Genomic DNA, 140,287 nt, shown 5'->3' with positions numbered 1-140,287 from the left:
TTTTCATTATTTTCAACCACTTTTTCAAAATGGTAGAAATATGCCCAAAATTCCCTCTTTCTAGCTAGAATAGTCACCAACAATTAGAATCAGATTTCCCTGACATCTTTGCTCTAGTTAACCTCTTGTGCGCTTTAAATCTTTAACCAGCTCTTTGTTTTATTCTGTAACGCCTTATACGCCACTATCGGTATCCAGTACATTTCTAACAGTATTCTGAATCACCATTTTGCAATAGGTTATGAGCCCGGTGTCTTAAGGCTTCCAGCTTAAGACTTTTTACGCTAACTTAGGATTTTAATGCATTCGGCAGCTAACCTTCCAGAAATCTACTAATAAGGGACTAATCATCCCAGATTTAAGAACCCAGCTACCACACTAAGCTGTAATACATCTTTTGCAACAGGATTTTCTAAGATTATTCTTTAACGCAGCTTTCTTCTAGTTTTATCTAGATTTTCAGTCTTGATTTTCTTCGCATTTTTAAGATATTCCGGCACCTTTTCTTTTCCTATAATAGCCAGATAGAACGTTCCTACTAATAACCCAGGCCATAATAACCCAGGCCATAATAACCCAGGCTACTAAGTCCCTAATACGGCAGAGGTAGAAGAATCTAATAATAACCAGGAAATTGCCCAGCTTAGGGAAGACCAATAGGAAATAAGAAAAGAATTTAGTTATAAATTTAATCGAATGAACTCTAAAATCGATTTTTTGGCTGATAAGGTGGGCACCTTATTAGACAGACTAATTAAGCCTATTACTAGCCTACTATTATAGGATATAATAGATGTAGATTCCTTCTAAACTCCTATAGGTAAGGGAAATACCCCTTTATCTAAAGCCTAGTAGTAGCCCTTGCCGGTTCCAACTAGCATTAGCAGCCAAGTCAGCGCTATAGCTATTAATGAACTAGCTAAAATAGCTAATGGATTCTAAGAATTCTAAAAGCTAAGGGGAGCATCTAACTTTGACTAATAGAAATAGGCCCTTATAATTCAACTTAGGGCACTTAATATCACTAAATTTATCGAAGAACCTTCTATTACTAGCAATTTCAACGATTTAGAGTAAGCACTTTTACTATTACTTATTAAGAATAGTTATATAGAAGGACTAGCTGCTGCTATTAACTAGTGTACTGACCTAGAGTTAGCTTTTATATTACTTACCAAATAGTATTCTCATATTAGACGTATAGCGGACCCACTTATACCCTGCCTTCCATTAACTAAATTTTATAGGCTATAAGGGTACCTTAGAATCTTTCAACGCCTCCTTTAATAGCTACCTATCTAGGCTGTAAATTTTAGGCTCCTATATACAACCTTTCGACCAAATTAGCCAGTATTTATATGCTATAGAAGGGGTCTTTTTTCAGTAGGCAGAACGGCACCGCATAATAATGAGAATCGCCTATACTTAGGGAAATATATTGAATATTAACCTGCAATTTTATATAGTTGATTTACTGGAAGAATAATGCATTAAAGGATTATTAGTAGCAAGGGCTACTACCCACTTCGCAAAGGTCAAAAGTGCCGCTACTAATAATAGTAGTAAGCCAGCTAGTAATAATACTAGCAAGGGTAGTAAAAATACTACCACCAATATTAATAAAAAGAATAAATAGGGGTCTTCTAAATAATAAAGGTCTTCTTTAACTATATAGGATAAGCTAGAAAATAAGAAGAAGAAAGAAAAGAAAAATTCAGCTAATAAAGCAGATACCCTATAAAAGACCGACGAAAAGGAAAAGACTATTAATTCCTTTATATTAGGGAATTATAAAACTCTAAGTCTTATACCTAGTAAGATAGCCTATTCTTCCTTCTAGGACTGTAAATATATACAATTTCTAGCTACCAGCTATAGTGCATAATCCGGTAGGAAAACGCTAATAGATTCTTTACTCTACGATATTGGTTCTACGGTACATATTATTAACGATAAAAAGCATTTTACCTACTTTTAACACTATACCGGAAATAGACTAGTTATCAGCACATGTGGTGGCCCAATCAAGCCTAGTGGGTAGGGCATAGCGTGTTTTACCGTACTATAGGGCACCAACCCACCTCAGTAGGGCACCTTAGAGCTTACTAACGCCCTCTTCATACCAGCTTTTAATATTAACATCTTTAGCGGCATTAAATACTATCTAAATCGTAGCAGTATTCAGGGCTAAAGCCTAGTTAATAGCAATAATAAGTGTATTAGGCTTCTTAATTTTAAGAAGTATAGCTTCTTTTTATAATAAAAAGGGGTAGATTCGCCGTTTTTATACTATACTAGCCAAAATTACCCGGCTTCATATAATATCTCGGTCGAAATACCCGCCCTAGCTAACCTAGAAGAATATAAGGAATATCCCCTGCCAGAGGATTTACCTACCCTACCAGCTGACTCGGATCTTTCACTAGCTAATTCACAAGCTAATCCACCAGCTAATTCGTAAGAAATCCTACTAGCTGACCCACCAGTTAGTCCTGGTTTTTCAGTGGTATCAACAGAGGCTGCTATTCCCAATACAGCCTAACTACCACAGAGGGCCCCAGTCACCCTCGACCCAGCCCTAACAGCTAATACTAAGTATTAAAAGCTGCTATTACTAGCCGGACTTTGGCATATCCGGCTTAGGCATATCGGAATCCAACTTCTAAAGAAAACCTGTGCATTAACCATAGGGTTACCTGACCTTAGTAAGGTAAAGGATTCTAATTTCAACTGCATTGCCTGTAAAAGGGCAAAGTCAGTACAGTGTTTTACATTAGGGGCTATACCAGACCCTATGCATTGTTTGGATATCATAGAGGGCGATATCTTCTAAATTAATCCTCTACTATACAATAAACGCCCCATTTGCCTTATTTTAGTAGACAGGAAATCACGCTTCCGTTGGGTGCATTTACTACCTAATAAAGAAGGACCCACGGTATTTCCAGTATTACAGGGGTTCTTCCAAGGTCTTAGGAATTACTACGGCAAATCAGCTATTAAATTCCACTATAATAGTGGCAAGGAAATCAACGACGTTATTACAGCCTGGCTAGCTCTTAAGGACATAGATTTTTTAACCTCTTCCCCTTATATTTATAAGTGTAAAGGACTAGCCCTAGGGCGACTGCGAATAGGCATTAAACGTATATATTGATAAAACTAAGCAGGAAGGGAGAAAAGCCTAAATTGGATCCCTTCTACAGTCTATATATATCTGTCTGTGGCGTGGGCTAGAGCCCTAACGTTGCCCTACAGGCCCGCGCATCTGCTTTATATCACCTATACCGAACTAGGCATAAGCATAGCCTAAGCCCTAGTCAATCTATAATACGGGTATAGCTCAAGTCTATGATATACCCCCCTGCTCTAGGAAAAATTTTATCTATTTCTATATTGGGGTTGCTATAGGGTTCGACCGGGCCTATTATATATCTGAATATCCCCTTATTTAGCCTTAAATGCCTCCTGCGCCATAATATCCTTAAAGTTCTTAAGGGGCTCTTAAGTTAGCCTATTATATCCTTTCTATTTTATTAGTATATTACGGTTTTCGCCCTAACCTTAAGCGTTCTTTGCGGCTAATATCTCTTCGACTTTAAACTCTTTGTATAGGGTATTAGAGTCCTTTAATAGGACTAATAGGGGACTAGGCCTAATATCTATGAGTATTTAGCTTAGTAGCGGGTTAGTAGTAGTATATTCGATAAGATTAATATAAAAAACCAGGTAGATACCATTAGGGATATCAAATCAGATATTAAATAGGGATAGGACGGCTATAATAGTATACTTTATAGATACCCAATCGAGCTTCTTATAAGGCCGATTAATCTTAATATTCTATAGGCTTAGCTAAACTTTATCCCCGATTTAGTAATACTCTACTAGGCATTGGGAATAGTTTATTATATCCTATTGCTGCTATTAAGTAAAGGCGATAGCGGCCTAGGCGAGTTTGCCCCCTTTTTATATTATAACTAGGAAGCATACTACCCGCCTCTTAGGGGTCGTTAAACTCAGCATAATATTAGGGGGAGGTATTATAATAGGAGAGTTAAAGCTATTTAAGAGACGGTTCGGGCTATATCTAATAATAGAAGAAGTACGACTATTTAAAGTATATTAGTAAATCGCGAGATATTAAGGCTAATCATACTAATCGAATGCTACCTTAATGTATAAGATAGCCTAAACCTTTTAGTTTATACGCTCTATACTACTATTAGTCTATAGGTAGTAGGCAGTCGAGAGGAGTTATTCAGTCCTAATAGCCTTATATATTATAGTCTAAAATTGCCCTACTTAGTCTAAGCCTCTATCGCTAATAATCTAGGCGGGGAACCTATAATACCGCTACTAGTAGTCTAAAAATTATTCTATATAATCTTCTACCTATATTAAGTGTATTGCCTTAAACTAAATATATTTAAATAAGCGGTCGGTAATAACTATTAGGTAATATAGGTCGGCGGCATTATAGGCTAAAAGGTTAGTTATAAAATTAATAGAGATTTAGGACTAAAAATAATCTAGGATAGGTAAGGGCTAGAGTAGGCTCTATCGCAACTAACGGCTTTTATATGCCCCGCGGTATTAGTAATTCCGAATAAACCAAGCTACTTTAGACGATATACTATTAAAGTAGTAGTCTTATTATAATAATTAGAAGGTTATATTCTTCCCTAGGTGCCCTATAGTAGGGGAGTTATAGTATTATTGGATTATTATAGTTATTAGCGGCTTAAATAAAAGGAGCTAAATCTAGCCCTAGTAAAATAGCGCTCTATAGGCATTTAGGGTATAATCTACGATCTACTTTTTAGTCTTTACCTCTATAGGGAATTATTATTCTCTATTTGCTGTAGCCTTCTACCGGACCCAATATAGTTTATCTTTAGCTATAGCCTAATCTTAAAGCGCTTATAGGTATATATTAGTAAAGATTTAAGAGCTATTAAGTAGGGAGACTTTAGTCGATAAGGCCGCTATTAGTATATCCTCTATTATACTTAGGTCTATAGTCGGCCGATCTCCTATTAGGTCTAGCTAGGCCTCTATTAGGTCTGCCTTTATAGTAGAGATAGATAGTAATTAAAGGATTTAGCTAAACTTTAGTGCTATACTATCTGCCTTTTGCTCTTATCGCGAGAGTGTATTAGGGCATTAGTGTTACGGACTCGGGCTATGCCCGTATCATGAGCTGGCTAGGCTCGGGCTACGCCCGTGCCTAACCCGGGATGGATTACATAAGGCAGACGCGCGGGACCGATAGGGAAACGCTAGGGCTTTAGCCCGCGCCACACACAGATATATATAGATTATAGAAGGGACCCGATTCGGGCTCTTCTCCCTTCCTCCTTAGTTTTATTAATATATACGTTTAATGCCTATTTACAATCGCCCTAGGGCCAGTCCTTTATAATTAATAAAACTCTCTCAACCTTTATTATTATACCCTATATAACCGCCGATAATTGATATAGACCCCTTATAGAACGCTATAGGCTCTAATAATGCCTAACACACCTCTACTTATTAATAGGCCGCGCAACTAGAGTTAATTATAAATGCTATAGAAGTATTTAATATGAGGTTCTAAAAGTAGCTATCTTAAAGCTAAGAGAGTAAGAGCTAGATATGCGCTTAGGCCAAACAGAGTAAGCGTTAGATATAGGCATTTATCGAATAGATGTAATAGTAACTATTGCTAGCCCTTATAACGACTTTTAACCGGTCTCTAATTAATTCTATCTTAATCCTAAAGGAAGCCTAATTAAAGCATAAGCCGATACTAATTAGGGAACCCTTTAATAGTAAGAAGGCTATATTTACTATATAGAGGACCTTTATAAAGTATAAACTAGAGATCGATTGGGACTTTATTAGTAATAATAAGACCTAATAGATATTTATCTATTAGAACCTTTTAGCTATAGTCTAATCCTAAATTATAATATTCTATAAAAATAATATAGCCCTTTATTACTAACCGGCCGCTTTTTTTAACTACCTATAGCGACTCTTTAAGGATCCGCATTAGGAGGAACGCATAATTAATAAGCTTAAGTATATCCTCTATTAAAAGCCTTAAGAACCTTTCTCTACCTTTTTTATATACTTTAAAGAGAAATTAGTATTAGTAGGGGGGCTTAAGTAGCCTAAGTTAGTTAAGCTAAAAATACTCTAATCTGCTTTTAACCTTTATATATTAGAAAAGATTATCGGCCTAAAGGTCTCCCAGAAGGATTATAATATAGCCGTTATATAGTACCGTAAAATCGCTATCAACCTAGAGATAAGCCTTACTATAAAACGCTATATAGACCCTTCCCGGGATTATAATACTAATACCTAAGATCTGCAGATAATGGCTTAAGATAAGGATAGTAATATGCCTATAATAGGCGTCTATAAGCTAGATTCGAAAGGCAAGCGAAAGTAGCCTAATAAAAAGGCGGTATAGGTTTCAATAAAAGTCCTTAAGGAGCACTACTAGAAATTACTTTATACCTAATATAGGGATACCGACTATAAAATATAGGAATATAAGCTAAGGCCGGCCTAACCCCTATAAGAGATAACTATAGCTTCTATAGACTTAAAGGCTATAAAAGCCTTACGATTCGCTAAATTTAGAGATAGTAATAATAGTAATTCCTAGGGAAAAGACTAGCCTTTAAGCTAAATCTTACAAAAAGGCTTAAAAAACGCATTTAACCTTTAGCTAAATTATAATAGGACTACTATTAAAAGGAGATTAATAATATTAAAGAATATATAGATAGATACCCCTTTTTAGTCTTAATATATAATAATTCTACTTTTATTAATACCTTCATTGATTCTAGCTATAATTATTATAATGCAATAAGCGAAAGAACTATTTAAAGATTAGGACTCTAACCTATCTACCTATTATCCCGCAGAAAGCTTAAGACTATAGTAGATATAAAGAGCCGATCGGGGGAGTATTATACTATTACCCCCTCGATTACCTATACTATCCATATCGATATTAATATTAATAGATAGCTATTAATTATAATACTTCATATTATCTTAGGCTTTACCTATAATATTATCCTAAGGCTACCCTAAATAGAATATTACGATATCGAATTATAAGTAAAGTAGTACTAACTAAAGATTAGAGCCGCTAATAGGCTACTTATAAAGGAATTAACTATTTAACCCTTTAGACCTATTATAATTTATATTCTTAGATTAGTCTTTTATAGTATAATACAATAAGTAGTATACTCTAAAGATAATTCGACCTCCTTCTTCTATATAAGCCTATAAGAGCTTACCTATATTCTTTATATTATATTTCTGCCTTACTAGAATTTAATTTCCTCTTTAATCTAGCTATAGACCTTACTACCTAAGCTATAGGACTTTACTAACCTTTTTAATAAAGAAAAGGCCTCTAGCCTCTTACCACATTAGGGTATACTCGACTATTATATTAAGTTTAAACCGACCCTAAATAGGGGTCCTTCTAACCTCCTATAGGGACTACTATATAATATACCGCAAAATTAATTATTTAAGGTCTAGAGATAGGTAACTAACCTTATAGATAAAGGTTAGATCTATATAAACTCCTTATTAGCTATAGCGCCTATCTTACTCGCAAAGAAGGCAAATAGGGAATAGTATTTTTGCATAAATTATTAGGCCCTAAATAAGGTCACTATATAGGACTAATACCCCTTTCCTTTAATTAAAGAGATATTATAATCCCTATTATAAGCGAAGTAGTTTATAAAGGTAGATATTTAGGCCGCATTCTATAAGATCTATATCGCTAATAGTGATAAGCACTTTACTGTATTCTAAATGCGCTTTAGCCTTTTCGAGTAGTTAGTAATCCCTTTTAGCCTAATTAGGGCCTTTATGATATTCTAATATTATATAAATAGAGCTTTAGGGGATATATTAGGAGACTTTACTATAGCCTACCTTAATAATATTTTAGTTTATACTAGGGGCTTACGGAAGGAGTATATAAATTATATAAAGAAGGTCCTTAGACGGCTATAAGATGCTAGCCTAAACTTAGATCTAGATAAATATAAATTTGCCGTAAAAGAGGTATATTATTTAGGCTATATTATAATAGCGGGAAAGGAGATCTATTTAGACCTTAAAAAGATTAAAGTAATCTAGGAGTAAAAAGCCCCTATAAAATTATAGGGCATTTAGAGCTTTCTAAGGTTTGTAAACTTCTATTGCAATTTTATCCTAGATTTTTTCTATCTAGCTAAACTATTAGTCCGACTGATTTAAAAGGGTATCCTTTTTTAATAGCTAAAAGAAAAAGAAAAAGCCTTTTAAATACTTAAGTAGTATTTTATTTTATACTTAATTTTCGCCTAATAGGACCTTAAGAAGGAAATAATCCTTAAAGCGGATAGCTTTAGTATAGCTATTAATAGCTACCTCTCCTAAATTAAAGAAGATAGAATGCTTTATTTAATCGCATACTATTTAGTATGGCTTACTAAAGCTAAATAGAATTATACTATCTATAATAAAGAGCTACTCGCTATTATCTTATGCCTTAAGGTATAATCTGCCAAACTCTATTCTATTGCTATTCTATTTATAATCCTTATAGACTATAAGAACCTTAAGTATTTTGCCTAACTAAAGGAAATATTAAAATATTAAGCGCGATAGAATAAGATATTAGCCCTCTTTAACTTCTACCTTTAGTACCGGCCTAGCTTATAGGCCTAATGCCCTAATATACTCTTGCAATAGGAGTAAAAGGTAGATAATATAATATTAAAGTTTAGCTAAATCCTCTAACCTCTATCTATTTCTACTATAAAAGCAGACCTAATAGAAGGCTAATTAAACCTAATAGGGGATTAGCTAACTATAGACCTAGGCATAATAAAAGATATACTAATAGCGATTTTATTGATTAGAGTCTCTTTACCTAATAGCTCCCGAATTTTTACTAATATATACCTATAGGCACTCTAGGACTAAGCTGCAGCTAAAGATAAATTATATTAGGTCTAGTAGATAACTATAGCAAACGGAGAATAATAATTTTTAGTAGAGGTAAAGACTAAAGAGTAGATTATAAATTATTCTCTAAATACCTATAGAGTATTATTCTACCAAGGCTAGATTTAGCTTCCCTTATTTAAGCCGCTAATAACTATGGTAATTTAGCGCTATTATAACTCCCCTACTATAGGGCATCTAAAGAAGAATATAACCTTCTAATTGCTATAATAAGACTACCACTTTAATAATATATTATTTAAGGTGGCTTAGTTTATTTAGAATTGCTAATACTATAGGGTGTATAAAAGCCATTAGTTATAATAGGGGCTACTCTAGCCCCTACCGATCCTAGATTGCTTTTAATCCTAAATCTCTATAGACTTTATAATAGACCTCCTAGCCTATACTAACTCCAATCCATACTACTTAATAATTATTACTAACTGCTTATTAAAGTATATCTAACTCGAAGCGATATACTTTATATAAGCGGAGGATTATATAGAATATTTCTTAGATTGCTAATGGCAGTACTATAGATTCCCCGCCTAAATTATTAGCGATAGGGGCTTAGACTAAATAGGCCACTTCTAGATAATATTATATAAGACTATTAGGACTAAATAACTCCTCTCGACTATATATTACCCCTAGACTAAAAGTAGTATAAAGCATATAAACTAAAAGGTCTAGGCTATTTTATATATAAAAGTAGCATTCGATTAGTACGATTAACCTTAATACCTTACAATTTACTAATATACTCTAAATAACTATACCTCCTCTATTACTAGGTATAGCCTAAACTATCTCTTAAATAGCTTTAATTCTCTTATTATAGCCCCTCCCCCTAATATCTCATTAAGCTTTATAACCCCTAAAGAGCGGACAGTATATTTCCTAGCTATTATATAGGAACGGGGAGAACTCGCTTAGGCTACTATTATATTTGCCTAATAAAGGCAGTAGGACGTAATAAACCGTTCCTAATACCTAGCAGAGTATTATTAGGTTAGGGACCGTATTTAGCTTAGCCTACGGAATATTAAGACTAACCGGCCTTATAAGAAACTTAATTAGGTCTCTATAAAGTATACTATTATAGCCGTCTTATCTCTACTTAATATCTAACTTAATATCCCTAATAGTATCTACCCGGTTTTCTATATTGATTTTATCGAATAGGCCGCCTCCGACCCGCTACTAAGCTAAATATTTACTAATACTAGGCCTGGTCCTATATTAGTCTTACTAGAGGACTCTAATACCCTATATAAGGAATTTAAGGTTAAGGCAATATTAGCCGCGAGAAACGCTTAAGGCTGTAGCAGGAAATATAATATTTTAGTAAAATAGTTAGGATACGATTTGCCGACTTAAAAACCTCTAGAGAATTTTAAAGATACTACAGCGCGGGAGGTATTTAAGGCTAAATAGGGGGATATTTAGATATATAATAGACCCGGGCGAACCCTATAGCAACCCCGATATAGAAACGGTTGAAATTTTTTCCGGAGAAGGGGGGTATATTATAGACTTAGGCTATGCCTGTATTATAAGCTAGCTGGGCTCGGGCTGCGCCTATGCCTAACCCGGGATGGATTATATAAGGCAGATACGCGGGACCGATAGGGTAACGCTAGGGCTTTAGCCCGCGCTATATATGGATATATATAAACTGCGGAAGGGACCTGATTCGGGCTTTTTTCCCTTCCTCCTTAGTTTTATCAATATATACGTTTGACGCCTATTCGCAGTCGCCCTAGGGCTAGTCCTTTATAATTAGGCCTATAAGCTAGGCCGGTATTAAAGGTAGAAGTTAAAGAAGGCTAATATCTCGGCCTATTACACTTAATATTCCAATATCTCCCTCAGTTAGGCAAAATACTTAAGGTTTTTATAGTCTATAAAAATTATAAATAGGGCGGTAATAGAATAAAGTTTAGCCGATTACGCCTTAAAGTATAAAATAATAGTAAGCAATTTCTTATTATAGATAGTATAATTCTACTTAGCTTTTATAAGCTATACTAAATAGTATGCGATTAGGTAGAATATTTTATTCTTTTTAATTTAAGAGAAATAGCTATTAAAAGCTATACTAAAGCTATCTGCCTTAAGGATCGTTTCCTTCTTAGAGTCCTATTAGGCAAAAACTAGGTATAAAATAAAGTACTATTTAAGCATTTAGAAAGCTATTTTTTCCCTTTTAAGCTATTAAAAGTGGATACCCTTTTATATTAATTAAACTAAAGGCTTAGCTAGGTAGGAAAAGTTTAGGATAAAATTGCAATAGAAGTTTATAAACCCTAGAAAGCTTTAAATGCCTTATAATTTCGTAAAGGCTTTTTATTCTTAAATCGCTTTAATCTTCTTAGGGTCTAAGCAGATCTCCTTTCCTACTATAATAATATATCTAAGGTAGTATACCTCTTTTACTATAAAATTATATTTATCTAAATCGCAATAAAAAAAAAAAAAACTTTCGCGATTTCGCCCGCACCTAGGTAGCGGCATGGAACCGCCTCTAAAATCAATTCTAATATTCTTAATCGCTTTTTCTCGTCTATTTACCCCCCTCACCTATAGCGCATTACATCTAAGGAGTAGGCGCAGCAGGCGCGGATAAAGTAATAGATATCGATAGAGGGAATAGGGGCAGTATAGTATATAGCTGCTATAACCTTAATACTACGATCGTAAATAGTATATAATATAACCAGACTGAGACCGAACCTGCCTAAAGATAGAAGCAACTAGTAGCCGATATTATTATAGACTTTATAAAAGAGCTTTAGGATTATATTCCCCTAGTAGTATTAGGAAGAGTGCAAGAGGCTATAAATTTTATAGTAAAGACTGCCTAGTAAAAGGCCGACTTAGGTAATATTTACACCCCTATTAGAACCCTTATATAGACAATTAAGACTACAGTTAATAAGGCTATATAGAATCTCCGAAAACCTACTATAGCTCCTACTATATGGGCATTTATTGCTATATAAAGACTCGCAGCTGCTATACTGCCCTAATATAGCCTAACTCCCCTCGCGGTACCCCCCTATATCTACCGTAAAGTCCTTATTAAAAGAAATACTATTAGCGAAATCCTTTAGAATTATACCCTAATCGAAATCGTTAATATAATTAATAGGACTACCGCTAAGGGAGTAGTAGTTGCGGCCTATAGGCTCTATAATAGCGATATAATTATTACCTTTAAAGAAAAAAAAGCGAAATATACTATAGATATAACTTAGGTATGCCCCGCCTTTAGCTAGGAGGCGGAACCTAATTAACGCTTATTTAGTATTATTATTAAAAGCTTCCCGACCTATTATACTGTAAATGCTGCGATAAAGGATATTTAGTCGAATTTTACTAAAGCTAATAGAGAGGGCTTTACTAGGGTTTCCCTTCGCCGCCTTAAGGGGACTGCAATATAGGCGCCCTTAATTATAAGGGTAGACTCTATCGACCTTATAAATAAGCTTTATAAAGCCGGCATTATATACTAAATAGAGATATTTAAAGCTAAATCTTATAACGATACTATATACCCTCGCTAGTGCTATAACTACTTTAAATTCGGCTATATCGCTATATACTATATAGCAGTAGTTTGCTGCGGCCGATACGGCTCTAAATGCTATCTAGATAGCAATTAAAGCTACCTAGCTACTATATAAAACTAATGCAAATCCTACCTTAACTATTATAGATTATACCTAGTATAGTCCTGCCTCTATAAAGTAGCGAATAAATAATAAGAAAAAACTAGAAACTCCTATAGCAATAGACTAAAGCTCTTCGCCTTATATATAGCATTAAATACTAATACTATTTTAATTACAGATTAAAGCCGCCGCCATATAGCTAGTAGATCTCCCTTATATAAGCCCTCCCCCTAAAAATAAGGCCAACCGGTCGGAAGCATTAATAGGACCTTTCGCATTAAGGCCGATAGTAGTATTACCGCTTTCCTCTAAGCTGCCCCTATATAAGACTATAGTGCGATTACGCTTACCCTAGATGCCTAACCTATAGCCACTTTTAATAAACTATTGCTATTAACCCCTTTGCAATCATCTATATAATAATAGTCTTCTACTAGAATATATAGAAAAAAACCACCCTTATAAGACTAATACTCTATTACTAGTACGAGCTTAATATTATAGCGATCTAAAAACCTATTATGCCTAGACGGACCCCGCTAAGCCTAAGCCTTAGAAGATATATATTAGCAATATATAGCAAGAGAATAGCAATATATATCTATAAGTAGTATAGGCCTAGTATATAGTCTAGTAATAAAGGAACCGACTAATATAAGATTTCCCTATTATATACTAATATCTACTCTATCTACTCCTAAGGCTATAAGCTAAGCTAAATAACCCCTTTTATTACGCTCGCTAAGTTCCTATCCTACCCCTATAGTACCTTTATTAGGGACTTTAATATATACTACCCTCTTTAGGATAGTTTAAATTAAATCTCGCTTAGTATTAATACTCTCTTTAAACTTATAATATAATAGTAGCTTAAGCTAGTCACTCCTTACGGCAAAGTAATAAAGAGAGCCCTAGGAAAAAAAAATAGTACTATCGATTATATATAGGTTATACTAAATATTATAGTCGAATATCTTAGAAATACCAACCTTATTAGGTCTAACTATATCCCCTAGCTTATATACATTAAGACCGATAACTACTATATAAAAGCCCCCCCCTTAAAAAATAACTAGAAGTTATTTAATTAATACCTCGCTTAAGCTAAAATAAAAAACTGATTTACTACCTATTATACTAAAGCTTTACTCCGCTCCCCTACTAAAATAGATATATATATCGAATAGCTTACCGGCTAACTCTAGAGTATTACTAATATTATAGTACTAAAAAGGGTACCTAAAGCTCATAATATAGAGCTTTAGTAGAACTCCTGCACTAAGATGGCCTAAATAGTAGTAAAAAAGGCCTATTAAAAATAGGTAGTATGCCGTACCCTGGAGAACCTTAGCGCCGCTTAAAAAGTAAAAGCGACCTAATCCTATATTATCTAAAAGGAATAGCACTAGTTATAGCGAGAAGCCCTTAATAAAATAACCATTTAGAATACTAACCTATAGTCTCTAGAGAAATAGGCTTACTTATATAGTAGCCTCCCACTTAAATTAAAAGAAATCCCCCTACTAAAATAAAGTAATTTAGGCCTAAAAGCAATAACGTATAAAAAGAAAGTATAAATACTCGCCTAATAGTTCTTCCCTACCTTTTAGGCTATTTATAATAATATCCTTAACCTAATATTCCCCTAGCTTACTACTACTATATTCCCCGCTATAGACTCTTTTACCTATAAAGAGGTATATACTATATTACGCAATATAGCAGGCTAGAAAGCATTAGGCCTTAATAAGCTCTTAGTAGGATTCCTTAAAGTATATAGCCTTCTACTCGTTTAAACCTTTATATACCTCTTTAACGAAATATATTGCATTAGGTATTACCTAGCCTAATTTTAAGAGGCTAAAGTAATAATACTATAGAAGCCTAGGAAAAGGCCTAAGGAATATTTAAAAGCAAAAAGATAAAGACTAATATTATTACTTAACCTAATAGGGAAGGTTATAAAAGCTATAATTATAAAGCGGCTTACTATTACCCTTAAAGAGGGTAACCTCCTCCTAGACCTTTAAATAAGTAATAAGGCAAACCGGTTAATTAATATAGTATTAAGCATACTAATAGAGATTATTCATACGACCTAGCACTATAGTAGGATTGCCTCGCTCCTTTAACTAAATATATTAGTAGCTTTTAATATAATTAATTATACCCGCCTTATCTACTTACTCCTTAATAAAAGGCTCCCACTATAGCTTATAGTATAGGTATATAGTTTTACTAATTCGCAAATAGTATAAATCTACTTTAAAGGATAGCTTATAGAGAAATTACTAATTACTACTAAGGTCCCTTAAGGGTCCCCTTTCTCCTCTATCCTCTTCTTTATTTATATTATACCGCTCTATAAGAGATTATAAGAGATTATATTAACTATTATGCTAGGCTTTATTAATAATACTAATATTATAGCCTATAGGAGAGATATAAAGGAGACTAAAGCGCTATTTAAGAAAGTATAAGCTATCTACGATAATTAGTCTAAATAAGTAAGACTAAACTTTAACCCTAAGAAGAGCAAGCTTATTTACTTTACGTATACTTATAAAGCAGATAAGACCCTAGTATAGCTTAAAACTACTATAATATAGCCGAAATAATATATTAAATTCCTAGGGGTCGAAATCTACTATAAGCTAAAATAAAGGGAATACTATATTAAAATCGTAAAGAAATTTAAGTAGTAGCGATTTACGCTTATAGCGATAGCGGCCTCTACCTAAGGCTACTAATATCGGGAAGTATGCCTTATCTATATATAGGTTATTTGAACCTCTATTGCTTTTAGCGTAGAGGTATAATATACCCCTACTACCCCTAAAGGGATAGCAAAAGGTATTATAAAATCCCTAGCTATAGAATAATCAGCCTACCTCTATATAATTACTAAAGCCTTTAAGGCTATACTATTAAATACCCTTAAGACCGAGGCAGCTATACCCCTAATCGACTTTTATTTTAATTATATCTACTAGCGGTTCCTTAAAAGAATAGCTAAAATAGGTATAACTAATAGGATTAACCGCGCATTAGCAGTAGTAGTAGTAATACTCTAATACTAATAAAGGAAGGGTAATTATAGACCTCTAGTTTATACCTTATTTTCCGACCTTAACTCCTATTAGCTTTTAGCTAAAAAAAGACTAATAAAAGACTAATATAACCAATAGCAAAATAATTAGATAGTAGTAAGGGCGAGACGCCCCTAATATAAGACCCTAGCAGCCAAAAGGGTATTAGATTTTTATTTTATAGCAAAAATAATTCGATTATACGAAAGCCTATAAAAATATAAATTGGTAATACTTACCTAACTTTATATAGAAAAAATTAGCTTTAACTCTTTCCTTTGCCTTTAATAAATTCCTTTAGTGCTATTACCTTTCTACTGCTATAGGGAAGGCCCGGAAAACCTTTACTATATTATCCTCTCCTGCCTAAAGTACTATAAATAAAGATATATACTCCTTAGGTTTAATCCTAGCTTTAGCCTACTTTACGACCGATTTAGTATATCTATCGTATTAGATAAACTATACCTTATATAGACGATCGCTTACTAAATACTTAGTATTAACCAATTTAATTAATTCCGGCTCGCCTAATCCCTCTAATCTAGTATAGCTAAAGGCGCTATTAAATACCCTTATATAGCCCCCGAATAATATTTACGGTAATCCTATAGTGGGAATAAAGAGCATTAGGAATAAATAAATCTCTTAAGCCCTATAGGCCGAAACTAGTCAATAGTTATTATATTAGTAATAGGGGTATTCCCCCCCTTTCCCCTTTTTTACTCCCTTTACTATTCTCCCCCCCTTTATCTTTAGTCTGCCCCCCCTTTAAAGCCCCCTCCCTCCCCTTTTAGGCTAGGAAAACCTATAATAATATAGCGATATCCTTTTAGGCATAGGCCTATCGCTCTAAGGTAAGGACCTTCCTCTCTTTAAGGTTTAGTATCTCCTAGGTTACCCTAGGAGCGCTAAGGCCCCCTATTATTACCGCTATTGCTATTACTGCTGCCTATTTACGCCCCTAAGAGGCGGACGCCTATTTAGCCCTTTGCTAGAAGGCCTTATAATTATCTACCTAAAGGTAAAGATAATTAGCTAATAATCTATACTGTATATAAATCGAAAACGCACTTTTATCCCCCCGGCAATAGTCTCCTATATATCTAGGAGTTCTTATATTAAAACCTAATTCCTAAGAGTCCTTTCTAAGGGTATATATATCTTACCTATAAAGGCATAAGGATAGCAGGCTATATTAGTCTTTATCTATATTAGCCTTACTAGAAAGCGGATACAACCCAGTCTATATCTTATTAGTTATAGTATCTATACTTAGGATCCTCCGAGCGCATTAAATATAGCCTGTATAGTTATACATATAGTTCGCCGGGCTACTATATAAGGGTTAGCTACAGTTCTACTACGCATAAGATTTATACTCACCCCCTTATCTAATATCGCTAACCGCTTTAGCATCTTTATTCTTACTATTATTATTCTTATTGCTGTTATTGTTACTACTACTATTATTGCTGCTGCTGCTACTATTCTGCTAATAAGGTTAGCACTAGCTTTATACCGCAATAGAGGGGTCATTATATACTTTAAAATTAGCACTATAGAAGAAAAGAAGAAAAGAAAGAAAGGCATTAAATTAAGGGGCATTACTAACTTATATACTAATATAATGCCTAAGACCGCCTACTTCTACCTTTAGAATTAGCTTACTTTCTCTTCTAACTAAAAAATTAATATATACTAAGAAGCGCCTAGGCTACTATAGATACGCGCCTAGCGAGAACGCACTTATTGCGAGCGCGCTATTAGCCTTACCCCCCCTGGCTTCACCCTTCCCTTATTTCTCATCCGATAAAACTACCGACCCAGACCTAATATTCTGGGACTTCTTACTCGCACTCTTCCCATGCAATACTACTAAATATAGTCTTAAGCGGTTATATACCTTATTTTCTTATGTATCGGATACCTACTGCCCCTGCTGCGGGGCGACAAAAAGCAGTAATTAAGAATATAGGAAGGGTTTTCGTCCCGACTACCGGGTTTTTCCTTTCCAAATCATCTTTATAGAAGTACTAGATAGGTTATTTAGCTCTAAATAGCCTCTAGCGTAATTTAATAATAATAATAATTATATTTATCTAAATCGAGATTTAGGCTAGTATCTTATAGGCACCTAAAGATAACCCTAATGCGGTCTATATATTTCTTTTATAAGCCTCTAGTATAGACTAAAATATTATTTAGGTAAATAGTAGTAAAATCCCCTAATAAGTCCCCTAAGGCCCTATTGATATATCGCTAAAATATTATAGGGGCCTTAGTTAAACTAAAAGGGGTTATTAATTACTTAAAAAGACTAAAGCAGGTCTAGAATACAGTTAAGTATTTATCGCCCTCAGCGATACAGATCTTATAGAATATAGTATAGATATCTACCTTTATAAACCACTTCGCCTATAATAGGGAATATAGTATCTCCTTAATTAAGGGAAGGGGATACTAGTCTTACGCTATAACCTTATTTAGGGCCTGGTAATCTATATAGAAGTGCTATCTACTATTCGCTTTTCTTATAAGTAGGATTAGTGCCGCTACCAATAAGGAACTTATATAGATCTATCCCTTATCTATAAGGTTAATTACCTATCTTTAAACCTTAAGTAATTAGTCCTATAATATATTATATAGTAGTCTCTATAGGATAGGTCGGGTAGCCCCTTATTTAGGGTCGGTTTAAGCTTAATATAGTAATTAAGCGTGCCTTAGTGCGGTAGGAGGCTAAAGGCTTTTGCCTTATTAAAGAGGTCGGCGAAATCCTAAAGCTTAGGTAGTAAGGTCTACGGCTAGGCCGGGGGGGAAGCTAAATTCTAATATAGCAGGAGTATAATAAAGAGGATATATATAAGCTCCTGTTAAAATCAGCGCCTTTTTAGCTGTATTTTGGTACTGGTCTCGCTACCGTACGACGTCTCTACGCTGAGATATCGCGGTGGCTATACCAGACGCTATGGTGGGGCACAGAGCCCCACAACGCCGATTACAGTGGGCCACAGCGCCGGTCACGGCACCGGTACAGCGACCCACATCCGGCCACAGCGGCCGGTCACAGTGGGCCACAGGGCCTATAATAGGCGGCGCATTTCTACGGGATTACTAAATGGGCAAATCTTGCTAATACCAGCACTTTCGGCCTTCTATATACAGTCACCCGCTATATCGAGCCTTTACAGCACACCGATATAGGGATTCCGGCCCGTACGGCAGACCGGTATAGGGCTTCCGGCCCATACGGCAGGCTGTTATAGGGCATCCGGCACACCGCTACAAGCCACTGGGCTTGGTTGGGTAGGCATTGAGTAGGCACTGGGTAGGATATTAGGCACAGACTGGGCACAGTTGGGCAGACCGACTTTTCGTCGGGTTTTTCGCTATTTTTGCGGTTTTTTTATTATTTTCAACCACTTTTTCAAGATGATAGAAATATGCCCAAAATTCCCTCTTTCTAGCTAGAATAGTCACTAACAATTAGAATCAGATTTCCCTGATATCTTTGCTCTAGTCAACCTCTCGTGCGCTTTAAATCTTTAACCAGCTCTTTGTTTTATTTTGCAACGCCTTGTACGCCACTGTCGGTATCCAGTACATTTCTAACAGTGTTCTGAATCACCATTTTGCAACAACTTTTATATTAGTTACTCTAATAATTAAGGGGGCTTTTATTGCTTCTTTATAAGGTTTTTTTATAATAACTCTACTAATATTAGGGCTATTAGCTAAGGCTAGGTTTAATTTAATATCTTTAATAGAGATATTTTTAGAGAATTAGGTAGGAAATCCTTTAATAATAATACTAAAGGTATAAATATTTAATACAGCTTTTATACTAAATGCAAAGGAGGTCTATATAGTTTCTATAATGAAACGAGATATAGCTTCTATAAATATAATAATAGTATCTCCGCTATAGAGTCGGCAGGCTACTATAGCGTTAATACCTCTGGTGGTAGTATTTACCGCTTTTATAATCTTAATTGGGTTTCTCTATCGTAGGTTCTTAGTAATACTATCTCCTTTAATTATTATTTTGCGGTGGATTCTTAGCGGTATAGATAAGGTAGTCGGTCTAGATAGTACGGTTATTAGTATGCCTTTAGTAGCGATACTAGCTTAAATCGTTCTAAAGGGGGTCTTTAAGGCGAAAGCTTTATTTATAGCGCTTTTTACTACTTTTTCTAGATTTTTAGTTATAATAAGATTCGAGTTCAAGTTCAAGTTTAAGGCGGGGTTAGTTCGGTTAATATATTTAATACTATCGATTAGGCTAATAATAGCATTCTATATATTTCCTAGCGTAGCTGCCGGGATATAGTTTATAATCTTTTAGTAATACTATTTAAGTAATTCGGTTTTTTCTTAGGTTCCTATATTAGTTTGTGCGGTATTACCGCTGATTCGTCTATAGTTATCGTTAGCGATAGTAATATAGTGGTTATAGTGGCTCGACTCGAGTCTACCCCTATTTCCTCCATCTATATTTATAATTTCCGCTACCTCGACCGTACCTTCCTTTTAGTGCTAACGCGCTATCGGCGGACGGGGTAAGACAAGGTGAGGAATTAATCTAGCAACTTTTTAACTATTTTAGGGGTATATTTGCGCCGGTACCGAGGTGCGGGCGAAATCGCGAAAGTAAGAGTTATACTAAAGATAGAAACCTTTTTTTCTATAATTTTTATATTATTCTTTAGAGACCTATATCGCCTTAGATATATACTAATTACCCTTTAAGTCTAGCTTATTAACGCCCGATATTTTTATATCGCCTTTAGAATCCTAGGCGTAGGTTGGTCGGGAATAGGCTAAGCCTAATTAGTAGTTAATAGTTAGGCTAGTCTTAATATCGATAGCAATTTATTAGTAGTAGTCTACTGCCGAGTAGTAATTATAATAGGAGACCCTAAGGCTAATAATCTTATTAGCTATATAAGCGTTAAGCGCCGATTGGAGATATTCTAGCTTAACCTCTTTAGGCTAACTATGACCGCTAGTAAGTATAAGTTTTTCCTTAAATTGTATAAAGAAGGCGGCAAAAGGTTTCTTTAGGCTTTAGTATTGTTGAAATCAGCGCCTTTTTAGCTGTATTTTGGTACTAGTCTCGCCACCATACGACGTCTCTACGTTGAGATATCGCGGTGGCTATACCAGGCGCTATAGTGGGGCACAGCGCCCCACAACGCCGATTACAGTGGGCCACAGCGCCGGTCACGGCACCGGTACAGCGACCCACATCCGGCCACAGCGGCCGGTCACAGTGGGCCACAGGGCCCACAACAGGCGGCGCATTTCTACGGGATTACCAAATGGGCAAATCAGCACTTTCGGCCTTCTACATACAGTCACCCGCTATATCGAGCCTTTACGGCACAACGATATAGGGATTCCGGCCCATACGGCAGACCGATATAGGGCTTCCGGCCCGTACGGCAGGCTGTTATAGGGCATCCGGCACACCGCTATAAGCCACTGGCTTGGTTGGGTAGGCACTGGGTAGGATATTGGGCACAGACTGGGCACGGTTGGGCAGACCGACTTTTCGTCGGGTTTTTTCGCTATATTGCAATTCTCAAGGTCACTATAAAAGCAGAGCCTTACTAGCTAGCTAGATGGCACGAGACTGTCTGCGACCTGTGAACTAATCTTAGTATAATACTAGATTTTTCACTAAGTCCTAAGACTATATAAGTGCTATAAAGCAGAGCAAGTGTAAAGGCAAGGCAAATATAAGATAACCAGAAAACGCAGGGAAGGTAAGAAGTTAAGAGGCATATAGTGCATTAACAGACTCGATTGTGCTGCCCTTCTACTATCTAGAAAGAAGGGGGAAAGCTATCCTATATATACACGAAGGAGGGGTGGGCCCAGGCATTCAGGGTAGCCAGTAAGAAGGCTCCCCGTAATGCTCACTTGTCACGTATACAATACGTCAGCAGCCCCACTATATCGGGCCTTTTCAACCACCCTAACCACCGCACTAGTAATTAGCCACCACGTTAGTGACTACCCACCACACTAGTAGACTAGCCACCACACTAGTAGGCCGCCACCACACTAGTAGGCCCACCACGCTAATTTAGCAATGCCACACCTTTTTAATAAGGCCTACCTTACTTGATATACAGTAAATAATCCACTGAAAATCCTAAGGTAAAAGGCAAAGGCCTAAGGTTGGTAAGACTACCGTAAGTCTAAGAGGCGGTATAAGGGCTAGAAGGTCAGTAAGCCAGTAGGGCATTAGGCCAGCAGCCTAGTAGGCTACTATAGGATTTTAACACGCTATTTTTACGGTTTTTCATTATTTTCAACCACTTTTTCAAAATAGTAGAAATATGCCCAAAATTCCCTCTTTCTAGCTAGAATAGTAACCAATAATTAGAATCAGATTTCCCTAATATCTTTACTCTAGTCAACCTCTTGTGCGTTTTAAATCTTTAACCAGCTCTTTGTTTTATTTTGCAACGCCTTATACGCCACTATCGGTATTTAGTATATTTTCAATAGTATTCTAAATCACCATTTTGCAATAGGTTATAAGCCCGGTGTCTTAAGGCTTCCAGCTTAAGACTTTTTTACGCTAACTTAGGATTTTAACGCATTTGGCAGCTAACCTTCTAGAAATCTACTAATAAGGGACTAATCATCCTAGATTTAGGAACCTAGCTACCATACTAAGCTATAATACATCCTTTTTTGCAATAGGATTTTCTAAGGTTATTCCTTAACGCAGCTTTCTTCTAGTTTTATCTAGATTTTTAGTTTTAATTTTCTTCGCATTTTTAAGATATTCCGGCACCTTTTCTCTTCCTATAATAGCCAATTAGAACGTTCCTACCGATAACCCAAGCTATACAGCAGAGGTAGAAGAATCTAATAATAACCAGGAAATTGCCTAGCTTAGGGAAGACCAATAGGAAATAAGAAAAGAATTCAGTCATAAATTTAATCAAATAAATTCTAAAATCAATTTTTTAGCTAATAAGGTAGGCACCTTAGTAGACAGACTAATCAAGCCTACTGCTAGCCTACTATCCTAGGATATAATGGATGTAGATACCTTCTAAACCCCTATGGGTAAGGGAAATAATCCACTATCACTACCTAAAGCCTAGTAGCAACCCCTGCCGGTTCCATCCAGCATTAGCAGCTAAATCAGCGCTATAGCTATCAAGAAACTAGCTAAAACAGCCAACAGATTCTAGGAATCCTAAAAGCTAAAGGGGGCATCTAACTTTAATTAATAAAAATAGGCCCTTATAATTCAACTTAGGGCACTTAATATCGCTAAATTTATCGAAGAACCTTCTATTGCTAGCAATTTCAACGATTTAGAGTAAGCATTTTTACTATTACTTATTAAGAATAGTTATATAGAAGGACCAGCTGCTGCTATTAACTGGTGCACTAACCTAGAGTTAGCTTTTATATTACTTACCAAATAGTATTCTCATATCAGATGTATAGCGGACCCACCTATACCCTGCCTTCCATTAACTAAATTTTATAGGCTATAAGAGTACCTTAGAATCTTTCAACGCCTCCTTTAATAGCTACCTATCTAGGCTATAAATTTTAGGCTCCTATATATAACTTTTCGACCAAATCAGCTAGTATTTACATACTATAGAAGGGGTCTTTTTTCAGTAGGCAGAATGGCACTATACAATAATAAGAATCGCTTATACTTAGGGAAATACATCAAATATTAACCTGCAATTTTATATAGTTGATTTACTGGAAGAATAACGCATTAAAGGATTATTAGTAGTAAGGGCTACTATCTACCTCGCAAAGGTCAAAAGTGCTACTACTAATACTAACAATAGTAGCAAATCGGCTAGTAATAATACTAGCAAGGGTGGTAAAAATACTACTACTAACGCTAATAAAAAGAAATAAGGGTCTTTTACCTAATAAGGGTCTTTTTCTGCTATATAAGGCAAGCCGGAAAATAAAAAGAAGAAAAAAAAGAAAGATTTAGCTAATAAAGCAGATACCTTATAAAAGACCGACAAAAAGGAAAAGACTATTAATTCCTTTATATTAAGGAATTATAATATTCTAAGTCTTACACCCAGTAAGATAGCCTATTCTTCCTTCTAGGACTGCAAATATATATAATTTCTAGCTACCAGCTATAGTGTATAATCCGGTAGGAAAACACTAATAGATTCTTTACTCTATAATATTAGTTCTACGGTATATATCATCAACGATAAAAAGCACTTTACCTACTTTTAATACTATACCGGAAATAGACTAGTTATTAGTATAGGTGGTGGCCTAATTAAGCCTAGTGGGTGGGGCATAGCGCGTTTTACCGTGCTATAGGGCACCAATCCACCTTAGTAGGGCACCTTAGAACTAACTAACGCCCTCTTTATACTAGCTTTTAATATTAATATCTTTAGCGGCGTTAAACACTATCTGAATCGTAGCAGTATTCAGGGCTAAAGCCTAGTTAATAGCAATAATAAGTGCATTAGGCTTCTTAATTTTAAGAAGTATGGCTTCTTTTTATAATAAAAAGGGGTAAATTCGCCGTTTTTACATTATACTAGCTAAAATCACCCGGCTTTATATAATATCTCGGTCGAAATACCCGCTTTAGCCAACCCAGAAGAATATAAGGAATATCCCCTGCTAGAGGATTTACCTACCCTATTAGCTGATTCGGACCTTCTATATCCACCAGCTAGTCCTAGTTTTTCGGTGGTACTAATAGAGGCTACTATTCCTAATATAGCCCAACTACTATAGAGGGCCCCGGTCACCCTCACCCCAGCCCCAGTCACAATACCAGCTGCTAATACAGAATATTAAAAGCTGCTATTACTAGCCGGACTTTAGTACATCTAGCTTAGGCATATCGGAATCTAACTTTTAAAGAAAACCTATGCATCAACTATAGGGTTACCTAATCTCAGTAAGGTAAAAGATTCTGATTTTAACTGTATCGCCTATAAAAGGGCAAAGTCAGTACGGCGTTTTACATTAAGGGCTATACCAAACCCTATATATTATTTGGATATTATAGAGGGAGATATCTTCTAAATTAACCCTCTACTATACAACAAACGCCCCATTTGCTTTATTTTAGTAGACCGGAAATCACGCTTCCGTTAGGTGCATTTACTACCCAATAAGGAAGGACCTATAGTATTCCCAGTATTACAAGGGGTTTTTCTAAGGTCTTAGGAATCGCTACGGCAAATCAGCTATTATATTCTACTATAATAGTGGCAAGGAAATTAATAACGTTATTATAGCCTGGCTAGCTCTTAAGGGTATAGATTTTTTAACCTCTTCCCTTTATATTTATAAGCAAAATAGGTTAGTAGAACGCTCTATACGGGTTATTATTAACCGACTTAGAGCTATTATGCTTTAGTCTTAATTACCTTCTTACCTTTGGTCTGTAGTAATTCTTAGTATTACAACTTAGTAAATCTAATAGCAGTTTTAAACTATTCCTCGTTATCTTTCGAGGAATTAAAGAAGGACTTTCTGGAAATTATATACTACCACCTATCTGACCTTATTAGCTTTAAGGCTATTAGTGCGGCTATAAAGGTGTTAATCCCTCCAGAAAAACGGGTTATTAGCTATAAGCTAGCCCCCTAGACCAAGTCAGGTAGGTTACTAGTTACGCTAGGTAATAGCACCTACCTCATCTATATCCTATATCGCTGGGTTGTTACTAAGACCTCTTTTATTACCTTTACCTACTAAAATAAAGGAATAGGCCCTATTTTAAGTGGCCTAAAGGGCACTTTTGATTTTTAATTGCCTTTTATTTTAGAGGGGTAAATAACAACCAAATTGCTTTAGAAGAGCCTATTTAGAAGTCGCCTCGCCTAAATATGCCTATTTCGTCTAAAACTAACGGTATAGGCTTAATCGAAGGCATAGGCCTACTATAGGCCACGGATCTAATATAGCCTATAGACCTACTACAACTAATGGGCCTAATATAGCATACGGATCCACCATAACTAGTGGGCCCACCACACCTAATGGGCCTACTATAGCACTTTGCAATATTTTCTAGTAATCCGCTATCTTTCGATTCTAAATTGCTTTAGCCTAACTCAGCTTTTCAGCTTAGGTAAGACGGTCCTTTTTTACCGGCTAAAGAAAATACAGCCTTTTCTTATATAAAAAGGCTACAAATGCTAAAAAATACAAAAAGCTCTTATCACTAGGAATCTCAATCTTAGAGATTTTCCGAATCCATCACAAAAGTAGGCATACCCCATATATATGAAAATTCTGACTCGCCCTATATAATAAATTTTCAACAGTCCGAATCTTAAAGCCCTATACATATTGATTTTCTGCAACTTTCCAATATAATAGATTCTGCTTTTTCGCCCGGCTTCCTAGTAAACGCAGCATTTCACTATAGTAAAATGCTGCTTATACTAAAATATCTAAAATTCGAGAGTTTAGATATCGCATTAAATAAGAGACCGTAGGAGAAAATATTTCGAGTATTAGAAAAGCTGCCTATTCAGCTATATTAAATTAGGGCTACTAAGGGTAAAATTAGTACCTAAGGAAGAATATAGCCACAGATACGAGACGTATAAGGTATCCTAAATTACGGATACTATAGGTCACTTTTTAACCAACAGACTGACTAATAGACTAACTAATAGTCTGACCAATAGGGTGCTTTCCTACTTACCCAGCCGAAAAGCGACTATTTTTTCAGATACCTAGGCAGCCCCCCAGAGGCTCCCATATAGGATTTCCCCCCTTCCTATGCTTTTTACTAGCAAATATACGATATTTGCTATACAGTAAAGATTAAAGCTGCAAAACGGGCCCTAGAAGGTGTGCCTAATAGCTGGAAGGAAGTCTTATATAACCTATATAAGGATAGCTAGGTTAAGGCTTTATTTTCGGAATTTAAGCAATTAATCGACTTAAATATCTTCTAATTTATACTAAAGGCTAATATTCCTACTAGTAGGAAGATATTGCGTAACCGGCCTATTTTTCGTATTAAAGAAAGATGCGAATAATGTCCCGGTTAAATATAAGGCATAATTAGTTATTAAAGGCTTTATATAGGTATTTAGGGAAGATTTTACGGAGACCTATGCCTCTACCTCGATCCCACTAATATAGAGGATTATCCTTACTCTTACTACTGCAAATAATTAGGAAATAGAGCAAATCGACTTTATTAGTGCCTTTTTAAATAGTGAACTGCTAGAGATAATTTATATAGAGATTCTAGCTGGTTTTCTAGAATTTACAGAAAGCCTACTTTTACCTAATCTAGCCTTATAGTCTGACTAGTAGCATTAACGACTTCTAGCCTTACTTACTAAGATTAGATATAACCCCTCTATATTATAGGTCATTCTATTGAAGAAAGCCTTATATAGGTTAAAATAAGGCCCTCGCGAGTAGTAGTTATAATTAAAAGACCTTCTAGTATAAGAGGGTTTTAAGCTATTATTTTCTAATGCCGCTATCTTCTATAATAAAGGAACGCATACCTTTATTATAACCTATATAGATAACTGCTTGATTATTGGTCCGGACCTTAGCTATATTAACTAGCTTAAGGCTAAGTTCTATAAGGTCTATACTATAGAAGACTAAGGACCTACCTCTTTCTTTCTATGAGTATAGATTATTAGAGATAGAGAAAAGGGCCTATTATAGCTATACTAATCGCAATTTATTGCGGAAGTCTTTAAGAAATTCAACCTTAAGGATATATAATTGCATCTAATCCTACTATAGCCTGGTATACTTACTGAGTCTAAGGCTGATAATATGCTGCTAGATACTAGTAATTAATACTTATTCTAGCAGCTGGTAGGGACATCGATGTGGTTAATAATAATATTAAGACCTAACCTTACCTTTCTAATATAATACCTATCACGATATATACAATAGGCTTCCACTATATAGCTTAATGCTGCTAAGGGCGCTTTTCGCTATTTAGCTAGTACGGTAAATATAGCTATTTATTACCGAGCCGCTAAAGCTACTATAATATTAGCTGTATTTTCTAATAGCAATTTTACTAAGTGCCGGCTTACTTCTAAGTCTACTAGTAGTTATCTTACTACCTTAAATAGTAAACCGATTAGCTGAAGTTAAAACGGTCTTCGACTATAGTTTTATTAATACTTAAAGTCAAATCTGATGTAATACTTAAGGCTATTCGCAAAATAGAGTGGATATCTAATTTATTTAAAGAAATCCAGGTCGAGATTTAATGCCTAATACCACTATACTGCGATAACTAAGGGTCTATTTCTAATGCAAATGACCCAAATTAGTATGCCCGCACTAAGCACATCTTGCTTAAATTCCGGTATATACGTAAAAAGGCCCATAATAGCCTAGTAAAAATATCTTATTTACCCACGATAGATATGTCTACGGATAGACTAACTAAACCACTTCCAAACCCGAAATTCCCTATATTTCGGCAGCTATTAGGATTGTAATCCCTATAGCTTAAACTTTTTTCTTGATTTTTTACGGGACTTCTTTCTTTTATTCTAACGCTAGGATTAGCCATATTGCTAATCAGAGGGGTTGTTAAAATTAGCGCCTTTTTAGCTGTATTTTGGTACTAGTCTCGCCACTATACGATGTCTCTACATTGAGATATCGCGGTGGCTATACCAGGCGCTATAGTAGGGCATAGCGCCCTACAACGCCGATTACAATAGGCCACAGCGCCGGTCACGGCACCGGTATAGCAACCCACATCCGGCCACAGCGGCCGGTCACAGTAGGCCACAGGGCCCACAACAGGCGGCACATTTCTACGGGATTACCAAATAGGCAAATCAGCACTTTCGGCCTTCTATATATAGTCACCCGCTATATCGAGCCTTTACGGCACACCGATATAGGGATTCCGGCCCGTACGGCAGACCGATATAGGGCTTCCGGCCCGTATGGCAGGCTATTATAGGGCATCCGGCACACCGCTATAAGCCACTGGCTTGGTTGGGTAGGCACTAGGTAGGATATTGGGTATAGATTGGGCACGGTTGGGCAGACCGACTTTTCGTCGGGTTTTTTCGCTATTTTTGCGGTTTTTCATTATTTTCAACCACTTTTTCAAAATGGTAGAAATATGCCTAAAATTCCCTCTTTCTAGCTAGAATAGTAACCAATAATTAGAATCAGATTTCCCTAACTTCTTTGCTCTGGTCAACCTCTCGTGCGCTTTAAATCTTTAACCAGCTCTTTGTTTTATTTTGCAACGCCTTATATGCCACTATCGGTATCCAGTATATTTCCAACAGTGTTCTGAATCACCATTTTGCAACAAGTATAAAGAGTGCTTAAGCTTAGTAATAATGCGATCCTACTAATATAGGTCTTTAAAGAGATATTAGAGGTATTCGAAGAAGTTTATTATATTATAACTATAAGCTGTACTATTTTTAAAGAAGGCTGCGACCTATAATTAGACTATAGACGATAGGTTCTAGAAGATAAATATCTATTAGGTCTTTTTATCTCTAATAAAGTCCTTATCGACCTCGAGCTTATATTATATAAAGGTCTACTAGGCTATAAATATAGCCTTTTTGCTATTAAAGGGGTCCCTTATTGGGATTAGCTTATGCTTTAGCTAGGTATCTTAAGCAGTAGGGAGGGGGTCGTTCTATTATACGATCGGGGCCGGTTAGGTAGCGTTTTAAGAGCTATTTAACTAGTTCGTAAGAAGGGTCTATAGTAAAGTAGTAATAGCAGTAAGGTATTGCGTATTAGTCTATATTTGCGCCTCTATCTATTATAACCCTATTGTAAGTTGCTCTACTCGGGTATGTGTATTACGTTGGGGGCGTTATGGTTTTGGGTTATTTGGCCTGTTTCTTTAGGTATACTTATCTCGATATCTTATATAGCCTGTATTATTGGCTCTATAATATGAGGTTATAATAATAAGGCTAAGAGAGTCTATCTAAATGTAAAAGACTGGCCCTAGGGCTACTGCGAATAGGCATTGAATGAATATATTAAATAGACTAAAGAGGAAAGAGAGAGGACCCGAATAGGGGCCTCTAAGTAGCCTATTTATGCCTGTATATAGTATGGGCCGAGTCTTTAGCGAGCCCTCGTAACCCTGTGCCGATACTCCTTAGGCTAGTCGCAGGCGCAGCCCGAGTCCTAGCTATATTGTGGCGCGGGCGTAGCCCGAGCCCGTGACAGCTTCCGCTTTAAAGTATAAGAGAAATAGGCACCCCTAAGCCCTACCTACTATTAGCAAAAGGTAGATAATAAATAAAAAGAACCTCTTACCCTATTAGTTATAATAATGAGCGGCTATATTAGTACCGCAGCATACACAGGGACGATATAGCTATTTTCAGGCTAGACTAGGACCTAATTTTAGAATATTCAGCATCTTGAAGAATAAATGGCATATAAAAGCTATAGTAGCGCAATCGAGGCGGAGCTGCATATAAGGGAGTAAAGGAAAATTTTTAATAACTTTCAATAAGGAGCAAAAAGGGAGGAGGAAAAAAAATAAAAAGGTAGAGTAAATAAAGGAGACTTTATACCGCTATATACCTGTATTAGATCACTCGACCGTCTGCTAGCTGCCCCAACCTATATTAGATGAAGTCAATAATAATAAAACGCGCGACTTACCGTATTACCGCCGCTCACCTGATATTAACGTTACTACTACTACCCCTACCCAATAATACTGTCTATGCTAAACCCGATATACACTCACCCTAGAGCTAACCTAATGCCTACTAATGTATACTACCGCGCCTATTAAGGTATTCCTACTATCTATACTTTTCTAGCCCTGCCGCCAGACCTAGTCTTACGCGATAGGACACCTCCTTGCAATATATAGTAAATCCCTTTTGAATTCGAAGGGATACTACCGATTAAAGACGGTATATAGGTTTTCCTCCTGGCATTCGGGTTTCTTATATAGATTAGGCATAGAGGTACTAGCACTAGGCTAGACGGGGACTCATCCCCCCTAAATAGCTTAGCTAGAATAATATATATATACGTTATATCCCGTCTTACTATATATTTAAAAACAAGGCTTAATACGTCATATCAGACCTTACCAAATTTTAAATAAGGCCCGATACCTTATATCTAGCCTTACTAAATATTTTTAAATAAGGCCTAATAAGGGCCTACCTTATTTGGTATATAGTACTAATCCACTGAAAGTCCGGAAGGTAAGCGGTAAAGGCCTAAGGTTGGTAAGACCACCGTAAGTCCGATGGGACAGTCGTAAGTCTAAGAGACGGTGAAAAGGCCAGCAGTCTAGTAGACTACTATAGGATTTTAACAGCATATTTTATTCTTCTTATAAAGACATTTTTTGTGGAAGGAAAAAACCGTATTTTTTAAAGTTGAAAATGCTAATATATTTACAGCTAGCTAACCATAATTAATTTTTAATTAGTACTCTTTTAGCGGCTTATGCTCTACGCTACTAATTATATTAATATCCAGGGTAAGAATATTATTGCAATTTTAAAGGTTACTATAAAGCAAAGCCTTACTAGCTAGCTAGATGGTATAAGACTATATACGACCTATAACTTAATCTTAGTATAAATATTAGATTTTGTCACTAAGTCCTAAGACTATACAAGTGCTATAAAGCGAGGCAAGTGCAAAGGCAAGGCAAATATAAAATAACCAGAAACGTAGGAAAGATGGGAGTTAAGAGGCATATAGTGCATTAATAGGTTCGATTGTGTTGTCCTTCTACTATCTAGAAAGAAGGGGGAAAGCTATCTTATATATACAAGAAGAAGGGGTGGGCCCAGGCATCTAGGGTAGCTAATAAGAAAGCTCCCCGTAATGCTCGCTGTGCCACGTATATGATACGCCAGCAACCCCGCTATATCCGGCCTTTCCAACCACCTTAACCACCACACTAATAACCAACCACCACGCTAGTGACTAACCACCACGCTAGTAGGCCGTCACCATACTAGTAGGTCATCACGCTAATTTAGCAATACCACACCTTTTTTAACAAGGCCTACCTTACTTGATATACAGTAAATAATCTACTGAAAATCCTTAAGATAAAAGGCAAAGGCCTAAGGTTGATAAGACTACCGTAAGTCCAAAAGGCGGTATAAGGGCTAGAAAGTCAGTAAGCCAGTAGGGCATTATGCCAGCAGCCTAGTAGGCTACTATAGGATTTTAACAACTATATAGTCTGTCAAAATGAAATTATTTATTATTATTTTATTTTATTATTTTTGGATATCTATCGCCGACAATCTCTACGCATCGCCGCATCATCAGATTGAAAAAGGTATTAAGTATTCAGTACTTATATTTATATGGCGGCTGCTAGTAAAGTTGAGTACCCAGTACTTACACATATTCCTTTACGCGCAAACATATAATGCATCACAAATTGATCACACTACTTTATCGTCGTAAATCTCGATGCACTATAAATGCACATTTCGCCACATATCTATAATATCACAGTATGGTCATAATATTCACGTCAGATTGATTTCACTAGGGATATTCTATGTTGGAATATTATGTATTTAAATCCCTAGATATTCCTACCCAAATAGTGGGAAGGAAGCATGCATGCACGCAAGTAAATATCAGATTGTTCCTATGCCTTAGTCTCGTATCTTATCTATGCCGTCACTTTGCAGCGATTTTACTATTCCACTGCCTTTATCTTTCGCATACTATATTATCTTAGCAGGCAAAAACCGTTTGACAGTTATGAGCCCGGTTTGCACCCGGTAAATCGCTTTATTCTATCTATTTTATCCTATCGATTTCTCTTAGACTATTATTTGCGTGCATTTATTGCCAGCTGCACGCCGACAAATTACCAGCTGGTCCGACGGATTGCCAGCTGCTTCCCCTTTTTATTATACACGCAAATAACTGCGTACTGACTTTAGCCAGCTGCACGCAGCTGTGCATAGGTTTGCAAGAGTGCAATTACGCAATTTATGCAATATCAATCTTTTCTTGCTGCTATATTTCTTATACCTCTGTGCTAATATTATTACTAGGACTATATAAACGCGTGATAAATAGCGTGCAAATCTGCACAATCGCGCAAATTCTATCACTTTATTCCTACCTTCGCCGCGTAATAGGCATACCAACTGCTTACCTACGCACCTTCTATTATATCGTCGCTATCTTACCAAATGATTTTCTATGATTAAATATTCTTTCCGACGAAGAAATCAGCCTCAGGCAAAAGTTCTACTAGGGCACCTATACTGCCATATAAATTGCTAATGCAAGGCATAGCCCAAAAGAACGCAGCAGTGCCGACACATTTGCCTGCGCGAAACATTTCTTCTGACTTAGGAAGCCGGCAAGCGACTTTTAACTACTAAAGCCGGAGGACTATAAGTGTGGTATATTATGACTGGATTAACTGGATTGACCACCTAAATTGATCCCTTTTGCCTAGGACTATTTACTGGGACTATTTTGCCCTTTGGATTTATTTAGACTTTTTATTCTATTGGATTTTCTTTGACTAAGGCTAGGTTATTATTCTTTCCTATTGTTATTCTTTCCTATCTTACCTATCTTACCTATCCTACCTATCTTACCTATCCTGCATTTCTACCTATTCTTCCTACCTATTCCACTATGGCTACTAATACCGACCTAGGGAACCCGGTAAACTTCTAACTGCTAGGCAGTAAAGACTGGTTTAAATGGATCTCGATTATTAAGAAGTTCGCTGTCAACAAAAATATCTAGGCCTATATCAACCCTTCTGTGCAAGATAGGCCTACTTTATAACAGCCCGTTGAGCCTACCGCTTCTACTATCAAGCCTCATGCTTCCTCTATCCTTAACCTTAATGATTCTGATCTTACTAGGTTGCAGTATATAACGAATGTCTATAGGACTGCCCTACAGGATTATAAGGATAAGAAAAAGGCTCTCATTAATATCCAACGCTAGATTATTGCAACTATAGGCAACTACTACGATACTATAAGCCAGGAGAATAATGTTGCCGCACAGCTATACCTGTTAAAACAACGCTTGCAGCCTACCACTTAGGACCATGAAAAAGATATCCGTCAGCACTATACAGCTATACTGCGAAGTCCTAATAGGACTAAAATATCCAGTTAGATTACTTCCTACAAGAAAGTCCTTGCAGAAGCTATTAATATCAACCTACCAGATATATAAGAACTCTAACCAACCTAGGATTTTATCGACGCTGTGGAATCTATTGCACCAGCCTTTTCTAATTATTAGAAGAATAGAATCAAGGAAAAGCAATGCAATAATAAAGAAGGATGGGAGAAGAAGATACCTAACGGTTATTATATCAGTGATTTATTTAAGCAAGAGTTTGCTATACAATAAAGAGCATAAGGTGTCTTTGCCTCGTTCCAGGATATAGATACCACTATAGATGCAAATAAAAATTAACAAAATCAACAAAAAATAACCAACATTACCAAGCCAAAACAACCATGCATTTGTGGCCTTTTTCACCGCTGGGAAGATTGTTATATTTTAAACCAGCAAAAGGCGCCTAAGGATTGGAAGCCCAATACCACTATACTTAATAAAGTCTAATCCAAACTTTCATCTGATCAGCGCTTCAAGGATATAGTATTGCAATTCTCAAGGTCACTATAAAAGCAGAGCCTTACTAGCTAGCTAGATGGCACAAGACTGTCTGCGACCTGTGAACTAATCTTAGTATAAATACTAGATTTTTCACTAAGTCCTAAGACTATACAAGTGCTATAAAGCAAGGCAAGTGTAAAGGCAAGGCAAATATAAGATAACCAGAAAACGCAGGGAAGGTAAGAAGTTAAGAGGCATATAGTGCATTAACAGACTCGATTGTGCTGCCCTTCTACTATCTAGAAAGAAGGGGGAAAGCTATCCTATATATACACGAAGGAGGGGTGGGCCCAGGCATCCAAGGTAGCCAGTAAGAAAGCTCCCCGTAATGCTCGCTATGCCACGTATATGATACGTCAGCAAACCCACTATATCCGGCCTTTCCAACCACCCTAACCACCGCACTAGTAACTAGCCATTACGCTAGTAGACTAACCACCACGCTAGTATACTAGCCACCACACTAGTGGACTAGCCACCACGCTAGTGACTAACCACCACACTAGTGGACTAGCCACCACACTAGTAGGCCGCCACCACGCTAATGGGCTACCACGCTAATTTAGCAATGCCACACCTTTTTAACAAGGCCTACCTTACTTGATATACAGTAAATAATCCACTGAAAATCCTTAAGGTAAAAGGCAAAAGCCTAAGGTAAGACTACCATAAGTCCAAGAGGCGGTATAAAGGCCAGAAGGTTAGTAGACCAGTAGGGCATTAGGCCAGCAGCCTAATAGGCTACTATAGGATTTTAACATATAGTTATCAAAGCATTACAAGCGAAAGGAATTACGATTAATCCTATTGTGTTACATCAACCCTCTTCTACTTCTATAATATCACAACTATCTAAATCACTTAGAAGTGCGTTTGCTAGCAAGGATAGCAATACGTTATACAACCTTATGCAACCCGAACCGACTATATTATCAACGCCTATTACCAGCCCATAAGTATCTCTCTCAACCACACTCTATCCACTTAAAGATTCCTGGATACTGGATAATGGTTCCAACACCCACATTACCAACAATAAGGACCGGTTACTAAATTACATTCCAAATATCGAGCTAGAAACAGCATTTGCAGGCGAATCTAATTCTTCTATACTAGGATATGGAAGAGTGCGATTAAATACTAATAAAGGCATCTTCGAGCTACTACACGTAGCATATATTCCAACGTTTCATACTAATATGGCAAGCTTGGAACGATTTATACGTGCGAATTACCACTGGAACTCACAGACTGGCTGGATTACACGCAATAAGGACCATTTATTTTATACCAACCGGATGTTTGGCCAGCAGGTTATTAAGTATAGCGAAGTCGCTATTGCTACTGCCACCACTACTACCATTGGGGATACTACGGTATCTTACCCAACCGCCATTACTACCACTATTGGGGATACTACGGTATCTTACCCAACCGCCATTACTACCACTACTGGGGATACTACGGTATCTTACCCAATTGTTATTACTACTACTACTGGGGATACTACGGTATCTTACCCTTCTGACGATATTACGGTATCTTGCCCTTCCATATCTACTACCTCTGAGGATACTACACCTCCTTTATCTATTATTAGTAGGGAAGACCCTACTATACCGGATAAAAATATGTCTCCATCAATTAATAATTTTGCGGCTACACAATGCACATCATTTCATCCCATTCCAACCACTACAGCGCCCGCTACAGTAGGGGCTATCTTAAAGGATACCCAAAATGCGTCTGCCTCGGAAGCTACGGCTACGATATGGCATAACCGACTAGGTCACCGCGATAAGACATCCTTAGGTATAGAGGATGAAGTCACAGCGCCTTATTCATCGGCATAAAACGGCCCAGCTGAACGCTCGGGGGGTATTACACAAATACGTGATATTACCGTTGATGAGAATAACTACGACAGTGGTAAAGCCGCCACTATACCACAATAACTTGGGATACATCCATCACAATATATTGACAACGCTTCTAAGTATGAGGATATAGACGAGCTCTATATATCTCACTCTTCTACTACTGTTATACCTGTCTCTCCTACCCTTACTCAGCCTTATATTCCTAGCCCAACCTTACCTTCTGTAACGAAGTGGCCCAATTGGGCCCTAAGCGGGTGCCGCGCACATCGCCAGGTAAAAACCTACTCTCTTGACCATACGGCCAAAAGAGTACGTATTGTACCAAGTTACTTTGACTTGGTACAATTGACACCTATATCACACTAGCCGCGCGCACTTACTGTGAGCTTGTCTTTAGTAGTATGAGACGGGCGTAGCCCGAATCCTTGACACCTTCGACTTCTATACCCACTAGTGAACAAGCTGTTCCTAATAAACAACATCTTACAGTCTAGCTACCTACCCCAGCTTTCACACATCCTTCTGAAGCAAGTGCTAAGACTAGTCCTACACTACGAAGGTCAGCTAGACTAGCTAGTAAGAATACTTTTAGTACGGCTTTTATTCGCAGCTTCTTTCTAGGTACCGAGAAGTGCCTATACCGACCACTTATACCACCTTAACTATACCGACTAATGATACCGACTAGCTAGATAGAGCTATATCCTAGCCTATCTAGGGGGGTATGTCAGAATGAAATTATTTATTATTATTTTATTTTATTATTTTTGGATATCTATCGCCAATAATCTCTACGCATCGCCGCATCATCAGATTGAAAAAGATATTAAGTATTCAGTACTTATATTTATATGGCGGCTGCTAGTAAAGTTAAGTACCCAGTACTTACACACATTCCTTTACGCGCAAGCATATGATGCATTACAAATTGATTACACCACTTTATTGTCGCAAATCTCAATGCACTACAAATGCACATTTTGCCACATATCTATGATATCACAGTATGGTCATGATATTCACGTCAGATTGATTTCACTAGGGATATTCTATGTTGGAATATTATGTATTTAAATCCCTAGATATTTCTACCCAAATAGTGGGAAGGAAGCATGCATGCACGCAAGTAAATATCAGATTATTCCTATGTCTTAGTCTCGTATCTTATCTATTCCGTCACTTTGCAGCGATTTTACCATTCCACTGCCTTTATCTTTCGCATACTATATTATCTTAGCAGGCAAAAACCGTTTGACATAGTCATTAAGCAAAAAATTCTATTACTATGTTAATGACTATTTAAGAAAGGTAGGAAAAGAAGCAAAAGAGGAGAAATTACACAATATGGCCTTTTGTATGCATGACGCAGTCACATACAGCAGCGCGTCTCGGCGGGCCGCCTGTGCGCCTAATCAGGGCGCAGGGAAAAGCGGGGCTATATCATGCGTAATAGTACATAACGGCATATCTGTCGTAATGTGTCTAATTGAAGGAGGCAATTACGACAGCGATTCCGACATTAATAGCTTATATACTTTAAAAGATTATATATTTAAATCCTATATATACTCTAGTTTTTTAAAACGGGGCTAGGCCGTAATAATATTCTTTCGGCTTATTATTTTTTGCCTCCCTTTAACTATATTAAAGTGCAGCTTTTGTAACTGACTAGAATTTAAGCTAATACAAAACCGTAAATTAAAGGGTATAATTGCAGGCTAGGAAGTAGTATAATAACAGAAGTACCGGCAATTTCCAGACTTACAAAGAGCTATATTGCACTTATCGCACCTATACGGCTCAGCATATAGTGCTATGAGGCCATTTCCACTCTATTAGGCTGTTAATTTATCAATAATAAGGACAGATAGAAAAGGCGTTTGTTACTATCAAACGTTTTCGCCTGCTAAGATAATGCAGTATGCGAAGGATAAAGGCAGTGGAATGGTAAAATCGCAGTAAGGTAAAGTAACGGCACAGATAAGATACGAGACTAAGGCGTAGGGACAATCTGATGTGCATTAATTCTGCATACTTGCTTGCATGCATACATCCATACTTCCTTCCCTCCCACTATTTGGGTAGGAATATCTAGGGATTTAAATACATAATATTCCAATATAGAACATCCCTAGTGAAATCAATCTGACGTGAATATCGTGACCATACTGTGATATCATAGATATGTGGCGAAATGTGTATTTGTAGTACATCGAGATTTGCGACGATAAAGTGGTGTGATCAATTTGTGATGCATCATATGTTTGCGCGTAAGGGAATGTGTGTAAGTACTAGGTACTCAACTTTACTAGCAGCTGCCATATAAATATAAGTACTGAATACTTAATACCTTTCTCAATCTGATGATGCGGCGATGCGTAGAGATTGTCGGCGATAGATATCCAAAAATAATAAAATAAAATAACAATAAATAATTTCATTCTGACATACCCCCCTAGATAGGCTAGAATATAGCTCTATCTAGCTAGTCAGTATCACTCTCATTATCTTCTGTTTTTCGTACTAGGTCCTCAATATCTACTAGGCCTAGTTGGTTACGGAAGGTAGTAAATCGTTGACCTATAAGAGCCTTTATGAGCCCATCCGCTACTATATTATTAGTAGGGATATAAGTCAGGTCGAATAAACCCTACTGATAAGCCTATCGTAGCCAGCTGTTGTGGATATCAACATGCTTTAATGCAGTGTTAATACGGGGCATTGTTGTTATTACTAGGCGTATAGCTTGTAGGTTATCGCACTCAATAGTAACCTTATAATCAAGCTTAAGTCCTAGTTGTTCCATAAGACGGGTTACAGATATAGTGGTCTTAGCAGTTGATAATAGTGCTAGTAGCTCTACTTCGGTGGAAGATATGGTAACGGTATGTTGTTTAGTGGCTTCCCAACCAATAGGTCCGCCAAATAGGCTAAAGAAAGAGCCCTAGGTAGACTTTCGGGTCTCTTTATCATCGGCAAAAGCAGCATCAGAAGATATTAATAGCTTTTTAGTAGACGGTTCCTGCTGGATATCATCACTTGGTTGTTGTATGGCAGTATATTGAATAGCTAAGTAACGTGTGATATAGAGGTACATTGTGACCCCTATAGCTAGTAGGTAATAGTAAGGAGAAGGGTTGTGTAGATGTTCTGAAAGGCGGGAGACTGCTACAGCAGTATCAGGTCGGGTCATAGTGGTTGGGTAATTTATAGAGCCCATAAGCTTTTGGTACTAGTATATCTCGTGTGCTGTAGCGATACCAGTATATTTATCAAGAGGCTATTCTAGAATTGGATAGTTTTTATATGTAATATTTCTTCCTTTTAAGAAGTCGTATGCAAGCTTTTCTATATAAGAGTCTTGCAATAGCCAGGTCTTAGTAGGCCGATACCGTATAATTCGGATACCTAGGAACCATTTTAGAGTACTAAGGTCCTTCATTTTATAGGCTGCTTTTAATTTATTGACGAGGGATTCTGCTTTAGGACGATTCTTTGGTTGAAATAGTACTACTATATCATCCATAAAATAAAAGACTACTATAGTGGTAGTAATTATAATGTAAGGGTCTTCTGTGATAAGAGTAAGGTCGAGGGATTTAAGGGTTAATAAAAGCTCTTATTGCTATAGGTAAGGGGACCTGCGAAGACTATATAAGGCGCGTTGTAATAATAGTGCCCATCCAGGTCTTTTAAATCCATCTGGATATTCGATATAGACGATTTCATCCTATAGGCTATTAGTAAATGCCGATACAGCATCCATTTGTATAGTGTCAAGGTCGAACTTCATTATAATAGCTATTAAGATTCAGAAGGACTTAACAGCTAGCATAGCAGCATAAGTCTCTTTATCACTATAAGGTTGAAGATCACCACGCACACAAATTCGGGCTTTAAATTTAGTGAGAAAGCCGTGTTTATCACACTTATATTTAAACACCCACGTAAGTGGTATAGGCTTATAATTATTTGGAAGGTCTGATAGTTAGGTAGGCTTAAAGGTTCCTTTATTCCAATTATCGTAGAATTCGCTCTTTATAGCCTCTTTAAATTCTGGTTCGAAATGGTAACCTTTTAGGTCTTTCTAAAACCTTAGTTCAGGCGGTAGGGATAATCGGTATAGGCGTTCCTTAGTGCCTAGAAAAAAACTGCTAATAAAAGCCATACTAGAAGCATTCTTACTAGCCAGCCTAGCTAACCTTCGTAGTGTAGGACTGCTACTAGTCTCAGTACTTACTTTAGAAGGATATATATCAGAAGGATATATGGAAGCTAGGGTAGGTAGCTGGACTATAAGATGTTGTTGTTTACTAGGAACAGCTTATTCACCAGTAGGTATAGAAGTCGAAGGTAATATTATGCTAGTAGAAGGCATGGTAGGACTAGGAATATAAGGCTGGGTAGTGCTAGGGGTAGAAGGAACAGGTATAACAGTAGTAGAAGGGTAAGATATATAGAGCTCGTCTATATCCTCATACTCATATGCATTATCGATATATTATAGTAGTTGTATTTCAAGTCGTTGTGGTATAGTGGCGGTGACTTTACCACTATAGGAGCTGTTTTTATTGAAAGTAACATCGCGAATTCGTCGTACTTCATAAGGGTCGGGAATCTATATACGGTAGATATTAGTAGAATTATAACCTACTAAATATCCTATCTTAATATATAGTGCTAGCTTTAATTCTCGTCGATTAGTGCCTTTTAACGCTATTATTGTCAATAGATAGGCCTTACAACCGTAAGCCTTAAGGAATGATATAGAAGGCCTAGGATCAGTATATTAGGTATCCCTAGCGTTATTAGCTAGCTAGGAATGAAATCGTTGATGTGGTATAATCCACTGAAGGCCTTATTATAGTGTGCGATTATATAAGAAGGTTGCGGCTTTCCATAGCTCCAGCCATAGGTCTTTAGGTAGGTTAGCAGCTAGTCGTAAGGTCTTAGCTTTAGTCCCTATAATACCTCCCGAGCGTTTAGCTAGGCCGTTTTAGGCTGAAGTATAAGGCGCTATAACTTCATCCTCTATACCTAAGGATGTCTTCCAATTATGGTATTATTGCTAGAAAGCAGGGTCGTTATCGCGATGAACAATAGATATAGCAAGGTTCCACTGGCGCTATAAATAATTATTAAGGTCTACTAGCTTTCCTAGGATTTCCGACTGGGTCCTAGAGTATAAAGGATAACAGAAGATAAATTTAGTATCATTATCCTATAGTAATAGTACTGCAATAGCACCATTATAAGCTTAGTCTAGTATAAATATATCAATATATACCCGCCAGAAAGGTCTTAGGCTAGGTAAATAGGGCTGCCGGCTGATAATCCTAGTGGCCTTAGATAGTAAGCACTGCTCACAATCAATAGTAAGTAATCCCTTAATTTTAGCGCTGGTAGTCGACTAGACTATCCTTTCCAAGGCTTCCTTATTAGGATAGCCTAGTCGTTTATGCTATATCGTAGCCGTAGCTTCCGAGGCAGACGCATTTTGGGTATCCTTCGAGATAGCCACTGCTGTAGCGGGCGCTGTATTGGTTGGAGTGGGATGAGATGATGTGTATTGTATAGCCGCAGAATTATTGATTGACGGAGATATATTTTTATCTGGTATAGTAGGGTCTTCCCTACTAATAATAGATAAAGGAGGCGTAGTATCCTCAGAAGTAGTAGTGGTGGCGGCAATAGCGACTTCGCTATACTTAATAACCTGCTGGCCAAATATCCAGTTGGTATAAAATAAACGGTCCTTATTGTGTGTAATCTAGCTAGTCTGTGAGTTCCAGTGGTAATTTGCATGCATAAATCGCTCCAAGCTTGCCACATTAGTGTGAAATGTCGGTATATATGCTATGTGTAGTAGCTCGAAGATGCCTTTATTAGTATTTAATCGCACTCTTCTATATCCTAATATAGAAGGATTAGATTCGCCTGCAAATGCTGTTTCTGGCTCGATATTTAGTACGTAATCTAGCAACCGGTCCTTATTGTTAGTGATGTGGGTATTAGAACCACTATCTAGTATCCAGGAATCTTTAAGTGGATAGGGTATAGTTGAGAGAGATGCCTATAGGCTGGTAATAGATAGGGATGCCTATGGGCTGGTAATAAATAGGGATGCCTATAGGCTTGCCTATGGGCTGGTAATAGTTATTGACGATATAGTCGGTTCGGGTTGCATAACATTATATAACGTATTACTATTCTTGCTAGCAAACGTAATTCCAAGTGATATAGAAGGAGAGGGTGGTTATAATACAATAGGATTAATCGTAATTCCTTTCGCTTGCAATGCTTTAATAATTATATCCTTAAAGCGCTAATCAGATGAAAACTTGGATTAGATTTTATTAAGTATAGTGGTATTAGGCTTCCAATCCTTAGGCGCCTTTTGCTAATTTAAAACATAATAATCTTCCCAGCGATAAAAAAGGCCACAAACGCATGGTTGTTTTGGCTTGGTAATGTCAGTTGTTTTTTATTGATTATTTTGTTGATTTTTATTTGCATCCATAGTGGCATCCATATCCTGGAACGAGGCAAAGGCACCTTATGCTCTTTGTTGTGTAGTAAACTCTTGCTCAAATAAATCATTGATATAATGACCGTCGGGTATCTTCTTCTCCTATCCTTCTTTATTATTGCATTGCTTTTCCTTGATTCTATTCTTCTAATAATTAGAAAAGGCTGGTGCAATAGATTCCACGGCATCGATAAAATCCTAGGTTAGTCGGAGTCCTTATATATCTGGTATATTGATATTAATAGCTTCTGCAAGGACTTTCTTATAGGAAGTAATCCAGCTGGATATCTTAGTCCTATTAGGACTTCGCAGTATAGCTGTATAGCGCTGGCGGATATCTTTTTCATAGTCCTAAGTAGTGGGCTGCAAGCGTTGTTTTAACAGGTATAGCTATGTGGCAACATCATTCTCCTGGCTTATAGTATTGTAGTAGTTATCTATTATTGCGATAATCCAGCGTTGGATATTGACGAGAGCCTTTTTCTTATCCTTATAATCCTATAGGGCAGTCCTATAGACATTCGTTATATACTGCAACCTAGTAAAATCAGAATCGTCGAGGTTAAGGATAGAGGAAGCATGAGGCTTAATAGTAGAAGCAGTAGGCTCAACGGGCTATTGTAAGGTAGGCCTATCTTGCACAGAAGGGTTGATATAGGCCTAGATATTTTCGTTGACAGCGAACTTCTCAATAATCGAGATCCATTTAAACCAGTCTTTACTGCCTAACAGTTGGAAGTTTGCCGGGTTCCCTAGGTCGGTATTAGTAGCCATAGTGGAATAGGTAGGAAAGGCAGGATAGGTAAGATAGGTAAGGTAGGATAGGTAGGATAGGTAGGATAGGTAAGAATAACAATAGGAAAGAATAACAACCTAGCCTTAGTTAAAGAAAATCCAACGGATAAAGGTCCAAATAAATCCAAAGGGCAAAATAGTCCCGGTAAATAGTCCTAGGCAAAAGGGATCAATCCAGGTGGTCAATCCAGTCACAATATACCATACTTATGGTCTTCCGGCCTTAGTAGTCAAAAGTCGCTTGCCGGCTTCCTAAGTCAGAAGAAATGTTTTGCGCAGGCAAATGTGTCGGCACTGCTGCGTTCTTTTGGGCTGTGCCTTGCACTAGCAATTTGTATGGCAGCACGGGTGCCCTAGCAGAACTTTTGCCCGAGGCTGATTTCTTTATTGGAAAGAATATTTAATCGTAGAAAATCGTCTGGCAAAATAGCGACGATATAATAGAAGGTGCGCAGGTAAGCAGTCGGTATGCCTATTGCGCGGCGAAGGTCGGAATAAAGTGATAGAATTTGCGCGATTATACAGATTCGCTATTTATCACTTGTTTATACGGTCCTAGTAACAGTATTAGCACAGAGGTATAAGAAATATAGCAGCAAGAAAAGATTAATATTGCATAGAATGCGTAATTACACTCTTGCAACCAAGGCACAGCTGCATGCAGCTGGCTAATATTAATATGCAGCTGTTTGCGTGCACGATAAAAAAGGGAAGCAGCTGGCAATCTATCGGACCAGCTGATAATTTGTCGGCGTGCAGCTAGCAATAAATGCACGCGAATAATAGTCGGAGAGAAATCGATAGGATAAAATAGATAGAATAAAGCGATTTACCGGGTGCAAACCGGGCTCATAACTGTTGCACCAAAAGTGTGACGCCACATAATGTGTGACTTTATTGGGTATTATGTACTACGATACACCCCCCAGTTTTGCTAGCTAGGTCAATAGGTAGTAAGCTGATACACTTCACTACATTAAGGGAATATTTCTTAAGTGCATAACCCCATTATAGCACTTTTTAGAGCTTAGCTACTGGGTTTGGGTGTGGTTGGTTACTAATGATCTGACCAGGATTCGAACCTACAGCCTTGACCCACGTGCAATTTGCACAGATATTAGGAAGTTACAGGTTTTGGTAAGACCTTCCCTCCCGGGCTCATAACTGTCAAACGTTTTCGCCTGCTAAGATAATGCAGTATGCGAAGGATAAAGGCAGTGGAATGGTAAAATCGCAGTAAGGTAAAGTAACGGCACAGATAAGATACGAGACTAAGGCGTAGGGACAATCTGATGTGCATTAATTCTGCATACTTGCTTGCATGCATACATCCATACTTCCTTCCCTCCCACTATTTGGGTAGGAATATCTAGGGATTTAAATACATAATATTCCAACATAGAACATCCCTAGTGAAATCAATCTGACGTGAATATCGTGACCATACTGTGATATCATAGATATGTGGCGAAATGTGTATTTATAGTACATCGAGATTTGCGACAATAAAGTGGTGTGATCAATTTGTGATGCATCATATGTTTGCGCGTAAGGGAATGTGTGTAAGTACTAGGTACTCAACTTTACTAGCAGCTGCCATATAAATATAAGTACTGAATACTTAATACCTTTCTCAATCTGATGATGCGGCGATGCGTAGAGATTGTCGGCGATAGATATCCAAAAATAATAAAATAAAATAACAATAAATAATTTCATTCTGACAGTTACAATTCTAAGGGTTTATATAAATTAAAGCCAGTATAAAGGCAAGACAAATATAAATAACTAGAAACGCAGGAAAGGTGAAAAGAGTTAAGAGGCATGTAGTGCATTAACAGACTCGATTGTGCTACCCTTCTTCTATCTAGAAAGAAGGGGAAAAGCTATCCTAAATATATCTAAAGAAGGGTAGGCCCAGGCATTTAAGGTAGCCAGTAAGAGAGCTCCTTATAATACTCATTATATCACATTATATCCAGTCTTACCATATATTTAAAAATAAGGCCTAATACGTCATATCAAGCCTTACTAAATATTTTTAAATAATATCCGGTGTGCCACGTAATATCCAGCCTTACCAAATATTTTTTAAAAATAAGGCCCAGTATACCACGTAATATCCAGCCTTATTAAATATCTTTTAAATAAAGTCTAGTATGCCACGTAATATCCAGGCTTATTAAATATCTTTTAAATAAAGCCCGGTATACCATATAATATCCAGCCTTATTAAATATCTTTTAAATAAGGCCCGGTGTACCACATAATATCCGGCTCTACTAAATATCTTTTAAATCAGGCCCGGTACGTCATATCCCGCCTTACCATATATTTAAAAATAAGGCCCGATACGTTATATTAAGTCTTACCAAATTTAAAATAAGGCTCGATAAAGGCCTACCTTATTTGGTATACAGTACTAATCCACTGAAAATCCGGAAGGTAAACGGTAAAGGCCTAAAGTTGGTAAGACTACTGTAAGTCCGGTGAGACAGTTGTAAGTCCAAGAGACGGTGGAAGGGCCAGCAGTCTAGTAGACTACCATAGGATTTTAACAGCGTTATTACTAACTCTTAAAATATCACTTATTGAATATGCCAAAATTCTTAGTATAAGGATTTTGGTGATAAAGGTTTAGTGACTAGGCCAGTTGCTAAGAGGGTACTCCGTTCCTAGTAGGTATTTAGCAAAGAGTGGGTCTGACACAGAAGCTGCACCTTAACACAGCCAAAGGGATAAGGCTACCATAGCTTTGCGCCCCTACAATGCCGATAAATTCGGCTCGTCGAACCTAGTATGGAGTTGTTCGCGCATTTTTGAACACCTACTTTAGGTATAAAAGACTATCGGCGAAGTAAGATATTGTGAAGCACCTTTGATTAGCTGCTTATCCCTGCAATCCTGTATCCGTGGGCATTTGAGCAGTCATAGTCCTCTGCGCTCATACAACGGCATCTTCACTCATTAAAAGCTGCTCGTTTGGCAGGATGGTGAAATATTCATCAGAAAAAGCGCAACCCGATTATCATTCCGAGGCCCCCTCCGTTCAGCCTCATGGCCAGGAAATATTTCGGTCTCTCCGGCCAGACCCTCAGCTGGGCAATTGGAGCTGTCGCAGGATGTGACTTTCTATTGTTTGGTTACGGTAGGCTGCCGAGACCTTAGTCTCTTAACTATTCGTTGCGAGCGCTAACGTGAGCTCCTTTGTAGATCAGGGCGTCATGGGTGGTATTCTGACACTTCCCATCTTCCTTGATCAGTTCCCAGATATCAATGACGCCGCCGAGGGTCTCTCACGGAGTGAAAAGTCCAACAGATCCACCTACCAAGGCATTGCCGTCGCCTCGTACAATCTGGGCTGCTTCATCGGCGCCATTATAACAATCTTCGTCGGTAATCCTCTTGGTCGTAGGCGCATGGTCTTTCTCGGCACTGCTTTGATGGTTATAGGAGCTGCCCTCCAGGCCTCTGCTTTTACCCTCGAGCATTTCATCATTGGCCGCACCATTACGGGGCTAGGAAATGGCGGAAATACGTCAACTGTGCCCATGTGGCAATCTGAAACATGTCCCGCTCACAAGCGAGGCAAACTCGTCATGATTGAGGGTGCCCTCATTACTGGCGGAATTATGATTTCATACTGGGTTGACCTGGGTCTGTCCTTTGCCCCCGGCTCTGTAGCTTGGCGTTTCCCGCTGGGTTTCCAAATCGTCTTTTGCCTCTTTATTCTTGCCTTCGTTCTTGGTCTGCCTGAGTCTCCACGATGGCTCATCCTCAAAGGTCGAGACGAAGAAGCCTGCGATGTGATTGCAGCCGTAGCCGATGTTGACAACGACCATGAGTATGTGGCCAACGAATTTCGTGCCATCAAAGAGACCGTGGCCGAGATGAGCCAGGGACGGTGCGCTGATTTGTTTGCCCCCGACAAAAGCCGTGCCCTCCACCGTACCATCATTGCCTACGCCAGCCAGATGTTCCAGCAGATTTCCGGCATCAACCTCATCACCTACTATGCCGCTACGATTTACAAGGGGTTGGGAATGTCGCCCTTTATGTCTCGCCTGCTCGCTGCCTTGAATGGCACTGAGTACTTTATCGCATCCTGGCCTGCCGTATTCCTTGTGGATCGAGCCGGCCGTCGCAAGCTCATGTTGTTTGGCGCTGTTGGTCAAGCAGCAACTATGTCGATTCTTGCTGGTGTTGGTTCTCAGAGCGATAGTAAGGCTTGTCAAATAGCGAGCATTGTCTTTCTTTTTGTCTTCAACAGCTTCTTTGCTATCGGTTGGCTTGGAATTCCATGGTTATACCCAGCTGAGATCACATCGTTGCGAACTCGCGCTCCGGCCAGTGCTTTTTCTACCTCTTCCAATTGGATTTTCAACTTTTTGGTGAGTGCTTCCAAATGGAATCGGCGGAAATTCCGACGGTGTGTGGAATCGAAACCCTGAAATATTTACTGGCATTTCCATATAGGTCGTCATGATTACCCCGGTTGCCTTCACCAACATCCGACATCACACCTACACCGTCTTCGCCATAATCAACGCTGCCATAGTTCCTTCGGTTTATTTCTTCTTCCCCGAGACTGCTTACAGATCGCTGGAAGAAATGGACAGCATCTTCCAAAAGGTGCACGGTTGGGAGGGCGCCTTTGACGTGGTGCATCAGGCCAAAATCGAGCCCCGTCGGTATGGCAAAAATGGAGAGCTTCTCGTCGTCCTCGTCGAGGACGTCGAGGACGGGGAAAAAGCAAATGCTGCTTAGAACGGTTAAGGATAGATATCATGATCTGTGGCAAAACGCAATACTAGACATCATTGATCATGTGACATGACGGAAGTTCACGTATTACATATAGTAGGGTGAAATGCATGCAGGGTGCCGCTTAAGGTCGTTTGATATGTGCTTTTTGGGTCTGGTTCGTTTTCCACTGCCCAAGCCAGGAGGATATTACTGATCAGGCCAGACCCTACATTTCGCACAAGACGTTGTTTTATCGTAGTGAATGTTCTGGGCTGGACTCAGATTGGAGCGCCTTCTTCCCTTCTTTTATGCCACATTCAAGTGGAACCCACACAGTAAACTTCAATCGTCTCTTTTTATACTCGAGCGTCCTCAAGCCTTCTCATCTCCGCGTATAATTATTGTGACAGGAATCCCTGGTTTATTCATCGGCCGGTTCGATTGGTCTTCCTTTACCAGGCTGGCTGAACTACCTAGGTACCTAATCCCAAGGCGGCGCGCAGACATTGAACGAGAACAAACTACCTAATTTGCCCCGCGTGGTGACCCCTCGCCCCGCATCTGCATCATAAGGTAGTCTTCAGCGACACCAAGTTTGGAAGCTCCGACCCTTCCAACCGTTTTTATTATCCCGTGCCTCATCAGGTTTGCAAAGCCCTTCCGAACACCCTAGCAATTACTAATATTATTCATTATTATTTTATCCTTGATTTCAGGTCGGCACCAACGACGCACGAGCCCAATTCCCACGTACCTCAGTCGCAATGTTGCATAGACCCAACAAGCCATCGGCTTTGACCGCTACTCCAAACTTGTCTCCTCAACCCCAAGTGACCATCTCGGACAACTCACGCGTTTCTGCTGTGCTTCCCACCGGAGAGAGTGTTGATGTTCTACTATTTGGGGCCACTGTTGTCAGCTGGAAAGACGCTGCCGGGGATGAGAAGCTGTGGTTAAGCAAGGACACGAGACTCGATGGGTCGAAAGGAGTTCGAGGAGGTATTCCTCTCGTTTTCCCGGTATTTTTTGTCCCTTCTACTTCCTTCAACCCAACAAGTATCTTTGAGTTCTTCATGCTGACCTATTCGCCGTATCGGTTCCTAGGTATTCGGACCCGCAAGTCCAGATCATCCGCCAACGTCCAGGCTTCCTCAGCATGGCTTTGCCCGAACCGCTCGATGGGAATTCCTGGGAAAATCCACAAGCGAGGGATCCAGTTCTAGTGTGAAGCTGGATTTTGGTCTCTCGTCCGACTCCATTCCTGACTCCACCAAGACCCTCTGGCCTTACACATTTGGACTGCTATACAGCGTTACCTTGGACCGAGAAAGTTTGAACACAGCTTTGGTCATAACCAATGATGGCGATGAGCCCTTTGAATGTCAAATGCTATTGCATACATACTTCCGGGTTAAGGTAAGCTATATTACAATGGGGCGGTGCCCCTGACCGCCCTTCGACAGTTTGAGTTTTGATACAGATTTGCTGATTTTATGTCTCGACGACAGGATATATCTACGGTAAATATTACCGGTTTAGAGGAATCCATGTATATCGACAAGGTAGACGGCGCCAAATCAAAGCAGGAATCACCGTCGCCCACTTGCTTCACTGCGGAGACGGACCGTATCTATACTCTTACCAGAGGGCCAAAGCATCCGATTATCATTTCCGATTCGGGCAGCCCTCGTTTCCGCATCGTGCGAGACAACTTGGACCAAGTCGTTGTGTGGAATCCCTGGATAAATAAGGCTAAGAGCATAGCTGATTTTGCACCCAAGGATGGATACAAAAATATGGTCTGTGTTGAAGCGGGTAGCGTGGGTGGGTGGCTAAAATTGGATAAAGGTGATGCATTTGAGGGTGCCCAGACCATTTTACTCACTTGAAAACGGAACGTATGCAGGAGAACGTGATGGCTGGCTTGACTGGGGAGAAGGACTCTTTTTTTTATCTTTTTTTTTTTTTTTTTTTTTTTTTTTTTTTTTAGAAAATATTGTTTAGGTGTCTGAGACCGTCAGATTATAGTTTCAGGGCTCGTCACAAAGCACCGCCCCTAATTAGAGCCAAGTCTTGTCCTTCACCTGATAGGGAAAAGTAGTTGAATAACATAGCACATGTCTCAACAATGCCATGTAATGCCATGTACTGAAGCATCAAAATCTTTTCCCATTGTGTATCCACCACTTGATCATTTTCAATATGTGCATTGTCGTGTTTGAATATCAGAGACGTGTTGAATTTGACTATAATCTTGAAGAAGCAAGAAAAAAGGGGGAGGGAAGGAAAGGTGCGTGAGGATATGGAAAGGGGGGGGAAAAAAGGTCTACGATGCTCGTCTCGAATGCAAGACATGCTCATCTCCTAGTTTCTTGTTCTCGAGAAAAATGATCTGCGATTAGGAACGCCAGCTCGAGAGCTTGTTTCTCGTTGAGTCTGGGGTCGCAAAACGATGTGTAGTTCGTGGACAAATCATCCTCTTCCAAACCCTCACTGCCACCCAAGCACTCGGTGACAGCGTCACCCGTAAGTTCTAGATGAACGCCGCCAAGGTAGCTCCCTTGTTCTTTGTGAATACGAAGCGACTCCTGCAGCTCCTTGTAAATGTCGTTGAAGCGGCGGGTCTTGATGCCTGATGGAGTGGATAGTGTATTTCCATGCATCGGGTCGCACTGCCAGACCACACAGCGACGGTATTCCGAGTCCTCCACAGCACGTATATGCTTGTGCAACAATTCTCCAACCTTTTGGGCGCCATATCGCGTAATCAGAGTGATTTTGCCGGGTTCACGATCAGGATTGAGAGTCCTCAGGAGGTCAAGAAGGTCAGATGTCGGCGTCGTAGGACCAACCTTGACACCGATGGGGTTGGCAACGCCCCGAAAAAATTCCACATGAGCGTGATCCAGCTGCCTTGTCCGATCTCCGATCCAGATGAAGTGTGCCGAGGTATCGTAGTAAGCTTGCTTTATGCTGGGCTTGTTGTCGTCTTGACTGGGTGGCAGGGGAGATGGTGCCCTACTGCTTGCCGGAGGGGTTGCGTGAGCTGATGTAGCCTCAAGAAGCCTGGTGAGAGGCTCTTCGTACTCCAGCAACAAGCCTTCGTGGCTAGTGAATAGCTCTACAGTCTGCAACTCATCTGGACGAGACTTGATAGCTTCCAAGAAACGGAGCGTCTGCTGGATACTGTTGGCGATGGTTGAGTACTTTTCCTTCAGGGCGGGATCTCGAACATGGCCGAGGCCCCAATCAAAGGGACGATGGAGGTCAGCAATCCCGGAGGCAATGGAGGAGCGGATGTAGTTCAAGGTGGCGGCGGAATGGTGATAGGCCCTACAAGAGCGTCAGAGGGATGCTATCGGATTCTGACTCGAATTCGACGAGGCGTTGTTTGGACACGTCGATGAGGATAACCTTTCAACACCCACGTTACTCACTTCATCAGTCGGCTAGGATCAATGTCTCTTTCGTCAACATGATGTCCGTTGAGGATGTCACCCCTGAAACTTGGAATCTCCTTGCCCTGATGTATTTCCGTCGGGCTGGAGCGCGGCTTGGCATACTGGCCGGCCATACGACCAATTCGGACGACTGGCTTGTTGGTGCCCCAGATGAGGACGACGCTCATCTGCAGGAGGAGTTTGATCTTGGATTCTATGGCGCCTTGTTCGCAATAGTCAAAGAGTTCGGCGCAATCACCGCCTTGAAGAAGGAAAGCTTTGCCGTGAGCAACATCACAGAGGTGTGCCTTGAGAGCAAGAATCTCGTTTGGGTGAACAATTGGTGGCATGTGTGAGAGCTCCTTGACGACCCGGGAAAGTTTTTCAGCTTCGGGATAGGCGGGGGACTGCTTGATGGGCTTTGAGCGCCAGGTTGACGGATGCCATGGTCGAGACGCCATTGCGGAAATGGAAAAAGAAAAGACAGTCGAAGGAAGGCCAAGTTGATAAGAAGGGTCGTCGTTGAATGCGTCCCAGGGGATCGGCTGATCGCGCCAGCAACGGTGAGTGTGCCCAGTCGAGTGGAAGATGTTAATAAATCCGCCCTGTTGGCTTGAACCAGTTTCCGTACCAACGTCTCACCACAAAAGCAGTGATGTTGATAATGAGAATGAGCGAAATACTGATGCCGGGCACAAGTCGTGTGTACCTGGTGTCAGCATCAGTGAATACAAGCTTCTCCCGGGAAAAAAAAAAAAAAAAAAAAAAAGAGAGAGAAAAAGTAAAGAAACGGGTTAACGGGTTGACGCAAAGACTAGCTTAAAAATCGCGCCAAGCTGCGACCGCCAGGATGCCATATTCCATGCCTCTACATGTGCTACTCCGTACCTCTCAGGTTAGGCCTACGTACCTAACCTACCTTTCGGGAGCCCAGACTCCGGAGCCCGTGACCGTGTGCCTACTGTGCTATTTAACAATAATACTGCATGTAATAAGTTCTCCATTTCTCCCGCTTTTTTTTTTTTTTTTTTTTTTTTTTTTTTTCGGTTCCGACAGCGCAGACACGCCCATGCGGGAATTGACGAATCAGGACGCCCCTTGGTGCAATGACTCGTGGTTGAGCGCGCCGTCGCAATCCTCCCTTCTTGAATCCTTATACTTGAGTTATAAGTCTAAATGACGATGGAGATGAGTACCATTGTTAAGTCTGCTGATAGCGCATGACAATGTAGCCCAACCGAGGCTTGCGCATTGCAGCCTTTATTAACGCGCATGGCCCACGATGGCAAAGTCCGGAAAAAAAATACCCCCCCCCCACATCTTCACCCCCATTGAACCCAACACACACCTGCAAGCATTCGATCGCATCTCGTTCGAGGCAAAGCGCAGCAAGCACCGCCCTTTTCCACCACATACACACACTCAGCTTTGCCATCCCGCGTCTCACTTTCTCAGTACCCCCGCAATAATGACCGAAGAGCAAACTCACACAGCTCGCGAAGGAGCCACAGCCGGCGATGTCGAAGACGAGTTCCAGCCCACCGCAAAATCTGCCGAGGACCGCAAAGCCGCGTCGGCGCTTGCATCCCTTGACGCCAGAGGCAACGACGAGCCGAGCAGCAAAGAGGTCGACAGTGAAGCCGTCAACAAGGCCATGAAGAGCCTGAACGGTTCAAAGCCATCTGCGGCACCAAAACCCGTGTCCGGCAAGAACGTCAAGATTGATGACGAGGATGTCACGTTGCTTGTAAATGAATTGGAGTTAACGAAGCCGAAAGCTGTGGAGCTACTGAAGGCTCATGATGGAGATGCTGTAAAGGCAATGAGATCGTGGGTTGAGGTCTGAGGACGGGTTATAGACGACTTCGCGGGGGACTTTGGTGAAAACAGCTCACGGGCAAGGCAATTCTTCAAGGGGGCCGTGGCGAGTCAGCGACTATGGCATCGGGAATTGGATGCAGCTGGCTCACTCCATGGGGGTTTTCAATCGTGCTTCGCTTCTGCCGTGGATTCGCGTCTGGGTGTATCCTAACTTCGCACTTATATGAAGTAGCCGCACGAGTCCAAGTTTGCCACCTCTGGGCATTAATCAGTAAGAAGCCATGTTGGGGCAGCAAGGTAATATTCAACACGCACATTACCAGCTGCTCTTTTGCGGATTGGTGAATATTTGGCGTTACTAAGAAGGATTAAATGTTATTGCCTACTTTAGAAGGTAGGTGGCAATTGTCAGGATCACACACAGTTTCCAATTTCCGAGATAAAAGTCCGTTCCAAGTTGCGCAAACACTTTCCCGCCAACAGATTCTATAATAGATTCGGATGGATCAAGATCAAAATGGGAAACACGCAGGAAACTTTTGTTGCGCAGCAGCTGTTCTATACCACGCATATCGCTTTTTGCGAAAACCTGTAATCTAAGAACACCGTTAGGAAGAAATATTCTAAACACGTCTTAGCCCCTCCACAAGTAATACATGCTAATCATGGAGCGACGAGCAAGAAGGTCGGCATATACATTGCTTTCTCATCTCCGACGACTTCTTGACTCGTCAAACTCCAAAATTGCTTTAAAAATTAGACTTGGCTGCTAGATATCAATGACTTTTCAGTTCCATGTCCTAGCCAGAGGGCTCCCTATCTTCGGGGCGAATTGAAGGCTCTTACGTCGAGCTGCCATCAGCCTCATCATAACCTGTTCATCTTTGTCCCGGTTTAGAATACCGGCCCCCAGTTCCTGATATCTTCCCTCTTTCGGCGGGCACGTCCTTGTCAAAAATTTCTGCTGCTCTGGCGTGGGTCTATCGGACTCGCTTGCTGTGGATGGCGTCTCCGGGAGCTCCGACGCATATCTTGCAATAGCTTCCGGAGCTGGAGTCTTGGGCACAGGGGTCAGCAATGCGCAAGACCACTCCAGGTCCTCGTCGTCAAGGTTTTCTCGACCCGGGGGAGTTCGCATCCACAAGGTGCTCTCCCTGCGATTCCTCGGGGTATTTGGCGTTTTGGATGATTTGGCTGAACATGACACGATAGTTCCATTCATATTGGCAATAGACCTTGGCTCCATGCTCTTGCGACGCCGTGCACCTCCTCGAGGAACAGAGGAGGTGTCGATGTAGTACTGCGTCTCATCAAGCCACTCATTCTTTCGCTCACAACTGTCGAAACGTCAGTACGTCGCTGCCATTGTTTTCATGCGGCAATCCAAGATGGCTTACTCGAGCACCCAGCTTACACCAACGCAATGGACGAGTCCATTAGTCTCACGAACCTTTTCCATGGTGCGTTTGCCGCCGTCTTTGAATACGACATGTGTGATTCCAACCTTGTTGGATGCGGCATCACAACTGCCCGGGCCACTGGGATTCCAGTGCCATGTTTTGACGCATTTTGCACCCATGTAGTTCAAAAGCTCAACGAAGATGCTGCTGGCATCTGCGCCTTCAGTAGTATGCACGTCGACGAATACCACAGCGCCTTGAAGTAGTCCCGGATTGACGTCACGGCGAGGAGACCTGCCAGGTGTACCAGCGTTCGACCAAATATCATCCTTGACTGGAGTGGTAAACAATTCTTCTCCAGGTAAGATGGAAGCCCGCTTCCTCTCCTTCATCGGCGACCATGAGATTACTGTAGCACTCTTAGGCAAGTGACTGCCACCGTTCCTCGAAGAGATGCGGGGGACGCTAAAGCTGAATTGATTTTTCGGACTCGGCTCGGAATCATCTGCGGGCTTTAAAGGTACTTTTGTTGTTGTAAAAAATGACTTGCGTTGTGGTTGCCGAGTAGGAGTAACGGGTACAGTCGGAAGCGTGGGTTCACTTGGACTTTCATTCTCATCCCCATATTCCTGGCTGGCTTCCGAGAGAGCTTCATCGCCGTGGTTAGTATCAGGCAGTTGCGCTTGAGATATGAGCAATGTATTGTTTGTTTCTTCAGTCGGAGAAATACCCTCATTAGGTATGGCCATATCCTCCGTCGTGATGGCTATGCTGTTCTCATCCCGCTCATCCCGCCCCTGACCTCTCTTTTCTGATCGTGTAATGTCCAAATGAACAAGGATCTCATCTTCGAAATAAGTATCCTTGATCGGCAAAGGTTCAGACTCTGCGGCGTCTGCGACACTATGACTTGTGACAGTAGCGTTTATATCATCGTCGACTCCTTCAACAGCCATCGAATCATCCGCATCTTCTTTGATTGGGCTGGCAGTCTCCCAGGTGCTCAATTCTCCAGCCAGCGACGTGAGGCCCATTTCGGATCGTCTCGGTTGTGTAAGGATATCATGCGTGAAATCTCTCTTGCTGCTGCGTCTTGTTCTGGAGCTGTCGATTGACGGTGGAAGTTTCTTGGACAGATATTCATCGTCATCAGATTCCACGTCTGACCCAAACCCGCGGCTTGGGCCGAAGAAGTTGTCTCTAAGCTGGAAGTCTGAACCTTCAACTAACTCGACAGGGGCACAGAAACCGGCACCGGTCGAAGTGCCAAACACTTCTCCATTGGGACTGCTCGAACTTTTCGTAGGCGTGGAACAGTCTTGATTTGTTCCTGAAGACCAATCGCAAGATTGTTCATCACGCTTCAAGGGCTGACACTGAAATGGTTTTATTGTATCTGCTCCAAGGTCGGATATGTCTTCCTGTCCAGCCATTTCCAGGCCATCTCCCGCACCTTGCTGAATCATTAGCGGATCTGCATGCCGTGGCAGCACAGCAGACATACGTCCCGGAAATTGTGGGTTGGCGATAGATTCGGTGAACAAGCCGTCCGTGACAGAGGCCTCGTGAGCTGTCCCATCAAGCTCCTCGGCTAGGAGAAGCTGCGATGGCAGTCCAGCGGTTCTCACTGGAGTGGAGGGAATGTCTATCTGCATTTTGGGTGTCCCTGCGATGGCGATTTTGTCGGTCAAAAAAGATGGGGCTAAAGGCTTTTTACCTGGCATGGATCGTTTAGCCGGAGATTGAAGCATTGCACACTTTTTGGTTGTTGGCTGGCTATGCATCGTATTCGTTGCTGCCATGAGCGGGAAGTTCAAACCTTTGATTGGTGAAGACGGTCTCTTAGCAGGAGATTGGAAAAGAGAACTAGTGCCAACCAGCTGAGATGGAGCAGCAGTGTCATCAGCAAACGAGACATTCCTCGGCTTGAGGGAAGATCCTGGTAGCTGGATGCAGCCGATTCGCTTTGCGGGAGATTTTAAAGTTGCTTCTGGCGCAGCGTTACTGGGTCGTCTAGGAGGTGATTCTAGCGAAATGGCTCCATAGGGAAGTTTTTCATTGCTTTCGGTTGCGTTGATGCTATTTTTGACTTCGGAAACAAGATGCGATGTCGCATAGTCGGCATAGGGAAGAGTTGACGTTCTTATGGGGCTCTTTACCAAGGCCGTCACGTCCTCCCCTACGGCGAGCTCGTCGTCCGAGCTCTCTCGATCCCGTACCGGGATCTGAGTCATCTTCTTAGGACTTAATGGCACCTTCTTCTCGGCTTCAGTCATTTGACTCGTAGGCTTCGACGATGTGCGAGTTGCCGTTGCCGTTGCCGTTGCCGTTGCCGTTGCACGCCGAGTAGGACGCCTCCTGAGCAAATTGGTGTTGCTTGAGATTTTCTCTTTCGACGCGAGACTCATATTTTCTTTTCCGGACTCTTCAAACTTGACAGTTCTTCTCGTGCTCAGTTTTGGTTCTTCTGAGGTGGTTCTGTTGATCATCCCACCATGGGTACGCGCCATCTTGGTAGGGCCGTGAGTATTGTTTTCTGTGCCGACTACTGCTTTCCTTGGCCGACCACGAAGGCGGCCAGACGCCGATTGTTCAAAATTCACAGTGCCAGCGGTCAAGGTGCCAGTATTTCTGGACCGAGAGGTTCGGGATGAGTCGACAGGTCCAGATTCTGTGGTTTTCTTGGGTCGACCCCTGAAAGACCTCTCAACATTGGAGGCGCCCAGCTCATCTTCACCATCTTCCCTCTCATCAGCTCTGGTCTTCCTCTTGACGGCTGTGCTCCTGGTACTTGCGGTGGCTACTGAAGCAGTTCGTGATTTTGCAGCTATCGTCGCGACCCTGGCCGCCGTTTTCGTCGTTGCTTCGTTCGCTTTGGCAGCAGCGCGAGCCCGTGTCATTCGTTTTGGTGGTGAGTTCATGATGCTATGGCTAATGGCACCTGAACAATTTAAAAAGTTGCTTGTTAGTAAGACAAATAAGTGCACATGAATGGAACTATTTCACATCGTCGTTCTGTCGAGAAGCAGCCTGCATGAGACATGCGTTGTTTTGAAGTCTAGAAAAGGCCTGGTTGAGCTGGTTGCTCGGCAACCGGGTGACATTGGATAAGTACCCGTTATGCAGCCCACTAGTGGGGTTGCTCATACATGCGTTTACATGGCCAATCAATCACTCAAATGCTATATCCATGGCGAGGAGCTCCAACTGCTGTGGCAGGTGCGTCAAAAATTCCACCAAGTCAACCATGTCCGCCATAGCTCGAGTCGCTAGTCGAGCTTTTCGGAATAATAGTGCGACATACAGCACTGCAGCGAGCCAGCTGACCAACTTGAGCCACCGGCCGTTGCTTCCGCTTCTAAAGCAGGTGGCCACTACCTTACCACGGAGGCAATATCAAGCCCGGCAAGTCAGGTTATACCAATCCCAAGCCCTTCCCGCTGCCATCTTAATGATCAGGGAGCTAGTACATCCGGCGAACCAATCCAACTGACGGTTCAGGGTCACGTTAGCATCACGCCTTTCCTGCGATCAGACTCCAGATTTGAACAGCCAAAAGCGAAGACCAGATCGACAAGTGACCATGGCCTTGCCAAGTCTGAGACAAGGCCACCAGTTAAACAACCCATTCACGAAGACATATACACTGTACCCAACATCTTAACCCTGACTCGTCTTGGAGCCGCTCCTGTCATAGGGTATTTGGTACTTCACGATTGCCATGCGTGGGCAGTGGGATTGTTTGCCTATGCTGGAATTACTGATCTGCTCGATGGCTGGATAGCGCGACGATGGAATAAGAAAACGGTAGTTGGAACTGTGATAGATCCCATGGCAGACAAGGCCCTTATGACTATTTTAACAGTTTGCTTGGCGGCTAAGGGAGCATTACCATGTAGGTGACCCCCAGACTACCATTGTGCGGCAAGCATATCCAATGATGAACCAATCAGGACCCCCCTAGCTACCACTTTCTCCCATAATCATCACCGCTGACATTCTGCTTGTCTCGTCTTACAGTCTGGTTAGCAACTGTTATTTTAGGTCGAGATATCGGGCTCGGGATAGCTGCCATCTATTACCGTTGGATATCTCTGCCTCCGCCAAAAACGTTCGCTCGTTACTGGGATTTTTCACTTCCGTCCGCAGAAGTTCGACCCACAACTATCAGCAAATACAACACTTTCCTACAACTCGGACTGATAGGCCTGACGACGACAGCCCCTCTTGTCAATGTTGACTTGACTTCGACGTTGACAATCTTACAGTGAGCTATGGGCTTTATATACCAAACGGGGGACAGTAACTGACAAACGCCCAGATATGTTGTCGCCGGTACCACGATATGGAGCGCTGCAAGCTACGTATTTAGCAAAGATGCTGTGAAGATTTTGAAGTAGGGCTTATCTTGTGACTTTCTTCTTGGTGTGATATCCGTTTCAATGCCTTAGCAGTACGCTGGGAACGACATTTGTGCACATGTTCATGACTAAGGTACATGATTAATACTTGCATCTGTTGAATTATATTGAAGCATATTGTATCATGAAACTGGATGGTATCACATGCTCGGAAGCGCTCAAAGCATCATCTACGCTGATCCCGGCACAGAAAGTATTGTACAAATTTAAATATACTCGCATGAAAAAGTAGCTAAATCATTCGGATTATACGAACGACGTTTGGGACATTCGCGGCCTGCGAATATGTGCGAGGAGTCTGAGAGCACCGGCTGGAGTCATGCCCTCTATACGACGAGCTTGAGCAAGAGTTGCTGGTCGAGCAAGAGTCAAAACCTCTCTTTCGGATAAAGCTAATCCAGGAATAGTATCATAGTTAATGTCGGCAGGTAAGTGGATGCTCTCGTCGCGTGCAAACTGCTCTCGTTCTGCGGCCTGCATCTTGACGTACGGAGCGTACACGGCTTCTATGACAACTCGATTCCGAACTCGAGACGGAAATTTCTCAATATTTGGAATCACGTCCCACAGCCGTTGGTGATCGATGCAAGATCCAGTGTTTGACAAACGTAAAATATCGATAGCCGTCCGGCGTCGTGAGTTGCTTTTCAGATCATATCCATATTGCGTCCAATGGGCTGGCGTCAGGGAAGTTGTATTCAGGATTGCAGTTAGGTCCTTGATTTGTTGATATTCGTCCAAGAAGGCGTTCCATCGCTTTTCAGACACAACACCCCACGCACGGCCCTTCTCCGTGAGGCGAAGGTCAGCATTGTCAGCTCTTGCAGCTAAACGGAACTCACTCCTAGACGTAAACATTCTGTAGGGTTCTGTCACGCCCTTTATGGTCAAATCATCTATCATAATGCCAATGTAGCCATCGGATCTGGATATCGACGCCTCGGGCAAGCCTTGGGCGGCCCTTCCGGCGTTTATGCCGGCGATGACACCTTGGCCAGCGGCTTCTTCGTACCCTGTAGTTCCATTGATCTGTCCGGCAAGATAAAGACCACTTATAGCTCTCGTCTCCAATGTGGTTTTGAGTCCGCGAGGATCAATGTAATCATATTCAACTCCATATCCTGGCTGCAACATTTCCACTTTTTCCAGTCCTTTTATGGTTCGTAGTGCCTGCTCTTGAGCCTCGGGTGGTATCGTCATTGACAACCCATTGGGATACACGACCGAACTACCGAAGCCTTCAGGCTCAAGCCACACGATGTGTCTTTCCTTTTCTGGAAAGCGAATGACTTTTGACTCCAGAGACGGACAGTAGCGGGGTCCTTTAATTGTCTCCCGAATATGGATCGTCTTGTCAAGATTCCCATGAACGACTTGGTGAGTCGCCTGATTTGTGTGTGTAATACTGCAGCTTAGCTGTTCTTTCACAGATACGGTATCATTGAGAAATGAGAACGGAGTGGGGGGATTGTCCCCAGTCTGGCTGTCCAGATCCTTGTAGTTTATCGTAGCTCGGTTGAGACGTGGCGGTGTGCCGGTTTTCAACCTTCCGAGCGTGAAACCAGCGCGTCTCAGTGATTTGCTTAACCCTGAAGTTGCCGACTCCCCCATGCGGCCGGCTGGATAACTTTGGAGACCGATATGTATCTCGCCTCCCAGAAACGTGCCTGTGGTGATGATGACTTTCTTCGCCGGTAACACCTGGCCAGTATCCAGACGAATGCCGGTAATGTATGGCACTTTGACACTTGACGATAGTTCTGCATTTTCCGACAGGATAATGTCGGATACACTCGCAAGCACGATCGAAAGATTGGGATATGATTCCAGTTCCTCCCTCATATATCGTTGATAGAGTTCTCGGTCGATTTGAGCTCGAGGGCCCTGCCCTAAAGTCAGTCAAATCTAAAGCAACATTCCACTTTTCGAGGACGGAAACAGGCACCATACCCATACGGCAGGCCCTTTCCTGCGATTCAGGATCTGGAATTGCACCCCAGCCTTGTCGATAATTCTTCCTGCCAAACCATCAAGAGCATCGATTTCCCGTATGATTGTGCCCTTGCCAATACCACCAAAGCTGGGATTGCAGGAGCATTTTCCAATGTTATCAAGTTGTGGTGTTATTAGAGCTGTAATTGCGCCTGATCTTGCAGCTGCTGCACAAGCCTCGGCACCTGCGTGTCCACCTCCGATCACTAATACGTCAAAAGGTCTAAGGGAAGAGATCAGCACTTATGCAACAGTTGAACGGATTTGCCTTTGGCCGAAGAGTGTCGAACCTGCTGTGAGCTGTAGTAGACAAAGGACGACAGCGCAAGAGCTGTCGTTGCCAAAAGAAGCGCGAATATGGGATGTTGTAAATGAAAGGCATGAAGGGATCAGTCTCAATGTCCTGTGATTTTCTTCTCTTCTTTTTTTTAAACCCCCATGAGAAGAAAGAAAAGGAAAGTGAGGTGGAAAGAGGAAATTTCAGGGTTTCGGAGATAATATTGTTATACATGAGCGAGGCCATGCTGTGGGGCCATGCTGTGGGGCCATGGTGTAGTTGTTCCAATTAGTTTTCTAATATATAGTCCAGTTTATCGCGCCAACAGCTCATCGCTGACAGCTAACCAACTTGGAGAAACTTTATCCTTCGAGGAATAATAGTTTGGGCATATGCGCGTTCGAAAACCTGTCAAACTCCATTGCACCCAGTTACCTTTCCACGTACATTAGGTATCAGGTACCTAGGTACCTAGTTTTTTAAGATCGCGAGACACCTTCACCTTCAACACTTTTCTTGCCAAATGTGAGTAACGATGCGCTCGCACCTCTGGCACTGCTATTCTATCAACGCACGCCTCAACTCGACCAATAACTTACTGCATCGTCAACTTCCTCCAAAAAAGTGGACGCATTATGGATCGATGTACCCCCAAGAACGACTCGTACCCCAGGTGTTGTGGCGTTAACGCCAGCTATCATCTTAGCTTCTTCATACGTTGCACCACCAATGATGAAGACAAAAATATCTTGAGGTTTATCCTTTGTTGAGCCTCCACCCTCAACGAAAGGATATTGTTGATCCCTCAGTCGGCCTTTTATCAGACTTTGCAGAGTGCTTTCAAGGAGTGAAGTATGCTGCGTATATACATTCTCAACGCCTTTCAAGCCTCTGAATCTGCCCGAGGCCCCTGAAAAGATGCCAGCTGAGTCGAGTATGTCGCTAAGTCCGCTCTGGGATGGGGGGGCTTGGAGGGATAAGTGGTAGCGGAGTACCTTGTTCGCCAGGTTCGCCAGGTTTGGCGGCACTCCCCCAGCTGCGACAAGGAGATCTGCAAGCATTGGCGATGCGTTTGCCGAGAGTTTGTGGTAACGCAAAGCATAGAGTGCTACCAGGCCGACCTTGGCATGAGCTGTGATGTTAGGTGTTTGAATGAGCCGTTGAATGTTCTGTAAAAGCGTTAGACACAGGGTCCCAGTCGCCCTTCTGCTGTGGCTTACCTTCAGGTCCGCATGGTGGTTGTCATTACAAGCCAGGCTCTGCTCAACCTCACTGACCTCCAGCAAGTTCTCTGCTGCCACTTTTCGACTCAACTCGGATACCAACGTCACATGCTTGCTGACATTGCCCGATAATTTGCGAAATTCTGGATACTCCTCTATAAATCGCTTCATATCGGAGATGGATTCTATATTGGCGTTGTTCTTTGTCTTCGACTGATACTGCTCAACGTAATCTTTGATGGCTCCGCCAAGGTCGCCAAAATTTAGAAACATGTTTTTCTTGAAGAAAGGGTCTTGGTCTTGGGACAAGACGATTTCCCTTAGTTCTGGTCGGATGTCAGGTACATCACTCAGGTTAACCCGTCCATTTTGAATGCCGAGAAGATGGTGAACCATGGATTGATAGGTCCACTGAGTCAGTAGAGGCGTGACTGGATCCTGCCGTCTGTCGAGAACGAGCAGGATGGGGGGTGTATCAACCTTTCGAAAATCGAAAAGCTGTTGTTCCCGAGATATTAAATGGAACACTTCCGACGACAGCTTCTTGGCCAATAAACTGCCTTTTTCGTATCTGATGAGAGGCTTCTTCTTTAACGATAACATAACTGCAAGCAACCCTTCGGCGCAGCGCTGCAGAGAGTCTGGGTTCCAACTATCTGGACTGGAGCCCCATATTCGCTGCTGTGGCAGTGAGAAACCCAGAGAAAAGAGATCGGAGTTGACGACAATGTAATCGGCAAACTGTTCCTGGACCATCTTCACGATTTCGTGGTCATCTGCCTCAGCGAGTCGTTCCAACGACGATTTCTTGGTCACATTGGTAAAGTAGACATAGTACTCTCCGTATTTCGGTTCTCGTAGCTCATCTATTAAGAATTGAATGGTTTGAGGTGATGGACGAATCAAGCATATGCAGCGAAGGTGTCGCATCTTCTCACGATTCGCGTTATCCAGACGATCAATGAGATACACCTCATGATTGAGTAGAAATGACTGAGTAACGGCCGTTGAAACAATGGAAACTGTCTCATTATCCAGAAGAAGGATTTTCATTTTAGACGAAGATGTATCTCCTGAGGGCATAACTATTTTCGAAATGTAGCCAGCAACAGCTTGAGAGAGGTCCATGTTGCTTAAAAGCGGGGGACGCCGTAGCGTTGCTGGAAGCGGCTATGTCATAACACGTCTTCCCAAGTGAAGGTCCGTTGAGGAGTGCCGTGTAAAAGTGAAAAGCCGTCGGAACTTTCTCGTACGAGAAGGCCAACATGCAACATTATAGCTTTGAAGGAGCGTTCTGGATAGTCGGTCGTTCTACATGGCAATGCCTGTGGGGCCAGGCAACTGGCTCAGTCGGGAGCTCGGGTACTTGCATAATCCAGCCAGACCCGATATGATCATAAAGTTATCCTGGGTGAAGATCATCTGCGTGAACTACCCATACTCTGGACCATATCGCTGCCTCATGAGAGAGTGTATCCCATTGGCCGAAACCTTCTTCAAGTAGTGCGTTTGGCTATCGTGACTCCATGTTTATATATTTCGCTCGTCAGACCAGCCCATACCAATGAGTAGTGGGGAGATGATTCCAGGTGGTTGTCCTGTCAAGTCAGAACCAACGTAAGTAAACATTGACAAGAGTGACCATGGTTGATGTTGACATGTTACATATGAGGACAGACTTTCATTCACTCAGGGACTCATCGTTGGCCAATTATCCGTGGTTTTGATTTTGGCTGCGTTTATAAAATTCTTTATTTTTGGCGATCCGCCTTCCTCTGATGTCATAGCTTCCAACCGAGCAACAGAACGGAGGTCAAGGACCGTCGCGCACAAACAGTCTCTTTTGAGGTTGCGTGGTCCATATCAACGTCAGAGCAATAACTTGAAGCGCAAAAAATCGAGCGTGCTCCGGAACCCACCCGCGCTTACGATTGGATCTATACTGAATAAGACGTACTACAACGTCGACAGTCACCAGCCAGAAAGTCTTGATTGGTTCAATGTCCTCATCGCCCAGACCATAGCCCAGTTTCGCAGCGACGCACAGTATGACGATGCTATTCTCAGCTCTCTGACGAAGGCACTGAACGGAAATTCGCGGCCCGACTTTGTTGATGACATTCGTGTCACGGAGTTGAGCCTTGGAGAAGACTTCCCAATCTTTAGCAATTGCCGTATCATCCCCGTCGACAAGGACGGCTTAACTCTCGGAAACGGTATCAAATTCGATGCTGCAGCAGCCGCACGGGACGGTACACGACTACAGGCTCGCATGGACGTTGACTTGAGCGACATGCTGACTCTTGCGCTGGAGACGAAGTTACTCTTAAACTACCCCAAAAAGCTATCTGCTGTGCTTCCAGTTGCGTTGGCAGTGTCAGTTGTCCGATTCAGCGGAACCTTGTCAATCTCTTTTATTCCGAGCAATCCGTCCCAGTCGACGCCCACAATGATGACTTTTAGCTTTCTCGACGATTATCGATTGGATTTTTCCATTCGCAGTCTACTTGGAAGTAGGTCGCGCCTGCAAGATGTTCCTAAAATCGCACAGTTGGTAGAGTCTCGACTGCACAGATGGTTCGATGAGCGTGCCGTCGAGCCTCGTTTCCAGGAAATAGCCCTTCCTAGCCTGTGGCCGAGGAAGAAGAATACCAGGGGCCCGGAGGACTCCATTGCCGATGGTGGGCTATCCGTTGGGCGTTCAAAGGGGCAAGATGTCAATCGGGAGGCTTGGGATGACCCGACCAGCAGGAAGCTAAATCCGTCCATCAAAGACGGCATGTTCGATAAAAGTCATATGAGACAACGGCGCCATGTCAAGGATGAGAGCAACCTTGCATTTTCCGGTCCCATGACAGGTGTCGCACCTACTTAGAGTATTCTGAAAAAAAAAAACACCTCTTTCTGTAATACACGCAATGAGTCATCCTTGGCCTAGTTCCGCGCTAACATGATATGCTGGGTGCCCAGGCATCTAAGAAGAACGCCAGCCTTACATAGAGCCCCGAAGCTATACCTTGGATATATCCAGATCCCAAAGCCGTGGACATCCGTGTGCCAAATGGTCGTAATATAGTGTGCTCAAGATATCTATCGGCTTATTAAGGTCTCGCTATATTACGTTCCAAAACTTGCCAAGGCCATTGAAGACTTTGTCCACGGCAGCAAAGATTTCCACCACAGGACTGAGCCTCCGACGAGCAACAGATAGTATGGGACAGTCCACCTAATAATGTTTTTGTTCTGACGAAATTCACCATCAGGCACCCAGTATGGTTCCAGGACACCATGCACGCGCGGGAGACCCATCGAATTACACAGAGTGTGCACTGCAATGACAGCAATCAAAGACCCAGTACGTAGGAAGAGGAACGTGGCGTAGGCCCCGAAGATGGTCGTGTAGGAGAACTGAAGTACGGAGCGGGCTATGGCGGCCCAAAGCGGCGCCTGAGGGTGCGTGATGCGGAATTCGCAGAAATGGTGGACATGAGCGAGACCGAAAACAAGAGGAGAAAGAAGAATGATGCTCTTCAAGCTGCAGCCAGCCGTCAATAGCAGCGGCACAGCAGAGGAGCGGAAGAGACACTCCTCCGTTATGGGACCCTACCCGTTTCAAGTCAGTTGCGAACCGGCACATTTTGGGGTCAGCCAGGAGAAGGGCCACCATACTGCCACCATATTTCTCCACATGGCCCAGTCAGTCCGTAGTAGCCTCAAGGGCTCCATTCTCGACCAGTATCTCCACGCACCGTCGATTATCATGCATTCATACAACGGACCTGCAAACAGGATACTTGTCAAGAGCAAGGTCTTGCACGCGTCAACGAACCCTGGCGGCCAATACCCCATCAGGTGCCATGGCGAGGGCTCTTCAAAGTTTCGGAGGAGAAGAAAGGTCCACGAGGAGCACAGGGCAGTTGAGTAAGACACAAATCGAATTCTCGCTCGTATAACTTCGGGCGCATCTCTCAAGCGACCCGCAGAAGCTCTTGTAGCGGCAGATGTGTAAAGAGGTAACACATAAACGAGACAATACAGTACCTTGTCCAGCGTACCAGCATTGGGGAAAGAGTCAGTCCTCGTCCATCATAAGTCGTGTCCCACTCTCTTTTCCCCTCGTGTTCTCAAAGCAAATAAGTAGCATCGTCGCCAAGTGCCACGCTTGATAAACAGCCGAACATCCCGAGTCGTCTTTGCAAATTAGGTCAAACTTACCAGGAGACTAAAGGCATGACACTGGCGAAAGTCGTCTCTAATGAATAGGGGACTAAGAAAGGACTTCATGGCGGGGGGGAAAAAATAAAAAAATGAATAAAAAATAAAATAAAATAAAAGAATAGATATGTCGCTATAGCCGGAAGTTTCCACTCCTGCAGATAACGAATTGTTGGATATTTTAGACGTCAACTGGGCAAGTATTGTTCAAATCTGCTGTAAAACTCCACATATATGCTGTCGGAATAGTCGCATTGTCAGGGGCTTCCAAGTTCAGACCGTTGTGGCCCCACCTTCTCCTGCAACACGATTGGCCGCATGCATGCACGCACCACTATTACACTAGGGCTTGACACAATGACCAACACCACGAACACAAGTCTGATGTCGAGTGTCTGGAAGGCATGAATTGAAAGTATTGTCATTTTCTGGCCCTACCCGGGGTCTACTACGTGCTGACCCAAGACCGCTTTCTTATCTGACAGTCTCGTTCGGTGATTTTCAAACTTTTGAATGCGATATTAGAACGATGTTACGTCAACTGAACTAGTGATCCCTTGCGGGACTACCCTCTATGGCCGTTTCTTTCCCTGGCTGATTATCAAGTACCAACAATGAGCCTCCAAGTACACACTGTGCTCCAACAAGAAACCCCAAGACGCCTTTGTGGTAGCAAATGCATGGTCAACCCAAGCCCGGCATTTGTTTCACGGTAAAAGCCGTCGGCCAAATTCGCGCCACGCCCAAAGAAAGAGATTAACAACAATTGCAAGACATAGGAGACATCGAATAAAGAGCAATAATACAAGGGGGGAAAACAAACGGGAACAATAAATCTCTGTCCTCCGCTCAGATGTTAGTCTGAGACGGTTGAGCTGAGAAATGAATAAGTCTACCCAAAGTGGAAAAGGAAAACAAAAGGAAACAACCAGACGAGTTGGAACGCAGTTTGTAAACTCGATATAGGGATCCAATTTAAAAGAGAGAAAAAACGCCAATATTGTAAACAAGGCTCAAGGCGCTAAGAGCGGTTTACGCCCTTCGAACCTCCCTGTACTTGCTGTTTCTGAGAGTTTCCGCCTGATTGGTTATCGTAATACTTCTGCTCTTGCGAACCATCGAGTCCATCAAGTTCCCATGTCGAGCCACTCTCATCGACGTTGTACTGTGGGGCCCCGCTTCCAGGAGTAGAAAGATCTGGCTCTGCTCTTACAGGTCGAGGTTCACTAAAAGCGTGAACCTCCTGCTGGTTCATTTGGGTAGCTTGAGAAGGGAAATAATATGCCTGTCTCATATAAGAATGTTCATTTGAGGTTGGTCTGGCCTCGGAAACTGAACCGAGATTTATAGGGGACTCGTCCGAAGGCTGTGATGCTTCAAATGTCGAGCTTTGCCGAGGTTGGCTATGATGTGGCATGTGCCGGGGGAACTCGCTTTCTATGTCGTCATCAGAGCGAAAGCGAGCTGTCTTATGGGGTTCCAGAGAGTAGTTTCCTTGTTGAATAGTGGTGAAGGGCATCAAAGACGTGCTTGGTGGCATTGATGCCGTGATACCAGGTGGTATATACGGCGCCGAGGAGCTTATCATTGGCGGCATTGACGAAACAAGCTGTTGTGGCGGCGGCGGCGGCGGCGCCGTCGCTTGAAGTTGGTGATGATGTTGTTGTTGTTGCTGCTGCTGCTGCTGCTGTTGTTGTTGCTGCTGTTGTTGCTGCTGCTGTTGTTGTTGTTGTTGTTGTTGTTGTTGTTGTTGTTGTTGTTGTTGTTGTTGTTGCTGCTGCTGCTGCCGCTGCTGATACTGCTGATGCTGATTCTGTTGCTGATGATGATGATAATGTTGATGTTGATGTTGATGGTGGTGCTGCTGCTGCATCGGTGTTGGATGGATAGATGGGTTCATCGATGCCATGTAATGCTGCTGTGGCTGGTGATAACCATATGCTGTATGATTATAAGTGGAAGCCATATGAACAGCAGATTGGAAGCCTGTCAACGACATTGCTCTGTGCAAGACACCACCGGCGCTGGTGTTGAAATCATGGGCACCCGATAGCGTGGTGAACAGGGCAGGAGGACCACCACGCTCATCAGGGCTGTATTCAACCTCATCTATAGGAGCCCGGAAGTTCTGTGACATGATGAGTTCCGATCGCGGGATGAGATTCCTTGTATGGTAATGTTTTGATGGAGTAGCAAGCCTTCCAGCAACTACATCATTGACGTTGTAATAGCTGACGAGATGATGGGGAATTCCCTGGTATGAGACGCTGATGGTCTTCTTGATCAACCCATTGTTTTTGAAAGGGTAGGAGTCGATCAAGGAACCAATCAATGATCTTTCAGTGCCCTTGCCAACTGAATTCATACCGGCCGCTGCGAAACCGCTGAGGCTTGTCCGGGCACCTATCTCGTTCTTCCCGATGCCGCCTGGCGGGCATTTTTTCTTTTTGAGAGCTCTCTTCTTCTCACCTGGGGGGAAAGGCTGCTCAAGTTCCCGGTATATAAGGAAGTTACCCAGGATGCGGCTTGGACTCCATGATACGCCATCTGTCCAACGTTTGATGCCGGATGAGTGCTCCTCGTATATGAAAATGTGGCCACTCTTGATAAGGTCCTGTCGTTCTCGGTCATGAGGGCGACGAGGGACGTGGTTGAGATTGCCAGATAAACAAGCTTCGAACAAGATCAGGGCATCCAACGTCGAGGCTATGTGGCCCTCAAACGTAGGGTTGAGAGGGTTGGACGGACCTGACATGGCCGCCATTAAGTCTTGCACCAGCTGAACTTAACTTTTCAGGAGGGAAGATAGTAAAGGCTGGGGTGAAAGCTCTAAGCCTCGTGCAGGTCCCCGTGCTTGGACCAAAGGTTCCAAAGGTTGATCAAGAGGTTGGATTCGATAAGACCTATTTTTCTGTCATGCGAATAAAAAGTGCGATGCGCTCGGCGCAGAGAGAAAATGAAATTTAAAAGCAAGTGGTAGAGGAAGAAGTTGCTGCGAACCGACGTGAGAGATGTGAGGAAAATAGTCAACAGCGAGACAGGACATGAAAGGAGCAAAGTGGACCTGGAGGAACACAAGGTTATGGCTTGACCAGACTTTGGGGAAGAGAGAGGCCTGTCGAGTCTGAGGGGACTCGGTGGGTTTTGAGCAAGCAAGGCTGACAAAACTCTTGGATGCCTACTGTGACGATGGGAGTCGAAGAAGAAAAGATCAAGGGGAAGACGAAGAGAGTTTGACGATGATCAGAGGCGCCAAAGATGCGGGAGAAGGGAGGCTGGATTGTTGGACTTCGGGGCAGAGAATCCGGGAGGGACGACTTGGACGACTTGGACGAAAGGCCGGGACAAAAATGGACAAATAAAGACCAAGGCACGAGCCAGAATGGGATGGGATCAAATATTAAGTTTCGACGAGGCGTAGGGCTATCTTGCGGTTCGACAGCCCAGATGGACGGGGCAGACGCAGCCTGCCCACCCTTTGAAAGTATGCTTGATGTACTGGCGGAGCCCGTCGAAATGTAGAGCGATCTTGTGGCTTGACGGATCTTCCGTCCAGAAAACTTAGTGTAGGCCGAAGCTGTTTTAGCTGCGCTGGCTACGGATTAAACTCCGACTATGGAGAGAGGGACGCCCGGGCTAGCAATTGAAGAATCGATCCAAGGCTGCATTGTATTGCAATGCGTCTGGTGTAAGTCGGCAGGGCAAGCAAGACCTATCAACTAAGCAACAGCCCAGGCAGTGGTGTCGGTCCCCATGGCTCGACAAGCATTGAATGGCAGGTTGACATTTGCGAGAAGAAGAGCAAGGTCCAATAACTCCATGTCGCAACTGCAACTGGAAGCCGCTCTTCACACGTACGGGCTTGGTAGGCAGGTACTGCGTATTCCAGGTAGGCCGCAAGTGCCGGAAAGGGCGTAGAGGAGAGCATCTCGTCAGGGGCGTGTCTGATGGAAAGCTCTCGGGCGTGTGCATATAAAATAAAAGCGCTTCTGGCTGCACCCCCCGACCGCCGAGGGGCTTAGGGCGGGGCTTGGGTGTTTGGTTGGCGTCTGGTGGGGTGGATTGATTCAATGTAAGCATCTGGTTCAACTAGCGCCGTGTTTCTTTCACGAGGGTTTTGGAAAAATTGCACGATAACCACCTGAGCAGTTATCAAATCCCGCACAATCCTGAGAGGCAGGCATCGCCCACAGAATCTCAGGCACAAATCAAACTACAAGGGTTTGCGGTCGCTTCTCATGTGGCGAGAAAATTCCAGACTGATTGTGATTAGGGCAATTTTTATCCTTGGGCTTTGGAAATTTCCTTCCATTACCATTGTCGGATCCCAGCCGGCCACCCCGAGATACCTCACGCCCGTCACCACACTACCTCGAGCTTTTCCCACCAGTGCGACCTACATTATATAAAAGTACAAAACCCTGAGACGGAATTGAAAAAAAAAAAAGAAAAGAAAAAAAAAGAAAAACATAAGAAAAAAAAAAGGGGGGGGGAACGAAAAAGAAAATGAGCAGCCTCAGGGTACTTTTGATTGGCAGCGGCGGCCGTGAACATGCTCTTGCTTGGAAATTGAGCCAGTCGGCTCGTGTCGAGGCCATCTTTGCGGTCCCCGGAAATGGAGGGACAGCTACATGTCCGAAAGTGACAAACGTCACCAGCGTTTCTGCGGAAAATTTCCTCGAGTTGGTCAAATTCGCTCAATCAAAGGAAGTCAACTTGGTCGTTCCCGGACCGGAAGCCCCGTTGGTTGATGGCGTGGAAGGGTACTTCAAAGCCGCGGGAATCCCGTGCTTCGGGCCTTCCAAGGACGCGGCTCGCTTAGAAGGCAGCAAGACATACTCCAAGAATTTCATGAAAAAATACAACATCCCCACCGCGTCGTATGAGAACTTCTCAGACTATGAAAAAGCTACCCAGTATATGGACAGCATCTCTCACGACGTAGTCATCAAGGCAACTGGCCTTGCGGCAGGCAAAGGGGTTATACTTCCGCAATCCAAGAAAGAGGCTAAAGACGCTCTGAAAGAAATCATGGTCGACAAGGCCTTTGGCGCTGCTGGCGATGAGGTAGTTATCGAGGAACGCCTGGATGGTGACGAGCTAAGTGTGCTCACTTTTTGTGATGGCTACACCATTAGATCTTTACCGATGGCCCAGGATCATAAGCGCATCTTCGATGGTGATCAGGGCCCAAACACTGGAGGAATGGGCTGCTATGCACCAACCAACATTGCCACCAAGACTTTGCAAGAACGGATTGACCAAGAAATCCTCGAGCCCACAATTTCAGGCATGCGAAGGGAGAAGCAACCTTTCCGCGGCGTCTTGTTCACCGGTCTCATGATCACCCGCAATGGGCCCAAGGTTCTGGAATACAATGTGCGGTTTGGCGACCCCGAAACGCAAACTGTCCTACCTCTGCTGTCCGCCGACACAGACTTGGCGGAGATTATGCTCTCATGCGCCGAGGGTTACCTGGACAACTGTCAAATCAAGGTTGAACGAAAGTTCAGCGCCACTGTGGTTGTTGCTGCCGGCGGTTACCCGGGCTCGTATGCCAAAGACACTCCCATGGTTGTTTTGCCAGCACCGCAGGGGTGCACGGTTTTCCATGCTGGAACAAAGCTGGTCGGGGATCAGTTGAAGTCGTCTGGTGGTCGAGTTATCGCCATCAACTCTGTAGGAGAGAGTCTGAAGGCCGCGGTAGACGCCTCCTATGCTGCGCTTTCTGCTGGGGTCATACGTTTCGAGAACATGTTCTTCCGAAAGGATATTGCTCATCGAGCCTTTAGAGATTCTTGCCTGGAAGCCATGACTTATGCTCAAGCCGGCGTGGATATTCAAGCCGGAAACGAATTCGTGAAGAAGATTAAGAGTGCCGTGGCAAGTACAAAGAGACCCGGCGCCGATGCTGAAATCGGGGGCTTTGGTGGTGAACTCGATCTAGCAGAATGTGGATATCCCGGCGCCCCCATACTTGTCGGGGCCATTGACGGTGTGGGTACAAAACTAATGATTGCGCAAAAAATGAAGAAGCATGACACTGTTGGCATCGATCTCGTGGCCATGAATGTGAACGACTTGGTTGTTCAAGGGGCCACACCGCTGATGTTCTTGGACTACTATGGCTGCAGCAAACTTGATCTGTCGTCTGCCGCTGCTTTCGTTGAAGGCGTGGCCGAGGGCTGTCGGCAATCCGGTTGCGCTTTGGTTGGCGGAGAGACTGCGGAAATGCCTGGCATGTATCAAGGGGAGGACTATGACGCTGCTGGATGCGCCGTCGGTGCTGTCAGGGCGGAAAACAAACTCCCCCGGCAAAGTGCAATGTTGGAAGGGGACGTCCTCCTGGGACTCGGCTCCGCGGGCGTACACTCCAACGGCTTCTCCCTGGTCAGGAGAATCATCCAGAGTGCCGGCCTGGAGTACGATGCGCAAGCGCCCTGGGATACCTCGAGGACGGTCGGAGAATCTCTCTTGACGCCAACCCGCATTTACGTGAAGAGCCTGCTGCCTGTTCTCGGAGAAATCAAGGGTTTGGCGCATATCACTGGTGGTGGTCTCATCGAGAACGTGCCCCGGATGTTGCCCGAGTCTCTGGCTGCAGAGATTACCTACGGGTCGTGGACCATGCCTCCCGTGTTCCAATGGCTCAAGCAGGCTGGAAATGTCGACGCGATGGAAATGTGCCGCGCATTCAATTCCGGAATTGGGATGGTTATTGCCGTGGACGCCAGCAAGGCTGATGCTGTACAGGCAGCATTATCCACGTGTGAAGAGGTTTACAGAGTAGGTTGCCTGGTCCGTCGTCAAGAAGGACGCTCGGGCTGCGATGTCAGAAACCTTGATTCCTGGGTGTAGAAGCTTGACGATGGAGACGTTTTTCTGCACCAATCGACAAGCAGCTGGGACCTACCCCAAGCGACTTCGGTCCAACCCAATTCCCTGCGCAGGGTCTCGGCCAAGGAAGGGGGGGGGGGGGGGGGGCGGCGTATAAGGGCATCTAGAATCTGTTTGGAAGCTTGGAGTCCTGTCTATACTTTGCAATACATCATGCTGTACAAGCTGGAAAGACAGGGTGCAATAAAAATTTAGGGTCCGACACGCTGCCGAGGAACGATCCATGAGGATAAGGATTTCACTTGATTCAAATCCGCAGCCGTGTTTACTCCGAGTCCCATTTCGCTGCGTCCAAGGTCACGATTGGAGTGTGTTGGCGTATTGTATAATACCCTGAAACGCTTGATGGCAAAATTCACGGTGAACTCGTGCCCTTCCACCCCTCTTCCCCTCCCCCTCCCCCCCCTTCTCCTCCGTAGCTCGGCAATTCTCTAGATACCTACCTACCTGCAAAGTAACAAATGTTCAAGGCTCGCTGCCCCTCTAGCCCCAAGTGTCAGCTCGCGTTCATGTCACCCACCTGCCCACAACTGCGCCAACATCAAATTGGGGTTCCTTTGGCATTCTTCGGGATGATGCGGCAGTTACAAGTCGCACGTACTGGAGCGGCAAGACCCCGGCCAAAAAAGGTGAGGGCGGCAACCAACCAGAGGCGCTCGATTCAGCCCCAGGTTGCGGCCGTCCCCACTGCGCAGCGATGCCCCAACCCACCACCACCCCCCCCCCTTTTCGATGCCACCTTTTTCCCCACTAGCTTCTACACCCCGACTCTCCACTTTCTGCGTGACACACCCTCCCACTGGGCTGTCATTGCTCGAAAAGTCATGCTTCTCATCCCAAAGGCGTAACTTCTCCCGCATCCCGTCATTCTTGGTAATCCCGTACTTCCGCGGGGCCATTTATCCCACAAAAAACAGCAACAAGAGCAGTGAAGGAAACAAGACAAGGCAGCTTGGCTGAGAGGGGCGGGGCAGGCGGGGCAAGTCTTTTTCAGGTATTTCGTCAAACCTGCACGGAGCATGTCTATATGTATAAAAATTGTTGGTTGGCAGCGCTGGCTCCGGGGAAGATTGTGGATCACAAAACATACATGCAGCGACTGGAGCTTCATGCTCACTGCATTTCTGCGCGCGCAGGCAGCAAAGACGGCGGCTAGCCCTTCCAGCGCCTGGCTAGCAGCTGCGGACGGATGGCACGTCGTTTATACAGCCACCCCCACCCAGGCCCTTTCTTTTCATTTCATTTCATTTTTATTTTATTTTATTTTATTTTATTTTATTTTATTTTATTTTATTTTATTTTATTTTATGTTTTCCCCTTTCGTCGGTTTCACATGGGAATAAAAGAAGAAGAAGAAGGAGAAGAAGAAGAAAGAAAAAAAAAAGAGGAATTAATAAAAGAAGAAGAAAGAAGAAAAAGGAGGGAAAATTCTCCAAGAGTCTTACTTGCATAAACAAAGGAAAGAAACATGGCACGCGTTTTCCGGGTTTTTGACAGCTTTCTGGCTGGCCCCCCGTCATCATCGGAATCCCGGTACGCCCGTCGTCCAAAACCGCATCAGCACATGCGCAAGAGTGAAAAAAAAAAAAAAAAAAAAGCCCAAGAAAGAGGGCAGCCCGGCGCCGCGCGCCGTGAACACGTAATTTTTTTGGTAAAATGCTCAACATCTGCGATTGTCAGTGGCGAAATGGCCGTGGCGGCGTCCAATCGCTGCCATGCGCTTCTTATTCGCTTAGCCTGGATGGAGTCGACGCAGCCACGGCAGGGCAAGTGACTCCGTACAAAGGTTGCACTGCACTGCACTGCACTGCACGTCAATGCAAGGCACGAGGCAGCTTGCATCAATCACCACCACCCATCATCACCCATCAACCCCCAGGGCCTCAAGGGGAGGAAGTAGCATTGTCGAAAAAGACCAGACGTATCAATTCAATCTAGGTAGTTTTAGGATGGCTGCCAGCCTACTTTCCCCCTTCCCCCCCCCCCCCCCCCCCCCCAATCTTTGGCCCCCAAAAACAATGGACTCCAATTGACTCCAATTTTCGCCCGAACTTGACCAAGTACCCGTCAAGTTACCCGGAGAAACCCGCGCGCAGGAACGGAACCCATTATGCATGCAACCATCCAGATTCCAGATTCCAGATTCCAGGGCATGCGGGAGCATGGAAGAACAAAGTCATCAAGAAAACCCCCCGATTAGTTCTTCGGCGCGGCACGTGCATCAAACTTAATCTCGACCTTTGCATGCATACTTTTCTCGTCCAAAAACCCCCAAAACCATACATGAAGGGAAAAGCATAACTGGGGCTGCAGCCAGAGAACGGAGCAAACCGCCCCAACCTTCGATGCTCTCCTACATCTCCAGAAGTCCAGGCATACATACATGCACACGCACAACATTGTCTCCTTGGCGAAATCGTCACCGAGCAGTAGCAGCCACATATGGAAGCCGAAGAAAGCACCGCGCCCCTCTTTCCATCCCAAGTCCCAGTGGGTTTTTGGAAAATGCCGAAACCCTCGGCGACCAGATGCGCGTCTGTCCCCACGCTATATGACTCGCCAATCAATCAGCAACGCCACCTTGTTGTGTGTTGCAGTTCTTTGCCTCTGCCCAAGACAACATGGCACGCGGAAAACCGCAACTGCAAGCCGCGGAGATGCCGGGCGGGATGAGCAAGTTTGCCTGGCTCCAAGCCCAAGATGATCACTTGACTGTGGCTGGTATAACTTGGCTTGGTCCATTGGGCGGAGCAGATGGCGTCCTGGTTCTAACCACATTCGCTGCGAAAACCTTCCGCTACGTCTGCGCGAATCTACCTTGACCATGAAAATGACATCGGCTGCGACGGCATAACGTCGGATGGATCCTCCTGGCAGTCTAGGCTTAGTCGCTTGACTATGACATGGGCAGGCGAGGCCTTGTGTGTTGCGTGGAGAAACGAGACGCTCGTCATCCTCGGTTATAGTTCCTTCAACTTCCTTGAGCGGTGCAAGCCAGACAGGACTAGGTAGCCCGTCGGCCCGTAACCTATGCGCCTCATCCCAAAGGCCCAAGGCTACAATGTCGTCGAGTCGAGGCTTGCTTTCTGATGCTGAACTGCAGTCTGCAGTGCAGGCCATGGCAGGTTTGTTCCCTATATTTCATTCATTGCGTCTTGGGCCGCGAAACCAGTGCTTTACAGGCTCACGGCCCGGCAAACAGTCTCTTCTTGTCGTCATGTCCAATAAATCATAAGGCTCCTTGAAACGCTCCTCGCAACCGCCCCTCAACACCAGCAGCACACGTTTCCACGCTCTTGCCGCTAAACGGAATCATCGCCAAATCCACGCCATGCCAAGTGTCAGACGTCCGGACAGAATTTGTAATCAGCCTTGAGCCCAGTCCTGTCAATGCCCGCCTCTCCGGCAACGGCAACAACATTGTTCATTATTTGTAGACGCCGAAACATCTTGTATCACGAACACGGAGACCGTCAAATTTCGGCGCGGGTACGTTTCACTTGTCTTGGCGAAAGATAATCTTCGTCTCCATTTCCACGCCACAGCGGAGCCTCAGGCTAGGGGGAACATATATTCGGCAGTGGCACCAAAGATCATCCTAGGCGTATCCTTAGTTAATTAGAACCTGGTTTGAGTCATAGCTCCACCTATGCATCGGCGAGGCCGCCGCAGTACTTTGGCCTTTGGCTTAGTTATGTCACCCTTTCAGGCGTGAAGGAAGAACCAGGGACGTGTATTTTTTGAATAGCGCGGGCCTGGGGTTTTCATAGGAACCGGGACGACCCCTTTGAACATGTCCAGATTGGTAGGCTGACCAGTTTCTGCGGAGGCAGGCGCCGTGCGAACTGGTATGATGACTCCACATTCCCAGTTGCGGCATAGAATCTTTGGACGACCAGTGGCCTTGTCCTTGACGATACGTCCCCTGTGAAGTCCAATCTGTCAAAAAAAGACGAAAAAAATAAATAAAACAAAAAACTGAAAATGGGGTTGTGGTGACTTTGGCTCGATCATGACTTACCATGCACTTTCGGACAGATTCGCGCTCCCGACATAGGCCCATGTTGGTTTCGCAACTCTGTCGTTTACCGTGGAGCCGTTGCAATGTACCAGTATGATTTTACTGTGCATGAGTAGCCCATCCCGTGTATTGACACAATCGCGCATCAGTTCCGAAGGAAAGGTCGTAGCACGCCACCATTTTTCTTGGAAGCATATTGTCCCAGCAGCCTGCTCCATGAAAATTTCCATCAACTAGCTGTTAAATTCGACTTGAAAAGGGGTTGACTGACTCTGGTGCCACCTCGGCTTTTGGCTACTGTGTCGTGGCTTGGAAAATATATTCGAAAAACTTGTTGCATATCGACGACGTTCTTTGTTGGTTTGTCCCGACCTGCCAGACTCGATTCCGGTTGAGTTGTTTCGTCGACGTATCCTTGCGTTGTTCAAACAGGCAAGATTTTTCGATCAGTCCTCCCCTTCTCTTCAACCGATATTAAAGCCTATCTAAATGGGACATACCTTGACAAGCATGGTATATACCCTGGACCAAGTCATTCTTTATTGCCCCTAAAGAAGCACACTACCGAGGTGGTCAGCAGAGGATCCCCTTGTACTCAGTATCAAACGTACGGCGACATCGACTTGGACAGGTTCGGAAGTAGCTAGGCCAAGTGCTGCTACGGCTTTCCCCAAACCGGCATATCCTAACTCGCTACGTTAGCCGAGGCGAGAAAAAGAAATAGGAATTGGGAGTATCGAATCACCAACCAACGTCAGAAAACGCACTGCCTGTATGCCATCCTGGTCTGCGCAAAGTTAATCATGTATAGGCAATCTGCAGCCTTGCAATGTTTGGCGGTTCAAATACCTGGAGTAGACAAAGCCGAGATCTTCCGTTTTGGAAAAATCGTATTTGGATAAACTTGATATCATTCCATCATCGATGCCCATGGCCCCAAGGAAAAGCTGCAACTGTGTCAGGAACGGGGTCGAAGAACAAGGCTGATCCGCCAATGTCAGGAGCGGTAAGTCGATGAGGAACACCATCTGTGAGCCATTCAGTCAGTACATGATGAAAACGTGTAATCGCGAGGATATGACTTCCATTTTCCAGAACACCAGTCTCTCCCCAATCATGCGGTACAAGGTTGCCCGTGGGAATCACAATACGTAGGTAGTCGTCGAACTTCAGAATCTGCAGCTTAGAATGCATGGCCCCATGGCCATGCATGGCAGGGAAACAGAACTTGATGTTTTCGGGCGAATTACTGCGCATTGCTTGTTTCTGTTCCGTCGTCAGTAGCATTCAGCTATCATGCTGCAAAGCTGCCCACACGTAAACGTACCTGTAATTCGTCGGCAGCGAAGGCCGCTAAGATGACTTTTGTTCTCGATACGTCGATCTTGGTCAATAGCCATGGCTCGCTCCATTGGAAGGAGGATAGCAGAGCGAGTTTCAACTGATCTTTCTGGAGTATTTCTTCGATCTTGATGTCATCGCTAGATCTACTATAGCCCTGTACCCAAGTTCGTTTGACGACACCTTCTGGAAACGGTACTGATACACCAGCTGCAGACGGCTCCTTGGAGGCCATTGTTGCCCTCTTGCGCGCTGGCATATCTACTCCCTCGACCCCATAGTCTCCGTCATGTAATCCGCGGCTTCGTTTGGTAGCGAGTCGAGCGAGTCGAGCCTCCTCCATTGCCTTTCTATCTTGAAGGAATGGGTTGGGCGTCGGGTTGTTTGTGCGGTTTGATTGGCACATCACCTTCTCGTTCGTACGGGCCTGGTCTTGGATTGACAAGGCAATGGCATGGTTGAGTTGCTCTTCATACACGTCGTCATCAACGGACATGGCTTGGAAGCGGCGGCACTTGATCTTGTCAAGCGAATTGCTTCGACTGGCAGGTTGACAGACCAAGCGCCTGCAGGGTAAGGGGATACGGCAGCTTTTGGGGAGACGAAGTCGATTGGAAATGGAAGCGGTAATCTGGCACCAGTTGAGGGAGTTATTCCATAAAGTCACCAAGAACCACACACCTTTGGCCCTGTGCACATGTTGCCACGACTTGACGCGAAGCCACGTGACTGACTCAACTTTTCTTGACTCTAGGCACCTAACGTAAGGCGTACGGAGTAGAGGTAGTAGTTGTTATAAGGGGTGTGAAGGAAACGCGTTGGGGTTAGTCGCCGGTCGGTTTTGGAGGCGGGCGTCTTGCAAATGCAGGGTAGTATGTAGTACAGCAGTTGTGGCAAATTGGCAGACTGGCAGTGTAAGCAGACCAGCCATTGGTGAAGTCACCGCAATGACGCACCTTTCCGTTTCCTACGATCCGATTATCCCCTTGGTCATTAAACTACTGAAAAACAAAAAAAAAAAAATAAAAAAAAAATAAAGCTGTTAAATGTACGTAGGCCAGCCAGTAAGAGCAGGCTAGCCTTGTGTCGCTTTCTCTCTCTCTCTCTTTCCTTTTTCTCAATATTGGATGAGGAACATTTCCGGGCCAAGTGACAGAATGACGTGAGAATAATTTCGACACCTCGAACCCGCTCTCGTTTGTAATAATGCTAGGACAAGATCCTTGACTCAGCCCTACGCTCAAAAAGCGATGTCACTGACAACGTTGCTTCACGTTCCAATCGGCGACGTCGACCCGTAGAACCGGTCGAGTCAATGACGTACTCCAGTCACCACCCGGATCGATCTTGGCTATAGTGAGCTTAGTCTCGCTGCTAAAGATGGATGGTTATATAAAGTTATAGATTCAAAGAGTCAATGATCACCTGGCAATATATTCTTCGACATTCTCGACGCACTGAGATTGGAAATGACCGAATCGAACCAGAAGCGAAGGCGACGTGTTGCAATTGTCGGGGGAGGTGCAGCTGGCATGGTACGTAATACTCTCGAGAAACCGAAGCCAGCTATCACACTCTGTATTCGTCCTTGTTCGGTGCATAAATCATGCTGAAAAAGCGCGAATGATTTAGGCATGTGCCGCCACGCTGGCAAATCACCCTGACAAGTTTCACGTTACCCTTCTGGAGAAGCATGAGGTTCTTGGCGGCCAGGCAAGCTCGATTGACTTGGATGAGCGACGATACGGCGCTTCTTGGATGAATAACGGCGTCCAAGGAGGGTCACAGGTCTGTGCAAATATATTGCCTTGTCTCGACAGTCTCACACGACTAACATGATGCCGAAGATCTTCAAACATACATTTAGATTCTTTGAACAGTATGGATACCCGCCTCACAAGGTACAGCTGCAGGTTGCTTTTGGAAAGGGGCAAGATGGGTTCTGGACAAATGTCTTCCCGAGTATTCTTGTGCAAAAGTTTGCCTCTGATATCAAGCGGTTCGGGCTGTTCCTCAGAGTGGTTAAATGGACTCTTCCAATACTCGGACTCGTTCCTATATCCATCATGCTGCGCGTGTTCATGTTCGACAAAGAATTCGGCGACAAGATGGTGTATCCACTTATTGCTCTCTTTCTAGGCACCGGAAATCAGACCGCCAACGTTCCGTCAGGCATTGTCGAACGTCTTTTCGACGACCCCAACATGAAGCTGTGGGATTATGACAGCGCAACTTTGCTGCCTAATCTTCCGACCATGTACACATTTGATAATCTGCGGCAGTTTTACAAAACATGGGGCAGCGATCTTACCGCGAAAGGCGTAGACATTCGAACCGCCCACCAAGTTTGCGCCGTGTTGTGCAGATCAAGAGAGGGAGTTAGACTCCGAATCCGAAATCTCCGCACCGAGGAGGTCACAGATGAAGAATTCGATGAACTTGTTCTCTGCACACTAGCCGATGACAGCCTGTCAATCCTTGGGGAAACTGCATCCTGGCGAGAACGATTCGTCTTGAAGGGTGCGGCATTCTACGACGACATAACTGTAACCCACAGCGACAAGAGGTACTTCGAAAAGCATTACGAAACCTCCTTTAAACCCCATCTCTGTGCGGATCCTACAAGTGATAGTCAAGAACAACAAATCTCCTTCGCCAAAGGTTCCGCTGCGCAACCAGAAGGCTTCCGCCCAATGTACTTTACGTACACGTACAAACAGAATCCTCGGCTCATAGAAATGTCGTTCAACTGCAGCAATTATCAACACCAGCTTGTAGCTGCAAAGAATAATGGCAGACAAGAGTTAGAACCTGTGTACCAGTCCATTTTTCTCGATAAACACCGAGACAATCTGTGGACTATTGGGGAAATCGACGAGAACAAAATCATCAAACGCAATTGGTGGCATCAGTTGGGCCATAGATGGCAGCATTACCTCCGCGTCGTTCCAGGCATGATGTTCCTCAATGGTAAGAACAGCACCACATTTGCTGGTTCGTGGACCCTTGTCGTAAGTAATTGAATACGCGATTTATGTTGTTATACTCGAATGGTGCAATTGCTTTGCATATGACTTCCAGATGTCATCATGCCTCTACGAACATTTCTGCAGATAAAAGCTCCAACTACTGACTTTATGCCTCAAGAACATGCACGAACTTGCTTGCGTGAGTGGGATCGCAGCTGCATATCGCCTCGGTGCCGACTATTCAAGATTCGATGATTTCGCAACCGACTTTTTTGCAAAGTATCTTTTCCTGTCTCATGGACTACTATTCTCACGCGAGGAGCGGAAACGGAAGCGGGCATGTTGATAGCGCAGACTCAGAGATGAGTTTCAAATTTGACCACGCCCAGGTCTCGGTTTCGCATCGGCTACCGTCGTTATTGCTTGCTTGAAAAATGCCCTGCAAGACCAAGCTCCTACACTACCGAGCACTCATCACATCCCCATGTTGCTGCGTAATTAGACCCCTGATGGCTTGTGAGGACAAAGGCGCTCAGTGACTGGTCTCGCGATTCAAGACACAGTAAGTATGACACCACAGATACCGGACGCCGTGTGGGGACATGATTGTGTCACACATACCGAGCCATATCTGAAAAGACGGTGTGAAAAGTTGAGAGGAGGGGATGTTGTGCATGCTTGGTAGCATACCACCTGCATTTCTCCGATATCCCTTGCTGAACAGACGCATTGTGGCACAACTGGTCTGACGAGGTCATCGGTAATCACATGGTCAAAACATATATGACGTACTTTGACCTCTGGGGTCTAGAAAGTGGAGAAGAAGAAACAATTGCCAATGTGAGATTGCATCCGCAAGCTGAGACAGACAACATGTTGAGTCAAAGTGCGTCCGCCAGCTGGTTGCGTCTATTTTCATTCAAAACTCATATAATAACCAATGAGAATCCTTTGCCCCGTTCAAGATTGACAAAAATGTGCAAGATGAGATGCAAAGCCTCCTATGATTGCACATACTTTCAGACAATGCCACTCGTTGAATGCCATAGAAGATCCAAGTTGACGTGTCGTAGGTTGGTGGTGAAAATGTAGGAAATCCATTGCTAGGGGCCACGACACATCGCCACTCCTACCGGGAAATGGAAGTTTGGCCCGTCAAGTTTGAGTTTGTACCAATGTCTAGTTTTAAAATCCTGCGCAGGTCGTTTTCCATTGCCTCAATCTCGTTCATACGAGGTTCCGCGGCTCTGGATTCATTTGCGCTAGACACTGCACCCTCAGCAGTAGTCCTCCGGGGAGGTATACTGCTATTCTCTGGTGTCGCTCTCGCAGGTTTGGATGAAACCGATTCCACGTTCCCGAAAAGAAATTTCTTGAGGGCTTCGGTCGGGTCGTCTGGATGGCTCTTTTCCAACACGCTGGAATCTTGTGAACGAGTCTGCGATATGTTCAAGTGCGAAGTAGAGCGAGCTGCTTTGATTCGTTCTTGATACGGCGTGGAAAATGCCGGTCCCATGGCTCTGCCAGGCGTCCCATCCAGCTCTGAGGCATCTATGCCGCCGAAGGGCTCTCTCAGATAGGATCGTCTTGGGTTTGGTAGACTCGATAGTACTGATGGCCCGATCGATTTAAGCTGAGGCATCGTCTGGGGAGACTTTGGGCCTGCCGTGGATTCTGTTAAACCGCCGCCTCGGGTGCGGCGCTGTTCCTCACGATGCGCGCGAAACATGAAATCAAGCGGTGATTCAATCGTATGGGGTAGCGATGCGGGACGAAATGGTGTTGTTACATGCCCATCACTGGATCGCAGTGATGAGTCCTCAACCGTGGCCTTACTGACAGGCGTCTCACTCGAGGACTTGGAAAGAAAACTGGGAATCGGTAGTGCTGAAGGCGCGGGTGATGCGTGAAAAGTTGCTCCTGCGAAGGCCATCTTGCTTGCGGGACGGCTAGAATTTGCGCGTGGGGGAGGAGTTTGGACGCAAAATGGCGCAGATTCGGGAGATGTCGGACCGTTCTTTAATCTTGACTTGTTCCTAGGCCTTGCTTTGGAATCAGGGGCTTGACTCGGGTACGATTCCATTGCCATGTTGGTACTATTGCCGAATTTACTGGGCGTTTGAGGAGAGTATAACGGTCGAAACGGTTCTAGTGACGCTACATCGTTCTCAGACGCATACGCTTTATGGGCAGCTGATTTAGCAGTACGCTGACGACCGTGCTTTCGTCGCACTGGAGTCTCTCTCGGCTGCGATGGCGTTTCGCCCATCTTGCAGGCAGAGAGCTCGTGACGCAGGTCAAGAACCGAAGCTAAAGATGAGTTGAGTAGAAGCTGGGGCAATAAGCGGAGAGTTTAAGACACCAATCGGGGTGCGAGGATACTGGCACCCAGTTGGATAGAGAAGATGTTCCACGGCAGATTCAAGCAGGCGCCTTGTAATTGTGGTACGTCTGCTTTATCTGTTAAAATCGCTGGTTACGATACAAGGACGTGGCGAGTTAGTCATGCTTGCGTGGTTCCCTGTGAATAACGTGTGTTCGATCGCACTGCCCTTGCGCCACGGCTCCTTGAGAAGGCGGTGACGACATATGCTGAAGGGCTGAGCCCGGTATTTGCATACGCATACTGCCTATAGCAATAATGCCCTCAGCTGGCGACTTGGTACTACAGTGGGAGATATACATTAGGTAGTTTTAGCTAATCCAAAATATATACACACATAAAAATAAACCTGAAATTAACCTATATATATTGGTCAATAGATAGTTAAAACTTTTGTTTTCATACTAGTGGGGTAGTTGCAAACCTTGCACGTTGATATCTCTAGGTATCTAAGGCTGGTACTTCCTCCTGCTCGAAATCGAGGCCCAGCCGGTGCTCCACCAAGGTGAGAGGGAGCCTTAAAGGTTCCCTACTACTATCGTAATACCTAAGTACCTAGTTGAGGACATAACATTACCAGCAATCAACGAATCGATGCTACAGCCGGCAACTAGAGAACCGCCTACTACTCGCAAGACGTAAACTACCGTTCTGATAGAAACTTTACAAACCCGTACTGTAGCTTTTGAGCTCTTTTCGGCCTTTGATATACGCTCCCGAAGCCATCTAGGTCAGGAACCTCAACCATTTTGAAGATGAACGTCTCCTCGGGGATGTTTCTCACTCATTGTCTTCGGTCTCGCGTTACATTCGTATTGATTCGAGTTGATATAAAGAAACTCGCAGTCGGCGCTGTTTGTTTGCCAGGCTTTGCGTTCTAAAAGCTCGTCACAATTTAAACGCCATGGCGGACGTGGAAATGAACGATGTCTCATCTGCGGCCAAAAAAGCCGATGCTACAGACGGCAAGAAGAAATTCGAAGTGAAGAAGGTTAATGATGATAATTCTAGCACACTGCATCTTTTCCCCTTTGGGTTTGTGATCGATTCTAATCAGTTGACAGTGGAATGCTGTTGCCCTTTGGGCCTGGGATATCGTGGTTGATAATTGTGCTATCTGCCGCAACCACATCATGGATCTTTGTACGATATCCCGTACCCCTGTTATCGAGCCTTGAACGGACTCAAGCGCAGAGCGCTAACGATTGAAATACAGGTATTGAGTGCCAAGCAAACCAAGCATCTGCTACGAGCGAGGAATGCACAGTGGCTTGGGGGATATGCAACGTATGAATCCCCAAATGATTCGAACCTGACCAGTTTTTTCTCCTAACTTTCACATAGCATGCGTTTCATTTCCACTGCATCTCGCGTTGGTTGAAAGCCAGATCAGTCTGTCCCCTGGATAATCGGGATTGGGAATTCCAGAAGTATGGCCGGTAAAGGGACCTTGGAGTGAACAGCATAAGTGGTCAGCACGCCTCAGACCTGGAGCACAACTCGACGCAAAGTAGTATGAATAACAAGCAATCTCGGTTAATTCTATTAAAGTCAAGAAACCAAGCCTATTGCCATCCGGCCCCAGCTGGCAACCATTTGATAGGCTTCGACTTGTAAAACGGCCAAGGTGGTACGACGACTAGAAATGTCAATGCAGTTCCAGCTAGACCAATGTACACGGTTTTTTGGATGTCTTGGAGTTGATAGCCGATAGCGAATGCCACCAGCTAGTAGTGGCCGGGTTGCGTTAGTGAGGTTCTTCTGTATTAGGGATCGTGAACTGATTCGTACCGCAGACAGCGGGAGAAGTGAGGTGGTGATCGCCTCCGTCTGCCTCTGTCCATCAAAATCCTGACATCCAACGAGTTAGCGACAAACTCAGGATCCTGAAGTGAACATCGTATCCTGGATTGGCATACAATCTGCCCCTCAAGAAGGTCGCGAACTTTATCCAACAGCTCATCTGCCATGGCGCTGCAGAGTACAGGGTCGTGTGAGCTTCCGCAAGAGTTTGACGACCGGGAGTGGAGGTAGCTATGTCAAGACTTTCAAAGGTATACTTTTCGAGAGTTTGGAAGCCAGATCCTGAATGCGGGCCAGATGGTCGATCGAGGTTGGTTTGTTGTTGAAACTGCCACGATAAAAAGATGGGGATGGACCAAATGACCACGTCAAGCTCTAGCTTTGGGTGGTGCACCAGATCTCTAATCAGGTATGCAGTAGGCCCACCCACTCCACTACCTTAGGTAGGTAGGTACCTATGTATACAGGCTCTGATGTTTGAAGAAAATTACCAGACATGTCTGGTACCTACAAAGGTGTCAGCCCTCCGTACCGAGTGAATAAAAATTTCCCTTGCCCAACTTCGTCCTTATTCTCCCAGTCGCCGCCCCGGCTCACATATCTAATATACACCAATTTTTCAATTTATTCAAAACTTTCGTCGGTCTTTGTGAGCCTGTTTTTCTATCTGGATCTTTTTACCTTTCTTTCAACATACCAGGAACAACAACCTTTTTACTCTCATCGAACAGAAACCTTAACCAAGTTTCTTGCGGTAAATATTGCTGGGCAGGATACCATATATCCACGGCAGCCTGCACATCACCTGCACAGTTCTTCCCCATTGCCAGTAAAAACCTTCAAGTTGGCTCAACTCATCAGTAAAACCGCGGCCGCAACTTCGCTTCTCGGGCCTTGGTTCTGGGTCTATAGCGGAATAAACCTGAAGCCTCCATAACTGGCTGCAAAAGAATCATCGACCCAATTCTTTTCAAGATTCAACTCACGACTTGTTTTCAAACGACATCTTCAGTCAGATTTAACGGTTTGCTACCGAATAATACTCGGCGCGCATCCGTCGCGCCGGGTCTGGGGTGTTAGCCTCCGCTTGTTGATGGATGGGCATTGTCAAGCGTGAGAATAGCTATGCTCTCTAATTCCTCAAGTATTTTCAGTTTATAGCGAGCTCTTCCGAGTGCTCTTTGCGATTCAGAACCATTTTTACAACCTCGTTCAAGTTCTTGGTTTCCTACGAAAGCCATTTCTGAAAGGATTTTGCAGCAATGTCTGACCTAGATGGGATGACATCCGACGGAGGATATGATACTCCCGTTCCTGAGTTGGACGATCACCGGCAGGAATTAACCTCGTCTCATCGGGCTGAGCGACCGCGTCGCGGGACGTTTGACTCCCTTTATGGATCTCGACAGGCTGATACCGATATGGGGGCTCGAACTCCGGATATCAGGGTACGCGACTTCGAGGAGGCAATCATCGATGAGGATGCTCCTGAGATACCACAATCCTCTCGCCATGGCCGTCGATTTACTGTGGAAACACCAGTTGATGGTAGAGAGGCCTCTCCTCCCAACTCTGTTAAAGCATTCGCTCAAGCTCGGCGACGGGAAAGAGATATGTCATTCTCAGAGCCGAAATGCGAATACGAGGATGCACACGGGCGGTCAATGTCCACGTCTAGTAGACGCAGCCACAGAAGTACTGCCCGGACTGCTGACAAGGATGCCAGAAGCCTTTTGACGAATAAAGCTGCGGAAGATGACGTCTGCTTTCCCGTACAGGATGGCAATCGAAATCACGAACTCAGGATCGACTTTGATTATCTGGAGAATTTTGTCAATGCTGAACGTGCTGCCCATCTAGAGGGCCGTCGCTTCCCCGCTCCAGAATTTGACGACCTGCGGGTGGAATCAAACAATCAGCAAACTCAACTGGCTACAGTTGATGGCGATATCTTGGATGTGCCATCGGACGACTCCTTTCAAGAAAAAAAGTCGAGGGAAGTTCCTAGCAAGATCCCTGTTCATCCATTCGACAGTAACAGGTTCAGCTTTTTCTCATCTGCTTGGGAATCAACCATTCATGCTGCTGAGATGGGGGACCTTGTGCTTCCTGGGGAGGACATTCGCGGCCTCTTTGAATTGCCGAAGAACGATGCGAACGGCGTGTGGTGGCTCAACGTCAACAGAGCCTCGAAAGAGGAAGTTCAGGGCATCTGCAGGGCCTTCGGTGTGCATCCGCTGACCATTGAGGACATTATCACGCAAGAGGCCCGAGAGAAGATTGAACTCTTCCCCTCGTATTACTTTGCCTGTTTCCGCTCGTTCAATGTTGTCGAAGAACCAGATGGCATTGAGTATGAGCCCTTCAATATTTACGTTTTGGTGTTTCGGGAAGGGACTCTCAGCTTCAGTTTCGCCCCGAACTCCCATGCTTCCCAAGTTCGCAAGAGGATTACAGCTCTGAAAGAGTATGTGTCGCTCAGCAGCGATTGGATATGTTACGCTTTGATGTAAGTTACTTGTTGAGCAGTCGACTCAGACGTTCGGATATGGGGTATGGGCTAACAAGATTGGATGAAACAGCGATAATATTGTGGACTGCTTTGCGCCGGCCATCCGCACCATAGAGCTTGAGGCAGATGCTATCGAAGATGAAGTGTTCGTCATGCGACAAGATGACTCGAGCTCGTTTCTACGTTCTATTGGACGAGTTCGCAAAAACTGCATGGCTTTATTACGTCTTTTAGGCGGCAAGGCTGACGTCTTGCGAGGATTTACCAAGCGATGCAACGAAAATTATCAAGTTACTCCTCACATGGACATTGGCATGTACTTGGGTGACATACAAGATCACGTCGTCACCATGGCGACCAATCTTGGGCACTTTGAAAAAATGCTTTCACGAGCTCACAGCAATTATTTGGCGACTCTGTCAATCAACAACATATCGCAAGGTACGGATACGAATCGTGTCTTGAGCAAGATTACGTTTCTTGCATCAGTCTTGGTACCGCTCAATCTCATTAGCGGTGTCTTTGGAATGAACGTAACTGTTCCTTTTCAAGGCACGGGTAGCCTAGCGGCGTTCTTTGGTATCATTGCAACCATGGTTCTTGTTTGCTCTTTAATGTTGGGCTGGGCCCGATGGAAGAGGTACATATGATGAAATTTTTTACTTGACCTGGCTTTTGGATTCAAGTTTGCTGTGGGTTGGCTTGTCTTGCCGACGCTCACGTCGACTGGGACAAGCAGGGGAGGGGGGGGGGGGTAATAACACCTTTCTTCTCGTCTTTTCCTTTCAATAACCTCGTTGACTGCAGAGTGTGCCGACAGTGGATACCGTGCACCCGCTCTGGTTAGCATCTATAAACAGCCTCAAGAGAAAGACAACTGATTGAGGATGTGCAAGCTGTCAATTGAATTATCGACATCTGATACATAGTGACATATAAATGCGACTAGCTTACCTGGTGGCATGTTATATACACTTGTAATGGTTCTGGTTTTCAAGGATCAGATTTATCTCGAGTGGACAATCTCGCGCTTTTCTGGTCCAACGCACGTACAATATGATATGGGATGGCGAAATAGAAGATGAGTGAGGTGTTTGTGCTTGCCATTGATTCAATACGTGACGACATGTGTATTCTTGTCGGTTGTAGATCCCGGGTAGCAAGCAGGGCAATCAATACTGGGAGGCCTTGTCCCGCAAGTATCAATAATCCGTTCTTGCCTTGCCTTGAACCTTCCACGGGCAGGAACAGCTCGTGGACATGGCCTCCACAAAAGGGGCGCGGCGTATAGGGTAGCGGCTTAAAAACGTCTGCAAGGCTCTCTCCAAGCTTAAACTCTCGCCGTCTCATACTGTACTCAAATCGTTCAACGAATTCACACAAACATTTGCAACTCACCACCATCATGATGAATGCCGCACAAACGGGTGTCGATAACCTAGATCTCGAAAAGCTCAATGATAAAGACAAGGCCGAGTTGCGCCAATTCCTCGCCAACGAGCAGCAGCGGTCACAAATTCAATCACGTTAGTCGGTGCTGCTTCGCGGACCCGCGGGAGTTTGCGATGCAAACATGCACATTTTACATTTTCTCTGCCCCAAGCAATGCCATCTCTACCTTGCATATTTGTGTCCCCAAGCTTGCATCGGCTCTCGTCAATCGTCCGTCTCTAAACTTTTTTTTCTTCTCCTCTGGTTGACTAACCTATCCAATTAGAGACCCACAACCTTACCAAGACGTGCTGGCAAAAGTGCGTTACCGGTACTATCAAGAACTCGAAGCTCGATGGCACAGAAGAAAATTGCCTCCGAAATTGTGTCGATCGATTCCTTGACATGAACTTTCTTACGATGAAGCACTTGAACAATATGCGGTCTTCTTGAATTTGCGTCATGGATAGTGCAGCATTGCGCCCATCGTTTTGTAGCGATTTTTCCCTTGGCGACGAGGACTTGCGGACAACAGTAATCCAGGCATCAGGCATATTTTAGACATACGCGAACTACATAAACAGAAAATTAGGGGTCTAGGAGCTAGACTTGGGAATCACAAGTGTTCTATTTGTGACAGCGGCGCAAGGAACAAACAGAGCCGTTGTGTGCCCAGTGTTCAGATTGTTTGTACGAGTACGAATACGAGTGGTTGCCACAGATAGCTTGGACTCCGAGAACGACTTGGAAGATTATTCTCTCATAGCCGCTCGTCAGATTACTGCTCGAGACAAGCTTACCCCATATCTTTCTTTCCGCCGGTGGCCATCGTGCCCAGGGTTCAGGAGAAAACTGACTCGAGGTACTTTGGGAGACGGAGTTGGTTTGGTTTGTATCACAGGAATAGACTGGCAGATATTTTGTTGAAGCCTCAACTACCTAGGTACCTAAACTATGCCTTCTTCATCAGGGGTGCTGGTCAATCAAACCCAGTCTTTCGATGCTGCTGAATCTCACGTGACGGTGGAGCTCCTGTGAGCTGTGATCTCATACTCTGTACGGACTACTCCGTAGAATCAAGGTCTTTCTCGTACCAGCGAGTGCCTCTGGTGAACATGCGCTAAGAGATACGCACTTCAGGTCGCTTCGTATCGAGCCTAAAGGACCGTCTCTTATTCTGAGCTTTCAGCCGAGAATACTATCACACCAACCCTTCTGTCTCTCATACTTTCTTTTTTTTTTCTTTTTTTTTTTTCCGCGGGCACTTCACTACTACGATTTTGGTGTGCAGCGCAACTTGTTCGATGAGACCTACACGCAAGAGCCTTCAAAGCGGCAGGCCACCGACGGCTCGGCCAACCAGACGATGCATGTCTCGCGAGGCAAGTCGCAAGCTTATTAACAAGCATCATCAATTGCAGAAAAATCAGCGCCGAGCAACAGCTCAAGGCGACGAAAAGACGGCGGCTGCCATCACCGAAGAGATATCAAGCCTGGGAGGACTTTCCCGGTATCAGCAAGCTAGCCTGCAGGGCCAGAGAAATGACAGAGGCGGAGACACTTCGAGAGTTCTGCTCGAATGGCTCCCGCTGGATAGCGTGAATAAACTGAGCCATCGACCTCGAATGCTGGAAGTTGGTTGCCTGAGCACTCGCAACGCCTGCTCAGCCAGTGGCCTTTTCGACATGGTTCACATAGACCTGAATAGCCAAGAGCCTGGTATAATCCAACAAGATTTCATGCACCGGCCGCTTCCAGAGCATGCCTCCGACAAGTTCGACATTATATCGCTGAGCTTGGTCCTGAATTTCGTTCCAAGTCCAGAAGAACGAGGGCAAATGCTCCTCCGAACCTTGTCATTCTTGCGACATTGTCATACACCCAGACAAGCCAGAAGCGAACTTCCTTTTCCCTCGCTGTTCCTTGTGTTGCCGCGTAGCTGTGTCGATAATTCTCGCTACTTCACAGACGAAAGACTTTGGTCGATTATGGAATCCCTGGGTTACTCTCTAGAGCGTTCGAAGAAGACGCAAAAACTGGCCTACAGCTTGTGGGTGAAGCCTCCAGACACACGAGTCACCCACCACGCCTTTCCGAAAACGGAGATAAATTCTGGCCGGACAAGAAATAATTTCTCCATCACGTTGACGAAAGTGCCGCCCACGTGAACCAATACACTGCACCATTGGCTGTAAACCTGAGCACCACTGGCTCGTCGTATGGGAATCTGGTTAACCAGTTCGAACCGCCTTCTTGGTTGGAACCGTATACGGAATGGAGTGCTAGAAAGGGATAATGCTCGAGCAGTGGCTTGATCAATCGTCAGGATTTGGACCAACTGTTCCCAGAGGTTCAAGGGTCGGTACACAATTGCGATGCTTTTCATCTTGCCGCATCAACCATACTTACACACTTGGGCTTGGAATCGATGAAAATAGTCTCTCTTTGATTTTATCCATAATCATTTATCCATCCCTCATCCTCGACTATGAATGGACCCATTTCATTATCACGGCAGATTTCGCTCAATCCCTCAAGCATGGGTAGGTCAGAATCTATTTCTGGGCGTTGAGTTTGATCTTAATCAGTACTCAGTAACCTGTTCCAAAGCTTCCAAAGACTGCTTGATTTTGGTTTCGGACTGGTGAGAAAAGTCTGGAATGGCGATGCTAGAGAAGTAACTATCTGGGGGGAGAGGGGCATTCCCCGGACGAGCCACAACAAGGCTGCGCAAGCCTGCCAACAACGCCGCGCGCACTTCCAGTGGGTTGTCACTTAGGAAAAGCCACCTCGAGGGTTTGATCTCCTTGTAGCTGGCAAGTATAGTAGCATAGCTACTGGGTTCCGTCTTTGGCCCGGCGTTGACAGTATCAAACCAGCCAGAGATAAACTGTGTCAAGTTTGAGGGTTCTGCAGTCGTGTGCGCGAAGAACAACTTCTGTGCCCGAACAGACCCTGAGGAGTAGATGATGAGAATCTTCCTTGCAGAGTAAGCCGCTGAAATGAATGGAGCGACATCACAATAGACGGGCGCCTTGATTTCTCCCGAATGATAGCCAGATTCCCACAGAAGCCCCTGAAGAGCCTTTAGGTATGGTGCCTTGACATCCCTGGCGACCAGATCGTGAACATGGCTTTCGAATGCCAAGCGATCAGCTCTACAGTCTTCGGGAAACGATTTCTGGTATGGAGCAAATCCGATGGTATTCCAATGATCATCGAGATATTTAGGAAGTGCTTTCAGGGCATACGGAAACTACTCATGCACATTTGGGTCAGCTGACTTGCGCATTGACTATGACGCCCATGCTAAAACATGCTAAACATGGAGAACATGCCTGCAGAGCCCTGCGTAGTGCATATTTGGGCAGCCATGGTTTCAGGTTAAGCAATGTATTTGTTGTTGATGTCCCAATTTGGACATTGGAGGATATGCAGGCAAACCAACGTTAGGGATAGGCAGCCAAAAAAAAAAAAAAAAAAAAAAAAAAGAACACGCAAGCAGGCAGGAACGGATGTTTTTTATTAAAAAGAAACAGAGAGAAGGAATGCAGAGACATGGCGATGATGATCCAAGCCGTCTTATGAATGAGACAAAGGAGAAGACCAAGCTTACCAATACATCGTGGACGAAAGTGATTGGACATATTGTCCCTTCTGCAGGCCAAAACTCAAGTCAGCAAAGGAGACGAGGCTTAACCGAGCGAGGCGATTACCAATGTCGAGAATCACAACGTCGAAATCCGCAAAGGCCGTGGCAAGCATGGTCTCCATTGATCTGCTTAACAAGCTATCGGAAGAAGCAGTTGGTGTCCTCGGCCGCGAATGAAGGGGGGCGCTGTCGTCCACATGAGGCGGTCCAACACCGCCGACAAAATGCTATGTATGGCTTGAGCTGCAACAAAACATAAATAAATCGGGCAGAACGCTACTTGTCGTGCATTGGTTATTTCAGGTATACGACTGGGTATCGTGCGAGTAAAAATGCTATTTCCGTGAGGAATGGTTTGATGTTCCAAAGATTGGGGGGGGGGGTTAATAATGGCCAATGGTGGGGCTATTCTTGGACCTAATGCAGGTTGCACAGGCACACGTGTGAAAACAGCTTCCCTGCCCAATGAGCCAAACGTGACCGAGGAGCGGTCAAGGCCCAAGTGCCGTTGATGATCTATCTGTAGCTGATCTTTGCTTCATCATTGAACTAAAAGACAGGAATGCGAACTTGGCTTGATGGTGCAGGCTCTATCGATTTAGATTTGATTTGGAAACTCTTTCGAGTGTTGGCCGCCGGCATATTTGTAGTGAGTTTCAGCAACCGTGACAACCTATCATCGGGCTTAGCTTTGTTTCCGTTCGAAACATACATGTACCTTCCTTTCCTGCTTTTGATGGACTCATTCATTACGCTCTTGCTCAAGGACAGCATTACACATGCATTGTGAATTTATGATGACCTGTTGTCATGCTGCTGGATCAAGTGCCACGCGTCATCCCTTGGTATTGGTTCCCCCTGAGAGCGAGGAAAGTGGGGGCTTATGAACATAAATTCTGCAGGGGACTTGGTGCACAAGAGGACCTGACAGAGACGAAACTTGACGAGGAACCTCGCTATTCCAGCGAGTCGCTTTTTAGTATCTAGCGGTGTAGTCAGGTAAACGCTGGTGCACCTTTCTAATTTGGCCTCTGGTTGCACGGAGTACACCTGCAGTTTTGACACTGTGCGATCACCATGTCGGGATCCTCATTTGCTTTAGAATGGGGCTGCCAGGGGGGCGGGCCAACCATGTGTCAGCATCCTGGGGTGTCCCACTTTTAAGAACAATTCGCCCTAAAAACGTGCCACTTGGCACCAGTTTGTTGACTGCAATTGTTGACGAGGGGTCTGGTACGGAGTACATACTACCGTCAGGCAAGTGAGCCAGACATTCAAAGGGGGTCCGCTTAGCGCCTCTGCGTGTTGGAATTTGCTCACGTGTGCTCCGTTGCCGCCATCAGGTGCCAAGTACTCCGTACCTAAGGTAGGTCTATCTCGACATGCTTGCTTGCACGACGAACGGACCACCTCCCATTTCCAACTGCGGATTTAGGTTCCGATCTGGTAGATAATCCAGCTATGACTGCTATAATAAAATCAAGAAAGTAGAGGCAGGATAACAAAGGTCGCTCTAAGCATCCTTAACATATCACGGGAATTGATAGCGTCGCTTTTCTTGGCTTACTGGGCAAAGCCAGTAAGCCAACCAGAATATGGATGGGGTAAACCAGGCTCGTTCTGTCACCTCTTCGCCCCCCGGTTTGAATGCACAGCCCAGTGCGAAATCGGCGCTTAGCACCTTGAACGGGCCTCTATAAACGAAGAATTGTGGTGTGACTACTCCGAACGGAGTACATGACACCGCTCTCTGCTGCCTGAGTGCATAAACGTGACAGCAACGGACTTTTAAATACGCAGATGCACTAGTCCTAAACAGACTGAAAGTACCCTGCTGCGTACATGTGTATATAAAGATACTATACAATTTCACTCTCTGACAGGTAACCAGCCGCGGGTCCTTCTGTCAAAAATTTCCCACAATGCGATAGTACCCTAAGAACATTAGGTGCCTTAGGTACCTAAGGTAGCGGGGTGTTTAGGAAATTTGGATATCTACCTAGCTACGCGCAGCGTATAGGACAAGAGTTTACAAGCGCGGTGCAATTGCGAGCTACAGAGCAGGAATTACGAGATGCACAGTTATATATGTATATATGGGGTATCCCTCCTAATGTAGGACTAGTTGCAGCTCCGCATTAAAAATCGGTTGCTGCGCGTTACGCACTCCCACCATCCAATCGCCCTGGCATGGCGCTAAGCCGGATCCATGCAGGCTGTGGCCAGCTTTAAGTGGTGGTGGTTGGTGGCTTGGTCGCCCATCGTACCGCCCATTCCCACACCACAGTACTCCGTACGTCGGCATTCGTCCCCACCCGTGTTCTTCTCGTTCGCTGCTCCAGTCTCCCCCAGATCTTATCCAGTGACACACGCCCCCCCTCCCCTTCTACGGACCAGCTTCCACCCAGTTCCATCCCATCCACATCACATCCATCACATCACCGCCAGTTCCCTCCTCTTCCTCATACCTTCACCTTTAACCCTTTATCTTCCTTCCATCGCAATTCCCCATTCTCATTCCATCCCCTTCTCCCATCCATCTCCTCTCCTGCTCCGAGGCGGGCCTTCTTTCTCTGCGTTGTTGCGAATTCCAATTTCACCTTGCACCAGGCCGCAATTTCCCGCTCCCCCGTGTGACTCAACCTCTTGGCCTTTCATGACCCGTGCACGCAATTTCCATTCTCGTTGATTGACTGCCACTCGTCGTTGACCACCGAGAGAAAGAAGGACCCTTGTTCTACAGCACCCGTTGTTTTTTTTTCCCCTAGGGCTGACAAATCTTGCTACCCGTCGAGCTCAGGATCTGGACCGACAGTAACAACTCAACATCCAGCTGGGTAGCCTGATAGCGTTGCCCGCATATTCTCGTCTCTGCACATCAACCTTCCGGCCGTGGTTGCCAATTCAATCGAAAGACCCGCCCAAAGGGCCATTACGGCAACCTCATTCCGCCAACATTGGGTCGGTTGGGGTCTCTCCCCGCACGACACGTTAAACGGACAACTATCACGAGGACGTCACGCTCCAAGACGGATTTCGACAGTTGATGCTTCGAGGTCGGAATCCGAACGGAACTCGGCTTAAGTTCCAAGTGTTGGTTCTGCTTTGAAAGCACTGGTGGCTTTACGCTGCTCGGGACCTGCATACACTTCCACCTGTCGGCATCAACATCTGCTACCTACGGGCACCTTGCCTTTCACTAGGCCATTGTCTCCTACATCGGGACGCTATTCTACGATCATCCATGTCATCATAACGACCTTTCTCGCTTGCTTCTTGTTCACGTTCGAGCCATTCGGCTCTTACCTTTTGTTCGTCACGACCTTTTGATACAGACGCTTCTCTTTTGTTTCCTCGACCCCCATACTTGCCAATGACCTATTGATTATACCGCACACACCGAAGCCCAACATTTGCTGTTTCCATACTTTCTTTCTCATCTTCTCGCTCATATTGTACATTCAACGAGTCACATTTTTTTGGTCGTCACTCTCCGGTTCCAGCATCTCAATTTCAAACCCACGGCCCTAGTGTATCAGATCTAGCGGCTTCAAGTTCCAATATCATCACCATACTGAATTTCTGTACTTTTCCTTTTCTGCAGCCAGGATAAAAACCGCACATATCAGCAAAAGTCATTGTATAACTATCCGTCTTTACAGGTTACAGCCCGAGTTTTTACGCCCCTCTCAATCTTTTTTCTTTCTCTCTCTCTCTCTCTCTCTCTCTCTCTCTTCGAACGATGGAGTGCTTGAAGGACCATTTCGTTAGTGACGTCCTCCTCGATGGCCGATATCGAACAATCAGGCCTCTGAACCATGGGTCCTTCGGCATGGTTTTTGTGGCACAAGACATGATGACATGTGAGACTGTTGCCATCAAATGCTTGACGAAGAAGTCTGCCACCTCGGATGTGGGAGTTGAGCTCGCCGTCGACGAAAAATCAGAAGAGCTCGTGCTGCATAGGAATCTCGGAACCCACGTCAACATTGTGAACCTTCTTCATTCTTTTGAAACCGAGGCCCATGTCTATTTAGTCATGGAATTCTGTTCTCAGGGCGACTTGTACGAAGCGATCAGAAACGGTCATGGACCTCTGGAAACCGAGCACGTTCGTCAATTCATGTTGCAACTTGTTGATGCCGTTGCCTATATTCACTCCAAGGGTGTCTTCCACCGCGACATCAAACCTGAGAACATCTTCCTTACGCAGGATGGTGCAATGAAGCTAGGTGACTTCGGCTTAGCGACCAAGGACAAGTGGTCTTTTGAAATGACGGTCGGAAGCGATCGATATATGGCACCCGAGCAGTTTGATTCAGCTGGCGCAGGGTACTCTCCTGCCGAAGCCGATATCTGGGCTATAGGCATCTGCTTACTGAACATTCTGTTCTCGCGAAATCCATTCACGACCCCAACGGAAGCCGATCCCCTCTTTTTGGATTTTTCTCGCGACAAGCAAAGCCTGTTCGACGTTTTCCCGGATATGTCGCAAGACACGTACGAAGTTATTGTGCAGTGTATGAACTTGGATCCTCGACGACGTTCGCTGGAAGGTGCCCGGGATGCTCTGCTCCGTGTAGTCAGCTTTACCACCGAGGATGAATCTCTGGACGACTTTTGTGGAGCAGAAAAGGCTGCAGTTGCATCAGCCAACCGTGAACCACTCCGCACTCCGTCCATCCAAAGCTCTCATGTGGACAACCAAACTGGTGCCTTCCCGTGGACCAAAGCTCTTCACGCCGATTCTCATGGTCAGCCTCGACAACTCAGTGTCATCCCCGACATCGAGAGCTACACGGAAGACTTGTTCTCAAAGTCCGGGGACACAGCTGACTGGTGCTCTGCTTATGCCCAAACCCCTTCAATGTCATCAGGCTTTGGTTCGCAGCTTGATGTCGCTATGAGGTCTCTTGCAATCAACGACAAGACGCGCCGTACCGTCGTGTCACCTTCAGCTGGCTCTCTCCCAATTGCCATGACGAAACCTTTCGCATTGCCAACGCCAACTATCTTGGGCCGTCGTGATGGAGCTGTATCGAAGAGCTGGAGTGACATGTGGGATGAGGACGAAGAGGTGGAACAGGAAGAACAGAGAAAGAGTCTTCAGGAATTCAACTCTCGCACATGGAGCCAGGAAAGCCAAATCGAGGTGAAGAAGGATGACATTCTGGACGCTGGACCTGTGTCTCAAGTAACCATCAAGGGTGACGTGGATGACGATCTTGTTGCTGACGGCTTCTTTTTCCAAGAGTCTCCCGTCAGGGCACTCGCGGAGATGACTCCTCGCTATTCCCCTCCGTCCAAGAGACTGAGCTTCGACAAGTGGGCCGCATTGGGTGAGCGTCGCAGAGGCCAAAGCGCGTTCACGGAGGCTGAGAAGTTGGTCTACTTGAAACCCCAACGTCGATGTGGTTTTGGGCATAAGATTTGTGAAACTGGCGTTCGGGATCATTCATGCAACACAAATAAGCACTGGGGCAAAGATCGTGCGAAGGAAGCCCACAGAATCAAAGGTAGGGATCTGAACTGGCGCCGGGATCACAAGCCCACCGATTTTGGAGATGTTGAGTGGGTTGGCGGTTGGTAAGGGATTTTGGTCTCGAACCTCGTCAATCGTGGCTGAGGTCTAATCATCGTCATCAACGTAACTCTTGTTCGGGGAGCCGCTGCTGTGACGTTGTCACACGCTGGTCGGAATACTGCGCAGTGCAGGGCAACGGTAAATTGCGCGTCATGGCAGTGGTCAATGTGAATAGATTGGATGGGTGTTGCGACGATGAGGACGGATTGGGGTCTCGGCTCGCTTTCTGTTTATCCAAACTTAGCTAGGATGATAACCAGAAATTACCCGCTCAAGAAGAAAAATAAGCACGTTTGTGAATGTTGGTGTGGATATGTATTTAAGTCCGGTGAGTTTGGTCAGCATGTTTTGATTGACTGGCTTATTTGTCCACGTTTCTCATGCACTGGGCGCCCGTCACCCGCTTACTTTACGCAAAGCAAATGTCTCGTTTGTGGCACAGCCTGTGGGAATCAGGTCCCTCAGACACCAACTTGGCAGTTAATAATTACAGTAAAAGAAATCATGTCCCACTGGACGCCCATTCCCTGCTATTCTACGCAAATGCCCTCGTTTACAGCGCAGTCCGTAGGAAATCAGTGTCGCATATCCCTCAAGACACCAACATTGGCAGTCAGTTGCTGTAACAGAAACCCCCCAGAGGCAGGTAAATGTGACGTGGAGAAATTGACGAATCAACGTAGTTAGCACAGGTTCCTCCGGCTATGCTCCAACAAGATGTCTCGGTAAAAACGTCCAAATGGTACCGACTGTCCCCAGTGCAGAAAAGGTGACCAGCAAGACCCAGGAAACGACTCGCTCGCGCCTGGTGATGTCTCCGTGGTACAGCTTCAAGTAGAAGCAGACGGGCAAAATGACGGAAATGAGGGAGCACAGGGCGGCGCCGAGAAACGCGCAGACGGAATCAAAGGCGGGAAACGCGACGGAGATGCCTAAAAGGACGAGGACGACGAGGACGCGGACCAGGGCTCTCAGGGACTTGGCGACGGCGGGAGAGGAGGGCGCGCAGGAGGGGCGGTGCTGGTCGTCTCGGTGGATGCCGCAGAGCACGTCGGCGGTGGTGACTAGTGGCCGGGCATTGAGGGGGATCTTGGTGAGGGGGATGAAAGTGATGAGGCCGCACATGATGAGAGTGAGTGACTCTGGGTACCCGGACGTTTTGAGAATGTTGGAGGTGATGGCCTCTTCGATTCCGTCGCCGAACATGAGGATGCCAATGACGGCCAGGCAAGTGTCGAGGATGTACTACGAGCGGAAAGGGGTGCGTGTTTGCGACTAGTTAGCGAACGGGAGGATTGCCTGGGGGAACGAGGGGCGCGGCGCGACTGGTTTGATCTTACGGAAAACGAAAAGGTGATGTTGACGCCTTGGGTCCATTTGTGCGGATGCCGCATGTCTCGATAGATCTGTCACGAGGTCAGCTGCGCGGACGAGGTGCATGGGCGGGGGGGGGGGCTTCAGTTGGAAAGATCGAACCGAGGGGAAGACGGAATGGGCCCCCCATGGGCTGGCCATCAATCCGTAGGCAAGGGGCAGTGAAAGCCAGTTGGAAGGGAGTAGGTACGTCTGCGCGGGCTCCCACAACGATCCTGGTGCGTGCTCCTTCGTGAGGCCATCGACAATGACAATGCAAACAACTATACGATCTGTTAGAAGAAGGCGGGCTATTTTGCTCTTGGCGCGGCGAAAAAGACAATGGAAGAAAAGGTAGTGAGTGGGAGAAGTCTTGGGGGAAGCCGCGGCAAAACGTATAAATGTTGGCCCCTTGAACTGCAAGACTAAGACTACTCACTGCAGAAGGTGGCGAATATCCCCAAGACGCTCGTGTAACTCAGCCAACGCAAAGGGAGCATGTTCAGGACAAGAACAAGCACAGCACAGAAGCACTTCCAGGTCGTTCCGCTTGCGAGGTCTGGAAACAACAGGCCGAGCGAGTCGGAGAATAATATGACGAGAGCAACACAGGCCGCAACGAGCTCCAGAGTAAACAATGCCGAGACAATGACTCGAGCGCGGGTGCCGAAAGCGACATAGGCCAAGTCTGAGTACGTGACGATGCTTGGGTCGTACTCCATGCATTTACCGAGCAGTCGTCCGGTATGGGCTGTAACGGAAGCGGTCAGAGTCAAGATGACCAGCCCAAGGATCCAGCCGCTCATCTTGAACGCCAAGGGCAAGCTCAACAGCCCAACGCCGATGATGGCATTGATCGAGTTGAAGATGGACTGCGGCAACGTGCTCTGGCCCTCGACCGCCAGGATCACTTTGTCGCCTTGCTGGACTTCTTTGACAAGAATGGGATGCTCCTCCCCGAGCGCAGTGTCACCGTCATCTGCCTCTGTGTTCTCGCGACCCTCGCCGCCCCTTTCGTCGGCCGAGGATCGTCTGCGGCGGTACCTTGTGCCGCCCACGGTACCGTACGGCGAACCATAGCCATCGAGCACGTCTGGCGCAGCCAGATGGGGAGGAACAGCAAAAATGCTGGAGCGAGTGGATGGCGAGCCACGGAAGAGCGTTTCCGCGGAAACGCCAGCGTCTGAATCCCAACGTTCCTGTTCTTGGATGTCGTCCCTCGTAGGTTCCTCGGCTGAAGGCGTTGTTCGTCTTCCCTGTTGCGCGCATGTGGGCGCACTCACGCCTTGAGGCGACGATGCTTGCAGATGTTGCCCGATGAGGCCCACAGGTGCTCGACAACTGTCGTCAACTTGGCTCCTACCATACTGGATGCCGTCACCTTCCGGGCCCGGGAAATGGTCGGAATCTGTCGCAAGGACGAAGCTTGGGCGACGGGGGATGACTTCAGCAAACGACGCAGCACGTTGCCAGCTCCTTGCAAATGACCTGAAACTGTTAACACCCCCTATGTCGGCCAGTGCTGAAATGCGCTGCGTGACGGAGGACCTGCAGATGCGGAAAAGAGAAGAAGGGAAGGGAAGGGAAGGGAAGGGAAGGGGGGGAGAAGAGCAGTCAGTCAGCCTTTTGAATAGACCCGGTGGGACAGACCATCAAGGGAAATGAGCAGTCCGACATACCTCCTTCTTCGCTGTAGGTCGAGGATAGGGCGTCGCGCGTCTTCCGCATCGTCATCGGGAAAATCGCCCTCTTCCAGTATTACGCTCGATCTCGGGCTTCCGAACCGAGAAGAAGCGCCCTCGTGCTGGTCCCATGGCGCATGGTTCTGGGGCATGGGAGCCATGGTTCGTTGCCGATTGCCGCGTCAGTTCAGCTTTCCCCGTTCAAGAGGCTGGCTTACTGACAGCCGTCTCTGCAGCGAAATGGCCAGGCAGGTTCAACAGGAGTACGCCAGCTGGAAGAGGCTGAGAATGAATGCTAGGGGCGACGATATGCTGGAGCCATGCGTTCCAATTCCAGCAAGCAAACGATGGCGGCTCCCGGAAGGGGACGACGGCGTGAAGAGGATCAGAGTCGCCACTTGATCTGCTGGAAGCAAATTGTTGTCTTGTCGGCGGGCATGAAGCTGGGGATTTGACCTGGGACAAATCCCGTCCTGTGGGTTGGGGGGAAGTGGTAATTGATGTATGTGTGTACGGAGTATGTATGTATGTATTATGTTATGTATTTGTGCCCGCGGCCAGAAGCGGCATTGGGGTCGGCAGGATGTGGGGGCTGGCTGACTTGCTCGCCTCAGCTGAGCCGCCAATGCTGGTCTGGTTTGTATTTTCGTGCTTCTTTCTCTCTCTCGCTCTCTCTCTCTCTCTCTGTCTCTCTCTTTCACGCAACCCAACTTGCACAAACCGACCAGTCACGTCACAGATCATCCTGTCCGACACGCCATCCTCGCCAGCCGACCTACTCTGGCAATGAGCCCAGCCAGCCACAACCTGCGCCATGGCATGCCAACCGAAGCGCACCCTGTCACCAGCGTCTGACCGCCAACGACTCACCGCTGCAGTTGAGCGTCTTCGCCTCACCTTGTCCACCATCCTCCCTCTACTCGACGCCTTCAACCACCGACACCGCAACCAGCATCGCGCCTCGCATTGGTGGTCAGCCTTTGGAGCCCTCCGTCGCTCCCTCCACGCCCTCCTTTCTCGCTGCCCCGAGTCGCCGTCCCGAGACACCAGGCCCAGCCGCCTCGACCATGTCGTCACACGGGCCGTCTTTATGTACAATCACACGATTCCCCGCGCTTTTGTGTCAGTGAAGCCGATGCTGCCCCCGATATGTTTGTGGGGCAAAGGGGAACAAAACAGGAAAAACAAATAAAAAAAAAATACACACACACACACACACACACACACACACACACACACCCCTTTCTGCTGACATGCCGAATGAATGTAGGTCCTTCAGCCAGCTGGCGGCAGATAATCAGCATGCGCCGCTGGGCCTAATGCTACTAGCCGCCCTCGGCCAGGCACATGGCTCGCTACAGCTGTTGCTGGACTGCGCGGGGTGGAGCCAACAGCATCAGTCTGCGCCGAGATGCAAACGGCAGCAAGATCCAGGGGAACAAGCTGCCGCCAGCAGCGGACTTGCCGACAGGGGTGTCGCCGTCTCCAGGAAAGGAACGCCAAGAGCGGAAAAGCCTCCCGTTGCTGTGTTCGACCCTGCGACAACACCGACGAAGTGCGACCAACATCAGAATTCTCCAGGACCCCGACGTGTCGGCGAGGACGCCGCAGAGACGCGTAGCAGGAGGCTGTTGGAACAGGAGGATGCGGACAAGGTGAGGAAGAAGACGAAGAAGAAGAAAAAAAAGAACAACGACAAAGGCGGTGACGAGCTGGCCCAGTTGTTTGACTCCTTGGATTAGAAATTCTGGCACAAGGAGTCTTGATCACTTTTATCTATCAACTGTCAGCCAATTGCCCATGTGGTCTCGAGGATGTTCATGTTCATGCCGCAACAGCCTCTTTCAGGTCACGAGATCCTTGTGCGTCATGCTCACTGCACATGATCCTCTGACTAGGATCCTCATCATCGAAACCAATATCCACGGAATGTCCAGTACAGCAAAGACTCAGTATCATTATAAGCGACTTGAAGAGACTTAAAAAAGAGTAGTTCCTACACAATCCTCGAAGCCTGTGGTATAGTAAATCAGCCTTTGGATGGTTTTCCTAAGCGCCGACCGCGGTGATGATCCATGTTTTTTTTTTTTTTTACCCCTTTTCATTCTTTGCTCCCTCTCTCGTTGACTTCCAGACAGGCTTGCAGCTGCAGCTGCAGCTCCTAGCGCCATCCCCCGCTCCACGGTTAATAGCCAAACCTCAAGCACTTGCTTGATACCCGACGTTCCTCCCCGTCTTGAATCACATCATTTGCCCAAACTTCGTGATTCATTCTTGTGTCGCTCTGGGCGTCAAAACGGACGATAGGACCAAATGCGCGCCTTCATGTCGCCGGATCCAGTGGCAAAGTACCCGCCCTGAGGATTGGGCGCCACCGAGATGACCGAGTTCTTGTGGCCCTGAAGCATCAGCTGAGTTGTGCCGGTTCGAGGATCCCAGAACTGGACCCCCCTGTCCTTAGACCCGGATAATACCCAGTTCGCATCAGGCGTCAGCGCAACGGACAACACAAAGTCCCGATGACCCTCAAACGTCTTGACACATTTGCCCCCTTTTGGAGCTCCGCTCTGTCCGCCACGAGGAGAGCTGAGCTCCCACATCTTGATTGTACGGTCAAGACTACCGCTGACAAGATCCTTGCCGTTGGGTGAAAATGCCACCGAGTAGACAGAGTCCTTGTGCCCATCCGGGCCTTCGAGACGCTCGACCAAGAATCCGGAATGTATGTCCCAAACTCGGACGCTCTTGTCGAGAGACCCAGCGGCGACGTATTGGGTGTCGGGAGAAATTGCGACGGTAGTGACACCGTCTTCGATTGTCAGCGTCAAGGTGTTGGTACCTTGCTCAATATCCCATAGTCGAACCGTTCGGTCGCCACTGCCTGATGCTATCGTTCTTCCATCACGCGCGAAATCGAGCGAGTAAATATCTTGCTCGTGGCCGGAGAAATGATTGCGAATAGTACGTGATTGAATATCCCAAACCTAGATAACCCCATCATTAGTCCATGTACTGTACCACCTTGTGTGAAGTCTGCGCGAGTTTTTTTTTTTTTTTTTTTTGGGGGGGGGGGGGGGGGGGGGGGGGTTTGGTGTAATTTTCACCCTATTTCGAATTTGTGGCGAGACTTACTCGGATCAGTTTGTCTTCAGCACCCGTTGCCAGGTAACGTCCATCAGGGCTGAAGCATACACTTCGAATGTACAAATCCGCAGTCATGTCTTGTGCGTTGTGGTCCTCCAGCACGCAGACCTTCTCGCCCGTTTGAACATCGAAAATTTGAGCGGACCTGTTGCATCCCGTGGCAACATATTTGCCGTCGTGACTAAATCGGACGCAGCAAACGACGCTTTCGTGGGTGAGAGAGTGGACAAGGTCCACATCCAAAACTCGCTGGACGGCAGGATTGAAAATCGCGTACCAGTCAGCACCCGTCTTTTTGTTATGCGGCGCAACAGCATCGGGCTCAAGATCTCCCAGCGCATTTCCCACTGGCGGTGCTCGAGGACCGCCCATGCGCCCGTGGTCTGGCGTGGGGTGGCTGACTTGAGGTGACTGAGCATTGCCAGGATATGGCACAGGAGTGTTGATCTGTGGGGTGGCCGGGCCAACAGCATTCGGCGCGCGGCCGACACCTCGTCTGCCCGGGCCCGGCGAAGCCGTACTTTGAGGTGGTTGAGGACCCATTCCGTTCGATACCGGACCTTGAGGGTATCCTCCTTGGTAGGGCGGCTGTTGCGCACTCGGGTGCGGCGGAGGAACAGGGAGTCCAGGAGGTCCCTGAGCTATCTGATGCTGAGGCCCCATTTGCTGCTCTTGGGGGGGAGCATGTTGCTGCTGCTGTGGTGGGGCCAAACCGGCCTGATTGCCACCAGCCATGATGCCGCTAAAGAGGCCATTTCCTGGGGCGATTGATGGAGGCTGCTGAGAAGGGCCAGGATGCTGGGGAGGTCCAGGCATGCCAGGTTGGGGTCCGCCTTTGCGGGCATTCTCGAGCTGATGTCGAAGCATGCTTATTTCTTCCTCATATCTGACGAACATGGTTAGGAGACATGCTATATGTACGCGGATTTGCTAGAAAGAAAAAAAAAAGAAAAGAAAAACCGATGCCCTCTGACTCACTTTTGCTTCAGAGTCATATGCGTCTGCTCCATTGCGTAAACTTTTTCGCGAACTAATTGCATCTCGCTGACCTGGGCGGAAACTGTGGGTGCACGTCGAGATTAGCCGAGGCTCGACGGTTGAATTAAAACGGGAAACAGGAATTGTCACGGCAAGTAGCATACTTTGGTGTTCAAAGCCCTCGGTCTGTCGAAGCTGGGTCTCAAATTCGGCTCTTATCTGGTCAAGAAGCTCGTTTAAGCGGACAGAGCTGCTCGGGGGAGCCGCTCCCATGCCTCGGTGAGAATACATGGACATGACGGAATGACTCAATGTATGCAAAGTACGGCGCCTCGATAATTCTGGATCAGATACGCAAGCGGGTAGTATGGTAATCGGCCGTATCGGATTCAAGGCGGCGGCGACGCAGGCGCGATCAGCTGCCTCGTCGATGGACTGATTTGACGGTTGGGTCGGGTTGGATCGATGAGATTGGCGAGCCGACAGCTGCCAATTTCTCACGGACAGAGCTCGCTCAACGAACAGGTCGGGTGCGGATGTGAACAGATTGCAGAATCAACCGAGCTGCTCGAGAATTGAAAAAAAATAAAAAATAAAAAAAATAGAAAAACGAATGCAAATGAAGGCCAAGTGCTTGATCAATGTTGGACCGGCCTCGCGGGATCACCGTATGACGATGGTCAACAAGTCAGGCAGTTGCGATGTTGCGCGGTAGTCGAGTCGATGGGAAGCGGGAGGGAAAAAGATGAAGAGGAAAGGCTGGTGATGGAGGAAGCACAAAGCACAAAGCCGTCGCCCCGGGATGATGGATTGATTTGTGGAGCAATTTGGTGGAGGGTGGAACCGAGACTGAAAGTCCTAGACCCGATGTTGGCTTCTGTGTTTTCTGCGCTACGGGCACAGCGGCTGACGGGCCATCCCTGGTATCGAGTACTGCGTCCGGATAGAGTCTAGTGGTAGGCATCAGCCGACAGATGTAGCTTTGGTATCTGCGGTATCATTGATGGCATTATGTAAGGTAATTGGTGAAAAGGGCGTGGCGCCTATGTACCCAGCTACCAGACTTTAACTGACGGCGACTTTTACCAAGGTGTGATTGGTTAGGAGATGCATTGTCTTCTTCTGCGATGGCGGCGCAGAGACTCATCAAGGCGCCTGCAGGTGGCACGGGGGGGGGATGTAGGCACTAGGGGACGTGGCAGCAGGGGTGGCGGCACGTCTTGGCGCATGTCTCAACTGGAGAGGGGAGGCGCCAGGGAAATAAGGTCAAGGGGGCTAGCGTTGTGTTAGACGCGCGAAGGTACCAGATGAGGTCAACTTACCTTGGGAAATACATGCGTCTCTAGGTACCTCGGTGCGACATGGGAGGAAGCCAGCACCAGAGGTTACACCACATGGGACTGCATAAAGCAGGCTCAGTACGGAGTACTCCGTAACCAGTGCTCCGTGGCACAGTATAACGGATGCCACCTAAAAGTACCATGATTACTTGGGTTACTGCATGACTACCATCGAGCACCACAACAATCGTAGGATGCTTTAGCATAATACAAACTGACTGCATTGATGTCTTGCTGGGAGCTGATGCGCGGGTGGCCGTCACTAGAAATGAGCTTGGCGCAGCATGGCACTGAAGCATCTGGAAGGAGGTAGGCACTTGCTTGGTACTCCGTACAGAGTGGAGGCACCTGAGGTATGATGCAACATTCGGCGACCTGGCGTGCAGCACTCATGGTTGCGTCGAGTCGCATCCATGGAGTCTGGTGCATAAAAGGTTGCGGGAGCGACAGCGCAAAACATAGGTACCTACCTAGGTAGGTAGGTAAGCGACACTTCGGCAGTCCGTGCATGGGACGGGAAAGTGTCAACTCGCTCTCGCTCGGTGGTGTACAGTGTACGGAGCACATACACTGCTTTCCTGGCCTGTGGGCTACATCAGTGACCTCCGACTCCCCGCAACTATAAATTATGCATTGACCCAACATAGGCTGCGAGGCTAGGCATGCATAAAATGTCAACTAGAGCCCAAGGCCCCTCTCCCTCTGATGGGCGAGTTTGCCGTACCAGACCCGTCAACCCGCCAAACAAGCAACTAGTTGGGCGAGTGAAAAGTTCCCGGAGCAGTCGCTTGGACCGTCGCTAGGCGAGAATAGGGCAAGAGCTTGCCCGACTACTGTCCTTGCAAGCTCCGAGTTCCCGGCGAATAATGCTATTGCACATCTGTGGCTGGATCGAGAAGATTGCAACATTTGGAGCAACATTTAGGATGTCAGGTACATTCCGATTCCCTAGCCTGCTCTTGGCGCTAATGGCGGGGGCAATGCTCCATGTCCCCGCCTCTTTATGTACCTACCTAAGGTACCTATATGCTTCACTAGAACAGACCAGACACCTCCAATACCGACCTAAAGCAGCCCCAACAAACTTTGGCCGAAAACTCGTGCAATTCCACAAAAACAAAAAAAAAATACAAAAAAAAAAAAAAAGGAAAGAAAGAAAGGAAGAAGGAAAAAAGGTCTCTTGCCTCGCATGCTCGGGTTGGCAATCGAGTCTGAGTTTGCTTTTGTCCTGTCTGCAATATGACCACCTAGTCTAACCGCTCCCATACGCTATACTTCACCAGGAGTCTGTCTGCAGACCTGAGGTGCTCCCCATGCCCCATGCCATGGTCTATGCCATGCTACGCACAAGGTTCTCGGAGCCCGTAAAAGTGGCCATTACGTCATGGCAGAACATCGGGGCACTGTTTGCAGTTGCGAGTATTCCTCGGAGTTCTTCGTGTCAATGGCTGACTGACCACCTGAGGCTTAGCCTGGTCAGGTCATGGACAACCCAACCCACTCGACGGTTGGAACTTGGGAGCAATCCTTGGCGTGCACGGTGTCCCGAGTCCCAATTTCTGACTCGTACGTTGCTACATAGCAAGCCATCAGTCTTGCTGAAAACCACTCAGCCACTTCTAAACCAGAAGCCTACCATATTGTTTTGGCGCCGCGACCCTCAACTACTTTCGACCATGTTGACCATGTTGACCAGAGAGAGCCCTGTGGTTGATACGCCCATCACAGCGGTTGATGATGATGATGATGATGATGATGGTGGTGGTGGTTGGGGCTCCAAGTTGATTGATGGCTACAACTTCCACATGGCTCAAATCTGGCAAGCCTGGTGAGACCCCACCCACGGCAGCCAGTTGTCGTCCGTACATTTTGGCTTTTGTACATATTGACTCCATAACCTCACCAAGACTTGCATGGTCATCCAGCACAGCACAGCATTGCATCAACAGCCCCACTGGTCTGTGTCGGGGTCGGTCGTTGGTTTTTCTGCGCTGCTTCAATTCTCGGTTTTTGCACTCAACCCGACGGCTGCCTATCGACTCCCTCGCTCGCCTCAGAAATCAGAAATACAGTCAGTCTGCTTAAGCAAGATGCTGTTGAAATCCGTCCAGCGGCTGGTCCTGCCGCCAACGGCAGACATGCATGTCCACTTACGCCAGGGCGATATGATGGACCTCGTTGCTCCCACTGTTCGACAAGGCGGCGTTGATACTGTTTTCGTGTAAGATTCTGTCGCATTGGTACCCTTCAGCAGACATAGCGGAAATAAGACAGCACCGTCGACTATGCTGACAATGGCCTTGGGGGGGAAAGAATGCCCAATCTTGTTCGTACTGGATCCCGCCATTTGCATTGATACCTTGAGCTCTGATGTGCCAACCACTACTTGTCATGCTCGCTTGGGGCCTTTCATACTGACTGACAGTCATCAAACCCTAGGTTCCCCCAATCACAACCGTGGAACGAGTAGGTTCTTTTTCTTTGTTTCCGCTGTTGTGAAATTTCATTCTTCTTGACACTCGCTGACAGATACAAAAAGGCCCTCGAGTACAAGTCTCAACTGCGCAGCATTGAACCCAAGGTTCACTACATGATGTCTCTATTCGTAAGCTTCACATTCACAGGATGAGTTGTCGTCTCCGGGTCCGGCGCTGATGCAGTTAGCTTCATCCTTCTGTGACCCCCGAGGTAATTGCTCGGGCTTCCCAAGCAGGCATCACCGGAGTCAAGATGTATCCTCAGGGTGAGGTTGGTGGGTTCTACTTATTTCCCGAGACCAGGACTGACATTTGTGAATAGGTGTCACCACCAATTCTGAGAATGGTGTAGCAAATGTGGAGGCCTTCTACCCTACCTTTGCGGCTATGGAAGAAAACGACATGGGTGTGTACCAATCTCGCTGGTCCCTCGTGGAGGATTCTTTGTTGCAATAAACGAGTGACTCACCAGACTCTCTCTTCAACTAGTCCTGAACCTGCATGGCGAAGTCTTGGAGGCATTGGCTCCTGAAGGAACTACACTGGAAGAGGCTTTTCTGCCTACGTTGAAAAAGCTTCATGATCGCTTTCCCCGCCTGCGCATAATCGTGCGTCAACATAACCCCCCCCCACCCCCAAGTGCTCTACCACCATGTGAGGCTACCAAATACTTACCATAACAGCTCGAACATTGCACGACATCTGCCGCCGTCGAAGCCGTCAAAGCATGTGGGCCTACTGTTGGTGGTTCGTACATTGTACCCCGTGGCCTTGTCTCGCCTCCCCCTTTCACCCCTGATGCTAAAAGATATCGATGGCAGCAACTATTACCGCCCACCACCTCTATCTAACAGAAGCTGATGCTTGCTGTGACCCATTCGCCTTTTGCAAGCCTATTCCCAAGAAGCCGACGGACAGAGATGCCCTTTTAAAGGCTGTGGTCAGCGGCAACCCCAAGTTCTTCTTGTACGTCTCCTCCCTCCCCATCAAATGAGCTACTCATGGACATGTGACGGAAAGCGACCAAATCCTAAACGGTCTTCAACAATAGTGGAAGTGATAGCGCGCCGCATCTGATGCAATCCAAGATTTCTACGGAGCAGGGAAAAGCTCCTGCTGGAGTCTTCACCCAACCTGTTGTAACGCAACTGGTCCTGATGGCCTTGCAGGAGGCAATCGAGCGCGGTGATATTCCCGAAGCTGATGTAACTCGGGAAAAGTTGGAAGGGTTCCTCAGCTACTTTGGACGCAGGTTTTATAAACTTCCTGAATTGCCCGGCGAGAAGATTGTATTGGAGCGAAAGGGCGAAAAGATTGCTACCACGGTGAAGAGCTCCGATGGCACAACAGAAGTTGGGATTTCTCGCGCTGGCACCGAGGTCTTTTCGTTGACCTGGACAGCCGCGTAGGTGGAGACGCAGTTTTGACGAGGAAAAAGAGGTTGCGCCACGTGAAGAGAAGTGATGCCAACTCAACTTGCAGTCGACCCGGTGCTGTTTAGCCAACCGCCGCGTGGTTCATCAGAACGCTCTCAAATGGGGGCATTTATCCGCAATTAGCTGACAGTACTTGGAACCCCCAAGACCGATTTCAGGATGGCGGCTGCTCGTACATGACGCAGCAACACAGTTTCCGCTATACCGGCTTCTGCTCCATCTTCTCATCCACATGCATGTGAGCATCCTCAATTCCCTTGGCCACCTGCACGACGCGCATCCTGGCATCCTCCTTGTCAAATAAGAAGGTCAACTCCTCAAGAGTCGGCCCCGCAGTCTCAACGAAAAAGAAGTAGACGGTGATGAAGATGATGGTTACCCAGATGCAGTAGTATATGTATATTTTCCATCCAATGGTTTGCAGCGCGATTGGATTGACATAGTTTCCAAATATAGAAGCAACCTGAATGGTGAGCAAGACAAAAGCCCAAGTCTTGGCACGCATCTGGTAGGTGACGACCTCGAGGGAATATGTGACAACCAGGTTTGTCCATGCAAACGTGTAGAATGCTTGGAAGACGAAGATGCACACGAGGACAAGCCGACCAGCGGGCAGCGAATTCTGCTCCAGATACTGCTGCGCAGCAATGGTCCAAGCAACGAAGGCGGCAACGACGCCGCCGGAGCCCACGAGGAAAAAAGTGCGCCTCTCGAACCTGTCGACGATGGCGGCGACGGTGAGGGCGACGATATACTGCCACAATGTCAGCATGGCGTTGACCAGAGTGATGTCCTTGTGGTTGTTGACCCCGGTGTCTTTAAGGATCTGGGTGAGATAGTTGGACACGAGCAAGTTGCCGGAGCTTTGACTGAAGAGGGCAGTTGCGAAGCAGAGACCGATTCGTTTCAGGTTGGGCACTGACGAGAAGAATCCACCCCATGTCATGTTCTGCTCGGCCTCCTTGGCAATGACTTGCTGGATCTCGGCATACTCGAACGCCACGACGGGTGATAGGGCATCGCCTTCGCCGTGGTACTTGACGAGGATCCGGCGGGCTTGGTCAAGCTTGCGCTTGGCGACCAGCCATCGCGGGGACTCTGGGGAGAAGAAGATGAGGGCGAGCTGGTAGGCCGAGGGCAGGATTTGGACGAGCGTGGGCAGCCTCCAGGACCACTGGCCCGGGATCCGGAAACAGCCATACGTTGCCCAAGCGCCGACGACATAGCCCAGCACAATGGACGTGTTGTAGAAGGTGGTGACCTGGACCCGCTCCTTGGGGTGGCTCAACTCGGTGACGAGGACGGCAGCAGTCATCTGGACCAGGCCGCTGCCGAAGCCTAGGATCATCTTGCCGCCAATATACATGTCCAGGGAGGTTGCGAAGAACTCGACAAAGACGCCAATGATGATGACCAGGGAGCCGAGGGCCGTGGGAACACGCCGCCCAAACCTGTCGCCTACCCAGCCCAAGGTGAGGAGCGGAACGACGCCACCGATCGCGTTCGAAGCGCCGAAGAAGCCGAGCTTGGAGCCCGTGGGATGGCCGAAGCGCTCTTGCCAGGCGGGCAACGCTTGCATGCCATTCGTCATGGACTAGATGCGCCGATTCAATCAGCGTCAGCAGGACTTTGGACCGGGTTGGTTCTGTTCTTCGTTTTGCTTTCCCCCGCCGGGACTCACCCCGTCGATGCCAAGCGCAGCGCTCGTCACGAGCGAAGACGTGAGCAAAAAGTACAGAAGGATTCCATTCTTCCTTTGCCAGAACGGAGGGATCGACTTGAGATCGATGGGCGTTGCTATGTTGTCTGTCGTGTGGGCGGCTGACGGCGCCATTTGCGGCGGCTGGAGGAGCAACGGCCCAAAAGCACAGGGCGTGTTTCGAAAAACGGGTGGACAGGGGACAAGGGGAAGGGATTTCGTGGGCTAGAGATGCCTTATCCCAGGTCAGGGTGGTCAGGGTGGTCGTTGTGGTCGTTGTGAGCGGACAAGCCAACTCCAAGGGGATCGAATCCCGTGCTGAGACGGGGAAAAGGCCACGGACGGGACCATCTCGACCAAAACTTTACTTACGCGTGGAAATGAACACGCGATGCATGACTGCGCTGTTTTGGATGGCTCAAGCGAAATAAGGTCCACGGAGTAGATGGACTCGGGTTGAGGAGCAATTTAAAATGGCTTGTCGACTTGTAAGTCGTTGCAACGTACTCCAGGGGGCGGGACGGAGAAACGGGCCGGCGGGAAATTTCAATTGGTGCATTAGGCGGCATGTGTCTACGGGTGAAACTTTAGTAGATAGAGGTACCTACAGGTACCAGACCTTACCAGGGCTGTCTGTACTCCGTGCCGTTGAGCGAATGCAAGTGCGACTATGGCTTTTTTCCAGGCAAGGTCAACAAACATCTTTATATACCTACCAAGTTATTATTCTACAGTAAAATTACAAGGTAACTAAATACAGTGGTTATAAGGGTGCCGGGTCAGACATTTGGTTTCCGGATATCCGGGGGTAAATGCGATCGTACGCAACAAGGTGCACGTCCACTACAATAAGTCTACCGAGTATAGCCCAATGCTCGTATGTTGGGTGATGCCGTGCCCTCGCAGCTCACAAGGTTTTCGTGGTGCTGCCGTGTAAAAGTCGACGATGCTCTCGAGTCTTGACGGTACAATCCCAAGACGCGTAGGTACAGATGAACCGGGCCAGCACATGAGAAACTGCTGAATAGGTACAGTACCTAAACTGACGAAGGCTACGGTTTACCCGACGACCCTGGTAATAAGTCAAGCCTCCCAGCACGTAAAAATGCTGCTATATTCGAAAAAACAACTGGATTTAAAGCTAGCATCTCTACCTGCTAAGGACCCAAGATTCGCCGATGTCGCAAGTGCCCACCAGTCCTCTTCCACTTGCATAGACCTAGGGATTCGCCAATTCGCCAGCACAAAATGTCGCCAGCACTGCACCTTGCATCCGTTTTCGCATGCGACCAGTCGCAACCGCGTCGCCGCACCTCGCCATACCGGCCGGCGAGTAAAATGGCCGCATCGAACGTTCTATATGGTGTTTGCGCTTTGGTAACTGCTATTTTCATCTGGAAAACGCCTGCGGACTCCGGAGTGCTCCGTACATTGCCCCACGCTAACGTCGTACAGGCGTCTGGTCGAAAACTCCGTACTCCGACAAGCCGTAGTTGACCCTTAACTCCGTAGCTGAGCTGCAATTGAAGTCCGGTGGAAGTTGGAAACCAGACTATCGGGTTTCTTCACCCAGTACGCGTTACCCGACGTTGTCCCGATTGGCCTATAACCGATCAGCACGGGCAACAACTCAAACAATGAGTGGACCGCCTGTTGCCCCATGCGAATTCGTCTGTTATTGGTGGCCGCACAGACTTGAAGCATGTCGCTGACAGCCGCTAGGAATGAGGGGAATGAGGCCTGGCCGTAGGTGCTTGATTTCCCAGGCGATTATGCGGTGATTTGAGGACTCTCGGATTCGATCCACTACAAAGTTTTGCTATTTTCCAGCAATCTTTTCCTCCCCTGGTGTTGGTATGATGTGCTGGCGCTCGCCCCAACAGCTCAGTGTTTTCGGCGCCGCCGTCAGCGCTTGTCAAAATCATTTGACGTGCGATCCACTTTTTTGGCGTTGATTAAACTCCGAGCGAACGACAGCTCTCTCCGCGTCTGGACCCACCTGAAGGGCCTGTCTTATCCTGTCAATCGATATCCCCTGGAGATTAACATGGCAGGTAGGTGTCGCTCAACTGCTCACCCCAGACGGCATCGACAGATTCCAACAAACGCAGTGAAATCAGTGTTTCAGTGCCGTCGCTATGGACATCGTCCTCGAACTCACCGATACCTTCCTTGCCGACTACGCCTACGCGTATCTATACCCTCTTCGACCGGATTTCTACCACTTCCCTCAAGCGGCTACCGTGAACGCTTCGACACAAAACTTTTCATCATGGACTTGGAAACCTGCCACACGATTCCTGCAAATCGAGCCCTCCCGGGCCGCATACATGAGCTCCTTGCCTCGCGATAACCCGTATAGGCAACTGGCTACCCTTTTCTTCATTACTTGGTAACTATGAAGTCCACTCCGCCCTATCCCACGTTGCCTTTTTAGCTTTACCTTTAAGCGGTGAAGAGGAACGGCGACTTGACTATCCCGTCCCCACCCTCTTTTGCGACCAGGAGCTGACTCGTCTTCGTCTCGCGGCTTAGGATATTCGGCATAGCTGTATATTTCTTATTCGCAACCCTGTCTTACTACCTCATTTTCGACAAGAGGACGTTGAACCATCCGAAATTCATCACGAACCAGATCCGGCTGGAGATCGTGCAGGCAAACAAATCTATGCCATTCATGGCCTTTTTCACGGCGCCGTTGTTCTTGCTCGAGGTTCGAGGCTACGGCAAGCTATATGATACAACGGACCAAGGCCCGGGACTGTGGTACAATATCCTTCAGTTCCCTCTCTTCTTGCTCTTTACCGACTTTTGCATCTACTGGATTCATCGATATTTGCACCACCCGCTGGTGTACAAGCGTCTGCACAAGCCTCACCACAAGTGGATCATGCCTACACCTTTTGCCAGCCATGCTTTCCATCCTCTAGATGGGTTTGCCCAGTCCCTCCCCTACCATATTTTCCCCTTCATCTTTCCTCTTCAGAAATTAGCCTACGTCGCACTATTTGTCTTTGTCAACTTCTGGGCTATTCTCATCCACGACGGCGAGTATCTCACCAACAACCCCATCGTAAATGGTGCCGCGTGTCATTCCCTTCACCATTCCCGCTTTGAAGTCAACTACGGGCAGTTCTTTACTGCTTTCGACCGCCTCGCTGGTACTTACCGGACACCCGAGGCTTGGATGTTCGAAAAAGACAAGAAGATGTCGCAAAAGCAGTGGAAAAAAGAATCCGAAACTGTTGACGGGTTTGTCAAAGAAATTGAAGGCGATGACGAGCGAACCTACGGACGCGAGAAAATCGAGGCAAAAAAGAACATTTAGATCTTCTTCATGGGAATCATCCGACTTGTTTTTATGCCTCCAGATCGTTCCTTTCGTCAAGACGTCATGGGCGATGTCTTCAACGCGTTCTCCAACACCGACGCATGTCACCCTCCATCTGATGTACATGGTATGATGAAAGAGAAAGACCAGTCAAGAGGCCCTTCTTTGTATATTTTTTTTTATCCTTCGCAGAAGCTATGCTAAAGTTTTTGTAATAACGATGCTGTCAAACTTACGATGGGGGTTAGGAATTTTTGGGCAGGTAATATCTTACGAGTGTTGCAGGTTATGACGTGGTGGTGTAGGTTGACGCCTACATGGCAAATATAATGATTTATATATCCGAAACTCGCTGTACATTGCCCATTGCCCCCGCTACTCAAGTAGATATGACTATTATTCCATGACGTGAATTTGAGAAGTAGCTTGTGAGGAGGAAAGTAATGACGGATAGGAACATAAAGATGCGTCATTTATAAGCTTATGCTGCCGGCCGGAATTCAATAACACCCATAAACAAAGAGCCATTCCTAAACAGTACAAAGCTTTCGCTGAAACAAAAGAAAAGAAGAGAAAAGGATTGTAACATTGCAAAACCCTGAGATGAGAGCAAGGCTGCTCGTGATGAGCATTTTCGAGATGCCGCACCGTTCGAAGGCGGCATTGAATACCGGGATGCGCCGACGAAATGACTAAAGCGCAGGATAAAAGAGGCAAACTGCCCAACTACTTGCTCTCCCCCCGTCGTGAGTGAACGAGCCATAGCCTCAGGAGAAGCTCACAAATTTCGGATCCCTAGGACGTCCGTCGGCACCGATACCGTTTGCTTTGAACCGGCTTTCCATATAGGCCTTTCTGGCCTGGTCAAAAGTCATCCTCTTCTTCTTCATGATGTTGAGAATCTCAGCCTTGCTAGCGTCGTCAAGCCCCGCGCGGCTGTCGCCGGATTCCACGTTGCCCGTAAGATCGAAATGGCTGCTGGACAGACCGGCATCGATGTCGCCGGCGAAGCTGCTAGGTAGCCGAGAATAGATGTAGCCTGCGCCGGGCAGTCGGACGTCGGGGACGTGGTGTCGCCAGTGGGCCCGGGTGAAGAAGAGGGCAGTGGTTGCCACCAAGCAGACGGCCAAGACGCTGAAGAGGACGTAGTCCATTGCGGCGCTGCAGTGCGAAGGGGCCGAAGCCGCACGCAGAAAACCAGACTTTGCTTCGGGTCGGGCGCGCGCCTGACTGGGACGGACAAGCTTTGTTGCTGGACCGGGCAGAACGAGGGTGATGACTTGAGACGAGAGCAGGTGCGAGACCTGTCTCGTGCGGTCTAGTCTAGGACGGACTCTCCAGGTGCTCTTCCAGGAAATACGGATACTCCGTAGCAAATGCTCAGTTATGGCTGGCGCGTCAACGCCACCCGGCTGCTTTGGGGACGACCAGATATTCCGAGGACGGCGAGTGGATGCGCTGGCGGGTTGTTGGCAAGTACTGTATTGGCTGGCGTCTGGTATTACGTAATGCCTGTGGTTGTCGCCAGCGGCTTCTGGGGTTTTGGTACTGGACGGACATTGGGTCCATGTAATTGCATTTCCATTTTCTCAACTGAAAATATGTGTGCAACTTGATTCCTGTTTTGCCGTGCTTAAATTAATTCCGGAGCATGTACGTGTTGGCGTGATTCATTCATGCAATGCACGAGAATATGCAAGGTTGACGTCTTGTTCAGTAACTGCTTGCGCTGCAACGCTTGCACTGCAACGCTTAGCCCGAGTCAAGTACGGAGCACAGTGTTTCTGTGGCGCCGCGGACACAGCGCCCGCCCGATATGCTCTCCGTGCTACTACCAGCCACAAGTCACAGCCTCATTCCATCCGCGAAACTTTGCTTGCACTAAACCGCAATGCGGTAGTTTAAGCGAGCCCACACTTTGGCAACACCTCGTCAATTTAGCGGCCAACAAAGCCTTGAAAGTCGTGATATTCAGTAATACGTCGCCGCAGACCATCAAATCATCACAATGGCTAGCCCTGCTCTTCCCAACCTGTCTTCGGACCTCCTTTGGGAGATAGTCCGTACGCTTCCGCCGTCTTGTCCGTTTGCAAGCAATGAAAGGAGGGCGGGCTGACAAATTTTGCATATCCCGCTAGGCAACAACAACTGTTTTCTTTCCAAAAGCAGCCGAAATGGCGGCGCTCAGTTCTCCCACGATCCCCTGAATCTTGTCAACAAGAACAGCCGAAAAGTATGGTCATTGGTGGCTTGGCTTGACGATATAGACGAGAGCTAACCTGTATGGTATGCAGCATGCCGGTTTTGTCAACGACAAGGTACATTCCATCTGATCCGGAACACGAAAACATGCCGCGGACGTAAAGCGAGCGATGTCGAGCTTGCCTTTCGAAGAACATCACTGACGAGGTATTTTCAGGCTGTCGGTATCATTCCAAATGAGAAGGGCGGGGTAACCGTCATTAGCAAGAAGACTTCCGAATCTACCAAGCCCGCCAAGGCTTTCATCAAGATCACGCACGGGGGCAACAAGACCAGCCGCAAGTGAGTGGACTGTCCGAGCAGAGAATATGAGAAGCATGACGAGGCGGGGAATGAACGCACATGATGGGTATGAGACTGACCGGGTTTGGGGGCTCAGGACCTACAAGGCCGTTGCCAACCTCACTGCCAAGTCAGGCTACCGCAGCGACCTGCGTTCCGCCGCCGTAGAGCGCGTTTCTGCCATCCGACGATCCCAACGACCTGCCAAGGCCGATCCTGAGCCCAAGCTCCGAGGAAACAAGGCAAAGAAAGCCGAGGAGTCTTCCTAAGTGGGGAAAGCGAATATTTTCTGTGTTCAGCCAGGATGCGAGTAAAGTGACACCGGAGCGGACGGGATGGACGAGAATGTCCCAGTAATTGACTGGCACACGGAAGGACTGTATGACATTTGAGATGAGGAACTCGAAAAAAACTGCGAGATACCTTTTATCCAGCTGCCGAGGCTTAGCGTCCAGTTACAGATACATTTGCATATCCATGATAGTGCGCCGCAGCTGTGGGTTGATGTTTGAGCAAGATGTAAGCTATTGTAAAGGAGTCGGATAGGAACGTCGGTCCGGCGACTACTGAAGCTGATGCGCCATCCTCCATGCTAGTAACTGTGCTTGGGGATGAAGCGCCTGCGGCAGAGGCTCATGGCCCAGACACAGAAGACGAGACAACTACGTAGCTCGACCTGGCGAGAAAATGTCCACCTAGGCGATGAATTTTGAAATCCTTTGCAGATGGACTTGTACAAGTCAACGTCAACCATGCGAGCCAAAGAACATGTCTCTATCTTGTACCGTGTTGTGATAGGTTGTTTTTGTTGTTTATAAACCCGACGCAAGTCCGAATTGTCAAATGTTGAGCAAATCAATTTTCGGCTTGATTGCTTTTCCGCCGCTTGCGACGTCGCTCAGTGCAAGACGGGCCAATACCCAGATAGGAAACGAGACATTACTCAAGTCAAGCAAATGAACGGGCACGAAATCATTTTGGGAATAAATGCTCATGCTCGTAGCGCCCAAAGGCTCAGGGTGCCAGACAGACATATGCAACCAATAACAGTCACTCTGGCTGGTCAGAGTTGATGTAACTTGGGGCGTTTCATCGCCAAAGACATTCATTCATGACCTACCATCGCAAGCGCGCCACGCGCCACCCCCGATTCTGGTGATGTTGGTTCGTTCGGTATGAATTGTAAAAAGACCGGCTCATACCAGTCACCGAGAGGTCTAAAGTAGCACATTTGCATGTTTTTGCCAACGGACCACTCGGAGCTCTGGCATGGTAATTGGTATTATCCTCGGGATTCATGTCCCATCACAAGCTAATTAGGTACTGTACCTACGGTAGCTGGCCCTTAGCTAACCTCGTCTATTACCCCTCCAACTAACGGAGTAGTGCTGTCTTACCCGCTTCGACTTACCCCTCTCAATGCGGGCCGCATTGTGATCCAACAGCTGGCTTAGCTGGCTGGCCGGCTGGCTGGCTGGCCACCCTTTCCCTTCTTGACAAAGAATATCCGCCATTTCCTCTGGAAACTCTTCCCTCGACAGCAAAGGTTTTTCTCAGTTTACAAGAGGCACCATTTTTTCCAAGTCGAATTCAAAGCTGACCTCGCTCCTCGACACTCTACTTCAACGTATTCTTCTCTTTTAAATTTTCCGCGATTACCATGGTCAAAGCTGGTATGTTGATGGCTAACGCCCCGAGTCCCATGACCCCGCATCGTCGGGCGTCATCGGTTCTGCCGGCTCGCCCTTTTGCGATAGAACATATCACTGAGCACTGTCCTTGATTTAGTTGTTGCCGGCGCCTCTGGTGGCATTGGTCAGGTAAATCTTGATGCGCCCAAGCTCGGACTGTCTGGCTATCAGCTCTGTTTGCTAACCATATAGCTTTAGCCTCTTTCCTTGCTCTTGAAGACCAGCCCTCTCATTGATGAACTGGCTCTTTACGATGTTGTCAACACCCCTGGAGTCGCGGCTGACCTTTCTCACATCTCTTCAAATGCTGTAAGTGTCGGCTCAACACTGGGCAAGCGACCACAACGCCGCTCAATTAAAAGCTTCTACCCTCTAGTTGGGGACGACTTGGAGCTGACTTACCCGTTCTACGCGTGCAGAAAATAACCGGCCATCTGCCCGCCAACGATGGCGCCAAGGCTGCGTTCAAAGACGCAGACATTATTGTCATTCCTGCGGGAATTCCACGTAAGATCGAGCCATAAACGCTACGTTTTTCGAAGCTCCACCTGGGCCTCTTCTTGTCCAAGTCTCCTTCGTTGAGAAAAAAAAATACAAAAGACCCTGCTGCCGCTAATCATCTGCGCTTGTAGGAAAACCTGGGATGAGTCGTGATGATCTTTTCAACATCAACGCTGGGATTGTCAAAAGCTTGATTGAAACAGCTGCCGATGTCGCCCCCAAGGCTTTCATTCTGGTCATTTCCAACCCCGTGAATTCCACCGTTCCCATTTCCGCCGAGGTTCTCAAGGCCAAGAAGGTCTTCAATGCCCAGCGTCTCTTTGGTGTCACCACCCTTGACATTGTCCGAGCTGAGACCTTTGTTGCTGAAATCATTGGCGAAAAAGAGCCCCATAAGCTCAATATCCCCGTCATTGGCGGCCACTCTGGCGAGACCATTGTGCCTCTACTCAGCCAGGCTAAGCCCACAGTGGACATTCCTTCCGAAAAGTACGACGCCCTCGTCAACCGTATCCAATTCGGTGGTGACGAAGTTGTCAAGGCAAAGGATGGAGCTGGTTCTGCTACCTTGTCCATGGCTTATGCTGGGTTCCGGTTGGTTCTGTCACCTAGGTCCACACAACAGGCTCAGATTGCTAACTGCCTCGTGTAGATTTGCCGAGAAACTTTTGAGGGCTGTCAAGGGCGAAAAGGGTCTGGTTGAGCCCAGCTATGTGTACCTTCCAGGTGTGAGCGGAGGTGATGCCATCGCCAAGGAGACTGGGTGTGACTTTTTCTCTGTTCCCATTGAACTCGGGGTATGTTGAGCGTACCTTCCTTGTACCCCTTGGATAAACGCGTAATGCGATGGTTTTTTTGCTGACTGGTAATCCATTGACTTGCGCATCAGCCAAACGGAGCCGAGAAAGCCATTAACCCTCTGGGAGGATTGTCAGACAAGGAAAAGGCCCTTTTGAGCAAGGCGACCGAGGGCCTCAAGGGCAACATCAAGAAGGGAATTGATTTCGCCCACAACCCGCCACAAAAGTGAACAACCCCATCTTCCCCAAAGCGCTGACATCCGATCCAAGGATCGGCATTTTTGCAAGGCCATAGCTATGGAGCTAGAATAATTATAAATCTACGAGACTAACGTTGCTGATGATGGAATTTTCTGATAGGCTGTGATTGTCTTCACATCCCCCTCCCTTTGCCCTGCAATCCCTGTCAAAACAAATTCGCCGTCGCTCAAGTCCTTGTTGGGGAGGAAAAGGAAATGCACGTGGGCTGTGCAGGGGGTCTGCCAAGAGTATCTGTCGTAGGTATGTAGTCTAGGTCAGAAGGTCGCATGCTTGCTGCTGCAACGGCAATTAAATTGGCATGGGGTGAAGCACTTGGGCGTTGCACCTGTGTAATTATGTCCACACGTTGATGTACAACTGAAGCTATGGCTTGGGCCCCAGGGCCTTGATCTGGAAGACGGCGCCGGGAAGATCGTTTATCTCAGCCTCGACGGTTGCACTTGTACCAAGCGCTGCCAATGCCCCCCGCACTATTCCGCAAGGGAACCAAAGAAACTTGAAGGCGCAATCAGCAAGCAACTCGTACAGCCTTTGGTCGCTTTACACTCTTGGGACATACCGGCTGCGCCCGCACGACTGCTTGACCACCTGCATCGGTGCTCATTCGCGAAAAAGGCCGGAACGCATTGTCCGTCAAGACGTAGACTCCCTGAATCATGCACAGGAAGAGAAGAAGAAGAGGTACAAAAAAAAAAGAGGGCCAAGGTCAGAATTTGCCTGCAACAGAGTGGCCGGGACGGGACACGCAGGATAGACGAAGAACGTACGCGGTGATTCGTTTTCAAGTTGTCAATGTTCTTCCCAAAGACCAGCGACCAGAGGTCCTTGCAGAGAAACTTGATCACCTCGAGCGTGTCGTTGAAGCGGGGCCTGTCTCTCGAGAACCTAGCCAGCGGAGCAAATCAGTTTCTCTTCTCTCCCGTCCATCCAACCTTGGCCCTTTTTGCCCTCCTTTTGCCGGCACGACCAGATTTGCTTGGAATAAACCCTCCCCCCCCCCCCCCCCCCCCTCCTCTACCCAAGACGCACCTCTCCACCAGGCCCTGCCCGACGCGGTACCCCAGCGACTCCAGCCTCAGGTGCACGGCGTCGAGGTCCTCGTCGTCGTCGAGTTTGCGATTCCCCCCGGAGCTGGAGGGGTGGGCCGAGTCCGAAGGTGCGGCGGCCGGGCGCGGTTTCGCGGCAGCTTCGGCGGGCGGCGGGCCCGGCAGGCTGCGGGACGCGCCTCGGCTGCTGGCGACGCGGTGGGCGAGGGGCACGAGCTCGATGAGCAGGAAGTCGAGGCACGAGGAGGACAGGAAGCTGGCGTGGTGGTCGGAGGCGTTGTAGGGGGGCATCACGGGGTCCAGGGACATGGCGGCGGGGAGTGGTGCTTGTCGCGCTCGGGGCGAGAGGGGTTGCCGTCGTCGGTCGGATGGGTCGGCCCGGGGGACGCGTGGGGGTGCTGAAGATGGCAAAAGAGGCCGGGTGCTGGGCGCTGTAGCACTTTTGGTTTGGGCTTGAATGGTGCATGCGGTGTGCGAGACGACGGATTCTGAAGCTGTGACGACTATGTAATGTACATACAGTATGTAAGCTGGGGGGGTAGGTCAACGGGACCATGGAGCTGCAGGCCCCGCTCCCGCTCCCCCACTTGCAAGGCCGTCCCGCCTGCTACAGTATGCATTTATCAAAGCGCCCAGCCATCACAGAGTAACGCTAAGTTGCATCCAGAGAGGGGCAAAGGGAAAAAAAAAAAAAAAAAAAGAAAAAGAAAAACGAAGAAGAGGGAAAAGCCTTGCTTATCATAGTAGTATATTGTTTCCAGGTCCGGGAGTGCGCTTTATATAAAGTCTTAATCGATATATATATACTTCATAACGCCTAAATTAAAAAAAACTTTTGCGATTTCGCCCGCACCTAGATAGCGGCATAGAATGTCAAACAAAAAACGGTGGTTTTTGCGCCTGCTTAGATAATGCAGTATGCGAAGGATAAAGGCAGTGGAATGGTAAAATCGCAGTAAGGTAAAAGTAACGGCACAGATAAGATACGAGACTAAGGCGTAGGGACAATCTGATGTGCATTAATTCTGCATACTTGCTTGCGTGCATCCATCCATACTTCCTTCCCACTATTTGGGTAGGAATATCTAGGGATTTAAATATATAATATTCCAATATAGAACATCCCTAGTGAAATCAATCTGACGTAAATATCGTAACCATACTGTGATATCATAGATATGTGGCGAAATGTGCATTTATAATGCATCGAGATTTGCGACGATAAAGTGGTGTGATCAATTTGTGATGCATTATACATTTGCGCGTAAGGGAATGTGTGTAAGTACTGGGTACTCAACTTTACTAGCAGCCGTCATATAAATATAAGTACTGAATACTTAATACCTTTTTCAATCTGATGATGCGGCGATGCGTAGGAATTATCGGCGATAGATATCCAAAAATAATAAAATAAAATAACAATAAATAATTTTATTCTGATATACCCCCCTAGATAGGCTAGAATATAGCTCTATCTAGCTAGTCGGTATCACTCTCGTCATCTTCTGTTTTTCGTACTAGGTCCTTAATATCTACTAGGCCTAGTTGGTTACGGAAGGTAGTAAATCGTTGACCTATAAGAGCCTTTGTGAGCCCATCCGCTACTATATTATTAGTAGGGATATAAGTCAGGTCGAATAAACCCTGCTGATAAGCCTGTCGCAGCCAGCTGTTGTGGATATCAATATGCTTTAATGCAGTGTTAATACGGGGCATTGTTGTTGTTACTAGGCGTATAGCTTATAGGTTATCGCACTCAATAGTGACCTTATGATCAAGCTTAAGTCCTAGTTGTTCCATAAGACGGGTTACAGATATAGTGGTCTTAGCAGTTGACGATAGTGCTAATAGCTCTGCTTCGGTAGAAGATATAGTAATGGTGTGTTGTTTAGTGGCTTCCCAACCAATAGGTCCGCTAAATAGGCTAAAGAAAGAGCCTTAAGTAGACTTCCAGGTCTCTTTATCATCAGCAAAAGCAACATTAGAAGATATTAATAGTTCTTGCTGGATATCATTACTTAGTTATTGTTGCATGGCAGTATATTGAATAGCTAAGTAACGTGTGATATAGAGGTATATTGTGACCCCTATGGCTAGTAGGTAATAGTAAGGGGAAGGGTTGTGTAGATATTCTGAAAGGCGGGAGACTGCTACAGTAGTATCAGGTCGGGTCATAGTGGTTGGGTAATTTATAGAGCCTATAAGCTTTTGGTACTGGTATATCTCGTGTGCCGTAGCAATACCAGTATATTTATCAAGAGGCTGTTCTAGAATTGGATAGTTTTTATGTATAATATTTCTTCCTTTTAAGAAGTCGTACGCAAGCTTTTCTATATAAGAGTCTTGCAATAGCCAGGTCTTAGTAGGCCGATGCCGTATAATTCGGATACCTAGGAACCATTTCAGAGTGCTAAGGTCCTTCATTTTATAGGCTGCTTTTAATTTATTGACGAGGGATTCTGCTTTAGGACGATTCTTTGGTTGAAATAGTACTACTATATCATCCACAAAATAAAAGACTACTATAGTAGTAGTAATCATAATGCAAGGGTCTTCTGTGATAAGAGTAAGGTCGAGGGATTTAAGGGTTGATAAAAGTTCTTATTGCTATAGGTAAGGGGACCTGCGAAGACCATATAAGGCGCGCTGTAATAATAATGCCCATCTAGGTCTTTTAAATCTATCCGGATATTCGATATAGACGACTTCGTCCTATAGGCTATTAGTAAATGCCGATATAGCATCCATTTGTATAGTGTCAAGGTCGAACTTCGTCATAATAGCAACTAAGATTCGGAAGGATTTGGCAGCTAGTATAGCGGCATAGGTCTCTTTATCACTATAAGGTTGAAGATCACCACACACACAAATTCGGGCTTTAAATTTAGTGAGAAAGCCGTGTTTATCACACTTGTATTTAAATACCTACGTAAGTGGTATAGGCTTGTAATTATTTGGAAGGTCTGATAGTTATGTAGGCTTGAAGGTTCCTTTATTCTAGTTATTGCAGAATTCGCTCTTTGCGGCTTTTTTAAATTCTGGTTCGAAACGGTGACCTTTTAGGTCTTTCCAAAACCTAGGTTCAGGCGGTAGGGATGATCGGTATAGGCGTTCTTTAGTGCCTAGAAAAAAACTACTAATAAAAGCCGTACTAGAAGCATTCTTACTAGCTAGCCTAGCTGACCTTTGTAGTATAGGACTGCTACTAGTCTTAGTATTTGCTTCGGAAGGATATGTATTAGAAGGATGTGTGGAAGCTGGGGTAGGTAGTTGGACTGTAAGATGTTGTTATTTACTAGGAATAGCTTGTTCACTAGTGGGTATAGAAGTCGAAGATAAGGTTGGGCTAGGTATAGAAGGCTGGGTAGTAGGAACAGGTATAACAGTAGTAGAAGGGTGAGATATATAGAGCTCGTCTATATCCTCATACTCAGATGCGTTGTCGATATGTTGTGGTAATTGTATTTCAAGTCGTTATAGTATAGCAGCGGATTTACCACTATAGTAACTATTTTCATTAAAGGTAATATCGCGAATTCGTCGTACTTCATAAGGGTCGGGAATCCACATACGATAGATATTAGTAGAATCGTAACCTACTAAATATCCTATCTTAGCGTATAGTACTAGCTTTAATTCTCGTCGATCAGTGCCTTTTAACGCTGTTGTTGTCAATGGATAGGCCTTACAACCGTAAGCCTTGAGGAATGATATAGAAGGCCTAGGGTTGGTATGATATTGAGTATCCCTAGCATTATTAGCTAGCCAGGAATGAAGCCGTTGATATGGTGTAATCCACTGAAGGCCTTGTTGTGGTGTGCGATTATATAAGAAGGTTGCGGCTTTCTATAGCTCCGGCCATAGGTCTTTAGGTAGGTTAGCAGCTAGTCGTAAGGTCCTAGCTTTAGTCCCTATAATACCCCCCGAGCGTTCAGCTGGGCCGTTTTAGGCTGAGGTATAAAGCGCTATGACTTCATCCTCTATACCTAAGGATGTCTTCCAATTATGGTATTATTGCTGGAAAGCAGGGTCGTTATCACGATAAACAATAGAAATAGCAAGGTTCCACTGGCGCTGTAAATAGTTATTAAGGTCTGCTAGCTTTCCTAGGATTTCCGACTGGGTCCTAGAATATAAAGGATAACAGAAGATAAATTTAGTATCATCATCCCGTAGTAATAGTACTGCAACAGCACCATTATAAGCTTGGTCCAGTATAAATATGTCAATATATACCCGCCAGAAAGGTCTTGGGCTAGGTAAATGGGGCTGCCGGCTGATAATCCTAGTGGCCTTAGATAGTGAGCACTGCTCACAATCAATAGTAAGTAATCCCTTAATTTTAGCGCCGGTAGTCGACTAGACTATCCTTTCCAAGGCTTCCTTATTAGGGTGGCCTAGTCGCTTATGCCATATCATAGCCGTAGCTTCCGAGGCAGACGCATTATGGGTATCCTTCGAGATAGCCACTGCTGTAGCGGGCGCTATAGTAGGTTGAGTGGGATGAAATGGTGTGGATTGTGTAGCCGCAGAATTGTTGATTAACGGAGACATATTTTTATCTAGTATAGTAGGGTCTTCCCTACTAATAATAGATAAAGGCAGCGTAGTATCCTTAGAGGTACTAGATGTGGAAGGGCATTATTATTACAGCGCGCCTTATATGGTCTTCGCAGGTCCCCTTACCTATGGCAACAAGAACTTTTATCAACCCTTAAATCCCTCGACCTTACTCTTATCACAGAAGACCCTTGCATTATGATTACTACCACTGTAGTAGTCTTTTATTTTGTGGATGATATAGTAGTACTATTTCAACCAAAGAATCGTCCTAAAGCAGAATCCCTCGTCAATAAATTAAAAGCAGCCTATAAAATGAAGGACCTTAGCACTCTGAAATAGTTCCTAGGTATCCGAATTATACGGCATCGGCCTACTAAGACCTAGCTATTGCAAGACTCTTATATAGAAAAGCTTGCGTACGACTTCTTAAAAGGAAGAAATATTACACATAAAAACTATCTAATTCCAGAACAGCCTCTTAATAAATATACTGGTATTGCTACGGCACACGAGATATACCAGTACCAAAAGCTTATAGGCTCTATAAATTACCTAACCACTATGACCCGACCTGATACTGCTGTGGCAGTCTCCCGCCTTTCAGAACATCTATACAACCCTTCCCCTTACCATTACCTACTAGCCATAGGGGTCACAATATACCTCTATATCACACATTACTTAGCTATTTAATATACTGCCATGCAACAACAACCAAATGATGATATCTAGTAAAAACTATTAATATCTTCTAATGCTACTTTTGCCGATGATAAAGAGACCCGGAAGTCTACTTAAGGCTCTTTCTTTAGCCTATTTAGCGGACCTATTGGTTGGGAAGCCACTAAACAACACACCGTTACCATATCTTCTACCGAAGTAGAGCTACTAGCACTATCGTCAACTGCTAAGACCACTATATCTGTAACCCGTCTTATGGAACAACTAGGACTTAAGCTTGATTATAAGGTCACTATTGAGTGCGATAACCTACAAGCTATACGCCTAGTAATAACAACAATGCCCCGTATTAATACTGCATTAAAGCATGTTGATATCCACAACAGCTGGCTGCGACAGGCTTATCAGCAGGGTTTATTCGACCTGACTTATATCCCTACTAATAATATAGTAGCGGATGGGCTTATAAAGGCTCTTATAGGTCAACGATTTACTACCTTCCGTAACCAACTAGGCCTAGTAGATATTAAGGACCTAGTACGAAAAACAGAAGATGACGAGAGTGATACCGACTAGCTAGATAGAGCTATATTCTAGCCTATCTAGGGGGGTATGTCAGAATAAAATTATTTATTGTTATTTTATTTTATTATTTTTGGATATCTATCGCCGATAATTCCTACGCATCGCCGCATCATCAGATTGAAAAAGGTATTAAGTATTCAGTACTTATATTTATATGACGGCTGCTAGTAAAGTTGAGTACTCAGTACTTACACACATTCCCTTACGCGCAAATGTATGATGCATCACAAATTGATCACACCACTTTATCGTCGCAAATCTCGATGCATTATAAATGCACATTTCGCCACATATCTATGATATCACAGTATGGTTACGATATTTACGTCAGATTGATTTCACTAGGGATGTTCTATGTTGGAATATTATGTATTTAAATCCCTAGATATTCCTACCCAAATAGTGGGAAGGAAGTATGGATGGATGCACGCAAGCAAGTATGCAGAATTAATGCACATCAGATTGTCCCTACGCCTTAGTCTCGTATCTTATCTGTGCCGTTACTTTTACCTTACTGCGATTTTACCATTCCACTGCCTTTATCCTTCGCATACTGCATTATCTAAGCAGGCGCAAAAACCACCGTTTTTTGTTTGACAGTTATAGTGAAATCAATCTGACGTAAATATCGTAACCATACTGTGATATCATAGATATGTGGCGAAATGTGCATTTATAATGCATCGAGATTTGCGACGATAAAGTGGTGTGATCAATTTGTGATGCATCATACATTTGCGCGTAAGGGAATGTGTGTAAGTACTGAGTACTCAACTTTACTAGCAGCCGTCATATAAATATAAGTACTGAATACTTAATACCTTTTTCAATCTGATGATGCGGCGATGCGTAGGAATTATCGGCGATAGATATCCAAAAATAATAAAATAAAATAACAATAAATAATTTTATTCTGACATAGAACCGCCTCTAAAATTAATTCTAATATTTCTAATCGCTTTTTCTCGTCTGCTTACCCCCCTCGCCTATAGTATATCGCGTCTAGGGAGTAGGCACGGCAGGTATAAATAAAATAATAGATATCAATAGAGAGAATAAAGGCGGTATTATATATAGCCGCTATAACCCGACTATTATAATCGTAAATATTGCAATTCTCAAGGTCACTATAAAAGCAGAGCCTTACTAGCTAGCTAGATAGCACAAGACTGTCTGCGACCTGTGAACTAATCTTAGTATAAATACTAGATTTTTCACTAAGTCCTAAGACTATACAAGTGCTATAAAGCAGGGCAAGTGTAAAGGCAAGGCAAATATAAGATAACCAGAAAACGCAGGGAAGGTAAGAAGTTAAGAGGCATATAGTGCATTAACAGACTTGTTAAAATCCTATAGTAGCCTACTAGGCTGCTGGCCTAATGCCCTACTGGCTTACTGACCTTCTAGTCCTTATACCGCCTTTTGGACTTACGGTAGTCTTACCAACCTTAGGCCTTTGCCTTTTACCTTAGGATTTTCAGTGGATTATTTACTGTATATCAAGTAAGGTAGGCCTTATTAAAAAAAGGTGTGGCATTGCTAAATTAGCGTGGTGGGCCTACTAGTGTGGTGGCGGCCTACTAGTGTGGTGGCTAGTCCACTAGTGTGGTGGGTAGTCACTAGTGTGGTGGTTAGTCACTAGCGTGGTGGCTAATTACTAGTGCGGTGGTTAGGGTGGTTGGAAAGGCTGGATATAGTGGGGCTGCTGACGTATTATATACGTGGCATAGCGAGCATTACGGGGAGCTTTCTTACTGGCTACCTTGGATGCCTGGGCCCACCCCTCCTTCGTGTATATATAGGATAGCTTTTCCCCTTCTTTCTAGATAGTAGAAGGGCAGCACAATCGAACCTGTTAATGCACTACATGCCTCTTAACTTCCACCTTCCCTGCGTTTCTGGTTATCTTATATTTGCCTTGCCTTTACACTTGCCTTGCTTTATAGCACTTGTATAGTCTTAGGACTTGGTGAAAAATCTAGTATTTATACTAAGATTAGTTCACAGGTCGCAGACAGTCTTGTGCCATCTAGCTAGCTAGTAAGGCTCTGCTTTTATAGTGACCTTGAGAATTGCAATAAGACTCGATTGTGCTACCCTTCTACTATCTAGAAAGAAGGGGGAAAGCTATCCTATATATACACGAAGGAGGAGTGGGCCCAGGCATCCAAGGTAGCCAGTAAGAAAGCTCCCCGTAATGCTCGCTTACCACGTATACAATACGTCAGCAGCCCCACTATATCGGGCCTTTTCAACCACCCTAACCACCGCACTAGTAACTAGTTACCGCACTAATAACTAGCCACTACGCTAGTGACTACCCACCACACTAGTAGAATACCCACTACACTAGTGGGCTAGCCACCACGCTAGTAGACCCACCATGCTAATTTAGTAATGCCACACCTTTTTAACAAGGCCTACCTTAAGGCCTACCTTACTTGATATATAGTAAATAATCCACTGAAAATCCTTAAGGTAAAAGGCAAGGGCCTAGGTTGGTAAGACCACCGTAAGTCTAAGAGACGGTATAAGGGCCAGGAGGTTAGTAAACCAGTAGGGCATTAGGCCAGCAGCCTAGTAGGCTACTATAGGATTTTAACACCCCCTCTAATTAGCTACTGTAGTATCAAGCTAATCGTCGTATAAAGGATAGGAAAAGAAAATGCAATAAAAGTGCTAAGGAAAAAGCATAAGAAAAAACCTTAGTAAAAGTTAGTATAAGTTAGCAGGCCCTAAGACCTAGTAACTCGCGGAACCTAGTAAATTTAGGGCCTGGCAGTAGCTTGGTAAGACCGTTAGCAGGCATACTATTAGTAGGTAAATAGGTAATTTTAACCAAGCCCAGCTGGGCTTACTCCCTAATATACCGGAATTTTAATAGCGTATGCTTAGTGCGAGCATGCTGATTAGGGTCATTAGAATTCGAAATAGAGCCCTAATTATCGCAATATAATAGTATAGGGCATAAAATATCGATTTCCAGCTCCTTAAAAAGATTAGAAAGCCACTAGACCTCTTGGATAGTCTTAAGTAATGCATCAGATTCAGCTTCTAAAGTAGATAGCACTACTAAAGAGGCTCGCTTAGAACGCCAGCTAATAGGACCACTATTAATAGTGGTAAGAAAGCCTCTAGTTGATTTAGAAGTTTCTTTACAGCTAGCAAAATCGCTATTAGAATAAGCGGTTATAATAGGCTGTTGGTTGCTTTTAGTAGTACTAAAGCAAATAGCTAGGTTGTCAGTGCCTTTAAGGTAACTAAAGCTGCCTTTTACAGCATTTAGATGCACATTAGTTGCTTTCGATATAAACCGAGAAAGGTATTAGGTAGGAAATGCTAGGTCGGGTCTAGTCATCATCATAAGCCATATTATAGTGCCAGTAAGGCTCTAATAAAGGCTTTAATCAATAGGGCTAAGGTCTTTTCCACTAGATTCATTTAGAACCCTTGGTTGAAGTGGAATAAGCTGAGGTTTAGTATCCTGTAAGCCGAATTTAGCTAGGACCTCTGCTATAAATTGGGCTTAGTGTAGCCACAATAGACCTTCCTTCCTATTTCGTATAATCTATACGCCTAGAAAGAAGGAAGCCGGACCACAGTCTTCTATAGTATAGACTTTATGAAATTTCCTTTTTAGCTGGTTAATATAAGTTATATTTAGACCAACTAATAGGCAATTATCAACATAAGTAATAATAAAGGTGCTAGTTTACTTATTATAAAAGATGGCAGCATTAGAAGCTAAAGGTAAGAAGCCTTCACTAGAAATAAGGTCTTTTAGCCGGTATTACCATTCGCGGGGTGCTTATTTTAGCCCGTATAGGGCCTTCTTTAGTAAAATAGCTTGCTTATTAGAGGGATTAAAGCCGGCTTCTTTAAGTAAAGTTAATAGCTATTATCGTTGAATATCAGACCAAAGCTTGCTATTAGTTAATAATAAGCTCTCTATAAATTCAAGGAATCCATTAGGAATATCTATATAAATAGTCTTAGAAAGCTCGCTATTTAGAAAGGCGCCTATAAAGTCTTCTAACTTAGGAAGGTAATCCATAGTGACATTAGTATTAGTAATATCATCCGGGGTAGTATTAGTAATACTAGTAAAATTAATAGGGTCTGGCATACTTTCTAGGTCATCCGGTATAGCATTAGTATTAGTAATGCTAGTAAGGTTAGCAGAGTTAGTAGGGTCAGGAATACTTTCTAGGTCATCTAGTAAAATAGCAGGTTCTTTACTACTAAATACCCCTCTGAACCTATATTTTGCCTTTTGTAAAAGTCTCCTTTTAGGCCACTAGAAATAAGGCCTATACCTTCATTTTAGTGGATAAAGGTAATAAAGGTTGTTTTAGTAATAACCTTCTTCTTTAGAAGGTAGATAAGGTAGGTATTAGCATAGGTCTTTTTAAGTAGCTGAATACCTATATGCCCTAGCCGTATATGCCAAATGCCGGCTAATTGTAATAGCTTCTGATATTCTGTATCAGCAGCTATAAGGGCAGGAGTAAGGCTAGTAGCCACTACAGGATTTTCGCTAGTCGTAATAGCGGGATTTTCGCTAATCGTAATAGCAGGATTTTCGCTAGTTGTAATAGCGGGAGAGTTAGTAGTAAGGCTAGTAGCCTCTATAGGGTCTTCACTAGTCGTAACAGCAGAAGGTTAGGTGGTAGGGCTAGTAGCCTCTACAGGTTCCTTACTAGTTACAGTAGTAGGAATATCGCTAGTTATAGTAGCAGGCTAGTTAGTAGTAGGGCTAATAGTCTCTACAAGTTCCTTACTAGTCGCAGTAGTAGGAACGGGGGTAATAGTAATATCCTTAGGATTACTATAATCAGCAGGGTTAGTAGGGCTGGGGACCTCTACTGATATACTATTAGTAATAGTATAATAGCTGCAAGGTTGATGCAGTAGTAATATATCTATTCCTTTCTGTGGAAGGAAAAAGCCGTATTTTTTAAAGTTAAAAATGCCGATGTATTTACGGCTTACTAACCAAAGCTGATTTCTAATTAGTACCCCTTTAGCGGCATAGTGCTTTACACCGCTAATAATATTAATATCCAAGGTAGGAATATATAGTGCATTCTTGAGCTCTATAATACCCTATTTGGTGGGATTAACGCCCTGTAGCATAGTAAATTGTGCTATGCCACAACCAGTAGGGGAAATAGGGCTACCACCAGTAGTAATTACCGGCTTATCATCCTTCTCAAAATGGTGAAAAGTAGTGAAATACTTCTTATTATTTATAATATAATAAGTAGAGCCTGTATCGTAAAGGAGGGCATCCTTTAGGGTCCTACCGCCTAATTTAGCACTATAACTTATAGCTAAAGGCTGAATATCAGGGGATATAGTAGAAGAAGAATAAGATATATTAATATCCTGGGTATTATAATTGCCTATAATAAAGGACTCAACATCTTGCTATTTGCTGCTATTATTAGAGTCCTATTCCTTCTTCTTTTGCTGCTTCTTTATCCTATTATTAGTAGAATTATTCTTGCTATTATTAGTAGAAGCGGCATTAATAGTAATAGGGCTAGTAGCCTCTATAGGGTCCTTACTGTTCATATTAGTAGGACCGGAAATAATAAGGCTAGTAGCCTCTACTAGTTCCTCGCTAATTATAATAGTAGGAATGTTACTATTTCGCCTACTAACTAAGCCTTATAAAAGGATAGTTAGGGTGTTCATCTGGGACTTAATATAGTCCATATCTAGCTGTAGTTATACAATAAGATCAGCTTTAGAGTCGGAATCCAAAGTGGCCTTATAAGTAGAAGGCCTAGACTGTGCCATTATAGTGGCTAAAAGTCGTTACAAATAGTGCCAATAGCTGTAGGAACAGATGAATAACCAGCTAAATAGATAGCAAAATAGTTGAATAACTAGTAAAATAGCCAGTAAATATAGTGGCTAGTAGCCTACTATAAAAGGTAACCGCAGAGTATAGCGGCAGGTCTCAATATAAAAGCACAGATGCCGTAGGCGTTGTGCAAGTCCGTATTATAGCGTTGGTATTAAAGGTGCTTATTATTATTATTATTAAATTACGCTAGAGGCTATTTAAAGCTAAATAACCTATCTAGTACTTCTATATAGATAATTCGGAAAGGGAAAAACCCGGTAGCCGGGAGGAAAACCCTTCCTACTTTCTTAATTTCTGCTTTTTGTCGCCCCGCATCGGGGGCGGCGGGTATCTAGTGCGTAAGATGTCAGAATGAAATTATTTATTGTTATTTTATTTTATTATTTTTGGATATCTATCGCCGATAATTCCTACGCATCGCCGCATCATCAGATTGAAAAAGGTATTAAGTATTCAGTACTTATATTTATATGACGGCTGCTAGTAAAGTTGAGTACCCAGTACTTACACACATTCCCTTACGCGCAAATGTATAATGCATCACAAATTGATCACACCACTTTATCGTCGCAAATCTCGATGCATTACAAATGCACATTTCGCCATATATCTATGATATCACAGTATGGTCACGATATTTACGTCAGATTGATTTCACTAGGGATGTTCTATGTTGGAATATTATGTATTTAAATCCCTAGATATTCCTACCCAAATAGTGGGAAGGAAGGATGGATGGAGGGATGCAAGCAAGTATGCAGAATTAATGCACATCAGATTATCCCTACGCCTTAGTCTCGTATCTTATCTGTGCCGTTACTTTACCTTACTGCGATTTTACCATTCCACTGCCTTTATCCTTCGCATACTATATTATCTTAGCAGACGAAAACGTTTGATATAAGAGAGTAGGGTGCGCAACCGCTTAAGACTATATCTAGCGGTATTGCATAGGAAGAGTGCGAGCGAGAAGTCCTAGAGTATCAGGTCCGGGTCGGTGATCTTATCGGGTAAGAAGTGAGAGGAGGGTGAAGCTAGGGGGGTAGGGCTAGCGGCGCGCTTACGGCGGGTATATTCTCGCCGGGCGCGCATCTATAGTAGCCCAGGCGCTTCTTAGTATATATTAATTTTTAGGTCGGAAGAGGAAGTAAGCTAATTCTAAAGGTTAAAGCGGGCGGCCTTAGGCATTGCGTTAGTATATAGGTCAGTAATATCCCCCAATTTAGTGCCTTTTCTTTTTTTCTTTTTTTCCTTTATAGCGCTAATTTTAAGGTATATAATAACCCTTCTATCGCGATATAGGGCCGGTACTAACCCTATTAGCAATACGGCAGTAGCAGTAGCGATAATAATAGCAATAATAATACCAGCAATAATAAAAATAATAATAGCGAAGATGCCTAAGCAGTCGGCGATACTAGATAAAGGGGTGAGTATAGGTCTTATGTATAGCGGGACCGCAGCTAACCCTTATAATATAGCCTAAAGAATTACATATATAGCCTTACGGGCCGTATCTAATACGCTTAGAGGATCCTAAGTATTAATGCTATAGTTAATAAGGTATAGACTAGGTTATACCTGCTCTCTAGCGAAGCTAATATAGATAGGGACCGGTATAGCCTATTATCCCTACGCCTTTACGGGTAAGATATATATACCCCTAGAGAGGACCCCTAGGAATCAGGTCTTAATATAAAAGCTCTTAAATATATAAAAGACTATTACTAAGGGGATAGAGGTATATTTTCAATTTATATGCAGTATAGGCTACTAGCTAACTATCTTTAGCTTTAGGTAGACGACTATAAAGCCCTCTAGTAGAGGGCTAAATAGGCATCTACCTCTTAAGGGCATAATTAGGCAGCGGCAGTAGCAGTAGTAGTAGCAGTAGGGGGCCTTAGCGCTCCTAGGGCAACCTAAGAGATATTAGACCTTAAAGAAAGGAAGGTCCTCACCTTAGAATAATAGGCCTACGCCTAAGAGGATATTATTATATTATTACGGGTTTTCCTAGCCTAAAAAAAGGGGGGGAAGGGGCTTTAGAGGGGGAGTAGACTAAAAATAAGGGGGGGGAGAATAATAGGGAGGGCAAAGGGGGGGAGGGGGGGGAGAATACCCCCGCTACTAATATAATAACTATTAATTAGTTTCAGCCAATAAGGCCTAAAAGATTTACTTATTCCTAGTGCACCTCATTCCTATTGCAGGATTACTATAAATATTATATAGGGGCTATACGGGGGTGTTTAGTAGCGCCTTTAGCTATATTATATTAGAGGGATTAGGCGAGCCAGAATTAGTTAAATCGGTCGATACTAAATATCTAGCAAGCGATCGCTTATATAAAGTATAATTTATTAAATACAATAAATATACTATATTAATCGTAAAGTAAGCTAGGGCTAGGATTAAGCCTAAGGAGTATACGCCTTTATCTATAATACTTTAGATAGGAGAGGATAATATAATAGAGGTCTTCTAGGCCTTCCCTATAGCAATAGAGAGGTAATAATACTAAAGGAATTTATTAAAGGCAGAGGAAGGAGTTAAGGCCGATTTTTTCTATATAGAGTTAGGTAAATATCGCCAATTTATACTTCTATAGACCTTTATATAGTTAAGTTATTTTTACTATAAATTAGAAGTCTAATACCCTCTCGGCCGTTAGGGTCCTATACTAAGGGCATCTCGCCCTTACTACTGCCTAATTACTCTACTATTAGTTATATTAATCTTTTACTAATTACTCTTTAGCCGAAAGCTAGCTAAAATCGGGATTAAAGAATAGTATATAGGCTAAAGGTTTTTAGTAACCTTTCCTTTAATAGCATTAAAATATTACTACTACCGCTACTAATATGCAGTTAATCCTATTAGTTATACCTATTTTTTCTATTCTTTTAATGAACTACTAGCAGATATAGTTAAAATAGAGGTTAATTAGGGGTATAGCCGCCTTAATCTCGAGGGTATTTAGTAGTATAGCCTTAAAGGCCCTAATAACTATATAGAGGCAGGCTGACTATTTTATAGCTAGGGATTTTATAATGCCTTTCGCTACCCCTCTAGGGGCAATAGGGGTATACTATACCCCTATACTAAAGGTAATAGAGGTCTAGATAACCTGCATATAGACTAAGCGTACTTCTTAGTATTAGCAGCCCTAGGTTAAGGCCGCTATCACTATAAGCGCGAATTACTACCGCTTAAGTTTCTTTACGATTTTAATATAGTATTCCCTCTATTTTAGCTTATAGTAGATTTCGACTCCTAGGAATCTAATATACTACTTCGGCTAGATTATTACGGTCTTAAGCCGTACTATAGTCTTATCTATTTTATATATATAGGTAAAATAGATAAGCTTACTTTTACTAGGGTTAAAGTTAAGTCCGGCTTATTTAGACTAGCTATTATAAATAAGCTATGCTTTCTTAAATAGCGCCCTTATCTCCCTTATATCTCTCCTATAGGCTATAATATTTATATTATCGGCAAAGCCTAATATAATAGTTAAGGCTACCTCTTATAGCCTCTTATAGAGTGGTATAATATAGACAAAAAAGAGGATAAAAGAAAAGGGGGACCCTTATAGTACCCTAGTAGTAATCGGCAATTTCTCTATAAGCTATCCCTTAAAGTAGATTTATACTATTCGTAAATCGGTAAAGCTATATACCTATACTGCGAGCTATAGTAGGAGCCTTTTATTAAAGAGTAGGTAGATAAAGTAGGTGTAATTAACTATATCGAATACTACTAATATATTTAGTTAAAGGAGCGAGGCAATCCTACTATAATACCAGGTCGTATAAATAATCTCTATTAGTATACTTAATACTATATCGGTTAACCGGTTTGCCTTATTGCCTATTTAAAGATCTAGAAAAAGGTTGCCCTTTTCGAAGGCAATAGTAAGCCGCCTTACGATTATAGCTTCTATAACCTTCCCTATTAGGTTAAATAATAATATTAATCTCTATCCTCCTGCCTTTAAATATTCCTTAAGCCTTTTCTTAGGCTTCTATAATACTACTATTTTAGCCTCCCGGAATTAGGCCGGGTAGTACCTAATGCAGTATATTTCATTAAGGAGGTATATTAGGGTTTAAATAAGTAGGGGGCTATATACTTTAAGGAATCCTACTAGGAGCTTATTAGGGCCTAATACTTTCCAGCCTACTATATTGCATAATATAGTATATACTTTTTTGTAGGTAAAGGAGTCTATAGAGGGGAATATAGTAGTAATAAACTAGGGGAATATTAGGTTAGAGATATTATTATAAATAGCTTAAAAGGTAGGGAAGAACTATTAGGCGAATATTTATACCTTTTCTTTATATATTATTACCTTTAGGCCTAAACCGCTTTATTTTAGTAGGGGGATCTCTCTTAATTTAGGCGGAAGGCCGCTATATAGATAAGCTTATTTCTCTAGAGACTATAGGTCGGCATTCTATATAATTACTTTATTAAGGGCCTCTTGCTATAACT

The 140,287-nt window shown here is 44.9% G+C and overlaps 32 protein-coding genes across 32 annotated transcripts; 17 read left to right on the top strand and 15 right to left on the bottom strand.

Annotated features, from left to right (window-relative positions):
* Positions 1-46,729: 46,729 nt before the first annotated feature.
* UV8b_06338 (uncharacterized protein) lies at positions 46,730-48,439 on the top strand (the record flags this gene model as incomplete). The annotated part of the gene is made up of 3 exons (XM_043143835.1): positions 46,730-46,820; positions 46,886-48,063; positions 48,149-48,439. 3 exons carry the CDS (start codon positions 46,730-46,732, stop codon positions 48,437-48,439), a joined length of 1,560 nt encoding a protein of 519 aa, XP_042999770.1.
* Positions 48,440-48,726: 287 nt separating this feature from the next.
* On the top strand, positions 48,727-50,307 carry UV8b_06337 (uncharacterized protein; the record flags this gene model as incomplete). Its single annotated transcript, XM_043143834.1, has 5 exons — positions 48,727-48,753; positions 48,992-49,063; positions 49,135-49,437; positions 49,523-49,834; positions 49,927-50,307. 5 exons carry the CDS (start codon positions 48,727-48,729, stop codon positions 50,305-50,307), a joined length of 1,095 nt encoding a protein of 364 aa, XP_042999769.1.
* Positions 50,308-50,775: 468 nt separating this feature from the next.
* On the bottom strand, positions 50,776-52,319 carry UV8b_06336 (uncharacterized protein; the record flags this gene model as incomplete). The annotated part of the gene is made up of 2 exons (XM_043143833.1): positions 50,776-51,751; positions 51,856-52,319. The coding sequence occupies 2 exons, from the start codon at positions 52,317-52,319 to the stop codon at positions 50,776-50,778; spliced, it is 1,440 nt and encodes a 479-aa protein (XP_042999768.1).
* A 1,007-nt stretch (positions 52,320-53,326) lies between these two features.
* Positions 53,327-53,704, top strand: UV8b_06335 (uncharacterized protein; the record flags this gene model as incomplete). The annotated part of the gene is made up of 1 exon (XM_043143832.1): positions 53,327-53,704. One exon carries the CDS (start codon positions 53,327-53,329, stop codon positions 53,702-53,704), a length of 378 nt encoding a protein of 125 aa, XP_042999767.1.
* Positions 53,705-54,466: 762 nt separating this feature from the next.
* UV8b_06334 (uncharacterized protein) lies at positions 54,467-57,355 on the bottom strand (the record flags this gene model as incomplete). The annotated part of the gene is made up of 4 exons (XM_043143831.1): positions 54,467-55,016; positions 55,077-56,532; positions 56,584-56,745; positions 56,899-57,355. 4 exons carry the CDS (start codon positions 57,353-57,355, stop codon positions 54,467-54,469), a joined length of 2,625 nt encoding a protein of 874 aa, XP_042999766.1.
* A 971-nt stretch (positions 57,356-58,326) lies between these two features.
* On the top strand, positions 58,327-59,710 carry UV8b_06333 (uncharacterized protein; the record flags this gene model as incomplete). Its single annotated transcript, XM_043143830.1, has 5 exons — positions 58,327-58,493; positions 58,592-58,974; positions 59,100-59,346; positions 59,401-59,475; positions 59,614-59,710. The coding sequence occupies 5 exons, from the start codon at positions 58,327-58,329 to the stop codon at positions 59,708-59,710; spliced, it is 969 nt and encodes a 322-aa protein (XP_042999765.1).
* Positions 59,711-59,746: 36 nt separating this feature from the next.
* UV8b_06332 (uncharacterized protein) lies at positions 59,747-62,015 on the bottom strand (the record flags this gene model as incomplete). Its single annotated transcript, XM_043143829.1, has 3 exons — positions 59,747-61,384; positions 61,451-61,715; positions 61,783-62,015. 3 exons carry the CDS (start codon positions 62,013-62,015, stop codon positions 59,747-59,749), a joined length of 2,136 nt encoding a protein of 711 aa, XP_042999764.1.
* Positions 62,016-62,347: 332 nt separating this feature from the next.
* Positions 62,348-64,120, bottom strand: UV8b_06331 (uncharacterized protein; the record flags this gene model as incomplete). Its single annotated transcript, XM_043143828.1, has 2 exons — positions 62,348-62,938; positions 62,990-64,120. 2 exons carry the CDS (start codon positions 64,118-64,120, stop codon positions 62,348-62,350), a joined length of 1,722 nt encoding a protein of 573 aa, XP_042999763.1.
* A 436-nt stretch (positions 64,121-64,556) lies between these two features.
* Positions 64,557-65,867, top strand: UV8b_06330 (uncharacterized protein; the record flags this gene model as incomplete). Its single annotated transcript, XM_043143827.1, has 2 exons — positions 64,557-64,609; positions 64,670-65,867. 2 exons carry the CDS (start codon positions 64,557-64,559, stop codon positions 65,865-65,867), a joined length of 1,251 nt encoding a protein of 416 aa, XP_042999762.1.
* A 242-nt stretch (positions 65,868-66,109) lies between these two features.
* Positions 66,110-66,718, bottom strand: UV8b_06329 (uncharacterized protein; the record flags this gene model as incomplete). The annotated part of the gene is made up of 2 exons (XM_043143826.1): positions 66,110-66,595; positions 66,662-66,718. 2 exons carry the CDS (start codon positions 66,716-66,718, stop codon positions 66,110-66,112), a joined length of 543 nt encoding a protein of 180 aa, XP_042999761.1.
* Positions 66,719-68,228: 1,510 nt separating this feature from the next.
* UV8b_06328 (uncharacterized protein) lies at positions 68,229-69,962 on the bottom strand (the record flags this gene model as incomplete). Its single annotated transcript, XM_043143825.1, has 1 exon — positions 68,229-69,962. One exon carries the CDS (start codon positions 69,960-69,962, stop codon positions 68,229-68,231), a length of 1,734 nt encoding a protein of 577 aa, XP_042999760.1.
* A 1,751-nt stretch (positions 69,963-71,713) lies between these two features.
* On the top strand, positions 71,714-74,065 carry UV8b_06327 (uncharacterized protein; the record flags this gene model as incomplete). Its single annotated transcript, XM_043143824.1, has 1 exon — positions 71,714-74,065. One exon carries the CDS (start codon positions 71,714-71,716, stop codon positions 74,063-74,065), a length of 2,352 nt encoding a protein of 783 aa, XP_042999759.1.
* A 3,744-nt stretch (positions 74,066-77,809) lies between these two features.
* UV8b_06326 (uncharacterized protein) lies at positions 77,810-80,165 on the bottom strand (the record flags this gene model as incomplete). The annotated part of the gene is made up of 10 exons (XM_043143823.1): positions 77,810-78,029; positions 78,126-78,334; positions 78,397-78,539; positions 78,626-78,686; positions 78,737-78,810; positions 78,875-78,912; positions 78,975-79,153; positions 79,272-79,391; positions 79,453-80,097; positions 80,148-80,165. The coding sequence occupies 10 exons, from the start codon at positions 80,163-80,165 to the stop codon at positions 77,810-77,812; spliced, it is 1,707 nt and encodes a 568-aa protein (XP_042999758.1).
* A 770-nt stretch (positions 80,166-80,935) lies between these two features.
* Positions 80,936-82,781, top strand: UV8b_06325 (uncharacterized protein; the record flags this gene model as incomplete). The annotated part of the gene is made up of 4 exons (XM_043143822.1): positions 80,936-81,001; positions 81,099-81,254; positions 81,314-82,477; positions 82,614-82,781. The coding sequence occupies 4 exons, from the start codon at positions 80,936-80,938 to the stop codon at positions 82,779-82,781; spliced, it is 1,554 nt and encodes a 517-aa protein (XP_042999757.1).
* Positions 82,782-83,564: 783 nt separating this feature from the next.
* UV8b_06324 (uncharacterized protein) lies at positions 83,565-84,368 on the bottom strand (the record flags this gene model as incomplete). The annotated part of the gene is made up of 1 exon (XM_043143821.1): positions 83,565-84,368. One exon carries the CDS (start codon positions 84,366-84,368, stop codon positions 83,565-83,567), a length of 804 nt encoding a protein of 267 aa, XP_042999756.1.
* Positions 84,369-85,722: 1,354 nt separating this feature from the next.
* UV8b_06323 (uncharacterized protein) lies at positions 85,723-86,261 on the top strand (the record flags this gene model as incomplete). The annotated part of the gene is made up of 4 exons (XM_043143820.1): positions 85,723-85,809; positions 85,883-85,961; positions 86,035-86,105; positions 86,163-86,261. The coding sequence occupies 4 exons, from the start codon at positions 85,723-85,725 to the stop codon at positions 86,259-86,261; spliced, it is 336 nt and encodes a 111-aa protein (XP_042999755.1).
* Positions 86,262-86,383: 122 nt separating this feature from the next.
* On the bottom strand, positions 86,384-86,788 carry UV8b_06322 (uncharacterized protein; the record flags this gene model as incomplete). The annotated part of the gene is made up of 3 exons (XM_043143819.1): positions 86,384-86,545; positions 86,610-86,669; positions 86,738-86,788. The coding sequence occupies 3 exons, from the start codon at positions 86,786-86,788 to the stop codon at positions 86,384-86,386; spliced, it is 273 nt and encodes a 90-aa protein (XP_042999754.1).
* Positions 86,789-87,883: 1,095 nt separating this feature from the next.
* UV8b_06321 (uncharacterized protein) lies at positions 87,884-89,783 on the top strand (the record flags this gene model as incomplete). The annotated part of the gene is made up of 2 exons (XM_043143818.1): positions 87,884-89,130; positions 89,204-89,783. 2 exons carry the CDS (start codon positions 87,884-87,886, stop codon positions 89,781-89,783), a joined length of 1,827 nt encoding a protein of 608 aa, XP_042999753.1.
* A 755-nt stretch (positions 89,784-90,538) lies between these two features.
* UV8b_06320 (uncharacterized protein) lies at positions 90,539-91,017 on the top strand (the record flags this gene model as incomplete). Its single annotated transcript, XM_043143817.1, has 2 exons — positions 90,539-90,659; positions 90,851-91,017. 2 exons carry the CDS (start codon positions 90,539-90,541, stop codon positions 91,015-91,017), a joined length of 288 nt encoding a protein of 95 aa, XP_042999752.1.
* An 851-nt stretch (positions 91,018-91,868) lies between these two features.
* UV8b_06319 (uncharacterized protein) lies at positions 91,869-92,732 on the top strand (the record flags this gene model as incomplete). The annotated part of the gene is made up of 1 exon (XM_043143816.1): positions 91,869-92,732. The coding sequence occupies one exon, from the start codon at positions 91,869-91,871 to the stop codon at positions 92,730-92,732; it is 864 nt and encodes a 287-aa protein (XP_042999751.1).
* Positions 92,733-93,148: 416 nt separating this feature from the next.
* On the bottom strand, positions 93,149-94,329 carry UV8b_06318 (uncharacterized protein; the record flags this gene model as incomplete). Its single annotated transcript, XM_043143815.1, has 3 exons — positions 93,149-93,820; positions 94,181-94,221; positions 94,281-94,329. The coding sequence occupies 3 exons, from the start codon at positions 94,327-94,329 to the stop codon at positions 93,149-93,151; spliced, it is 762 nt and encodes a 253-aa protein (XP_042999750.1).
* A 3,629-nt stretch (positions 94,330-97,958) lies between these two features.
* UV8b_06317 (uncharacterized protein) lies at positions 97,959-99,806 on the top strand (the record flags this gene model as incomplete). The annotated part of the gene is made up of 1 exon (XM_043143814.1): positions 97,959-99,806. The coding sequence occupies one exon, from the start codon at positions 97,959-97,961 to the stop codon at positions 99,804-99,806; it is 1,848 nt and encodes a 615-aa protein (XP_042999749.1).
* A 696-nt stretch (positions 99,807-100,502) lies between these two features.
* Positions 100,503-102,987, bottom strand: UV8b_06316 (uncharacterized protein; the record flags this gene model as incomplete). The annotated part of the gene is made up of 5 exons (XM_043143813.1): positions 100,503-101,045; positions 101,141-101,206; positions 101,277-101,437; positions 101,593-102,701; positions 102,833-102,987. The coding sequence occupies 5 exons, from the start codon at positions 102,985-102,987 to the stop codon at positions 100,503-100,505; spliced, it is 2,034 nt and encodes a 677-aa protein (XP_042999748.1).
* Positions 102,988-103,649: 662 nt separating this feature from the next.
* Positions 103,650-104,818, top strand: UV8b_06315 (uncharacterized protein; the record flags this gene model as incomplete). The annotated part of the gene is made up of 3 exons (XM_043143812.1): positions 103,650-103,957; positions 104,106-104,490; positions 104,684-104,818. 3 exons carry the CDS (start codon positions 103,650-103,652, stop codon positions 104,816-104,818), a joined length of 828 nt encoding a protein of 275 aa, XP_042999747.1.
* A 308-nt stretch (positions 104,819-105,126) lies between these two features.
* On the bottom strand, positions 105,127-107,254 carry UV8b_06314 (uncharacterized protein; the record flags this gene model as incomplete). The annotated part of the gene is made up of 4 exons (XM_043143811.1): positions 105,127-105,819; positions 105,968-106,865; positions 106,958-107,039; positions 107,122-107,254. 4 exons carry the CDS (start codon positions 107,252-107,254, stop codon positions 105,127-105,129), a joined length of 1,806 nt encoding a protein of 601 aa, XP_042999746.1.
* A 3,133-nt stretch (positions 107,255-110,387) lies between these two features.
* UV8b_06313 (uncharacterized protein) lies at positions 110,388-112,183 on the top strand (the record flags this gene model as incomplete). The annotated part of the gene is made up of 10 exons (XM_043143810.1): positions 110,388-110,518; positions 110,611-110,623; positions 110,737-110,763; positions 110,837-110,902; positions 110,962-111,040; positions 111,097-111,180; positions 111,264-111,382; positions 111,458-111,521; positions 111,596-111,740; positions 111,826-112,183. The coding sequence occupies 10 exons, from the start codon at positions 110,388-110,390 to the stop codon at positions 112,181-112,183; spliced, it is 1,086 nt and encodes a 361-aa protein (XP_042999745.1).
* A 226-nt stretch (positions 112,184-112,409) lies between these two features.
* Positions 112,410-114,044, bottom strand: UV8b_06312 (uncharacterized protein; the record flags this gene model as incomplete). The annotated part of the gene is made up of 2 exons (XM_043143809.1): positions 112,410-113,804; positions 113,892-114,044. 2 exons carry the CDS (start codon positions 114,042-114,044, stop codon positions 112,410-112,412), a joined length of 1,548 nt encoding a protein of 515 aa, XP_042999744.1.
* Positions 114,045-116,047: 2,003 nt separating this feature from the next.
* On the top strand, positions 116,048-117,237 carry UV8b_06311 (uncharacterized protein; the record flags this gene model as incomplete). The annotated part of the gene is made up of 2 exons (XM_043143808.1): positions 116,048-116,301; positions 116,445-117,237. The coding sequence occupies 2 exons, from the start codon at positions 116,048-116,050 to the stop codon at positions 117,235-117,237; spliced, it is 1,047 nt and encodes a 348-aa protein (XP_042999743.1).
* A 770-nt stretch (positions 117,238-118,007) lies between these two features.
* UV8b_06310 (uncharacterized protein) lies at positions 118,008-118,394 on the bottom strand (the record flags this gene model as incomplete). The annotated part of the gene is made up of 1 exon (XM_043143807.1): positions 118,008-118,394. The coding sequence occupies one exon, from the start codon at positions 118,392-118,394 to the stop codon at positions 118,008-118,010; it is 387 nt and encodes a 128-aa protein (XP_042999742.1).
* An 854-nt stretch (positions 118,395-119,248) lies between these two features.
* On the top strand, positions 119,249-120,053 carry UV8b_06309 (uncharacterized protein; the record flags this gene model as incomplete). The annotated part of the gene is made up of 5 exons (XM_043143806.1): positions 119,249-119,303; positions 119,379-119,473; positions 119,535-119,558; positions 119,660-119,784; positions 119,882-120,053. The coding sequence occupies 5 exons, from the start codon at positions 119,249-119,251 to the stop codon at positions 120,051-120,053; spliced, it is 471 nt and encodes a 156-aa protein (XP_042999741.1).
* A 1,391-nt stretch (positions 120,054-121,444) lies between these two features.
* UV8b_06308 (uncharacterized protein) lies at positions 121,445-123,006 on the top strand (the record flags this gene model as incomplete). Its single annotated transcript, XM_043143805.1, has 7 exons — positions 121,445-121,457; positions 121,573-121,604; positions 121,674-121,784; positions 121,895-121,982; positions 122,108-122,570; positions 122,629-122,773; positions 122,866-123,006. 7 exons carry the CDS (start codon positions 121,445-121,447, stop codon positions 123,004-123,006), a joined length of 993 nt encoding a protein of 330 aa, XP_042999740.1.
* Positions 123,007-123,400: 394 nt separating this feature from the next.
* Positions 123,401-124,392, bottom strand: UV8b_06307 (uncharacterized protein; the record flags this gene model as incomplete). Its single annotated transcript, XM_043143804.1, has 4 exons — positions 123,401-123,532; positions 123,597-123,686; positions 123,805-123,922; positions 124,067-124,392. The coding sequence occupies 4 exons, from the start codon at positions 124,390-124,392 to the stop codon at positions 123,401-123,403; spliced, it is 666 nt and encodes a 221-aa protein (XP_042999739.1).
* Positions 124,393-140,287: the final 15,895 nt, after the last annotated feature.

Source organism: Ustilaginoidea virens, chromosome 5, assembly GCF_000687475.1.
Source record: "Ustilaginoidea virens chromosome 5, complete sequence".
Taxonomy (NCBI): Eukaryota; Fungi; Ascomycota; class Sordariomycetes; order Hypocreales; family Clavicipitaceae; genus Ustilaginoidea; species Ustilaginoidea virens.
The sequence above is the reverse complement of the archived record's forward strand: the minus strand, read 5'-3'. Positions and strand labels throughout refer to the sequence as shown.